The following is a 144179-nucleotide window of genomic DNA, read 5'->3' on the forward strand; positions in this document are numbered from 1 at the left end:
CCAAGCACATTGACCTATGAGAAATTACCATATACTTACTGTTGTAATGTACGCTGAGAGTCGGGAAGCAAGTTCAGGGGTGTTCAGGGGAGTGAATACATTTCATTAATAAATGAACAAAACAAGAAACACAACAGCGCACCGACATGAAACAGGAACAATGGCGACTGGGGAAGAAACCAAAAGGAGTGACATATAAAGGGCAGGTAATCAAGGAGGTGATGGAGTCCAGGTGAGTGTTATTATGCACGTAATGCTGGTGACAGGTGTGCTCCTTAAAGAGCAGCCTGGTGACCTAGAGGCCGTAGGGAGCAAACATGACAGTACCCCCTCCCCGATGTGCGGCCCCAGCCACAGGATGCTGACCAAGATGACAATCCCTGGAATCAGGAGCGGACCAGTCACCTCTGCTGAGGTGCGGGAACCTGTTGATCCGGCTGAGGTGCGGGAGCATGACGTACTAGAGCGCCGGAGAGAGAGCATCCGTGACAGTACCCCCTCCCGGCGCGTTCGACTCCAGCCGCAGGACGCCAACCAAAGGGACGATCCCGGGGATCCAGAGCGGACCAGTCGCCTCAACCTGAGGAACCGGCTGTGGCATGAGAGCCTGATGAGCAGGCTGAGACCTCCCCGGTTGCCTCAGTTGAGGCACGGGACACAGTTCACCAGCTAAGGCATGGGAGCCTATCGAGCCAGCTGAGGCATGGCAGCCTGTCGAGCCAGCTGAGGCATGGCAACCTGTCGAGCCAGCTGAGGCAGGGGAACCCGACAAACAGGCTGAGGCCTCCCAGGTAGCTCCGGTTCGACACTCGGAACCGGCATCACCTCCAAAACCAAAACAAACAAGAAAAAAACACTCCCTGATGCTTCCCTTTGTTGAGTCTTCATTCTGTAACGATGTACTCTGACAGTCGGGAAGCAAGTTCAGGGAGTGAATACATTTAATTAATAAACAAACAAACACGAACAGCGCACCAACATGAAACAGATACAGGAAACAATGACGACTGGGGAAGAAACCAAAGGGAGTGACATATAAAGGGCAGGTAATCAAGGAGGTGATGGCGTCCAGGTGAGTGTCATTATGCGCGTAATTCTGGTGACAGGTGTGCGCCATAACGAGCAGCCTGGTAACCGGAGAGGGAGCACACCTGATAACTGTTCTACTCATTACCAAGGGAAAACACCTACAAACAAAAGATGAGCTTCAACTTTACCCAACGTTATTGCAACATGTGAAAAGACCTTACATTTAATAAGGAGTATAATTGTTGGATTAATAACTTGATGAATTAGATTAAATAAAGATATAGGCCTACTCAATAACATAAAATAACTATTTGGTGACAAATCTGAGGACTATAGTAAGTATGGTGAGTACCATAACTAGCAAACGTTAGCTAATTCAGAGAAAACGGGATTGTCTTTCCTCCCCTTTTTAACATTACAAGGAACAATTGTAAGAATTTTCCCATCCTGGAGTCAGACCTTGTGGGAATCTGTGGTAGAGAAGAAGAATGTATGACAATTTACCAAAGCCACTCTACAATTAGCCTACTAGCTAGATATCTAGCTATCATCAGAGACGGTATTAGAATCCTTCCTCCGATATCTCTGCTAGTCATCATCACTATCATGATATCGATCATTTAGGGTTTAGGCTTATACAGTAGCTCGGCCTACCTACCTAGTTGTTGTGTTATCCAGTTAGCTAGATAGCACTTACCTTCTCTCTCCTGTGTGGATGTTTTTTTGTCTTGTCTACAACAATGTCTGGATTTTGCACAAAACCTTGTTTTTCAGTTGGCTAACACATGTAACATGGTTTGTGCAGGCTGAAAAATTGTGCATTCAGATGCCATCGGAAATGTGAGCATTTGTAAGTATGGTGAAAAGCATTCGTTGTTTCACCTCTATAATTACAGACTGCAATTACCACCAGTTTGTTGTTAGTACAGTGTAACAATTAATTATTACAATGAATTACAATACTGTTAGTGTAATTACATATTAAAATGAAGTGTTACAGATTTTTTGTATATAGTGCAGATTCCTGCAGAGTAACTCTTCCTTTCCTTGATCTCTCCACCCGATCAAATTCTCTGTCTCTCAGATCTAATGGTCTAGTGCCCCACAGTCTCATCTTCCCTCTGATCACGTCTGCTCTCTCACCCCTCTCTGTACCCTGGAACCACTGGGTCCTACAGTACATGAAAACTATTTATACAATCTTTCTCCTGAGGGCAGCAAAATCACCTTGCGATCCTCCAACCCCCATGAATCGTGTCCGATCGAGCCCTGATGGGTAAGCTTGAGGGGACCAGGGAGGTCTCAATCTGTGATGCTGGACAGCAGTACGTGTGTGGCATGGAGTAGGAAGGAAGGACAGGTCACTCTAATTTCCTGGTTGGAGGGAGAGGGATGACCCCATATGACTAAATCACCATCCTGGCCTACGACACATACTGTGGCGACTTAGGGTGATGGTACTGCACAGTGTATGGACACACACAGACAAGCACACAAACACACATAAACACACAGATACATCATTGACATCACCATGGTAATAACAGAGATGACCCCAATCAAGGCGAGGAAAAAGGAAACATCACATTCCGTCACCAAGTCTACATTTTATTCCCTTTGCCATTGTACCCTCCTGATTACATGGCATTGGAGGTTGATCACTTGTAATTGAGTCCAGCAGAGGTGCAGATTAATAGCACAAATCACTGTGTAAAAGACTGTCATGGGGAGGGCACTGTCAGGGTTCAGGGAACCTGGTTACAAATAGGATTGGTTTTCTTTCAATTACTTTATCTGAGCTTGATTGACCTTGCTTGGGCACAATGGAACCAATGAAATAAACCCAAAAAGAACAAACCCAGCCCGGCCAGACTGGCTCAATCAATTAAAATGTCAAAGAAACTGAAAGAAAACCAATACTATTTGAACCAGTAGGTCTGGTCTAATGTCTGGGTCTGTGATCTCCAGGGTGAGTAGCAAGCCAGGGCTAATTTGAGTTTCCAATCTGTGATTTACTAGGGAGGAAAATCAGACCTGAGTTAAGCATGTGTAAATGTAACTTTATTCCTTTTTTTGCACTTTTCTCTTTAACAGTATTCTAATCTTGAATTTAAGCATGGGGAAATGATCAGTGCCAGCAAGATGCACGTTTGGTGTGGAGATCAAAGAAATGGAGGCGTGGTGAAGGTGTGTCTACAGACCAGGAAAAAGCTCGAGCGGGACCTACCATTTCCAAGTGGAAAAAGCATCTTTCTTTTATCCGATAGAAACAACAGCATTCTCCATGCACTGTAATTTATAAATTGATAAAAAAGCGAATGATAGGAGCTAGGTAAATGAGCAATCCGTTTGAAGAAGGGGATTGTAAATACACAGGAGAAGAAGGCTGACGTTTTATGTGTCCCCAACCGATTGTGTTTTTTTGTTTGTAAATTATTATTTTTACTTATTTTGTACATAATGTTGCTGCTACCGTCTCTTATGACCGAAAATAACTTCTGAACATCAGGACTGTGATTACTCACCACGAACTGGCAGAATGCTTTTTTCCTTTATTGAGTCTGACGAGCCCGACGCGGATTGATATACTGCTTTCTCGGGAACAGGCCCAGATCCCTGTGATTTGCGTGAAGACGAGGCAGAGAAAAATGAGCCAGAGGGCGGGCTGCCTTCTGAGAATTCATAGGCGATCGAATAAACCTCCACTTCCTTCCATTCTGCTAGCAACGTGCAATCTTTGGAGAATAATATAGATGACCTACGCGGAAGATTAAACTACCAAAGGGACATTAAAAACTGTAATATCTTATGCTTCACAGAGTTGTGGCTGAACGACACTATCAACATACAGCTGGCTGGTTATACGCTGTACCTGCAGGACCATGTATTTTTGTAAGTAACAGCTGGTGCACAATATCTAAGGAAGTCTCGAGCTATTGCTCGCCTGAGGTAGAGTATATCATGATAAGCTGTAGACCACACTATATACCTAGAGAGTTTAACTGTATTTATCATAGCTGTTTCCATACCACCACAGACTGAGGCTAACACTAAGACTAGAGGTAGACCAATTATGATTTTTCAATGCCGATACCGATTATTGGAGGACCCCCCCCAAAAAAAGCTGATACCGATTAATCGGCCGATTTTTATATATTTATTTATAATAATGACAATAACAACAATACTGAATGAACAATGAACACTTTTATTTGAACTTAATATAATACATCAATAAAATCAATTTAGTCTCAAATAAATAATGAAACATGTTCAATTTGGTTTAAATAATGCAAAAACACAGTGTTGGAGAAGAAAGTAGTAAAGTAAAAGTGCAATATGTGCCACGTTAAAAAGCCACAGTTTAAGTTCCTTTCTCAGAACAAGAGAACATATGAATGCTGGTGGTTCCTTTTAAAATGAGTCTTCAATATTTCCAGATAAGAAGTTTTAGGTTGGAGTTATTATAGGACTATTTCTCTCTATACCATTTGTATTTCATATACCTTTGACTATTGGTTGTTCTAATAGGTACTTTAGTTTTGCCAGCCTAATCTCGGGAGTTGATAGGCTTGAAGTCATAAACACTGCAGTGCTTGAAGCACAGCGAAGAGCTGCTGGCAAATGCAGGAAAGTGCTGTTTGAATGAATGCTTACGAGCCTGCTGCTGCCTACCACCGCTCAGTCAGACTGCTCTATCAAATCATAGACTTAATTATAATATAATCACACACAGAAATACGAGCCTTACACAGAACCCAAACCAGCTGCGTGAGTGCGCCAAACGCGATCACGACACGCAGGTTAAAATATCAAAACTAACTCTGAACCAATGACATTAATTTGGGGAGAGGTCAAAAAGCATTAAACATTTATTTCAATTTAGCTGGCACTTGCTAGCTAATTTGTCCTATTTAGCTAGCTTGCTGTTGCTAGCTAATTTGTCCTGGGATATAAACATGAGGTTGTTATTTTACCTGAAATGCACAAGGTCCTCTACTCCAACAATTAATCCACACATAAAAACGGTCAAACGAATCATTTCTAGTCATCTCTCCTCCTTCCAGGCCTTTTCATTGTTTAACTTATATGGTGATTGGCATCTAAACTTTCATAGTATTACCACGAAAACTGGCAAAACAGTTCTCTTTCAATCACCCACGTGGGTATAAGCTTCTATAAACCAATGAGAAAATGGGAGAACACAATAGAAATTCATGTTTGCAGACAATATTAACAAAATATGCAGGTTTAAAAATATATACTTGTGAATTTGTCGCTCTGGATAAGAGCGTCTGCTAAATGACTTAAATGTAATGTAATGTATTGAATTGATTTTAAGAAAGGTGTTGATGTTTATGTTTTCGCAAATGCGCTTGTTAAATCACCCTTTTGGCGAAGTAGGCTGTGATTAAATGATAAATGAACAGGCACCACATCAATTATATGCAACGCAGGACAAGCTAGATGAACTAGTAATATCATCAACCATGTGTAGTTAACTCGTGATTATGTTAAGATTGATTGTTTTTTATAAGATAAGTTTAATGCTAGCTAGCACCTTACCTTGGCTCCATGCTGCACTCGCATTACAGGTAGTCAGCCTGCCACGCAGTCTCCTCGTGGAGTGCAATGTAATCGGCCATTATTCAATGTCCAAAAATGCTGATTACCGATTGTTATGAAAACTTGAAATTAGCCCTAATTAATCGGCCAATCAGATTAATCGGTCAACCGCTAAGACAGCAGAGGCGGCGCTCCTAGGAGCCGGGGACTTTAATGCAGGGAAACTTAAATCCGTTTTACCAAATTTCTATCAGCATGTTAAATGTGCAACCAGAGGCAAAAAAACCCTGCACCACATTTACTCCACACACAGAGACGCATATCATGCTCTCCCTCGCCCTCCATTTGGCAAATCTGACCATAATTCTATCCTCCTGATTCCTGCTTGCAAGCAAAAATTAAAGCAGGAAGCACCAGTGACTAGCTCAATAAAAAGTGGTCAGATGAAGCAGATGCTAAGCTACAGGACTGTTTTGCTAGCGCAGACTGGGATATGTTCCGGGATTCCTCGAATGGCATTGAGGACTACACCACATCAGTCATTGGCGTCATCAATAAGTGCATCGAAGACATTGTCCCCACAGTGACCGTACATACATACCCCAACCAGAAATTATGGATTACCGGCAACAACCACACTGAGCTAAAGGCTAGAGCTGACACTTTCAAGGAACGGGACTCTAACCCGGAAGCATATAAGAAATGCCGCTATGCCCTCCGACGAACCATCACACAGGCAAAGGGTCAATATAGGACTAAGATCGAATTGTACTACACTTGCTCCGATGCTTGGCAGATGTGGCAGGGCTTGCAAACCATTACAGACTACAAAGGTAAGCACAGCCGAGAGTTGCCCAGTGACCCAAGCCTACCAGACGAGCTAAACAACCTCTATGCTCGCCTCGAAGCAAATAACACTGAAACAATAAGAGCACCAGCTGTTCTGGAAGACTGTGTGATCACGTTCTCCGCAGCCGATGTGAGTAAGACCTTTAAAAAGGTCAACATGCACAAGGCCGTGGGGCCAGACGGATTACCAGGACGTGTAGTACGAGCATGTGCTAACCAATTGGCAAGTGTCACTGGAGCTCCCCAGGGGTGCATGCTCAGTCCCCTCCTTTACTTCCTGTTCACCCACAACTGCATGGCCAGGCACGACTCCAACATCATCATTAAGTTTGCTGACGACACAGGCGGTCAGAGACCTGGCCGGGTGGTGCCAGAAAAACAACCTATCCCTCAATGTAATCAAGACTACGGAGATGATTGTGGACTACAGGAAAAGGAGCACCGAGCATGTCCCCATTCTCATCGACAGGGCTGTAGTGGAGCAGGTTGAGAGCTACAAATCCCTTGGTGTCCACATCAACAACAAACTAGATTGGACCAAACACACCAAGACAGTCGTGAAGAGGGCACGACAAAGCCTATTCCCCCTCAGGAAACTAAAAAGATTTGGCATGGGTCCTGAGATCCTCCAAAGGTTCTACAGCTGCAACATCGAGAGCATCGTGACCGGTTGCATCACTGCCTGGTACGGCAATTGCTCAGCCTCCGACCGCAAGGCACTACAGTGGGTAGTGCATACGAACCAGTACATCACTGGGGCAAAGCTGCCTGCCATCCAGGACCTCTACACCAGGCAGTGTCAGAGGAAGGCCTTAAATTGTCAAAGACCCCAGCCACCTCAGTCATAGACTGTTCTCTCTATTTACCACATGGCAAGCGGTACCGGAGTGCCAAGTCTAGGACAAAAAGGCTTCTCAACAGTTTTTACCCCCAAGCCATAAGACTCCTGAACAGGTAACCAATGGTTACCTGGACTATTTGCATTGTGCCCCCCCCCTCCCCCCAACCCCTCTTTTACGCTGCTGCTACTCTCTGTTTATCTTATATGCATAGTCACTTTAACTATACATTCATATACATACTACCTCAATTGGCCCGACCAACCAGTGCTCCCGCACATTGGCTAACCGGGCTGACTGCATTGTGTGCCACCACACGCCAATCCCTCTTTTTACGCTTCTGCTACTCTCTGTTCAACATATATGCACAGTCACTTTAACGATACCTACATGTACATACTACCTCAATAAGCCTGACTAACCGGTGTCTGTATATAGCCTTGCTACTCTTTTTTCAAATGTCTTTCTTCTGTTGTTTTATTTCTTTACTTACCCCCCACACACACACACACACCTTTTTTGGCACCATTGGTTAGAGCCTGTAAGTAAGCATTTCACTGTTAGGTTTACACTTGTTCTATTCGGCGCATGTGACAAATACACTTTGATTTGATTTGATTAACTGACATTTTCAACCTCTCCCTGTCCGAGTCTGTAATACCAATGTGCTTTAAGCAGACCACCACAGTGCCTGTGCCCATGAACACTAAAGTAACCTGCCTAAATTACTTCCGACCCGTAGCACTCACGTCTGTAGCCATGAAGTGCTTTGAAAGGCTTGTCATGGCTCACATCAACACCATTATCCAAGAAACCCTAGACCCACTCCAATTTGCATACCACCCCAACAGATCCTCAGATGATACAATCTCTATTGCACTGCACACTGCCCTTTCCCAACTGGACAAAAGGAACACCTATGTGAGAATGCTATTCAGCTCAGCATTCAACACCATAGGGCCTCAAAGCTCATCAATAAGCTAAGTCCCCTCCTGTACTCTCTGTTCACTCATGACTGCACGGCCAGGCACAACTCCAACACCATCATTAAGTTTGCAGATGACACAACAGTGGTAGGCTTTATCTTGACAACTACGATACAGCCTATAGGGAGGAGGTCAGAGACCTGGCCATGTGGTACCAGGACAACAACGTCTCCCTCAACGTAATCAAGACAAAGGAGATGATTGTGGACTACAGATAAAAGAGGACCGAGCACGCCCCCATTCTCAGCGACGGGGCTGCAGTGGAGCAGGTTGAGAGCTTCAAATTCCTTGGTGTCCACATCACCAACAAACTAACATGGTCCAAACACACCAAGACAGTCGTGAAAGGGGGCATGACAAAACCCATTCTCCTTCAGGAGACTGAAAAGATTTGGCATGGGTCCTCAGATCCTTAAAATGTTCTACAGCTGCAACATTGAGAGCATCCTGTTGCATCACTGCCTGGTATGGCAACTCCACGGCCTTCGACCGCAAGGCACTACAGAGCTCCCTGCCATCCAGGACCTATGTACCAGGCGGTGTCATAGGAAAGCTCTAAAAATTGTCAAACACTCCAGTCACCCTAGTCAGACTGTTCTCTCTGCTATCGCACGGCAAGCGATACCAGAGCGCCAGGTCCAAGAGGCTTCCAAACAGCTTCTACCTCCAAGCCATAAGACTCCTGAACATCTAATCAAATGGCTACCCAGGCTATTTGCATTGCCCCTCCTTTTATACCGCTGCTACTCTCTGTTGTTATCATCTATGCATAGTCACTTTAACAACTCTACCTACATGTACATATTACCTCAACTAACCGGTGCCCCCTCACATTGATCCTGTACCGGTACCCCCCTGTATATGGTCTCCCTATTGTTATTTTACTGCTGCTTATTAATTACTTGTTACTTTTATTTCTTATTCTTATCCGTATTTTTTAAAACTGCATTGTTGGTTAGGGGCTTGGAAATAAGCATTTCACTGTTGTATTCGGCGCATGAGCCTAATACAGTTTGATTTGATTTTAGAGGATTTTTCCCTATGATCCCTGGAGACCACTGTGAAACCAGCCATATGGAAGCAAACTGAATGTCATATCAACATGACATGTATTGCGGCCCTTTTTCCACAGTGAAGTAGGCTATAAATAGCTGTGCCTATATTCAGTGTTTTAATTGTATGCCCTCATAATTTGTTAGGAGGAAATTTGGAGACCCAAGCTGTAGGCTTCTGTTGATTTATTGCTTTAAAATATTGGCCGGGTCAATGGCCGACCGGGCTGGGTTAAAGACAAGTGAAGTCTGGGTCGAAGCCTTATGAGGCTGGCTCAAAGGCTGGAACAAAAACTAGTGAGGCTGAGTCGGGGCAGAGCGCTGGGGGAAGCATTACATTTACATTTTAGTAATATAGCAGATACTCTTATCCAGAGTGACTTACGGGAGCAATTAGGGTTAAGTGCCTTGCTCAAGGTTCCATCGACCTATTTTTCACCTAGTCATCTCTGGGATTCAAACCAGTGACCTTTCAGTTACTGGTCCAGCGCTCTTAATTGCTAGGCTGCCTATGGGAGAGGACTCTTGAGAATGGGCCGCAGACGCGCGGAGGTGAATAATGTCTTCTAACCTGACCTGGCTGGTTTGGCGGGAAGGAATTGTCAGGAAGGCAGGTAGCTTGCTAGTCCTTGATGCGAGTGTTGTGTTCCACACTGATTGTCTAGTATAGCATCCATGATTCGTATAATGGATTGGATAGTCTATTTTGTTGATGTGTTTTTGTCAGAAATGACTAGGTGATGTGGGGGTTCTATTTCCGTTGTATTTTGAGATGCTACTCGTTGAGATAAACGTCAGCCTTAACTAAGAACAAGTGTTGTTTTTTACATAACAGATTATTATCGACAGCGAGAAACAAGAGGTAGAGGTTTAGTGAACAAGACCTGATGGGAGTGGGTGCGAAATGCAACAAAATATTACAATAACAGGAACTGGGTAGGGTGAGTGTTTACACAGGCATTGATTGGTGATGGGAGGAGTAGTAAACTGATTGATTAGTGGGACGGGAGGAGTTGTAAATGTTTCAGGTGTGGTCTTTCCCTCCAAACTTCAGCTAAATTACACATAACACCATGAAGCTGAGCTGCTGCTGTGGGATGTAGATGTACTCACTGACAGGAGATCAGAGTGTTTGCGATCTCTCCCTGCATGCCTGCTGTGATTCACACCACTGACAGGAGATCAGAGTGTTTGCGATCTCTCCCTGCATGCCTGCTGTGATTCACACCACTGACAGGAGATCAGAGTGTTTGCGATCTCTCCCTGCATGCCTGCTGTGATTCACACCACTGACAGGAGATCAGTGTTTGCGATCTCTCCCTGCATGCCTGCTGTGATTCACACCACTGACAGGATATTAAACCAGCTCACCCACCCTCACTTCCCAGTCTGTCTGCCGCTGACCTGATCTCCTCCTCTCCTCTCCGGATTCTTAAACATTATTTTCTCCTTCACCACCATATGGAACAGAAGTGAAGAGCAGCTCTCTGATGAAAATAATTCCCCTCACGCAGTGCATTCTCCATTCCTGTGGTGTGACTGGCCTAATGATGTCCTTGGTAATAATGATAATGTCATACTGATCCATTGACCACCATCGTCCTCTAGTCTACACCCCAAGCACTGTTTTATTTTTTATTTTTTTATTTCACCTTTATTTAACCAGGTAGGCCAGTTGAGAACAAGTTCTCATTTACAACTGTGACCTGGCCAGGACAAAGCAAAGCAGTGTGACACAAACGACAACACAGAGTTACACATGGAATAAACAAACATACACAATAGAAAAAAGTCAATATACAGTGTGTGCAAATGAGGTAAAATAAGGGAGTTAAGGCAATAAATAATATTATTATTATTATTATTATTATTATATATTAAATAGGCCATAGTGGCGAAATAATTACAATTTAGCAATTAAACACTGGAGTGATAGATGTGCAGGAGACAAATGTGCAAGTAGAGATACTGGGGTGCAAAGGAGCAACAAACAAAAAATAACAGTATGGGGATGAGGTAGTTGGATGGGCTATTTACAGATGGGCTATTTACAGGTGCAATGATCTGTAAGCTGCCCTGACAGCTGGTGCTTAAAGTTAGTGAGGGAGATATCAGTCTCCAGCCTCAGTGATTTTTGCAATTCGTTCCAGTCATTGGCAGCAGAGAACTGGAAGGAAAGGCGGGCAAAGGAGGAATTGGCTTTGGTGGTGACCAGTGAAATATACCTGCTGGAGCTCGTGCTCTGGGTGGGTGCTGCTATGGTGACCAGTGAGCTGAGATAAGGCGGGGCTTTACCTAGCAAAGACTTATAGATGACCTGGAGCTAGTGGGTTTGGCGAAGAATATGAAGCGAGCCAGCAAACGAGAGCATACAGGTCGCAGTGGTGGGTAGTATATGGGACTTTGGTGACAAAGTGGATGGTACTGTGATAGACTGCCTCCAATTTGCTGAGTAGAGTGTTGGAGGCTATTTTGTAAATGACATTGCCGAAGTCAAGGATCAGTAGGATAGTCAGTTTTACGAGGGTATGTTTGGCAGCATGAGTGAAGGATGCTTTGTTGCGAAATAGGACGCCGATTCTAGATTTAATTTTGGATTGGAGATGCCGTCAGAATCTATCTAGAGGATATTGAAGGAGTCAGGCGCAGGACACAGGTAAGAGTAAAACCACTGTATTTACTCCATCCGAGAACGGAACAAAAATCCCGTTATAAAACAAATACAAAACAGGATACGAACTCCAACACACGAAAGACAATCATGCACAAAACAGAAAGGGAAACCAGAGGGTTAAATAAGGAACATAATCATGAGATGGGAACCAGGTGTGTAAAACAGACAAAACAAAAGGAAAAATTAAACATGGATTGGTGGCAGCTAGAAAGCCGGTGACGTCGACCGCCGAACACCGCGCGAACAAGGATGGGAACAACTACTGTGGAAGTCGTGACAGATGCTTAATGTGAGTCTACAGTTTATAGTCTAATCAGACACCTAGGTATTTGTAGATGTCCACATATTCTAAGTCAGAGCCGTCCAGAGTAGTGTTGCTGGACTGGTGGGCAGGTGCTGGTAGGGTCAGAAGTATACAGAATAGTGTCGTCTGTGTAGAGGTGGATCAGAGAATCCCCAGCAGCAAGAGTGACATCATTGATGTATACAGATAAAAGAGTTGACCCAAGAATTGAACCCTGTGGCACCCCCATAGAGACTGCGAGAGGTCCAGACAATAGGCCCTCCGATTTGACACACTGAACTCTGTCTGAGAAGTAGTTGGTGAACCCGGCGAGACAGTAATTTGAGAAACCAAGGCTGTTGAGTCTGCCGATAAGAATGTGGTGATTGACAGAGTCGAAATCCTTGGCCAGGTCTATGAATACAGCTACAGAGTATTGTCTCTTATCGATAGAGGTTATGATATTGTTTAGGACCTTGAGCGTGGCTGAGGTGCGCCCATGACCAGCTCGGAAACCAGATTGCATAGCGGAGAAGGTATGGTGGGATTCTAAATGGTCGGTGATCTGTTTGTTAATCTTAGGGCTGATATCTCGTTAACTGGATTGATATGACAACAGCCAGTGAAAGTACAGAGCTCCAAATTCAAACAACAGAAATCTCATAATTCAAATTCCTCAAACATACATGTACCATATACCATTTTAAAGGTAATCTTGTTGTTAATCCCACCAATGTGTCTTATTTCAAATAGGCTTTACAGCGAAAGCACCACAAACGATTATGTTAGGTCACCGCCAAGTCACAGAAAAATTCAGCCATTTTTCCAGCCAAAGAGAGGAGTCACAAAAAGCACAAATAGAGATAAAATGAATCACTAACCTTTGATGATCTTCATCAGATGACACTCATAGGACTTCATGTTACACAGTACATGTATGTTTTGTTCGATAAAGTGCATTTTTATATAACAAAACCTCAGTGTACATTGGCGCTTTATGTTCACTAGTTCCAAAAACTGGTGATATACCGGCCACCAGTTTACAGAAATGCTCATTATAATTGTTGATGAAAATACAAGAGTTAGACATGGAAATATATCAACTTCTCCTTAATGCAACTGCTGTGTCAGATTTCAAAAAAGCTTTACGGAAAAAGCAAACCATGCAATAATCTGAGAACGGCACTCAGAAAACAAATAGATATATCCGCCATGTTGGAGTCAACAGAAATCAGAAATAACATTATAAATATTCACTTACCTTTGATGATCTTCATCAGAATGCACTCCCAGGAATCCCAGTTCCACATGAAATGTTTGGTTTGTTTGATAATGTCCATCATTTATGTCCAAATAGCAACTTTTGTTTGCGCGTTTGGTAAACAAATCCAAAGTCACAAAGAGCGTTCACTAGTTGCAGACGAAATGTCAAAAAGTTCCGTTACTGTCCGTAGAAACATGTCAAACGATGTATGGAATCAATCTTTAACATAAAACTTCAATAATATTCCAACCGGAGAATTCCTTTGTCTTCAGAAAAGCAAAGGAGTGCGAGCTACCTCTCATGTGAAATGCGCGTGACCAGCGCGTAACTGCTGGCAGACCTCTGACTCAATCTTCTCTCATTCTCTCCCCCTTCACAGTAGAATCCTCAAACAAGTTTCTAAAGACGGTTGACATCTAGTAGAAGCCTTAGGAAGTGCAACATAACCAATATCCCACTGTGTATTCAATAGGGGCTGAGTTGAAAATCAACCAACCTCAGATTTCCCACTTCCTGTTTGGACTTCCTCTCAGGTTTTTGCCTGCCATTTGAGTTCTGTTATACTCACAGACATCATTCAAACAGTTTTAGAAACTGCAGAGTGTTTTCTATCCAATACTAATAATAAAATGCATATATTAGCAACTGAGACTGAGGAGCAGGCAGTTTACTCTGGGCACCTTTTCATCCAAGCTACTCAATACTGCCACTGCAGCCATATGAAGTTAACTTGGCTTTCGAAGACCTTAGGAAGACAGGGTAGAATAAAAATAGGTCTGTAGCAGTTTGGGTCTAGAGTGTCTCCCCCTTTAAAGAGGGGGATGACTGGGGCAGCTTTCCAATCTTTGGGAATCTCAGATGATATGAAAGAGAGGTTGAACAGGCTAGTAATAGGGGTTGCAACAATTTCGGCTGATAATTTTAGAAAAAGAGGGTCCAGATTGTCTAGTCCTGCTGATTTGTAGGGGTCCAAATTGTGCAGCTCTTTCAGAACATCAGCTATCTGGATTTGGGTGAAGGATAAATGGGGGAGGCTTGGGCAAGTTGCTGTGGGGTGTACAAGGTTTTTGACCAGGGTAGGGGTGGCCATGTGGAAAGCATGGCCAGCTGTAGAAAAATGCTTATTTAAATTCTCAATTATAGTGGATTTATCGGTGGTGACAGTCTTTCCTAGCCTCAGTGCAGTGGGCAGCTAGGTGGAGGTGCCCTTATTCTCCATGGACTTTACAGTGTCACATAACATTTTGGAGTTTGTGCTGCAGGATGCAAATTTCTGTTAGGAAAGCAAAGGCTAGCTTTTTCAAACAGCCTGTGTATATTGGTTCCTAACTTCCCTGTTCCTAACTTCACTGTAGTCCTCCATACAGTACAGTAACTACAGGAAACACTTGTAAAAGCAACCTGGTTGTCATTCTTTATAAGTTGCATATCGGTCACCAAAATGTCTAGTCACTAATGGTTATGAGGTGACTTTAGTTAATGAGCTTCAGCTAAAAACACATGATCCTTTATCTAGCTAAGCTAGATGATACTAGTAGCCAAATGGTAGTGAGGCGATGTGCTCCCCCCTCTGGGAATAGAAGATAAAACAGGAGGAATGGCTGGGAAGAGGGAGGATATGACTAATGAGTGTTCAGCAGTTGGTAAAAACACCACCATTCTGAATGCAATATGTTGGGAGTGGATGGTGGTGTAAACTCCCTCCCTCTACCACAGTGACCATGACTATGATTCTGGTCTAAAAAAGGAAGGATTTCTATTGTTTCTCCCTCCAACATTACTGTTGCTAAAATCTGCACGGCTTTGCTGCGGCAGCAGCAGGTGAGGCAGTGACAAATTGGAGGAGAGTAAGTTTGATTAGACCAATGCTTTTAGAGGGTCCTTTTGTTAGCAGGGAGCAATTACGATTACAGGATAAATCAACCAGCTACGCAGCCGGCTTAGACTGTGTACAACCAGATAACGTTGCCAAGGAAACCCTCCTGGAGAACCAATAAGCACTCTCTCCCTCTCCCCCCTAAACCCCGATATGTGCTAACAATTAATACCTTGACTAGCAGGCAAAAGGGAGGGAGCAGGGGAGGTAGGTCACACAAATCCCCAGGTGCTTAACAAATGCCAGTCTTTTCCCTCTCTCTCTTTGTATGAGGAGGTAGAATTAGTCACATATTGAAAATGGAATGAGAAAAGACATTTCAATCAAATATATTAAAGACAGAATGGGACTAGGGAATGAAATGAGAATGGTGCATACATAACCCCATGAATCCACTCCCACATGCAATATAGGCAACAGCTACTGAATGCCTTTTGAATGAATGTTGTGAATACACAGTTCTAAAAGTGTAATTATTATCCCAGGAGACAATCCATACAGACTATTATGATGATGGCTATGACTGTGATAATTCAAGGCCAGATAAACAAACCCATTGCATAGTCCAATGTGTGTGTGTGTGTGTGTGTGTGTGTGTGTGTGTGTGTGTGTGTGTGTGTGTGTGTGTGTGTGTGTGTGTGTGTGTGTGTGTGTGTGTGTGTGTGTGTGTGTGTGTGTGTGTGTGTGTGTGTGTGTGTGTGTGTGTGTGTGTGTGTGTGTGTGTGTATTAGAGAGCTATCGGGTCCAGTCATTAGGGTCCATGATTGATTTCAACACTCACCGCAGATCAGATCAATGGTCTTGGGTCCTATCCATTAACAAGCACCCAATTATAGTTATGGACGTTCTGCTTTAGTCGGTTTATTGGCCACCAGTGAAACACTCGGCCTGCCTACCCAGACAGACACAACAGACCCTCAGAGCTATTGATCCAGCTACCAATATGTCAAAATCATGAGCAAGAGGGCAACATAAAAACAGATTTTAAAAATCTGGATGAACACACATCAAAGTCAAACTTTTACAATTCATAACATGCCTGATCCATCCAAATCATTAATCTTAGTTACTCCACTGTATCCAACTCAGTTGAGCTGCTATCGGAGCTCATTTGTACCACGCTGCTTATTAGCTGTGACTCGCCATGCCAATAATTAGCAACCACATTAACTAGGACAGGAAATGGTCTGTAATTGAAGGTGGCTAAGTCAATTTTGACTTGTAGTGTTCCCTCAGTCCTTTCACAGAGTAGAGGAGTGAGGACATGTTGTTAGAGGGCAAAGTGCTACACTATAGCAGAGGAATAACAATGAGTCAGGAAGGGCTATAGGACAAGTCAGTGCGCGAAACACAGAGCAAAGACATTACGCCCCTGTTGCCTAAAGTCAAACCAGCCCTGGAGTAGGGGGAGACGGGGCAATTGTATATTTTTGGTCTTTTGCTCTATTGCTGGGACGCTTGAACTAGGCCAGTCATTTTTTATAGAAGAAATGTGCATCTGTCTCCAAATCATTCATACCATTTAAATCTCTGTACATAAAACGGTTGAATCACAATATTGATTTAAATCGGAATAGTCCAGACTTTGCATTTGGCTCCATGCCAAACAGTAGTTGGGGTCAAATATAACACTTAAAAAATGTACTAAATAAACACACTTTTATTCAGTTTTGATTTTATCTTTATTTTATCAGAGAGTCATACTAATACCAAGGTATGTTTTACAGATAAGCCCTGAATTACAGTACCAGTCAAAAGTTTGGACCTCCTCGTTCAAGGGTTTTTATTGATTTTTTACATCAAAACTATGAAATAATGTAGTAACCAAATAAGTGTTAAACAAATTTTATATTTGAGGTTCTTCAAAGTAGTCACCCTTTGCCTTGATTACAGCTTTACACACTCTTGGCATTCTCTCAACCAGCTTCATGAGTAGTCACCTGGAATGCATTTCAATTAACAGGTGTGCCTTGTTAAAAGTTCATTTGTGGAATTTAATTCCTTCTTAATGCGTTTGAGCCAATCATTTGTGTTGTGACAATGTAGGGGTGGAATACAGAAGATAGCCCTATTTAGTAAAAAAACAAGTCCATATTATGGCAAGAATAAGCAAAGAGAAATTACAGTCCATCATTACTTTAAGACATGAAGGTTAGTCAATACGGAGCATTTCAAGAACTTTGTGCAGTCACAAAAACGATCAAGCGCTATGATGAACCTGGCTCTCATGAGGACCGCCACAGGAAAGGAAGACCCAGAGTTACCTCTGTAGTTGAGGATAAGTTCTTTAGAGTTACCTGCCTCAGAAATGGGCAATTAACTCCACCTCAGATTGCAGCCCAAATAAATTCTTCACAGAGTTCAAGTAACAGACACATCTCAACATCAACTGTTCAGAGGAAACTGCGTGAATCCGGCCTTCATGGTCAAATTGCTGCAAAGTAACCACTACTAAAGGACACCAATAAGAAGAAGAGACTTGCTTCGGCAAAGAAACACGAGCAATGGACATTAGACCGGTGGAAAGATGTCCTTTGGTCTGATGAGTCCAAATGTTAGGTTTTTGGTTCCAACCACCGTGTCTTTGTTAAACACAGATTAGGATGATCTCCGCATGTGTGGTTCCCACCGTGAAGCATGGAGGAGGAGGTGTAGTGGTGCTTTGCTGGTGACAATGTCAGTGATTTATTTAGAAATCAAGGCACACTTAACCTGCATGGCTACCACAGCATTCTGCAGTAATACGCCATCCCACTTGGTTTGCGCTTAGTGGGACTATCAACAGGACAATGACCCAAAACACACCTCCAGGCTGTGTAAGGGCTATTTGACCAAGAAGGAGAGCGATGGAGTGTTGCATCAGATGACCTGGCCTCCACAATCACCCGACCTCAACCCAATTGAGATGGTATGGGATGAGTTGGATGGCAGAGTGAAGAAAAAGCAGCCAACAAGTGTGGGAACTCCTTGCCAAGAGTGTGCAAAGCGGTCATCAAGGCAAAGGGTGGCTACTTTGAAGTATCTCAAATATAAAATATATTTTGATTTGTAACACTTTTTTGGTTACTACAGGATTCCATGTGTAATTTCATAGTTTTGATGTCTTCACTATTATTCTACAATGTAGAAAATAGTAAAAATAAAGAAAAACCCTGAGTAGGTGTGTCCAAACTTTTGACTAATACTATACATTAATTACAGAAAAAACACCAATATGAATACAAAATGCAAGCAGAAAGAAAAACAGTCTTTAAAAAAAACAACACATTCATCATTAAAAAGGTCCTCAATCAGCTTTCTGAATTGCCCTAGAGGCACCAGAACATAACATTTTAAAGCTGATATACCCAACTCCGTAGAGACCAAAGTAATTTCCAGAGTTAACATCGCTGAGACTGAGTGTGTATGTTACGAGTTACCCCGGTCTCAGCGATGTTAACTCTGGAAATTACTTTGGCCTCTACTGAGTTAGGTATATCAGCTTTAAAATGTTCTTTAGCAATGATGTTAGGTACAGGGGCACTTTTTATAAAAGGGCTTTATAATGAAAACAGCAATGTAATAACCTACGTGAAAATCAACCAACTTTCCAGTAGAGAATGCAGTGATGAGTGCAACAAGAGTTGCCTGTCATAAAGCACAGTGCGCTATGATAAACTGCATCTAATTGCTTTTTATGAAGTGGCAGCTGCGTTCATATGAAGTCACCATAGTCTAGGACCAATAGGACTGTTGAATAATTTGCTTTCTATTTGGCGAAAGGCAGACATATTTCTATAGAAAAAGCCAATTTTTATCCTCAACTTCTCAATATGCTTTTTAAAAGACACAAATATCTGGATAGATGTCAAGTAGGGACAAGATCAATATGGACATAATCCAAAGTACATATGCACCTTTTTGTAATGTCCAGAAAACCTCATTTAACACCATCACTCAATACACATTGAGTTCGATCTGTCATGTCATTTTTTTAAACAGTTACATGCAGCCTACTCCAGGCCGATTGAGGAAAGCCTCTGAATTAGCAGTGAGTGATGAAACGTATCAGGTCAAAGAAGAGGGTAGCACAATGTTGCCTTTTATCCATACAGTTAAACACATCAGTTATAACTAGGGATGCAGCAGAGATAGTACTATGACCTGGTATAAAAACTCAACTGATGTACATTTAGAAATACATTTCAAAGATAAGATCTCAGCTGAGAAGGAATCAAGGATTCTAATAAGGATTCTAATATTTTATGGGCCGCCTTCCAAATCTTGGGGATAGTACCAGATATAACCGTCAGGTTAAAAATATAGGTTCATGATTCAGCAATCAGGGGGGCAGAGAGCTGTAAATTGTTGAAATGAAAACAAAAATTCACTAGAAGTTGATGGGTTAACCGTCGAGTTAGCTAGAGGCTGGCAGATAATTGCTAGGCAGGAAAAAAGAGGAATTTGTACACTTTAGCGCACTTCCCTTTAAAAAAATGTGTTTATGAATTATATCAGACAGAGTATGTAATGATTTTGCGAGAAATATGTATTTTTATGTACCTGACCAATATTTACAGTTATACCCATATGTGCATGGGCATTCAGTCTCAAAACAGTTTGAACAGTCTGATGGTTCTCAGTTCATATCTGTTTACAACTTCTTTGGCACTCTACATGACCCCAAGGCTATTTAAAGTTATTATTGGTATAATTCATATCTTAAAATGAAAATAGTTTTGTTTTTTAAATAATTTGGCTCCTTGGCTCAGGGCCATTTTAGCACTCTGTTACAATTGTCCCCAACCTTAGCAGTCAAACTCAAGAGAGTTGTGACATTTAGCCAACATGGTGATGAACATTATGCTAGTTTGAAATATTGGACAGTACAAAAAATATATATTCATCCGGTTGAAAAAACTAAGTTCACCCCTAAAAAGCACACATTTGCTTATAAAACGAACAAATTTTGATATTTGGCAAAAACCTTTCTAGTAGGGAGAGAACCTAAACAGGTACGTACTGAGTGAGTTCATTGCTCTAGCTTATTTCTGTTTGGAGAAATTCAAGTTGTTACAATTTCCACCAGTCTCCCCTACACAGTTTTGATTCAAGCGATATGCCCAACACGAACCAGGCTGTGCTGGCTCTGATATTTTACTTTCACATGGTCCTTTCCAGCATGGCTCAAGCAACTCTGGTGGATGTGTACCCAGGCCAGTCCAGTACGGCTCGGCCCTATGGTGCGAATCAGGCTAGTATACGTAATGCTCTAGTGCTGCCTGTTTCAATGGAGCTGTGGATTTTTGCCAAGCGGTTTCTGATCGTAGTGCCTCTGTGCTTCATTGATTAATTATAGTCATTAGAGGTTAGAAAGTCACCTCAACTGGCGTTAGGGGTGAAAATCACTGCCCGATTAAAATTAATCAGAATGGAAGCCTGCAGGAGGCCAGCCAGGGCTCCAGAGGATAAAGATTGGCTGGCTGCTGAGACCTGGTTAGAGAAAAGCACTATGATTTAAGACAAAGTCAACAGCTGCTGCTATGGAAAAGAAAGGACTATTTTTTTCATTTTATGTCCTTTTATTATTTAAAAATACAGCACAAAAATGACACACAAATAAAAAATAAAAACAGGTTTGATCACACAATGTGCAAACAAAGCCCCGAAAGAAAAAATATTAATACAATATTAGTACACTTCTTTTAAAAGCTACAGTAAATATCATGTTAGTAGTTCTTATCATTAATTTCCGGAGTTGAGAGGGACTGTACAATATGACTCTGTACAGTTTGTCAGCAGTTGAAGGTCTATTCTACTAAAATACTATATATATATATATATATATATATATATATATATATATATATATATATATATATATATATATATATATATATATATATATATATATATATATATATATATATATATATATATATATCTGGGCCCCCTCCAGACATTCACACACACACTCAGTTCCCTGGGCTTGGAGAGAACTGACAGCTTTTCCACCTTGGGGTAGTGCATGGGGTGGGTTTTACTTCACAACCTGCGTCGGTGCAGCAGGAGGATGTGGCTCCTGTCCCATGGGTGTGAAGTTACACCTGCCACAATGAGGAGAGGCGCGGGACTATTGTACAATTCAGAAAGTGCTCTACACCCATCACCTCCACTTCATCCACCCCAAATCTACCACATTCTATTCACACACAGAACGGGCTCTGTTACAATAACCATGCTAGTATACTATTTAGAATCTGGACACGCACACATCCATGTCAAACTTATACAATCCATAACATGGCTGATCCATCAAATAATCATTCATATTCATTGGAACTAAGATGCTAGTGTGGATCCTGAAACAGAGCTATAGTGCCCAGCTGAATGAACAGGCTTTCACCCTCTACTGTTATTGATAACACCCAGCGATCATGTTTTAGATACACATTAACCAAGCAAAGTACTGCAGAGCATCATTATACATACAGAGCACTAGAGTAAGTGTGGTGAGATAAGTTCTAGAGATCGTGTCACATTTACAGTAGATTTACACATACAACCAAAGCCTTCATACAAATAAAACTAAAAATTAAATAATGAATTAAAAAAGAAGCAACAACTGTATGAGTCAATGTTTGGGAAATGTTTTAAAACATTGCAACAGTTTAAATACAGAACTAATGTAAACTGCGATGCAGTATTACACAGGATCCGGAACCATGTAAAGTGGACTGGTTATTATGCCCGATGTAGGCCTGGTACTAAAGGTCCATTATAGCCAAACTATAAGTACTGAAGCCAACTCTTGTGCCAAGCACCATACATGGCAATGATAGTTGGCTACAAAACATACATGTATGGCGCACATCAACAATAAAAGGCAAGCACACAACCAGGGAGGTGTCTGTGTCCACTGAGACATAGACATCTACTTAGGGGCCTGTGGCTACAACAGTATGTGTGTGTGATACAAGTCAGTACAGACAAGGCACAGTGATGTCAATCACAGAAACAAGTCATCTGAGCTGCGCAGAAGCACTGGGGCTGTGACTGAGACTGGGACCAGCCTGTTGTGACTGACTGCGTGATAGAGCTAGGGTACAGCATGGGAACCCTAGAGAACAGTTACTGTACTGTAGGTGCAGCCTAAACCTGTGAACACCTGTGACTCAATATTCTAATGTTTACTTCTTCCCCTTAACACTCACTTCCTTCCATATATCATGTAACATACTGTAACATACATGTACATCCTTCATTTATCCTTCACAAATGGTGGTGCATGAACGAACCACTAAACTTAATAATGACCATTGAAAGAGGTGGTTCAATGCGATATTGAATCCTAGGTATGCGGTTCCAAATCCAGAATGTTTTCTGGGAACTACTGTGGGGAGACCTTTTGGTTATATGGTTAAACAACAGAGAGGGTTAATAATAGCCAACAGTGTAACCGCGGGCATCCTGCTAATACGAAATGTGTGTTGGGGGAGGGGTGTACTGGTGGGGTGAGAAGGGTTGGGGGCCTGAGCTGGTGGCAGTCAAACACAATCAAATATGATTGTTCAGTGAAGCCACACCCCCCCCTATTCTCCAACACACTGCCTATTCTAGGAACTTGTAGAGAGGGGCGGGAGAAAGGGAGAAGATGGGGTGTAAGCCTGGCAAAGAAACAACAATCCACCAATCACAAGATGGGGTGGCTTAACTCCCCCCCCCCCCCCGTGTCGTTGACCAACCCTGACCATCCGTCCCTCCCAGCCCAAGCTGGAACATTCAAATGGTCAACTGCTCTCAGGGCTGGCAAACATGCCCATTACATCAGCCAGTCCAACCAGTGGAATTAACATCTTTTATAAAGGTAACCACATGATAACAAACTAATTTGAAAAGCAGAAATCTTGAATCCCTTCGGCAACCCCTATTCTTAAAATAAATTAAACAAATGTGTGTGTGGAGGGGTTATTGTCAAATATGAAAAATATTTTAAAAAATGTTACTGAGAGATTTGATATAAACCTTTGTCTGATTATATTTTTGGCATTTCATCCAAAAGACTGTGGAGTAGGACTGTACATTTCCTCCGCCCAGAAACACATCAATACAGCTGTCATACTTTCACAGTACAAACCCACCATAGGCCAATCAGAGACCTTGGTTTGCTCTGCACACATCTCTAGGGACCGGGCCAGCTAGCACCATGCATTTCAACTATGTACAAAGCAACCTTTCTGAATTGACCATTAAAATGTAGCTAGCCACCCTAGTATTTGTGTGTCTGCTTATCAGAAAGATCAGGAAGTCAAATTCATAAAAGGATCTGTTGTTTTTTGCCTTCAGTAAATAGTTCATAGTGGGTCTGATGTGTGATGGTACAGTACTGTAAATAGTTCATAGTGGGTCTGATGTGTAATGGTACAGTACTGTACATAGTTCATAGTGGGCCTGATGTGTTATGGTACAGTACTGCATCTCTTTTCTCCTCAGTACGGCGCCACAGCTGATGAGGAGTGGTGGAGGACATAAAATCAGTCACCCCACCTCCTCTCTGGCTAGTGTCCCCCAGTCCCACCCCTCCATCTCTCCAGTTGCCAGACCAGCCCCCCACCTCCTCTCTGGCTAGTGTCCCCCAGTCCCACCCCTCCCTCTCTCCAGTTACCAGACCAGCCCCACACCTCCTCTCTGGCTAGTGTCCCCCAGTTCCACCCCTCCCTCTCTCCAGTTACCAGACCAGCCCCCTACCTCCTCTCTGGCTAGTGTCCCCCAGTCCCACCCCTCCCTCTCTCCAGTTACCAGACCAGCCCCCTACCTCCTCTCTGGCTAGTGTCCCCCAGTCCCACCCCTCCCTCTCTCCAGTTACCAGACCAGCCCCCACCTCCTCTCTGGCTAGTGTCCCCCAGTCCCACCCCTCCCTCTCTCCAGTTGCCAGACCAGCCCCCCACCTCCTCTCTGGCTAGTGTCCCCCAGTCCCAAACCCTCCCTTTCTCCTTCGCTCTCTCTCCATTACACAATGGAGCCGTCCTTGTTTTGGGCGGGGATCATGACGGGGATGCCGCCCATGCGGCTGAGGTTACGGCCGGCTATCTTGCTGGCGACAGGCGGTGGCAGGGGTGTGTGGCTGGGGGGCCTCTCATACTCCTCCACAGAGGGGATCTTGTCATACTGGGGCTTGAGGGCGTACTCATGCAGGTTGGAGGGGGACATGGAGCCCAGGGAGGAACGCTGGCTGCCCACGCTGGTGAAAGAGCGAGCCGTTGACACACGGCTCTTCGGAGGGGGAACGTCCTCTCTGAGAGAGGGGGAAAAGAGTGAGATAGGCATGTAAAAAACAAGAGACAAGCTTTTCCACTCCCCTTTCACATTCACTTGGGATTTCACCTAGTTGTCCAGCCAGACAGAGTCAGAGAGAGATCAACAATGATATAAGATTGATATAAGAGAAAGACAGAATGGGGTGGGAGAGACAGAAAGAGGAGGTGAAAGAGAGAAACAGGCAAACAGAGAGAGGAGACAGGCAGAAAAAGGGAGAGGACAGACTGACTGAAAGAGAGAGGGTGAGGCAAGTGAAAGAGACAGAGACAGAAAGAGGGAGAGAGACAGAAAGAGAGAGAAACAGACAGAGAGGACGAGCAGAAAGAGGGAAGGGACAGACTAACTGAAAGAGAGAAACAGAGAGAGGACGAGAAAGAGGGAAGGGACAGACTAACTGAAAGAGAGGGTGAGGCGAGTGAAAGAGACACAGACAGAGGGAGACAGAATGACAAAGTGTGGGAGAGAGAGAAAAACAGACAGAGAGAGTGAGAAGGGACAGACAGAGTGGGTGAAAGGTAGTGAAAAAGATTATAGCTAGTGACGATGGAATGTAGTTCTAGCTGTGCCAGCTCTGATCAGCCACAGTAATATTCTCAACAGTGGTAACTAAGCAACATTCATTCCCACCAACCCCTTTCTACTCCCAGAGCAACACAATTAACACATAATAACCTGCAATAATCCATTAAAGAGCTCAATCAAACAGCCTGAGGGGCCAGTGGCTTTGAATATGTTGGTAAATGTGTGTGCACAAGTGTTTGTGTATGCATTAATATCCCTAAGCGTGTATTAGTGTCTGTATGCGTGCCGCCGTGTATGTGTGTGTGTGTGCCAGGACTGGGCACACAGACACAGTGCTCATTGAGAGAGAGAGAGAGGGAGGATGCTGTGTGGATGGAACACTGTGTCCAGGGGGGCTGGGCAGGACAGACACAGGAACCTCAGAACAATTATATTTTTTTAACTGATTAACAGATGTATATTTGAAGAAGGGTGAAAAAAGCTGATGGTGCGACAACCTTTTTTCCGTGTCCTTTGCTGTGTGCGTGACCGGATAGGGAGGAGCTGGGGCCAGAGAACGTGGCACGGTCACGCTTTCTTTGATTTATTGCAGGCTACAGCAGCCAAATTACCGAAATAAAAGACAACCTTTAGAGGAACCTATACACTCTTCCCACAATGCTATTAAGATTGTTGTAATGTACTGTATACTACACTGTTACGTGGTTATATGTGGAATCACGGACATTGAAAGTTAGTGTTGTGCAATGACATTATGTGCAATGCCCAGTGACCTGGACACCAAGGGGATGTGCAATATTGAGTATATGAGGGCAGGGGGGTAGTTATGTTATGGGGAAGGGAGGGGTCAAGTCATTAAACTGTCATTTCTGTTATTCTTCATTAATGTGTATGGCTATTCTATCGCAGTGCATTTTTGTCAAGCAAATGTCTGTGAACATCTGACAAACACATCTAATCTAATAGCAGTTGGATGCAGTTAATGCCAGTGCTGTACAATGGTGTAATAATGCAGTGACAGTACCTGATCTCGTAAGAGATCTCCTTCTCGTACTTCTTCCTGTGGCGGGCACGGCAGCAGCAGAAGAGGACGATGGCGATGATGATGAGGGCCAGCAGCACAGCGATGATGGCTCCAGCTATGATACCAGCAGTGTTGGGTGCTAGACCACAGATCATTAAAAAATATATACATGATAAAATTCCACAATTCCACCATACAGCCAATACAGGTCCAAGCACCAATCCACGCCAGATAAAGTAAAACATTGATAGTCTTCAATTAAAGAGCAGATAAAGGTGAATCAGGGGGTGGTGAGGGACTCACGGGGAGTGATGCCAAGCTGTAGAATACACTCCTCCATGCCCACGTGGTTCTTAGCAGTGCAGCGGTAGGTTCCTGAGGAGCTGATGGACGCATTCCTTACATTCATGGTGCCTCCCACAGGGTCTACAGACATATAGAGGTGGGAGAGGTTACAGGGGCACGTTCAGGAAGCCAAAAAGAAATTGGAAACATTTCTGTCCATTTACTTGAGTTGGCAGTGAATATCCATTCTGTTTGAAATCATCAGCTCCATCTGAGGATGGTGAAAACTTGTGGAACCACATTGTGTTTTGTGAAAATCTTCAATAAATACAATGAGTATAGAAAATATTAAGAACACCTCTTTCCATGACAGACTGACCAGGTGAATCCAGATGAAAGCTATGAACCCTTATTGACGTAACCTGTTAAATCCACTTCAATCAGTGTAGATGAAGGGGAGAGAGAGGTTAAAGAAGGATTGTTACGCCTAGAGACAATTGAGACATGGATTGTGATCCATTCAGAAAGTGAATGGGCAAGACAAAAAATGTAAGTGCCTTTGAACGGGGAATGGTAGTAGGTGCACGGCAGTTTGTGTCAAATATTGCATTGCAATGCTGCTGGGTTTTTCATGCTCAACAGTTTCCTGTGTGTATCAAGAATGGTCCATCACCCAAAGGACATCCAGCCAACTTGGGTGGGGGGGGTCAACTGAATATTTCGAAGGTGTTCCTAATGTTTGATATACTCTGTGTATATTTACATCCTGTGTGTGTTACCTAGCACGGCTGAGGCAGGCAGAATCTTGCTGTCACTGGTCTTCTCCCAGGTGTACTGCAGGGGGCTGGTCCCCTCACTGGACGTGCACCTCAGGACCACGTCCTTACCCTCCTGGGTGGGGCCTTCAGTAGTACATCTGGGCTTGGACGGCCTCACTGTCAGGGGAGAGGGAGGAGGGAGAGGGCATAAGCTATTAGAGATGGCATACATGGCGGAAAACAGAAATTAGCTTGAAGCTACACAAACCCTTCCTCATTTTCCAATGCACATCCCCCTGGCAGGTTGCTGAGCTCTGTGTGTGTGTGTGTGTGTGTGTGTGTGTGTGTGTGTGTGTGTGTGTGTGTGTGTGTGTGTGTGTGTGTGTGTGTGTGTGTGTGTGTGTGTGTGTGTGTGTGTGTGTGTGTGTGTGTGTGTGTGTGTGTGTGTGTGTGTGTGTCCCCTTCATAGCAGCAGTCATCAGCATAATGAGAGCAGTAATCAGGGTAATTGATACAGCTGCTGTCATTACAGGTGCTGTCACTAAAGATGATGAAGATTGGAGAGTGACGTGCGCACACACACACGGGGTAGGGCCTTTCTGGGAAAGCCAAGCGTACGCAAACAATTTCCTCAGTCTGTTGGCAGGAGATGTGATGAGAATTCAAAAGCAAACAAAGCCCCAAATTGAAACCAGGCCGGATCCAGTGCAAGTCAAAGATGAACAGACCAACTGACAGACTGTCTGTCTGTCTGCTGGAGAGGGTGGGATGAGGTATGGGTACTAAGCCAGGGGTGGGAGGTGGAGGGGCATTCTAAATATTGTCGTCTTTAGGAAGCCTGATTGGCCGTGTGTGAATGTGTGTGTGCGTCTGTGTGTATATCTCTCTGTCCCTCTCTGTGTGCATCTCTCGGATAGAGCTTTGTGCTAGAGCGCTGACATCATGGTTTGGTAATGGGCGCTGTAACAACAAAGCCCAGGGAAAGGGAGGGGAGAGAGAGGAGAGGGAGGGGAGATCAGGGACAGGGACTTATCAGGCAGGACCATGTGGATTAACACCAGACAGCCCTGTCCTGTGGGACACGGCAGCACATAGATTAGTATGGGCTGTGCGCTGCACTAAAAGGCAGGGGGTCAGGATGGACAGAACAAGAGTGGGGAGGAGAAATGGAAGAGAAATTAAATGAGTGCTGATGGACCGGGAGGGGGGGGTGATATGAACGAGAGGTAAAAAGAGAAAAATAATGTCTTGAGACAGATACTGTAGAGAGTGTGAGATAGGTTGTGGTGGACTACATGGATGTGGTGTAATATGAAGTGCTGAAGATAAGGAGATGTATTGGTTGTGGTGGACTACATGGATGTGGTGTAATATGAAGTGCTGAAGATAAGGAGATGTATTGGTTGTGGTGAACTACATGGATGTGGTGTAATATGAAGTGCTGAAGATAAGGAGATGTATTGGTTGTGGTGAACTACATGGATGTGGTGTAATATGAAGTGCTGAAGATAAGGAGATGTATTGGTTGTGGTGGACTACATGGATGTGGTGTAATATGAAGTGCTGAAGATAAGGAGATGTATTGGTTATGGTGGACTACATGGATGTGGTGTAATATGAAGTGCTGAAGATAAGGAGATGTATTGGTTATGGTGGACTACATGGATGTGGTGTAATATGAAGTGCTGAAGATAAGGAGATGTATTGGTTATGGTGGACTACATGGATGTGGTGTAATATGAAGTGCTGAAGATAAGGAGATGTATTGGTTGTGGTGAACTACATGGATGTGGTGTAATATGAAGTGCTGAAGATAAGGAGATGTATTGGTTATGGTGAACTACATGGATGTGGTGTAATATGAAGTGCTGAAGATAAGGAGATGTATTGGTTGTGGTGGACTACATTGAGGTACTGATAGGACAGAGTATAGATAGAGGGAGAGTGATACATTGTGGTAGACCACAGTAGGGTGGCTATAAAGACAATGAGGGATCGGTTGGGACTGAGGCCAGGGAGACAGAAAGATTGGCTTTAGAGAGGTCTAGGTAGGGCTGATTGGTTGTTTGGACTCAGGTCAGGGAGTGATTGGCATGTTAAATACTGTAGTGGCGTATGAGTAATGAGATAGTGATTGGGACTAAGGTGAGGGAGAGAGGAATTGTGATTGGCTGCCGAAAGCTGTAGTGAGGTAGAGGGAGACACTGATCAGTTGCGAGGGTTGCTGACATGCCTATCCGGTGTGCTGTACTGACTGCAGGTGTGCCCTCTCCTTCTGTTACCTTCACTGTCGATCTTCATACAGGGAGACAACACGCACACAGCTCCTAACGTTACCTGCACTCAGGACAAATGCCGCTGTGTGTGTGTGTGTGTGTCTACTTCCTGAGAGAGTGTGACCGTGTCCGTCCCTGCCAATGCGCTCGGGAGCATTTACATTCTGGTGACGATATTGACCTGAAGGTAAACTGCGGCGCAGGCAAGATGTCTTCCTGTCTCCTTGTCACACTGCTCTCCTCTAGCATAGGAATAGCTCTGCCCGAGTGGTCAATGCCAGTAGGCCTGTCAGACCCACTACCAGGCGGCGGCACTAAACTAGTAGACACTAGATGACCAGCTCTGTGGCCAAGAAATTCCTCTGCACAGCTCCCTAAGGACCATCACCATCTGCCTGCCTAGGTATTTGCTCTAGTCAGCTCAAGCCCATCTCTCCTTGGCTGGCTCAGGTACACTGAACAAATCTAACCTTCCTTCCTGCAGACCTGAGAGAGGCTTCGAGCCAGCCTTGCTGGTGTAAAGGAATGGCTAAAAAGACAGGTTGTTTTTGTCTAGTTCCTGGTAAAGGAAGGTAAATATAACACCAACAGATCATGTCACAAAACCAGTTTCTCAGATGTGGTTAACCAGGAAAACAACAGTGTCCTAATCACATTTTATTCAGGCAAACACAGTGTTTATGAGAAATCCTTCATCAGTGCGGGGCTCTAATAACCGTTCATATGTTGTTTGACCACAGCCGTCAGCCCACACTGCTTTTCATATGTAAATATGCTGACTGGTTGAGTGACTTTCTGTATGTTCAGAGTAAAGTTGACTCACCGAGCAGCCATACACGGCAAGTCTGTTTGCGCAGACATCACTATGAATGTTCTGCCTATTCTATACCCACTGTCATGTATGATACACGGTTAGCTTGCTGAGTGGCTGTCATAAGGCCCGTATCACTTCATTTTACACTGCTTTACTGTCACTTAGCAACAATGAAACAGCTGGCTGAGGCAACATTACATTATGTGTGATGCTCATCAATCACACCATCATTTAATTGCAAAGCAAAACACTTAGCATACATCATTTCAGAACAAGGCAGCATTAATGTACATTTGACAACACTTAACTACATTTAATAGGCTATTTTGATGTCATCTGATATTGACAGCCATTTCCCTACCGTATATGGATTGAATGGGATTGCAATATCAAGGAAAATGCTAGCTCAATACACACCACTAGGATTATTAAACATAACACCATTCTAGAAGGGTATTGCATAAACACTACTCTAGTGAGCCACATGCACCCATTAAAAGGCATTATGCTTGGAGGTTTTACTGAACAGATACAGTTGAAGTCGGAAATTTACATACACTTAGGTTGGAGTCATTAAAACTCGTTTTTCAACCACTCCACACATTTCTTGTTAACAAATTATAGTTTTGGCAAGTCGGTTAGGACATCTACATTGAGTATGACAAGTCATTTTTCCAACAATTATTTACAGACAGATTACTTCACTTACAATTCACTGTATCACAATTCACTGTATCACAATTCCAGTGGGTCAGAAGTTTACATACACTAACTTGACTGTGCCTTTAAATAGCTTGAAAAATTACAGAAAATGACGTAATGGATTTAGAAGCTTCTGATAGGCTAATTAACATCATTTGAGTCAATTGGCGGTGTACCTGTGGATGTATTTCAAGGCCTACCTTCAAACTCGGTGCCTCTTTGCTTGACATCATGGGAAAATCAAAAGAAATCAGCCAAGACCTCAGAATTTATTTTGTAGACCTCCACAAGTCTGGTTCGTCCTTGGGAGCAATTTTCAAATGCCTGAAGGTACCACGTTCATCTGTACAAACAATAGTACGCAAATATAAACACCATGGCACCACGCAGCAGTCATACCGCTCAGGACGGAGACGCGTTCTGTCTCCTAGAGCTGAACGTACTTTGGTGCGAAAAGTGCAATTCAATCCCAGAACAACAGCAAAGGACCTTGTGAAGATGCTGGAGGAAACAGGTACATAAGTATCTATATCCACAGTAAAACAAGTCCTATATCGACATAACCTGAAAGGCCTCAGCAAGGAAGAAGCCACGGCTCCAAAATCGCCATAAAAAAGCCAGACCACGGTTTGCAACTGCACATGGGAACAAAAATCTTACTTTTTGGAGAAATGTCCTCTGGTCTGATGAAACAAAATAGAAGTGTTTGGCCATAATGACCATCATTATGTTTGCAGGAAAAAGAGGGATGCTTGCAAGCCGAAGAACACCATGAAGCACGGGGTGGCTGCATCATGTTGTGGGGGTGCTTTGCTGCAGTAGGGACTGGTGCCCTTCACAAAATAGATGGAATCATGAGTGAAAATGATGTGGATATATTGAAGCAACATCAAGACAGTCAGGAAGTTAAAGCTTGGTCGCGAATGGGTCTTCCAAATAGACAATGACCCCAAACATACTTCCAAAGTTGTAGCAAAATGGCTTAAGGACAACAAAATCGAGGTATTGGAGTGGCCATCACAAAGCCCTGACCTCAATCCCATAGAGAATTTGTGGGCAGAACTGAAAAAGTGTGTGCAAGCAAGGAGGCCTACAAACCTGACTCAGTTACACCAGCTCTGTCAGGTGGAATGGGCCATAATCCACCTAACCTATTGTGGAAAGTCTGTGGAAGGCTACCCGAAACGTTTGACCCAAGTTAAACAATTTAAAGGCAATGCTACCAAATACTAATTGAGTGTATGTAAAATTCTTACCCACTGGGAATGTGATGAAATAAATCACTATCTCTACTAATATTCTGACATTTCAAATTCTTAAAATAAAGTGATCCTAACTGACCTAACCAGGGAATTCTTACTAGGATTAAATGTCCTTGTGAAAAGCTGAGTTTAAATATATTTGGCTAAGGTGTATATAAACTTCCGACTTCAACTGTCGATAGCAGAGTAGCAGCTGTTTAAAATGTAATCCATGGCAACCCACTCACCCATGACAGTCAGTAGCATCTTTCTGCTGCGGATGCCCGGGGCCTTCTTCACCTTGCATTGGTAGGTCCCCGTGTCTGAGGACTTCAGACCAGTCAGGTTGATGGAAGCGTCGCCATTCTTTGGGTCAGGTGAGTTGAAGTGGGCCCGCCCCTTCACTGCAGGGTAGTAGTCCTCATAGGCCCTGTCCCCAGAGTACAGGATCACCTGGGGGTGGAGGGAGGAAGAGAACATGAGGGAGGGAAAGAGAGGGAATAGACCGAGAATTAGAGGGAGATTGCTGGGTGTAATGGAGTTCCAACTTTTCAGAAAAACAAGTCAAAGCTGGTTATTAAGAGTGAGTGCAAAGCCCACCCCTCGTCTCTGTTTACTAAAACAACAGACACTGAAATGAAGAGTCAGTGTATTGTTATCTCCCTAATGTCCTATGCCTGGCTCTGGCTTGTTTTTGACCTTTCTTTTCTGTGCTGCTGAGCTATGGCACGGAACAAACAAAGCCCTACTGTGGAGTCAAAGCAACACCTGCTGTGTCAACAGAGACATAAAGAGAGAGCGCTATGACCTGAGCTCAGCAACAGCCCCCAGCCCTACCTTCATCTCCCCTAGCCCAGTCTGTCTCTCCCCCTCCGACACAGCGCTCAGAGGAGAAGCCAGAAGATGGAGTCAAGGTGGAGCCAACGGATAACAAGCCGCACACGAGCAGCACGGAAGCATAGTAAACAAAACACCACAACCACGGCACAAAAGAGGGAGGGAGGGCTAAACAATTCTCTCACATCGCAGGCAGACAACACATACACAAATATATTCTAAATGTTCCATGGAGCTTGTCAGAGACGGGGGCTTGTGTTGTGTGCAGTGATCACCATCATACACACCCACTGGAGGAGGGTAGAGGAAAAACTGAGTAGGCCTCCTAATGAACACAGAGGTCCAAGGGAGAGCGGAAGGGAAGAGAAAACAACGAAAGAGAGACGAACAGAACGGAAAGACGGTGGGCTGTGAGGGAGCGAGAGAAAAGAAAACAAAGAGAGAGAACCGGAGGGATGGTGGGCTGTGAGATGTCTAACAGCTCGGCTGGGGAGCCTTGTTGTTGACCCCACGGCAGGGCTGCCAAGCCAAGGCTGTATAGGCTAAGCTACATCTTGTATCTATTAGCCACGTAAACCGTAATGCATTCCACCTGGATCCCAGGAGAGACATGGAGCCCTCAAACTAACTTCACTGGGATCAGAGCAAAGGCAGCAATAACAAAGCGATGAGAGAAGGTGGAGGAGAGGAAATTAAATTGCCTGAGGCACTGGGGTAAAGACAGGCAAAAAGCACTCCTTCTGACACAGACACTATCTTGTACATACCACATGTAATAACGTGGCTCAATAAAACAAATCCTATATAAATCCTACGTACTGGAAATCAAAGGGCAGAGAAGAGAAGAGAAACAGACAAGCGGAGTTGAAAACAAGGTTCATTCCAGAGTTCTGATTCAGAACAGGTAGACCAGTACTACAGTATCCATCTGGTGAGGTCAGACTGAAAGTCTCTGAGGGAAAATATTGCACTAAGGGACCTCTTCTCATAATTAGAATAGTACATTGTATTAGTTAGGGTGGCACCTTTGTGGACATTTAAAGCCACCTTAAATAGTAATGAACTAATACAGAAAATACTTTAAAAAAAGATTTTAAAAAAGGGAAACAACCTCTATTATACTGGTTGTAGCAGCACCAGGAGTGAGACAAAGGTTCGGTTACTTACATGGGGCCATATAAAGATGAGGTCATCGTCATGTGACTCCCCTGCACGGAGAGGGTGGGGCTAATTTGAGAGGCAAAACAGGGAGTGGCATCACCTGTGTACACTACACTCAATGTCCCGGTCTGTCTGACTGGCTTTTGACAGGCTTTTCTCCTGACTCAGCCGTGCCCCTATAGTCAGTTTCAGAAATGTACTTTGGCTCCAAATTGAATCTCAAGGTTTAACCTGAACCACTACACTTTCATGTCAGATTGTCTTCAGTAAACAAAGCTCTAGTGCTTTCCTCAAGGACACAAACCTTTATCAATCCACCAGGAATTTGAAGCAGCTAGCTACCGTTCCATTCTCCCAGCTAACCTTGAGAATATAGCGCTAAAGGCAACAATCATTAATGTATTTTCATGACTGTAGTTACCATTATCGTAGTTGAGAATACAATACTCAGGTCGCAACCTGCTTCCAGCCTATCTGTAATGTCCCCGCGATGAGCGCTAAATGCTAATTATCTCTGCATGGCATTTCAGGCCAACAAAGAGGTGCATTAGCTATGGTTCACTTATTCCCTGAATTCGGATATGTAGGGATATACGAAATAAACAGACCACAACTCCCAAATTAATTTTCTGATGCAAGCAGTGCATTGTTTTTTCCCTACTTTAGAAATACAAAAATGCCAGTTTGACTGTACAAACTCAAAGTAGTCTGTCATAGGGAGTGGTAGGTAAAGGGTCCGCCCCCTCCAGTCTACCTCTACACTCAATATCTTCTTCACGCCTCCCATTCCATCCTCTCCTCTCTCCTCCACTCCCTCTCCTTTGCTACTTCCCCTTATCTCCTTTTGTCATATATCCCATCTACTCTCCCTCCATCTCCTCCCCACTTCCAGCAGAGTAGATCAGTACCACACATCCAGTAGCCCAGCCTGCCAGTACAGTGTAGCCCCATCATCACCCCTCCCCCTTATCACTCTCTGGACGTCCAGTAGTCCAGCCTGCCAGTACAGTGTAGCCCCAGCATCACCCCTCCCCCTTCTCGCTCTCTGGACGTCCAGTAGTCCAGCCTGCCAGTACAGTGTAGCCCCATCATCACCCCTCCCCTTCTCGCTCTCTGGACGTCCAGTAGTCCAGCCTGCCAGTACAGTGTAGCCCCAGCATCACCCCTCCCCCTTCTCGCTCTCTGGACATCCAGTAGTCCAGCCTGCCAGTACAGTGTAGCCCCATCATCACCCCTCCCCCTTCTCGCTCTCTGGACGTCCAGTAGTCCAGCCTGCCAGTACAGTGTAGCCCCATCATCACCCCTCCCCCTTCTCGCTCTCTGGACGTCCAGTAGTCCAGCCTGCCAGTACAGTGTAGCCCCATCATCACCCCTCCCCTTCTCGCTCTCTGGACGTCCAGTAGTCCAGCCTGCCAGTACAGTGTAGCCCCATCATCACCCCTCCCCTTCTCGCTCTCTGGACGTCCAGTAGTCCAGCCTGCCAGTACAGTGTAGCCCCATCATCACCCCTCCCCCTTCTCGCTCTCTGGACATCCAGTAGTCCAGCCTGCCAGTACAGCGTAGCCCCAGCTTTGGTTTGCCAGCACTAATCCTACTGGGCACTGTCACATAGACCAAGCCAGCCCTGCAGCCACTGAACTTAACAGGCTACTAATTACTGATAATACACATGACATCACCCCACCAGGGCGCAAGTAGGTTGTGTGCGTGTGTTTGTCTGTCTATGCACTGAGTGTCCCTCTGATTGGACAATTAATATCTACCCGCTCAGAGGAAGATAGAAACTTGGCCGTTGTGAATGAAGAAATGGTCTGGTGAGATTGTGGCCCTTGTAAAAGATTGAAGACAGTTTGATGCGCAATGAATGTCAAAACAAAAATAATGAGCAGTGAAGCAAAACTCTGAGTATGGATCATTCAAAACATGTCTACAGCTGAGTACAACTAGAGAGGAGGTAGACCACACACGGAAAACCACCCACAACTGGGTTCTACAGTTATATCCACATGAGCATTGTAGTCTTTACACAGAAATGTCAAACCTGGGGAGTACAATGACGGCTCTATAATAATAATGTTATTTTTGGGGGAAATACGCCACTTCTTCCACCCCCACCCCTCCCAATTAATCATCAGTGGTTCCCATTCTAAATAAAAATGAAGTAGGTCAAAAACAAATAGAGCTCTCCTGAGGCACTGCTCCCCAATTGTTTTTTTAAAACTGAATTTTGCAGAGACAATGGAGGGAGAGGAGAGAGTAGGGCTGGGCTGGAAGTAGGAGCCAGGGAGGAATGGTGAGAGGGACAGCTAATGAAGGACTCCTACTGATCTTCTTCTAGCCCTGGACAACAACAAACAAAAAACTCAGGCCATGGGGGACAAGGAGAGAGAGAGATAGAGAGAGAGAGAGAGGATGCAGAGGCATCAATAGCGGAGGAGTGGAACAGAGAAACACAGGAGAGACTCCCCCACCATTCAGAGGCCTGGAGTGAGGCCATCTATCCCTCTATAAGCTTATAGCTACATGTCCTCAGGCAATGCATGGGCTATGTGGATCTGTCTATTCTCTCAGCAGCCTTGTGTACCCCATACCTCCAGACTACAGAGGGATGACGCGGCCTGTACACAGAGCTGCTGGGTTCTCACAGCACGGCTGGAAGGTGGCATTCCACTCAATAGAGGTACCATGCAGAGAGCAGGTGGGTGAGGTTAAAGAGCCAACTGACACACCCCCACAAACCCCTTCTCACGCACTCACGAGCGTGCACAGTGCTCACTTGCACACACTGAAAGAGCGATGCCACACACAAACCCATGTGGGATATTTTATAACGCTTTAAAAACATGCACCAAGTAAAAGAGATGAACGGCTGTTTTTATTGTCATGGGAGTTGTGTGGGCAAAAAAGTATTTAGTCAGCCACCAATTGTGCAAGTTCTCCCACTTAAAAAGATGAGAGGCCTGTAATTTTCATCATAGGTACACTTCAACTATGACAGACAAAATGAGAAGAAAAAAAATCCAGAAAAATCACATTGTAGGATTTTTTATGAATTTGCAAATTATGGTGGAAAATAAGTATTTGGTCACCTACAAACAAGCAAGATTTCTGTCTCTCACAGACCTTTAAGAGGCTCCTCTGTCCTCCACTCGTTACCTATATTAATGGCACCTGTTTGAACTTGTTATCAGTATAAAAGACACCTGTCCACAACCTCAAACAGTCTCACTCCAAACTCCACTATGGCCAAGACCAAAGAGCTGTCAAAGGACACCAAAAACAAAATTGTAGACCTGCACCAGGCTGGGAAGACTGAATCTACAATAGGTAAGCAGCTTGGCTTGAAGAAATCAACTGTGGGAGCAGTTATTAGGAAATGGAAGACATACAAGACCACTGATAATCTCCCTCGATCTGGGGCTCCACGCAAGATCTCACCCCGTGGGGTCAAAATGATCACAAGAACGGTGAGCAAAAATCCTAGAACCACACGGGGGGACCTAGTGAATGACCTGCAGAGAGCTGGGACCAAAGTAACAAAGCCTACCATCATTAACACACTACGCCGCCAGGGACTCAAATCCTGCAGTGCCAGACGTGTCCCCCTGCTTAAGCCAGTACATGTCCAGGTCCGTCTGAAGTTTGCTAGAGAGCATTTGGATGATCCAGAAGAAGATTGGGAGAATGTCATATGGTCAGATGAAACCAAAATATAACTTTTTGGTAAAAACTCAACTCGTCGTGTTTGGAGGACAAAGAATGCTGAGTTGCATCCAAAGAACACCATACCTACTGTGAAGCATGGGGGTGGAAACATCATGCTTTGAGGCTGTTTTTCTGCAAAGGGACCAGGACGACTGATCCGTGTAAAGGAAAGAATGAATGAGGCCATGTATCGTGAGATGAAAACCTCCTTCCATCAGCAAGGGCATTAAAGATGAAAAGTGGCTGGGTCTCTCAGCATGACAATGATCCCAAACACACCACCCAGGCAACGAAGGAGTGGCTTCGTAAGAAGCATTTCAAGGTCCTGGAGTGGCCTAGCCAGTCTCCAGATCTCAACCCCATAGAAAATCTTTGGAGGGAGTTGAAAGTCCGTGTTGCCCAGCAACAGCCCCAAAACATCACTGCTCTAGAGGAGATCTGCATGGAGTGGGCTAAAATACCAGCAACAGTGTGTGAAAACCTTGTGAAGACTTACAGAAAATGTTTTGACCTCTCATTGCCAACAAAGGGTATATAACAAAGTATTGAGATAAACTTTTGTTATTGACCAAATACTTATTTTTCACCATAATTTGCAAATAAATTCATTAAAAAATCTTACAATGTGATTTTCTGGATTTTTTCCCCTCATTTTGTCTGTCATAGTTGAAGTGTACCTATGATGAAAATTACAGGCCTCATCTTTTTAAGTGGGAGAACTTGCACAATTGGTGGCTGACTAAATACTTTTTTGCCCCACTGTATGAAAACCTCCAACATCAACTGTATATATAAAAAAGTATGTGGACACGTCTTCAAATGAGTGGATTTGGCTATTTCAGCCATTGATGACAAGTGTATAAAATTGAGCACACAGCCATGCAATCTCCATAGACAAACATTGGCAGTAGAATGTTCTTACTGAAAAGCTCAGTGACTTTCAACGTGGCACCGTCATAGGATGCCAACTTTCCAACAAATCAGTTCGTCAAAGCAGCCCCGGTCAACTGTAAGTGCTGTTATTGTGAAGTAAAAACGTCTAGGAGTAACAACGGCTCAGCCACGAAGTGGCAGGCCACACATGCTCACAGAATGGGATCATTTAAGAACGTAAAAATCATCTTGTCTTCAGTTGCAACCCTCACTACCAAGTTCCAAACGAAGTCTGGAAGCAACGTCCGGCATAATAACTGTTTGTTGGGAGCTTCATGAAATGGGTTTCCATGGCCGAGCAGCTGCGCACAAACCTAAGATCACCATGCGTAATGCCAAACATTGGCTGGTTTGGTGTAAAGCTCAACACCATTGGACTCTGGAGCAGTGGAAACGCGTTCTCTGGAGTGATTAATCATGCTTCACCATCAGGCAGTCCGATGGATGAATCTGTGTTTGGCAGATACTAGGAGAACGCTACCTTCCCAAATGCATAGTGCGAACTGTAAAGTTTGGTGGAGGAGGAATAATGGTATCGGGCTGTTTTTCATGGTTTGGGCTAGGCCCCTTAGTTCTAGTGAAGGGAAATCTTAATGCTACAGCACACAATGACAATCTAGATGATTTTGTGCTTCCAACTTTGTGGCAATAATTTGGGTAAGGCCCTTTCCTGTTCCAGCATGATAATGCCCCGTGGACAAAGCGAGGCCCATACAGAAATGCTTTGTCGAGATTGGTGTGGAAGAACTTGACAGGCCTGCACAGAGCCCTGATCTCAACCCCATCGAACACCTTTGGGATGAATTGGAACGCCGACTGTGAGCCAGGCCTAATCGCCCAACATCAGTGGCCGACCTCACTAATTCTGTTGTGGCTGAATGTAAGCAAGTCCCCGCAGCAATGTTCCAACATCTAGTGGAAAGCCTTTGAAGAAGAGTGGATGTTGTTATAGCAGCAAAGGGTGAACAAACTCCATACTAATGCCCATGATTTTGGAATGAGATGTTCGACGAGCAGGTGGCCACATACTTTTGGTCATGTATTGTATTTCATCGAACATATCCAGGAAATGCATGCATTTTGAGGTCCAACCTGTCAAAATAGGATCCAGAATGATCAGATATATTTTTGTCTCTTCAGAGAATTTGCCGTCATCTTTGTGCATATTTGATTATAGGCTACATTACTCACCACCTGAGGAAGTGGGAATTCAAATCACTTAGCTAGACGTTCCATTGCTAGGCTATATGATGTAGGCCTATTCGGTCCGCAGGCGCATCAAAACCAGAGGTGAGAAATACATTATATATACAGACACTGACAGAAAGCTGCGTCTCTCCTCTCTGTAAAGAGAACAGTATTTATCCCTCAATAGCATTTTGTGCTTCTCAGAATGCATCTCGCCCTCCTCCGTGCGCACAGTGTGGAGAGGGAGTGAGAGTCAGCAGCCGACAGTGAAAGAGGGACAGGCAGATGCATTCATAGCAGAATCAACATTATGCATAGACTATTACTGTTGACCAAATAATGGTTTTAGAATAATCTACAGGATCGTTGTGTAGCTAAATCAACTAGAATTACTGACGTACACAAAATGCGTCGCTAAAAGGAAGCCAATGTCAGTCATTTTTGGTTTATTGTCCCAGCTCTCACATAACACTTCTGTTGAAACACTGGATAGTTCCAACACAATACCAAAAGAAGCTATAACCCCCAAACCCTTTTTTCATGGATGAAAGAACAAACACCAATCGGAAGGACCCCATTAAACACACACCACTTTATCCTCTTTCTGGTTGTCGGAGGCCAGCAGGCTCCATTCGATGTCCAGGGGTCCAGAGTCCACGGGGGCCAGAGAAAACTGACAATCCAGCTTGACACTCTCACTGCTGGCCTTCTCTATGGACGTGGGTCCCTGGGACGTGATCTCCAGGCCATGGGCTACACCTGGACACAGAGAAGGAGGGAGAGGAAGATCATTAGCCTAATAGCACACACTGATTGCATGGCATTCCCTTCATTAGCACATTGGGGCTAAAGATCGAATTAGAATGACTAAGAATATGATGTTACTTCTAAAGCAAATCAGTGCCTCGTTGTTCACACTTCTGTTTCAGTTAAAAGTAACTGTCCAGTGTTACCACATTTCTATCAAATATGATCTATAATTAATTATAATACAAGTGAAATAGTTTTTTTCCTCAGCCCAGTCAAGCAGCTTTTCGTGTCACAATTGTGTGGGCGCAAACCAGTCATAAAAAATATTAATACGAGTAGACCGTCGATTGGCCAGCTCATCCTGCTCACGAGGATGACATAATCCTATTTGAGGACACATTATTTGAGACACATTGTTTGAGATACACGTTTTTTCATTTAGTTTTATATGTGCTCAAACTCTACTCCCCAACCACCATTTTGTTCTGCCACCCCTGGTCTCATGGCCTTCCCACCTCCCTGATAATGGGTATCTTGAATGAATCCCACGGCACCCCCACAAAAAAAGAGAAATAAAAAGAGCACTGGCTTTGCTGTTAACTATTTTAGGGGGGAAATATACTTGCTACGACTGATGTGTGTCTCACCCAGCCATCTTAAAATGAACTAACTAATTGTAAGTCACTCTGGATAAGAGTGTCTACTATATGACTAAAATGTAGACGCAACTTTGAGGTAGGGCTAGGCGATACATAAAATTAATTCAAATGTATGTTCTTGCGATATTCCAAATGCCTGTATCTCAGAATCAAGGTTTTTTGTATTTATTAGTATTTATGTCCACTTCTTCTCTTGTTGTCTTTTTGGTTGTCTCGATTGCTCCTCCTGTACTGTGCACCTTACCATTTACACCAGAGATCTGTATATAATGAGGAGATGCTCAAGTCTCCAACCATAACAATAGGAGTTGTTTTCCCAAAAGGCAGGATGGCAAGCGACAAGATTATGTTCAAAATAAGCACATGGAACGCATTGGGGTTATTTTGGACATATTTTGGTGAGAGAGAAACATCTCGCTTTGTCTCTTTACATACACCCCCAAAGCCCCTGCCTCTACCACTCACAACAACAAGATGAGAGATCACTTCTTCTTCTCTGACAAGCGATTTCAAATGGCTATTTGCATTTGAGGTTCGGTCTAACAGAATCATTCACATGGACACCAAAACACATTGAGACATTATTTTCCTGTAATAGAGAAGTTCATCTTTCATCTCCTCAAATTTCAAGCAGAGCAGACACTACTAAAGCAGATCTACCAATAAACATTCATTCTGAGAAATGCATGCCCAGTTTGTCGTGCGCGCATTACGGTACCACGTACTGCTAGCAGCATTTTTGTCAAATAAATATTGTTATACCATTTGTTTAGTCTGTTTTATAAACATGCAAAAGCATAAAATATAACAAATTGCCAACTGGTTCTTATTCTGAGAAATAAGGTAGGCCACTTGATTTCAACATCTGAACTAAGTGGATAGGCCAGCATGCTTTTCAAACAGTTGGAGACAGAAGGGTGTGTTCATAACAATTCAAATGTTTTGCACTGATATCTAGAAAATAGATTCAAGTTGGCTAAACTTGAAATGTAAGTATTAGCTGGCTACTCACTAGCATGAGGGATGGTGCTTGAGAGATTGTTTATGAGACCTGTGTTCATTTTCTATGAGACCTGTGTTCATTTTCTATGAGACCTGCTACATGATTAATGAATGTGCATTATGCATGGTTCTGGTTAAATTTGTAACAAAAAAGGGCCTTTTTATAGACAGACCCGAAATCCAGATCAGTGATTATTGCCAAAAAAAGCAGGTAAAACTATTTAACCTAGTGGTTAAGAGCTTTGGGCCAGTAACCAGAGTGTCGCTGGTTCGAATCCCCGAGCCAACTAGGTAAAACAAATGATAAGTCACTCTGGATAAGAGCGTCTGCTAAATGACTCAAATGGAAATGTTTTACGGTTGTGGAAAGCGTATATTCAGTCTAGGTATAATTTCACAAACAGTAAATTCATTAGATTATTGCTGTTTTAAATGTTTTAAATGAGGTCTATTTGACCTTTTAAAATTGTACAAATCTTATTTAGAGAGAAAATATATATTTAAACGAGCTATATTGTGACGGTTTGAAAGAATAGAGATTTGAGTTTTAGGCCGTATCGCCCAGCCCTACTTTGCGGTAGGGTTTTTCTCAAATTTATGGTTTGGACACAAATACGAGTAAACAACATTATTTGAGTAGGAGTTAACAGAATAATAACATTTAAAAGTCAGAACTTTACAGTCAGACAGTTACTTTAAGGTTTAAAAATCAGTATTTTGGTTAACTGGATTATTTTAAATCTTTGAAATAGAGCCTTCATAAAATTGTTATTATGAGGTCAAGTGTTACTTCAATAAAGGCAAAACACATTTTTGTAAAATGTGAACTACACAGGGAAGAGGTTTATAATAAAGCAGGCCGAATAGGTTATGTATAAAAATAAAAATACATAAAAGTGTAGCTCTGCTCATCACCCAAATGGAGCATCATGTTTCTCAAGGAGTTATTCTTAGAATGAATAAACATATTTTCCTGTTGACATCAACGGAGCTAAAGATTTTCCCCATTCAATTCAATAAGAGCTTTAAGCCCTCAGCATGGAACCAGTCTATAGAGAATGGAGTTGTCACATGCTGCCGCCACATAGAAAAATCCTTTTGACAGTCAGTCGCCTTCCACTGTCAAAACTAAAATTGCAGCTTTTTTAAAACTAGTCTGCTAGGCTATATCCCCTCGATGTGGCTCACAGATTACTAGTTGTGTATAATTCAATAGCATTGAAATGATACTGTGTACAGAAAATACATTTTTACTACAACCTGGTGAAACAAATCTGAATTAGTGCACACACACAGGCGCGCACACACAGGCGCACACACACACACACAGGCACACACACACACACACAGGCGCACACACACACACAGGCGCACACACACACAGACGCACACACACACACAGACGCACACAGGCACACACAGGCACACACACACACACAGGCACACACACACACACAGGCACACACAGGCACACACAGGCACACACACACACAGGCACACACACACAGGCACACAGGCACACACACACACACGAGCCTGGGTTGAAACTGCATTCTGTAATCTAAAAGTAAGCAGGGAGCTGGAGCAAGTTTTGGATGCGGGCCATGGGCAGTTCAGACCCAGAGTGAGTTTCATCAATCGTACACCCCTGCTGCATGTTCTGCCAGCCCAATGTTTTAAAGTCATCTGTGTGTCATTTGGTGGTAGGGAGATAAGGAGATGGCGCAGACAGACAGCATTACAACTTTCCCCCGAATTGGATTCTTTGTTCATACCCCCCAGGGCAAATGTGACTAACCACCTGGATTCAGCTTATGTAGCAAAATTTGAATTTTTATTTTATTTTTTACATTGGATAAAAGTAGAGACTCTACAAAATGGTATATCACACATTGCATTTGAGGAACAATGGGAAAGTAATTCTACTTTGAAAGTTGATGAACTTGTAACCTCACTTTTGAGAAAATGGCCTTTGAATGTTTTGGTATCTAGTGAAGTTATTCTTTATCTACACCCATTCAGCATCATTCACACCCTCTTAAGCTTAAGCCCCACCCATCTCGTTACGCTATCGGGGCAAGCACTTCATGCTCTGACCAATGATTTGTTTACCCATGGATAACATGAAAACAGCCTAACCAGCTCTGCTGGCAACAATTTCATTACACTTTTTGCAGACTTTTACTGACACCGGCCATATTCAACAGGTGTTGTACACACATCACGTAACGTTAGCTAACGAGCCAGCCAGCTAACGCTAGCTAGTTAAACAACAATGAACAGTTCCAACTATGCCAAAGTGCTGGGAGCTAACCAACCAGGTTCAATGTTAGCTAGCTAGGCTGTAACTAGAAAAGTAAACGGCTCTGGGATACGAATAACATCAGCTAGGGAGCCAGCCAGCTAACGTTAGCTACCTAGCTAACAGTACACTTTAGCTTAAGACATAAGCTAGCTAGGTAAACAATGAACCTCGCTAAGTAAACAAAGTGTATGTTCACACACGTCACGTAACGTTAGCTAATGAGCCAGCCAGCTAACGTTAGCGAGTTAAACAACAAACACAGTGCCAACAATGCCACAGTGCTGGGAGCTAACAAACCACGTTCAATGTGCACTGGTGTTTTCTCCATCTCTTCAGCTAACATACTCTAATTCCACTGATCCTCCAGAAAGTGGAGAGCAACACTTATGCAGCTCCACTACACCGCCGCGTTCGACAGGATTACCAACAGACTGATGAGCTCAAAGACAGAAGCCAAACACTGACGCTTACACGGACACCATAGTACCCTCCAAGCTCATCGTTAATCTCGGGGTCTGAACCTCACCCTGTGCAACTGGGTCCTGGACTTCCTGACGGGCTGCCCCCAGGTGGTGAAGTTAGGATCCTCAACACAGGGGCCCTACAAAGGTGCACGCTCAGCCCCATCCTGTAATCCCTTTACACCCATGACTGCATGGCCATGCACGCCTCCAACACAATCAAGTTTGCAGACAACAGTAGTAGGCCTGATTACCAACAATGACGAGACAGACTACAGGGAGGAGGTGAAGGCCCTGGCAGAGTGGTGCCAACATAAAAACGAAGGAGCTGATGGTGGACTTCAGGAAACAGCAGAGGGAGCATGCCCCATCTGCGTCGACAGGACCGCAGTGGAGGTAGAATGCTTCAAGTTCCTCGGCGTACACATCATGGACAATCTGAAATGGTCCACCCACACAGACAGTGTGGTGAAGGAGACGCAATAGTGCCTCTTCAACTTCAGGAGGCTGAAGAAATTCGGCCTGGCCCAAGACCCTCACAAACGTTTACAGATGCACAATTGAGAGCATCCTGTCGGGCTGCATCACCGCCTGGTACAGCAACTGCACCACCCGCAATCGCAGGACTCTCCAGAGGGTGGTACGATCTGCCCAACGCATCACCGGGGGCACACTGCCTGCCCTCCAGGACATCTACAGCACCAGTCGTCACAGGAAGGTCAAAAATGATCATCAACCACCTGAGCCACGGCCTGTTCGCCCCGCTATCATCCAGAACTGAAAAACAGCTTCCATCTCAAGGCCACTGTTAAATAGCCATCACTAGCCGGCTACCACCCTGCTACTCAACCCTGCAACATAGAGGCTGCTGCCCTATATACATAGATGTGGAATCACAGGCCACTTTAATAATGTTTACATAGTGCTTTACTCATATGTATATACTGTATTCTATTGTACTATATTTAGTCAATGCCACTCCGACATGATCGTCCTAATATTTATACATTTCTTAATTCCATTCTTTTACTTTTAGATGTGTGTATTGTTGTGAATTGTTAGATACTACTGCACTGTTGGAGCTAGGATCACAAGAAATGTGCTGCACCCGCAACAACATCTGCTAAATATGTATATGTAACCAATACATTTTGATTTGGTAGGAGCCTGTCGTGCTAGGGGGCACGCAGCATCCAAGAACCCCACAGAAGACATATGAAACAGAATTTTCCGTCCTGCTTTATTTGAAGGGTATCTTCATAAAGCACTACTTCGATGCTTCACAAATCAACCTATAACCATATCACGCTCTATAAAGATTAATGTGGCATAGCTATGTGACAACCATCAATACATTTCACATTTATTCATCTTTTATAGAGCATGAAATATGGTTACAGATGATTTGTGACCCATTTATGCAGTGCTTATGAAGCCTATATGAATGCTTTATGAAGCCTTTATGCTGAAAGTCCGTTTTCTGTTCTCCCCTCGTTTGTCTGCAATGTGGAGGGTTGTGTGGAGGGATGTTGTGTGTTGCAGATGTTTATCCACCCTAGACAGCCAAGGGATATCATAACACATATACAAAGCTCCCAAACTATAATTTCCATGGTGATGAGAATACCACACACACACACACACACACACACACACACACACACACACACACACACACACACACACACACACACACACACACACACACACACACACACACACACACACACACACACACACACACACACACACACACACACACACACACACACACTATAGTCCCCATTACATAATGGTTCACAATCAACAGGAGGTTGAACAAGAATGAAAAGCACAATGCAAATAGGAGTGGAATTCCCTTAAATTACCCTTGGAACATCCCTTGTGTCCTTCTTTGAACTGAAGGCACATTGTGTTTGTGGTGAGAGTGTTGTCAGCACAATAGTCCTGAAGGTTTGGCCTAGTTAGTGATACAGGTGCACCGCCCTCACTGCTCTCAAGACCCTCATCATCTCAATCTCCAACCCCGTCGCCTCACCTCCCTCTGGGGCATGACAGACTGGGATCACACCACACAGCCCAGTCTCAGTCACACCCGCTATTGTGGAGAGCGAGAAGGCCCTCCGAGCATGTTATATGGTCACAGAACACTAAGCTCTAACAGCCATGAACCCCACATTGCTGCGGTAGCTGATTCTGTTGTCCATTGGATCTGACAGACGTCCTTGTTCACAGCGACTCAGTCACAGCCCTGAGCAGCAGACAACAACGCCAGTGAAATGAGAGCAATAGAAACAAAGTGAGATGAATGTCTATCAAAGTCAACACAGAGAGCCTGCCGTCTATGTGACAGGGCTATGCATGCATTTATCATCAGTGAATACCAGAGAAACAGCCTACATGCAAAAAACTGAAATGACATTTTCAAAACAAATTCCATTCACCTGGAACTGTTTATCAGGGAATTGTTATCTCTGACGTTTTATCAGGGAGCACCAATGTATTTGTTTTTTATCTAATTGACGAGTCTGGGACCTCGATGACCTTGGGCTGCTTTGTCTCTATTACAGTTGATACTCACGGACGTATGTCCCCCTCTCAACCACCATACACACGCACACTAGGGGAAAAGTGATGTTTCATGCCATCATCTGATCACATTTAAGCTTTCCAGTAAATGTGCCATGCATGTTATGAGGGTTCAGATGAGAACAGTGCAGTGTATGACCAACACTACCTCCCTATCCTAACGTAGCAGGCGTAAAAGAACAGGCCTGAGCGGAGTTCCCATATCAGGTTTCCAGCGGAAAAGGAAGCTAGATTGAATTAGCTGTATCCCTGAAAACCGGATATATCCGGTTGTTGGCAATTCTGATAAGTATGCTACCACTACCTCTCCCCTCCTCTTCTCCCCTCTCCCTTGGGTAATAGCCTACTCCCAGTGCTTGGAAACGTGCCTATACAGTACCCTCAAACTACAGAAGTAAAAAGGAAAGTAGTCAACTGACATTAACACCCCCTTCCTCAACCACCAGACAGACACTTTGAACTCCACTTAAAACCATTGGGCAGAAAGGCGGGGGGGGGGGGGGACGTGTCTAATTTTTGATTAGCCAGTAATGGCCACATAAAAATGCAAGTGAAGCTAATGGGTTATGAGACAATCTGTATTCCACACTGCTCAAGTCCCTTCGTAATTAATGTAGTGAAAAGACATTCAGGACATCTTTCACACTACATATAAAAACACCCAGATGGCTGTGGCTTTTCATAGACCATTCAAATTACTGTAATGGAGATTGGAGATATGAGCACACTAAACAATCATTTTAATAAACAAGCAATAGAATGGGAATTAACTGGCATCACATGGTGTAGCATGACAATGAGCTCTGACCAAAGATTATCTGCTAGATAAGCCGATGGGAAATCAATTCCTGGGAAGTAAATAACGATGAAACACGAAATGGCAAACAATATATATTTACGGACAATGAAAGTAGTGGCGGATAGATTATGCTAGATCCTTTCACGTGGCAACTAGAGCCATAACAATGAAGGACAACAATTCTTACTAAGTAGGTGGAACCCAGCGCTGCCAGAGAGAACTGTTCTATGGTTCTATGACATGTGGATGTTCCAACAGCTGGAACATAATTTCAACATAATCACCTCGCTACAACACCCACTTACACCAGACTAACAAAACAGCCTACCCTGCATAACACTGACACAGACAGACAAGGAGGTTGGTAGTTACTGATTAACACTGAACACACACACACGGGCAAGTGATTGGGAAATGGCCTCTATTCCACTGTGCTGTGACTGAGGCCCAGTGAGATAGGGCTCTGTGTGTGTGTGCGTAATAAATTGCTTATATTTAAGCAATAAGGCACGAGGGGTGTGGTATATGGCCAATATACCACGGCTAGCAGCTGTATCCAGGCACTCCGCAACACACACCCGCGGTGCCTTATTGATATTGTAAACTGGTTACCAACATAATTAGAGCAGTAAAAATAAATGCTTTGTCATACGCGTAGTATACAGGGTGATATACCACAACTGTCAGCCAATCAGCATTCAGGGCTTGAATCGCTGCTGCTGTACATAGTCTATTGGTAAATAGCCCACCCATTTCACCTACCTCATTCCCATACTGTTTTTATACTGTTTTTATTTATTTACTTTTCTGCTCTTTTGCACACCAATATCTCTACCTGTACATGACCATCTGATCATTTATCACTCCAGTGCTAATCTGCAAAATTGTAATTATTCGCCTACCTCATGCCTTTTGCACACATTGTATATAGACTCCCCTTTTTTTCTACTGTGTTATTGACTTGTTAATTGTTTACTCCATGTGTAACTGTTGTCTGTTCACACTGCTATGCTTTATCTTGGCCAGGTCGCAGTTGTAAATGAGAACTTGTTCTCAACTAGCCTACCTGGTTAAATAAAGGTGAAATAAAACAATTAAAAAACCACCAAGTTTATAATATGGGATTTCCTTCTATCTTTATTCAGAGTAACGGCAGCCTGGCTCAGGGAAACGACTCTGGTCTCTAACTACAAAGAGGGTGATAAGAGAACCTATTACTACGGTCTCAAGAAAAGGACCACTATGAAGATGAACCTGCAGGTAAATGTGGGTAAATTAACACACAATTCTTGCAAAATTGTGACCACATTAGTTGGGAACTGCCTGCCTCCTGTTGCGGTGTGTTGAGTGTCAGTCTAGAGGGGGACGGAAGCTAACAGTGGGAACAGAGGTACACTGATTAGCTAATTAAAAACTATTAAAATGACTATTCATGCCTGCTTCCCTCCATGTGACTGGCTCCTCTCCCCCACAAATTGTGTCTGTCTGACACAGCATTTCCCAGCACGATTACATGGCGACCAGCACTGGCTGATGGGAATTGTGTGTCAGAGCCTCCCCAACCCCACCCTGTACACCCCCTCTACTCTTCCCTCTGTCCCCCCAGCAGTCCTCCCACCTACACCCCTGAATGTGGAGTGTAGGTCCCCAGGGCCCCAGATTCTCCCCAGTCGTGCTGATTGTAGACCCCCTTTATAACAGCACAATGGGGAGAGAATCCTGTCTCCTGGCAACTGATCCTACTGAGAATGCTGCTGCCGCTATGACACTTGAGAGACAGCGGAGAGGGGGGAGGTGAAAGAGGAGAGAGAAAGGCTAAGCAGGGGGAGGAAGGAAGAATGGGGATTTGTAAAATAATGACATGTTGCGCAGCGGTTTATTATCTTTGTGGTAAAGGAAGGAAGAATCATCGGCTGGAATCCAGCAAAGGGAGGGAGATGCCTTTATTAAAACTGAGATCTTAAACAGGGGCCTGGAGGATAGAGACCAATGAAAGCAACCACAAATTGAAGTGCCAGTGACAACAACTAAAACCATGTTGTTTTAAGTTCATGATGAAAATAATGTCAGTCAGCATATTCCAGATTTTCTGTGCCTATGCACTCTACACAGCTAGCTACTATACTAAGAAAACAATTTTCTAGCACAGATAACATTACCACACATTCTCAGTGCCTACACACACGTACACAGATAAAATAGTGAGGCAACACATGCCAGTGTCACTGCGTGATATGACTGGAGCAGCATCATGTCCTCACAGTAGAACACATTCTATCATAGGTGGGACGCTGTTGTGTTCTCTTATCCTCCTTATCCACTTACAATATTTCATAATGGCGTTGGCTGGCATCTGTAAGTCACTGAACCGGTCCTGAGAGGTCTTAGAGTAGGAAGTGAGTTTAAGCAGTGCAGCAGTGGGAGTAGCAGTAGCAACACTAGACCCAACAGACACTAATAAACCCTAGAGGCTAAAGCCCAACGACAGTCTCTATTTGCCATGCTCTGGCTCTGCTAGCCAAGATAAAGACCTCTGATTAACCGTTGGCTACATAGTCTGGCTGAGGCCACCCAAAAGAGCCTCGGTGTGTGTATATGGGTCTTATAGACTGTGAGGCTATAGGTCTCTAGGACCAGGCTGTTTCAGACTCCAGGGCTAACGATGCGGAAACAAGCATGTAGAGAACGAAAGCATGTCAGGCAGGGTGAGAGTGTGTTAGCTAGTGTGTGTTTACTTTTGTTGAGGTAGTCTTTGTATCTCTGCAAAAGTGTCTCGTGAAGAACATGTCTCTGTCCGTTTATGTAAAAACACCAAGTTAAAGCCGTATTACTTTGAGAGGTCTTGTCAAGAAGAAAAGTGGGTGACTGACAAACAAGTGTGTGTGATTGGAGGGGGAATACGTTTGTGGATCTGATAGGAAGACAACATCCTGCTCCTCACGCTGCGACAGCAAGATACCGGCTGGGAAATTAACAAGCCTGGAATTTAAAAAAAAACGAAAAACACCGAGATTTGGTCTTCGTTCTTATAAAAGAAACATTTTCAAGAAAAGAGGAGAGAGTTATTTTAGGGCCGCAATAGATAGGAGCTTCTTCCTTTCTTAGCTGAGTAGAGCCCTCAGTGACAGGACTTTTGAATAGCGAGCGTGGCTGGCGGCACAATTTTTCCTGGGTGGGCTGAGTCTGTTCTGTCGCTGCTCTGCTGGGATTAAGCTCTCATGGCAGTCTGGGGCCCCTGTAGCGAATAAAGAGCTACTGATAACACTTCTTCCATTAACACTCTGCTCACAGACCCTCTGTGACCGTGTTGAAGCCTGTCAACTCCTCCGCCTGACCTATGCATTACTGACATGACTTCATGGCACTAGAACTGATGAACATGAACGCTGCTCCACCAACCGCCAAACATCTCCCCAGTGAGTGAAGCCAATCCAATGTGTAGCATATCTGCATGCGTTCAGTGTTCTGTGGGTTGTGGTTTGTTTTGTGTTGGCGAATTGGTGATTCATACACATACAATGCGCTATAATGTAGGCTGAATGCTCAGCTAGCCAGGTACCCACATGGCAATGTCATCAATTCTCAGAACGAATGACCTGAAGGCTGTTTGGAGATAATTGACAAATGACTTATGTTTTACTTCCCCACTACAGTACATTAAACAGAGCACTGAGGAACGCATGCCTATGGGAGTGTATGCATTTAGTCCCACTGGATTAAAGACATCCAGAAAATGTTTCCAGGGTTACAATACAGGGCTGACAATGAGACATCAGGAGGACATCATCATGACACTGACCTCAGCTGTGACAGCCTCAGCTTTGACAACCTGCCTTACCAAGGAGCCTGGAATTATTACTATTAACAGCCAGTCTCTGCTGCCCTGAGAAATAGGTGTGTGTGTGGTGTGTTGCAGAAGGCCTAGTAGCAGTAGCTAATAAAGTAGTAGCAGGGCCACGGCCGTAAGTAGCCTAATTCACTTAAGAATACATTTGCTGTTTTTCTTGTTAAGGGGTAATATGCTAATCAGACTTGGATAACGGCATATGCTGAGCAAATAAGCAGTGAAAAGTGTAAGACGCCTCTAGTACACACACACACACACACACACACACACACACACACACACACACACACACACACACACACACACACACACACACACACACACACACACACACACACACACACACACACACACACACACACACACACACACACACACACACACACACACACACACACACACACACACACACACACACTCCCTTAAATGGTCCAGTAATCAAAAGGCGAAAGACGGCGTACTCCATTGACTCCCTAAGACCATGTCCCTGGGAGGAATAGATGCTTATTTATAAGCTGCTCTGCATTATCATCTTACAATTTGGCCGGCTTTCAACAGCTGCTGCTTGTCTAACCCTCGGTCTCTGCTCTGGAGATAAAACACTACATTCTGCTGCTTTTGCAATAGCTAATGGGGATCCTAATAAAATACCAATACCTAACTACACACCCTCTCTCCTTCCCCCTCTCCTTTTGCCATCCCTTGAAGATCGGAGTTCGCATCCTAAGTGGCGTAGGGGTCTAAGGCACTGCATCGCAGTGACCCGGGTTTGATCCCAGCTGGCCGTGACCGGGAGACCCAAGAGGCAGCACAAGATTAGCAGAGTGTCGTCTGGGTTAGTGGAGGGTTTGACCGGGATTTCCTCGCACTCTAGCGACTCCTTGTGGCGGGTTGGGCACCTGCAAGCTGACTCGGTTGCCAGCTGGACGGTCTTTCCTCCAACACATTGGTGTGGCTGGCTTCTGGGGTTAAGCAAGCTTTGTGTCAAGGAGCAGTGCGGCTTGGCAGGGTCGTGTTTCGGAGGAGGCATAGCTCTCGACCTTCGCCTCTCCCGAGTCCATAGGGGAGTTGCAGCGATGGGACAAGACTGTAGCTATCAATTGGATATCACAAAATGGGGAGGAAAAAGAAGGGAGTTAATTTATCTAAGCACCCTGGACAGTCAGATAACAACGCCCCCTCTCATGTCCCTCCTCCCCACTCCCCTGTGTTCTCATTGAACACACAGACAGACACACCTTAGGGACAGTGTGTGCAGTGTGCTGGCGACAGGACAGGGGGAGGCAGACTCTGGAGACGGGCTGATAGGCAGCAGGCCAGGCCAGCCCAGGGAGCCCTGATAACACCTCCATGGGAACCACAAACACAGATAACAGCCAGTGGGGGACAGGATGAAAAGACAAAGGAGAGGAGCGGGTTTAATTATGAAAGCATCCAGAGGTATCACTAGAGACTCCAGTATGTTACCTTGTTTAGAAAAAAACAAGTCTTTGTAGATTTAGTTGGAGGCAGGGGGATGCAAACAAAACATACACACATTCAGAGTGTTTTCTCCAGTCAGGGGAGCTAACTGCTGAAGTAATTACAAAATTGTGTCATCTTCATTCCTGTGAAAAATGTGAAAAACAGTTCCCTGTGACAGATTACTAAACACACAATGCCAACTGAGGATGAATTGAAAAGAATAGTAATGGAATGGAATGTGTCGAAGTAGTTCAAACTACAACAATACTTTATGGTTCGGTACATTTCAAGCTGGTGGAAAGCAGGGCACAAATTACATGTACAAGTCAGAGGAGTGGTATAGATCCTTGAGTTAAAGTTGAACTAATAGTGTGGAACGGTGCAAGTTACAGTTTAAAAATAACTTTAGTTAGCAGGCTCCAGCACATTCCATAGTGGTCAACGTCACTGACAGTGACAAGGTGTGGTAAAATGGCAGTCGGTCAGGTGTCTTGGAAACTTGTTATCTCACATTCCCATTAGGAATAGCTGAGTGAATACATCATAAGACTAGGAAGTTTAACAGCGTAAGAACGACAAGGTGTCCTGTGGAGGCTGGGTCATTATGAGATTGGTGCGATGGTGTCACGCACACATTTGTTTTACTATCCTTGTGGGGACCAAACAATTGATTCCCACTAAAAATCCTATTCCCCTAACCCCAGACCTTTAACCACAAACCCCTAAGCCTAACCCTAAAAGCCTTTGTTCTTGTGGGGACCAGAGAAATGTCCCCACAACGATAGTAAAACCACATACACGCACAGATCCCAGATGGCTGTTTTATGAGGCTGTAAATCATCACATTCCCTCTGGGAGATTGCAGACGCTGAATGTATAAGGTCAGTAGACGCTGACCACTAGCCTGTGGCTTCAGTGAATGTAAAAGGTCAGTAGACGCTGTCCACATAGGCTGCAGTACAATCTTCCCAAACATGCAAAGATGTAGCTAAAGCAGCTTATTGCAATGATTCTTCTTAGAATTGGTGTTTTGATCTTTAAATATACACTGAACAAAAATATAAAATGCAACATGTAAGGTGTTGGCCTCCCGAGTGGCGCAGCGGTCTAAGGCAAAGTGCTTGAGGAGTCACTACAGACCCGGGTTCGATCCCGGGCTGGGTTGCAGCCGACCGCGATCAAGAGACCCATGACTGGTGCACAAATGGCCCAGCGTCATACCGGGTTAGGGGAGGGTTTGGCCAGCCGGGATGTCCTTGTCCCATTGCGCACAAGTGACTCCTTGTGGCAGGCCGGGCGCATGCACGCTGACTTTGGTTGCCAGCTGTACGGCGTTTCCTCTGACACATTGGTGAGGCTGGCTTCCAGGTTAAGCGAGCAGCATGTCAAGAAGCAGTGTGGCTTGACAGGGTCGTGTTTGAGGGCGCATGGCTCTCGATCTTCGCCTCTCCCGAGTCGGTATGGGAGTTGCAGCGATGGGACAAGACTGAAACTACCAATCGGATATAACAAAATTGGGTAGAGAAAAGGGGTAAAAATACAAAGAAAAATACATGTTAAGTGTTGGTCCCGTGTTTCATGAACTGAAATAAAAGATCCCAGAAATAGATATGCACAAAAAGTTTATTTCACGCAAATGTTGTGCACAAATGTGTTGACATCCCTGTTAGTGAACAGTTCTCTTTTACCAATATAATCCATCCACCTGACAGGTGTGGCATATGAAGAAGCTGATTGAACAGCATGATCATTACACAGGTGCACCCTTTGCTGGGGACAATAAAAGGCCACTCTAAAATGTGCAGTTTGACACACAAACATGCCACAGATGTCCCAAGTTGAAGAAGCGTACAATTGGGCATGCTGACTGCAGGAACATTCACCAGAGCTGTTAGAGAGAATTTAATTTAAAATTTCTCGACCATAAGCCGCCTCAAATGTTGTTTTAGAGAATTTGGCAGTACGTCCAACAAGCCTCACAACCGCACCATGTGTATGGCGTTGTGTGGGCGAGCGGTTTGCTGATGTCAACGTTGCGAACAGAGTGCGGCATGGTGGTCGTTGGAGTTAGCTTATGCCTGCCCATACCATAAGCTACGGATAAAAAAACACAATTGCATTTTATCGATGGCAATGTGAATGCAGAGATACCGTGATGAGATCCTGAGGCCCATTGTCATGCCATTCATCCGTCGCCATCACCTCATGTTTCAGCATGATAATGCACAGCCCCATGTCGCAAGGATCTGTACACAATTCCTGGAAGCTGAAAATGTCCCAGTTCTTCCATGGCCTGCATACTCAGACATATCACCTATTGAGCATGTTTGGGATGCTCTGGATAGACGGAGTTCCAGTTACCGCCAATATCCAGCAACTTTGCACAGCCATTGAAGAGAAGTGGGACAACATTCTACAGGCCATAATCAAAAGCCTGCGGAATGTGGATGTGTCGGGCTGCATGGGCAATTGGTGGTCACACCAGATACGGACTTTCTTTTAAGTTATCTGTGACCAACAGATGCATATCTGTATTCCCAGTCATGTGAAATCCCTAATTAATTAATTAAAATTGACTGAGATCACACACACACACACGAGTAGAAGTTGGAAGTTTACATACATTTAGGTTGGAGTCATTAAAACTTGTTTTTCAACCACTCAACAAATTTCTTGTTAACAAACTATAGTTTTGGCAAGTCGGTTAGGACATCTACTTTGTGCATGACACAAGTAATTTTTCCAACACTTGTTTACAGACAGATTATTTCACTGTATCACGATTATAGTGGGTCAGAAGTTTACATACACTAACAGGCTGACCACACCGCTCACGTCGCAAAATAAATTTAGGAATCTATGTTATTCAATTATTGCACCCACAGTGCTCACAGGCGTCTGCGTTGCCAGGGGCTAAAATAGAAGAAATTCCTATTTCTGATGCAGATCGCGCTGCAATTCCTGCTTCTCCCATCTCCTCATTGGTTTATAGAAGCAGGTGATTGAAAGGCGAACTGTGTTGCCGGACGGTGTATTAATACTATGAAAGTTTAGATGCCAATCACCATATAAGTTCAAAGATGAAAAAGCCTGGAAGGAGGAGAGATGACTAGAAACGATTCGGTTGACCGTTTTACGTGTGGATTAATTGTCGGAGGACCTTTTGCATTTCAGGTAAGATAACAACTCAATGTTTATATCCCAGGACAAATTATCTAGCAACAGCAAGCTAGCTAATTAGGATGAATTAGCTAGCAAGTGCAAGATAACTAGCTAAATTGCCATAAATGTTTTATGCTTTTCGACCTGTCCCCAAATTAATGTCATTGGTTCAGAGTTAGTTTTGATATTTTAACCTGAGTGTCGTGATCGCGTTTGGTGTAGGCCCTACACCAAACGCGATCACGACACTCAGGTTAAAATACACTGTAGGGGGACACTGTAGGGGGACAAAATAAATGTATGCACGATGGCGCACGCCTGCAGCCGGTTTGGGTTCAGTGTAAGTTGACTGAGCCTTTAAACAGCTTGGAAAATTCCAGAAAATGATGCCATGGCTTAGAAGCTTCTGATAGGCTAATTGACATCATTTGAGTCAATTGGAAGTGTACCTGTGGATGTATTTCAAGGTCTACCTTCAAACTCAGTGCCTCTGCTTGACATCATGGGGAAATCAAAAGAAATCATCCAAGAAAAGAATCCCAAAAATATTGTAGATCTCCACAAGTCTGGTTCATCCTTGGAAGCAATTTCCAAACGCCTGAAGGTACTACGTTCATCTGTATAAACAATAGTACGCAAGTATAAACACCATGGGACCACGCAGCAGTCAGACCGCTCAGGAAGGAGACGCGCTCTGTCTCCTAGAGACGAACGTGTGAAAAGTGGTTTGTTGTGAAAAGTGAAAATCAATCCCAGAACAGCAGCAAAGGACCGTGTGAAGTCCTATATCGACATAACCTGAAAGGCCGCTCAGCAAAGAACAAGCCACTGCTCCAAAACTGCCATAAAAAAAGTCAGACTATGGTTTGCAACTGCACATGGGGACAAAGGTCGTACTTTTTGGGGACATGTACTCTGGTCTGATGAAACAAAAATTCAACTGTTTGGCCATAATGATCATAGTTATGTTTGGAAGAAAAAGGGTGAGGGTTACAAGCCAAAGAACACCATCCCAACTGTACAGCACGGGGGTGACAGCTTTGCTGCAGGAAGAACTGGTGCACTTCACAAAATAGATGGCCTCATGAGGTAGGAAAACTATGTGGATATATTGAAGCAACATCTCAAGACATCAGTCAGGAAGTTAAAGCTTGGTCGCAAAGAGGTCTTCCAAATAGACAGCGACCCCAAGCATACTTCCAAAGTTGTGGCAAATTGGCTTAAGGACAACAAAGTCAAGGTATTGGAGTGGCCATCACAAAGCCCTGACCTCAATCCTATAGAAAATTTGTGGGCAGAACTGAAAAAGCATGTGAGCAAGGAGGCCTACAAACCTGACTCAGTTACACCAGCTCTGTCAGGAGGAATGGGCGAAAAAAAATTCGTTTGACCCAAGTTAAACAATTTAAAGGCAATGCTACCAAATACTAATTGAGTGTATGTAAACTTCTGACCCACTGGGAATGTGATGAAAGAAATCAAAGCTGAAATAAATAATTCTGACATTTCACATTCTTAAAATGTGGTTATCCTAACTGACCTAAAACAGGGAATTTTTACTCGGATTAAATGTTTGGAATTGTGAAAAACTGAGTTTAAATTTGGCTATGGTGTATGTAAACTTCCGACTTCAACTGCGTGTGCGTGCACACACACACACACACACACACACACACACACACACACACACACACACACACACACACACACACACACACACACACACACACACACACACACACACACACACACACACACACACACACGTTTAATCTTTGAAATTGTTGCGTTTATATTTTTGTTCAGTAGAAGTTTGGTAAAGGATCCCATATTTATTGGCGATTTAAAAAAACAGAGAGACAGTGGGCAAGAGAATTAGAATCCATGACTACCAACTTTGGGGAAGTGGAAGCAGGCAGAGAGAGAATTTCCAGGAGGTGAGGCACCTTCTGACTCATGCTTCAACAATTCAAACTAAACTCGGGCAGAAATGAGAGCCACGTGTTTTTGGCCTGTATCCCATAGCTCTCTCCAGACACAGGAAGAGCTATGGACAGGGGGTAAAATAGATCCCTCCTCTGCCTACCCTAGATTACCTCCCATCCCCCAAAACAAATAGTCCCTGATAGGGCCCAGGTCTGTCACTCTCTGCACCACAGCACTATCCTTCAGCTCTATCCCCCAGCCTTTGTCCGGGCCTTAGGGCACAATGCCCAAAGCGTCACTGTTCAAACACAGAGCCATACTGCTGACCGCAGCCGCCTCATTCAGACAGAGGGCCAATGGAGTCACACAACATCGCACTACATCAGAGAGGGAAACGCAGACAACAGACAGGGAGTTGAAAAAATAACAGGCAGTCGACAAAAGCCTTGTGCACATTGCAGGCCTTAATGCTCAAATCAGTTTTGGGATACTGACCGTCTAAACAGCATGTTACAAGTGACCAAATTGGATGTGTGTGTGTTCAGACAGCAGTCATATGGCTACGCTAGTTGTCATAGTCATGACGGGTAGTGTAGACTGATTGGTGGTGGTGCTCGTGGTTACTCTCACTCAGATGTCACCTTAGTTTGCTACATAACAACAATGCTCAAAATCAGTGTAAGAATACTTAAAGCCTCAAAAGGACAAGATGATCAGGCTAGCTAGCTGTTTAGCTCATTCACTAATTTGCTTGTAAACAATGAAACTAGTTCGTTTGACAAGAATGCGGTAGCTGTCAACAGAGCAGCTTGCAAGCAACAAAAACAAATGTCAAATAACAGTCTTAAGGGGAAATAAATCAGCTTTGACCATTCAGCCACAAGTCATATGGTCAGGAATCAGATTTGTATCTGACTTCAAGCCACCTACAAAGGTGGTTTGAAATGTGGCTTGAAATATCCGATTCCATGTGCTTTTTGTGATTGTGTCTCAATGCAATCAAGATATGATATTATAGTATTTGAAATCTATTTTTGCGATTACTTGTGGTCAATTTGTAGTGTACAGATGATTAAAAATGTATTCCGGAACCCCTTTAGAGGAATTGGGAAATTGGACCTTGTGTTTCTATTCAACTTTGTGTGCCATCTGTGGGTTCATTTGAAAATGGAATGCTGTGGAAAATGTTTCTCAAGACAGTCCCTAATGATGTTGGCAAAGGGAGGAGGGGGCAGAAGAGACTTAACCAACTTATATTCACGCTTCGTCAGTCTCATACCAGAACATTCATCCTTGCAATGCAGGGCTCAATTAATGATTAAGAGTCCTCGCTAGCACCCATAACAAGCCTGGTTCTCAAACGTATTAATAACAGAAGTTTAGGAAAAGGGGGACAGACCGACGGGCTGGCTGGCCTGAAAAGGGGTCTCGGCTTAACCTCAGACATCTCTGCAGCTCAACAAACACAGGTCAGCCATGTCTGAAATGAGTCAAACTCCTTTACTCATCCCCACGGTATCTACTCTGATAGAACAAGCAGCAAAAAGGCAATTGGTCAGGTTACAGCAGGGCAGGTCAGTTTTTGAGATGAGTTTTTTCCTTTACGTGATATGATAGAAACTGAGGCATGCCGGCAGTGTTTGCTAGATGACGCATACTTACAGACAGGGCTTTCAGGTTACACGTGTCCATTAAGACCCTTAAGTTTGACTTAAAGGAATACTCCTGAATTTTCTAGCATTAGCGCAATGACTGGAAGTCTATGGGTATCTGCATGCTGACTTCAAGTCATTGTGTTAACGCTAGTTAACATTGGTTCACAAAACTACCTCTAACTTCCTTCATACTGGACACAGAGACATACAAATGGTATCCACAAGTTCATCTGACTCTGGGGAAGTGGATAAAGGGTCTCATTGCCAAAACCCCAAAGTATCCCTTTAAGCCCAATTATGAGGAAGTCAACACACACAAACAAAGGGAGGGGTAAAGACAGTGGTGGTTGGTTGCCAAACACAATGGATGGGAGGCCTAGGCTATGTGAAGAGTGCAGTACAGAGGTATGCAAAGACTTGATGTACTAAGCACAACTGGTTCCATCCAAATACTACTTGGGAACTAGCATACTCCCAAAGGGAAGAGAAGAGGAATCTTCAACTAGAAACAACTACGGCAGGATCTCTTCTATCTTTTTTAAAGAACACTTGGTACTTTTTTTTTACATCAAATCTTATTTGTCACATGCTTAGTAAAACTAAAAGTGAAATGCTTACTTACAGGTCACTTACGGGTCATTTTTCAACAATGCAGAGTTGAAGATAAATAAATAAAATCTCTATAAAAGTTTGGACACACCTACTCATTCCAGGGTTTTTCTGTATTTTTACTATGTTCTACATTGTAGAAGTGAAGATATCACAACTATGAAATAACACATATGGAATCATGTAGTAACCAAAAAAAAGTGTTAAACAAATCTAAATATATTTTAAATTTGACATTCTTTAAAGTAGCCACTCTTTGCCTTGATGACAACATTGTATACTCTTGGCATTCGCTCAACCAGCTTCATGAGGTAGTCACCTGGAATGCATTTCAATTAAAAGGTGTGCGTTGTTAAAAGTTCATTTGTGGCATTTCTTTCCTTCTTAACGTGTTTGATCAATCAGATGTGTTGAGACAAGGTAGGGGTGGTATACCGAGGAAAGCCCTATTTAGAAAAAAACAAGTCCATATTATGGGAAGAAAAGCTAAAATAAGCAAAGAGAAATGAGAGTCCATTACATTAAGACATGAAGGTCGGTCAGTCCGGAAAATTTCAAGAACCGCCACAGGAAAGGAAGACCCCTCTGCTGCACAGGATAATTTCACTCGAGTTAACTTCATCTCAGATTGCAGCCCAAATAAATGTTTCACAGAGTTCAAGTAACAGACACATCTCAACATCAACTGTTCAGAGGAGACTGCATGAATTACAGCTAAGAAACCACTACTAAATAATGCCAAAAAGAAGAAGCCATGCTTGGGCGCAGTCTTGCCCTCTTCACAACTGTGTGGGTGTGGCCCATGTTCATTAGTGATGCCAACACCGAGGAACTTGGAGCTCTCGACACGCTCCACTACTGCCCCATCAATGTCTTTGGGGGCGTGCTCACCTCTCCATTTTCTGTAGTCCACGATAATCTCCTTTGTCTTGCTGATGTTGAGGGAGTGGTTGTTGTCCTGGCACCACACCGCCAGGTCTCTGACCTTCTCCCTATAGGCTGCCTCATCGTCATCTGTGATCAGTCCTACCACCGTCGTGTTATCAGCAAACTTGATGATGGTGTTGCGAGGTATGCGCAGCCACGCAGTCGTGGGTGAACAGGGAGTACAGGAGGGACTAAGCACACACCCCTGAGGGGCCCCAGTGTTGGTCAGCATGGTGGATGTGTTGTTGTTTACCCTCACCGCCTGGGTGCTACGTGTCAGGACATAGGCCGTGTGGAGTGCAACAGAGCCATCTGTGGATCTGCTTGTGGCAGTTTACGAATTGGAGTGGGTCCAGGGTGTCTAACTAAATTGACTTAAATTGATATAATATTTAGGGCAACAGAAATCTTATGTGTTTCATGTTGTTAAAACACAGATGTGCATATTATTTTATGCAGATTAAGCTATTAACATCTATTCTATGCATATTTTACACAGTAACCTATTTTTACACCACACAGGAGCATCCATTACTGTCAGCCGGTTTGGCTAGGAACAGTCAATGATGAGTCCGTCTTCCTCATGCCTTTCCCTCCCAGATTCTGGTCTAAATATAGGTCCACACCCCAGGTTGTTGCATGATGGTCCTCTGGACATAATCAGACATCATGAATGTGTGTGTGTCCATGTGACGTAGGCTAGGTAGGTAGTCTACGACTAGTATTGGCAACATATAGCCTAGGGCAATTCCACGGTAAACACGTTTACTGAAACAACTGCGCAAAGTTTGGAAACAGATTTAAGGTAAAATCTCCATCAGTTTTTTAGGCGACCACGTTTTCCAAAACCTCTTAAATATCTGCTCCGAATTAAGAATCAAAATATGTCTGCAGAAAGAATGGGGTGGGGTGTCAGCTATGAAAACACATTGACCTACAGTAGGTGAAGTGGATTTACATCTGGCAATGGAATTACGATTTGACTTGACATCATGGGCCCCTGATTTGTACTATACAGAAATGCATAAATATGGATATGAATAACCTTCTCTTCATGGTGAATATGTATACACAATGGCAGAAATATGCCAATATCCTTCTTTTGCGTATTTGGGCATTATCCTACACATTATTATTGTAATGTGCAATGACCCCAAACAAGATCACATTTGTTTGGTCTAGATCAGATAAAATCATAGTAATCTGTTTCCCAAGTTTGGACATCACAGCACATATGTTCAGTACAGTACACTGTGCTGTTGTCCAATGTGTTCTACTGTACTCTCAAAACTTGTGAAATATATATGATTGGTTCAGAGCTCATCCGACAAGGGCGGACTGACCAAAATTCTACGTCCATGGATGTCCGGTGTTCAGGGGGTGAGGATGCTTGTAAGAGAGAGCGAGCGTGTGTGAGAGAGAGAGGAAGGACAGTCCCGCTTTGAACACCAGATGACAATTCAACTGCAGTAATTCTGTTACAGATTCTTCTGTAATTCCATTACTGAGTTTGTAAAATAATTATGAGTTTTAATCACTGAATTTATAAACAAGATCATTAAAAACTAACTAATTGGTAGGTGTACCTACTTTTAAGATGACGGTTATTGGTAACAGAATTACAAGGCACAAGGCAATGTTTCTTAAACTTACAGAAGGCAAATAAATTTCTCCAAAACCAAATATGGATCTTTACTTACATTATTATGCTTTGATCTATTTCTAATACCTTTTAAATAGTTTCTGGTAGATGTTTTCTAAGACCCCGTTACCATCTGTTTAACCAAAAATCAAAGCCTTATTCATCATTTTTTGGATGGAAAATGGTAGAAAAATGAAAATATGCCTTAATTTCTCAAAACTATAAACTCTGCTATCATTTGACATGGTCTAATTTACTTCACTTCACATGTTGGTTCTCATGGGTCCTTTTAGATGGAAATGGACCCTACACAATTGACTTTAAAAAATGTATTTCCAATGATGGGGCTTTGGCAAATGGTGTATTGATAAAGTACCTAGTAACCACAAAAGATCAATATCACCTCAAAATGGATGTGCAGCATCCCTCCCTCTCAAAGCCCACTCATCCAGTCTCTCCCAGACTCTCTCTAACCAGGGGGAATGCATGCTCTGGGACCTGGACTAAAAAGACCCCCTCGTCCTGTGCTCTGTGAGGAGACGACATACAACAGGACATCAAGATAAGCTCTGTCAAAAGATAACAGGCCCGCTTTATGCCGTCCTGATAATTTTCCCCTCTCTTCACAGTTAGGGAAACTCAAGCTCCCGTTACGCTATTGAGTACCGTAGTATCCCCACTATGTGGACTCCAAGGAATCAGCCAGCCAGGTGGACTAAACTAAACACACCCAAGTGTTCAGGCCCATTACGTAGAGCCACAGAGTCTGTCAGCTGCCATTATAGCGGAGCCCACTGGGTATATTCATCCCTCCTCCAGCTCTCATTGTCAGCCTGAACATGACGAGAAGGCCTGAATGTACCAACCCCCACCCCCTTGCCTGGCTTATTCAGTGAGTGAGTGACAAGAAGCAAGAAAAACAATCTTAACAGCAAGAGCTTTAATTAAGCAATCTTGCACAAAGCGATATTGCAAAAAGATTTTTACCCACTGTCCGCTCCCCCCTCCCTCTGTGATTCTGCCATGACATGTAGTCTTGGATGTATTTATTCTTGATGTTGCGTTGTATTACAGAGTGTGTGAGATGAGGCTTGTCAGACTGATATAAAGAGGAGACGGGAGAATCTGGACGGCAGAGATAAACGCACTAAAACCCTTAAAGCCGCAGAGCTCAGAGCCTGAAGGGAGCACAAAGGTCCAGGATATGACCGGTGAATCGGTTATAGGTTGTGGTTTTGATCCCAGTCTTGACAAACGTTATAGGGTCAGACGGTCCTATCTCAGTGGCTCGCTGTGGAAACCCTGTAAAAGGCTGGCAATTACCCTTTAGCCGCAGGGGACAACATATTCCATGACAAATACACAGAAAGTAATATACATTGATTCAGTAGCCATTTCAAATGGACTCCAGAGCATGAAATTTGCTTAGAATTGCCTCTGAAATGAGGAGCTGTAGAAATGCCATTTTATTATCTAGCAAAGCAGAACTGACACTAGTCTACTGGATAAAGGAAGGAGGAAAAGGTGATGTACCAAAGCCTAAAAATCAAATACATTTGGAAGTGAAACACTTTCTGGGCACAAGTCTCTGTAGAATATACACTACCATTCAAAAGTTTGTGGTCACTTAGAAATGTCCTCTGTCAGGTTGGATGGGGAGCGTCGCTACACAGCTATTTTCATTTCTCTCCAAAGATGTTCGATCAGGTTCAAGTCCGGGCTCTGGCTGGGCCACTCAAGGACATACAGAGACTTGTCCTGAAGCCATTCCTGCATTGTCTTGGCTGTGTGCTTAGGGTCATTGTCCTGTTAGAAGGTGATCTGTCGCCCGGGTCTGAGATCCTGAGTGCGCTGGAGCAGGTTCTCATCAAGGATGTCTCTGTACTTTGCGCTGTTCATCTTTCCCTCAATCCTGACTAGTCTCCCAGTCTCTGCTGCTGAAAAACATCCCCACATCATAATGCTGCCACCACCATGCTTCACCGTAGGGATGGTGCCAGGTTTCCTTCAGACGTGAGGCTTGGCATTCAGGCCAAAGAGTTCAATCTTGGTTTCATCAGACCAGAGAATTTATTTTCTTATGGTCAGAGTCATTTAGGTGCCTTTTGGCAAACTTCAAGTGGGCTGTCATGTGCCTTTTACTGAGGAGTGGCTTCAATCTGGCCACTCTACCATAAAGGCCTGACTGGTGGAGTGCCACAGAAATGGTTGTCCTTCTGGAAGGTTCTCCCATCTCCACAGAGGAACAATCGGGTTCTTGGTCCCCTCCCTGACCAAGGCCTTTCTCCCCCGATTGCTCAGTTTGAATAGTCTTGGTAGTTCCAAACTTCTTCCATTTAAGAATGATGGAGGCCAATGTTTTCTTGGGGACCTTTAATGCTGCAGAGATTTAGTACCCTTCCCCAGACCGGTGCCTCGACAATTCCTTCGACCTCATGGCTTGGTTTTTGGTCTGACATGCACTGTCAATTGTGAGATATTTTATAGACAAGTGTGTGCCATTCCAAATCATGTGCCAATCAAGTTGTAGAAACATCAAGGACGATCAATGGCAACAGGATGGACCTGAGCTCAAGTCTAATAGCAATGGGTCTGAATACTTATGTAAATAAGGTATCTTTTTTTTCACTGTCATTATGGGGTATTGTGTGTAGATTAATGAAGATTTGTTTTTATTTAATACATTTTAGAATAAGGCTGTAACCTAACAAAATGTGGGAAAAGTCTGGTAACTTTCCGAATGCACTGTATAATTACCATCCTATTGAAGTAAACTTTGTGTGGTCTTCCAACTACGACACGGGAAACCATGCAGTTTATTAGGCTACAGATTAAATAAGTTATGAAGTTCACAGGGTGGTGAAAGTGCATAGTGATTTTGATGCTCCTTTACAATGAATATCGAGGGTCTTATTCTAGTGACATGATGAGCGATGCTTGGCTGCCGTTTGACCATAATAATGTCATCAAGTAGGCTATACTCACACTGTATCTGCAAGCGGTTGCTAGAGCACACGTGCCAAGACCAGAGTAGGTATATTTGCCATTTAACGCAACAATTTGTGACAAAGCCATCGGTAGAGTTAAAAATGCGATGGAAACACCCTGACATTTTTATTCGGCATATGAAAACTTAAGAGAAAACGTACATTGTGTGCACTACGTCACTACACACTGATTTTTATCAGCAACAAGACCGATTTAAAAAAATATCTTTCACAACCTCACAGTGAAACATTACTCACTAAAAATACACCCGCCATGACCTGAATTACTACTAGCCAAATGTTGTCAAACACCCCAGGGAACACCCACTGAGATAGCCGTTGTTGTCCAACACAATTTAACAATGTTAGCCTACCACTCATCAATCAAGGCAAAAAAACTCCATTGTATGAAATACCTATGCTTAGATAGCAATAACAGAAACACAATTCACAAGGTCAGTGCAGCTAACCTATCAACCTTGAAGTTTTATGCCTCAATCTGAAACTATATTAATTGATAGAAAAAAATCTAGCAGCCAGGTATGAGTGCTTTGCTTTAACATTGGGTGCACACAGCTCAACACTCCCAGACAATTTGGTAACTCTCCAGGTCTAATGCCATCTAAAAGGGCTGAGCCGTGAGTGGTCCAGACAGACAACACTACACTGATTATAGAGCACCCTGGGTCAGTCTGGTAAGTTAGTCATCAGGTAGGAAAGGAGCATAAACATACTATACAACTGTATGAGGAGAGCATGTAGCAGTGCCTTCAGGAAGTATTCATACCCCTTGACATATTCCACATTTTGTTGTGTGATAGCCTGAATGAAAAAATGGATTACATTGATTCTTTCCTCACCCATCTACACACAATAACCCATAAAGACTATGTGAAAACATGTTTAGAAAATTTTGCAAATGTATTCAAAATGAAATACAGAAATCTCTCATTCACATAAGTATTCACACCCCCAAGTCAATACATGTTAGAAACACCGTTAGCAGCGATTACAGCTGTGAGTCTTTCTGGGTAAGTCTGTAAAGGCTTTGCACAAATTCTTCAAGCTCAGTCAAGTTGGTTGTATATCATTGCTTGACAGCCATTTTCAAGTCTTGCCATAGATTTTCAAGCCAATTTAAGTCAAAACTGTAACTAGGCCACTCAGGATCATTCAATGTCATCTTGGTTAGCAACTGCAGTGTATATCTGGCCTTGTGTTTTAGGTTATTGTACAGCTGAAAGGTGAATTTGTTATTTTGAAACCACATAGCCTCTGGAATCCAAAGGTTAGCAATGTTATAAAGTACATGTAAAATCCCATAGAGAATGCTAACGAGTGCATTGCAGAGATTACACCGTTCTGACCTAAAGTACTTGCAAGACCGACATCCCAGCTCAAAGTTATACAAGTAATTTAAAAAATGCTACTCACAGTTTGCTGTACACACAAAACAAATATTAGACAGCAAGGCTCGACCCAGGAGGGGATTCTCTGCTGTTACCAAAATAAACCTGATTTTGTATTTGTTAATTAACTTTTTGTAAGAAGCTAACCACTTAGCTAGATCGCTAAATAGCTACTAAATTAGCAAACCAAATGCACAACTGCAGAGCATTTAGCACATTTTAGACCGTTAACTTATTACTTATAAAATATCTAGCTGGCAAACATTTAGTTGTGAATTCCGTAATTCAATAAGATCACCTGGAGAGTGCTGAACAACAGTGAGCGACTCACAAGACTCCGGTCTCTCGATGTTGTCTGCTTGTAAACAAACACCACATGACTGGGGACTATGGGTAAGCTTCATAATGAAACATTGTGTGATGGGAAATGAAGAACACAAATATTCTTTAGGTCTATCTTGCGTTTTGATCCATCAGCTTCAAAACAGCTGTAAAAACAACAATATTTTGCGTTACTGAAAATATATTTCACAGCAATGTAGACGGTACAATGATTACTTACACTATTCAGTGTTTGTTTCCTTACATAAACTGAAATGGAAAAAGCGTCAAATTTCAGCAAAATATCAATAGGCGAATATCGCAGCCAATCACTTCACTGGCAGATAAGTAATACTGTGAAACACTGTTACTAGCAGCATATACTATGGATATTTTCTGAAATTACAGTGCAAAAAAAGTGTGTAGCACCTTTAAACACATAACAGGTTTAAAATCACTATTGGCCTTGGTGAAATCCCAAGGGGTTTCCATCCTCTCTGGCAACTGAGTTAGGAAGGACGCCAGCATCTTTGTAGTGACTGTATTGATACATCATCCAAAGTGTCATTAATAACTTCACCATGCTCAAAGGGATATTCAATGTCAGCTTCTTTTTTTACCCATCTAGCAATAGGTGCCCTTCTATGCGAGGCATTGGAAAACCTCCCTGGTTTTTGTGGTTGAATCTGTGTATTACTTTCACTGCTCGACTAAGGGACCTTACAGATACAGTAATTGTGTGTTAGGTACAGACAGGAGTTAGTCATTCAAAAATGATTTTAACACTATTATTGTACACCGAGTGAGTCCAGAGAACTTATTACGCACATTTTTACTCCTGAACTTATTTCCGCTTGCCATAACAAAGGGATTGAATACTTGACTCAATGTAATTCATCTTTTATAAATTACCAAAAATGTCTAAAAACATAATTCCACTTTGACATTATGGGGTATTGTGTGACAATCTCAAATTAATCAATTTTACATTCAGGCTGTAACAACAAAATGTGGAAAAGGTAAAGGGATGTGAATACTTTCTGAAAGCACTGTAGCTACCATGAATTGTTTTATCAATGTTTTGTAAACTATGTAACATTACCCTGGACAATCTAAAGAAATGTCACGTACGTGTAACACGTGTGATGTTTGTGTAACTCATGTAATCAGCTATTGTGTTGTTGACCTTGGCGATTCTTCCCCACTTATAAATACATGGGCAAAGCGTTCTAAAATAATGTGTCTCTACCCATTTCAGAAGTGATACACTGAGTTTACTTACAGAAATATTTGTCAAATACTCCTTGTTCATGGTTTGGCATTTGACCGTAATAAACAGTGTTCCATGTTGCGATAACAACTCCCTGAATTCCAAGAACAATAAAATGTTATCATTTTTGTTTTGATGCGAGTGAACATTTGGTCCCCAGCAAATTGGAATATACCAAATTCTGTTCTGACCTCAACTCCAGTAAATAATTCCATAGGCGAAGTCACACATTAAGTTTTCCACCCAGTCACCTCTTTGTGCCTTCATATTACATTGTGGCTAAATTGGTAAGAGTGTGGCGCTACCAACGCCAAGCTCTTATTTCCATAGTGATCACATACTCACTGTACAGTTAGTCGTGTTCGACAAGTGTCTGCAATAAAATATATTACTATTATGTTGCAAAACAAGAGAACATGCAAGTGATTAAGGTCATCATAGAGTACTAATATATTCGAATGAAACTTGTTTAAAATGCACTGAAAACCCATTAAGAGGTGAAATTAAACATTTATACCAGGGCTTTGTACTCCACACTCACTCTGCCACTCTAAAGCTAACCTCTCTTGAATTCCAGAAATCAGAAATTGAAATGTAATGCTCTTTGATGACAGAACATGAAAGCTCTGCCTGATTTATTTATACTCTCAAGTCAGAACAGATTAGAGCTCTTAACAAAAGGTTATACTGTAAAATGTCATGATACAGTTACCCAGCTTTGTGCAATCACAGCTATAGAGTGAACGCAATCACACTCGTGGAGAATAATCAGAATAAAGGACAAAAAAGGAAATGTGAGCATATTAAAAGTCATCTGGGGGAAACAAATCACTTTGGCATGAAAACAGGGGTCATTTACAGATACATACACGTAATAATAATCATTTGCATCGATTTAACACTAAACAAGGAATGACTTGAAAACCAATGCCAGAGGGTAGGAGTAGAGGGGGAGCTTTGAGTCTAGGAAGAAGCTTTTAACCTAGTCTGTGCATATTTGCCTTTCTCCCCCGTGTGCTGCCAGTCAACAATGCATAATGTTTCTCAATGAGATACAGGCACTAAAAATGGCTCCTCCAACAGCTGCTTCAACTCCCCCTTCCACTCTTTAATCCAGCCCCACCTGCCTGCGCTGCTTATTTTCTGAGCCATATTTTAAGATTAGACTTGCAATTAGCTGTTCTTAGTGGGAGAGGGGCTTACCGCTGGAAGAGATAGTATTATGATATTATATATAATAGCCTACGCTGTGTAAAAGACAATGTGTGGACATGTTAACAATATTACACACACCTTAAAAGGCTGCTCAATGACTGCATGGCTAGGATTCCTGTTTTGAATATGCCAGGGAATAGATAGAGGTAGTCTTCTGTGGAACCCATTTTATTCTATTTTTATTTTTCCGGGTTAGTCTTTTTTTGTGCAGGAGAGACCTGGTCAGGATCTAGTTGGCAGGTGGTGAGGGAGCAGCTGACTGCTCACAAACACCTGCAGAACCCTGGGGCAAGGCCTGTCGCGTTGTGTACCATCACACTGTGGTGGTCCAACATGCACAGCGAAGGAAGAGACCTGTATTAACCTAGAATACTAGAATCATGTACATGAATGTCCTTAATAAGCCGAACAACCCGAGTTAAACCAAAGAAAGACAATGATGTTTTACATAATAAGCGGATCGGGAGGGGCTGTCCTTAGCCTTTGGGCCGAAGTTATGTTTAGAAATCGACCCTGTCCAAAGCAGTGAGTCCTGTTCCTTTTACTCATGTGAATACACTTCATTTGGACTGATGAACATCATCTTCAGAGAAGCAACATTCCCTGAGAGGATTAAACAAACAAAGAGCCTTAATATGACAGCCAGCTGGGGACATCACTGATCTGTTTGCTTGTGAAAGCACTCCTCAAAAATAATGTACAGGTAAATGCCGAAATAAAGGAAACACTAACATAAAGTATCTTAATAGGGTGTTGGGCCACCACAAGCCAGAACAGCTTCAATGCAACTTGTCTATGGCTTAGTGTATGGAACTCTATTGGAGGGATGACACCCTTCTTCCACAAAAAAAAAATCCATCATTTGGTGTTTTGTTGGTGGAAACGCAGTCTCATGCGCCGCTCCAGAATCTCTCATAAGTCTTCAATTGGGCTAAGATCTGGTGACTGAGATGGCCATGGTATATGGCTTACATCATTTTCATGCTTACCAAACCATTCAATGACTATTCATGCCCTGTGGATGGGGGCATTGTCATCTCTTGCCAAAATATTGGCCTACCCACCATTTTTATACACGACCCTAAGCATGATGGGATGTTAATTACTTACTAACTCAGGAACTAGACCTGTGTGGAAGCACCTGCATTCAATACATGTTGTATCCCTCATTTACTCAAGTGTTTCCATTATGTTGGCAGTTACCTGTAAATTGTGTGTTGTCTTGAGGTTTGCCATCTTCTCAGACTAAACACAAACAATCTAGAAAGGCTTATGTTTGTCTCACTCCACAAGCTATTAACAGCATCTTTTAAGTTTCAGATCCATTGTGTAGGCCTACCTTTAAGTGATAATGCCCAAGAAGCCAGTGTTTGGAGGATATAGTAGCACAGGTGTTGTTAGGCCAGAGCCAAAGTCAATATATCCTCCAAACACCGGCTTCTCGGGCATTTTCACTTTTAAACAACAAACTACCAACATATGACTGACATATTTTCATTTTCAAAATGTTATTTTGATGAATTTATTCATCCTATTTCATCCTTCCTCAAGAAATAGTCCCGACACAAATCTAGGGTTGCTACACAAGCCGACTGGTCGTTCGTTCTATCGGTTCACAACTGCCTCTGCAACGCAATGCTGCAAGGCAAACGCAGCGTTTTATTGGAAATCAATGTAATTCTGGCGTACCAAAATGCAATGACGCCGTCTGTGTGATCGAAGTGTTAGTCACATCAAACAGTGCAGACAGAATAACAACAGTAGCTGCATTTGTTTAAGCTGTTTTCTGGAGGCATTCATTTGGATACATCCATAACAATGAGCTAATGAGGCACGATTTCACCTGGCATAGAAAATGTGTTCTCTCGTTAGCACACAATAACTTCAAACTGTAGCTGGAAAGACTGCAAACTAGCTGCACTTTGTTTCGTTTGACCTTTTTTCAATTGACATTTCTTTGTATATATCCATAAATATTATGCCAGCTGAATCATGATTTCGACTGGCTGAGAAGAGCTGCCTGCCTCTCGTCCCGGCCCATACACGTTCATTACTATGGGACAGTTGGAGATCGAATTGAAACAATGTTGCAAATTTCCTAGAGAGAGACAAAGGTTTATACAAATCTCTGCTGTTGAAAAACGAGATGTTAGTCAAAAAGAAATGTGAGATAATGTCTAGATGTTTTTTTATAGTGGAGATTAAGTTTATAACTTCCCTGCCTGGGCTGATGAGACAGTGGATTGCACAGTCAGATGGAACAGAGTAAATAGGCATTTTAACTTCATAGATTTAGCCGGTGGTAATTTGTGGAATAGACACCCGCTGGAATGCACTTTTAACCAATCAGCATTAGACCCACTCGTTGTATAATCTACCAGAAATTCTATCAAGGAATAAAAGGAAAAGAGGCAGATTTATTTTAGGTTTTTAAAGACCAGCAACCTTGACCTCAGGATTCTGCCATTGACAGTAAATCCATGCGCCATCTTTAAATAAAGGAGAAGTGGATAACAAAAGATGGCCCAAATTTGGCAAAGAAGTTCTGCAAGATAAAGCTCCATGGGTCCTTTAGCTGATTCATTCATCTACAGTAGGGCAGTTTGTGTGATAAATATCAAAAGAGTTTTATTTGAAAAATCCCATTTCCATCACAGTTAGCCAATTATCCGTCAGGGTGACCATTATTCCTCATTAGGGGATGAGGGCGTTGAGGGGCTGTGCATATGTGAACATCGAGTGGCCCAGTCATGTGGTGGGGTGTTTATCGTCTTAACGGACCGACGGCCTGATGATGACTGATGGGAGTGGAGAGAGCCAGCAGCACTGTGGCCTTGTTTTTATTTATGGGAGGGGGAGAGAGCAGAAACATTCTTGCCTCCTGGTCCGTTCATAAGTGCACGTCCACCAACTTGGCACATCTGGATTGTGATCATTAGGGAAGCAATAAACGTTTTATAAAAAATTAAAAGGAGTGTTTATTTTAGTCCAGGTAGTCCCTCCTTGTTTCAGTACGTTTTATCAAATTAAATTGTATTTGTCACATGCGCTGAATACAACAGGACCTTACCACAAAATGCTTACTTATAAGCAGTTAACCAACACTGCAGTGAAGAAAATATTTACAAAATAAACTAAAGTAACAATGAGGCTATATGCCGGGGGGTACTGGTACCAAGGCAATGTGAGGGGGTGGGGGTTAGTCGAAGTAATTTGTAAAGTGACTATGCATAGATAATAAACAGCGAGTAGCATTAGTGTAAGTGGGGGGGGGGGGGGGGGGGGGGTCAATGCAAATAGTTCAGTTGGCCATTCGATTAATTGTTCAGCAGTCTTATGGCTTGGGGGTAGAAGCTGTTAAGGAGCCTTTTGGACATAGACTTGGCGGTCTGGTATGGCTTGCCGTGCGGTAGCAGAGAGAACAGTCTATGCTTGGAGGGTGACTGGCGTCTGACAATTTTTGGGGCCTTCCTCTGACACCGCCTAGTATAATAGGTCCTGGATGGCAGGAAGCTTGGTTCCAGTGATGTACTGGGCTGTACACACTACCCTCTGCAGCGCCTTGCGGTCGGATGCCGAGCATTTTCCATACCAGGCAGTGATGCATCCGGTCAGGATTCTCCCGATGGTGCAGCTGTAGAACTTTTTGAGGATGTGGGGACCCATGCCAACTATTTTCCATCTCCTGGGGGGGAAAAGGCGTTGTCGTGCCCCCTTCATGGCTTTCTTGGTGTGTTTGGACCATGATAGTTAGTTGGCGATGTGGACAGCAAGAAACTCTCGACCTACTCCACTACAGCCCTGTCGATGTGAATGGGGACGTGTTCAGCCCTCCTTTTCCTGTAGTCCACGATCGTTTCCTTTGTCTTGTTCACGTTGAGATTGTTGTCCTGGCACGACCCCATTCCAATCTCACCTTCTCGCTTACCAATCACATCTTAGTGACACATCACTTTATGCCCTCATTAAAACATTGATGGTCAAGACGACCACCTCTTCAATAATTGGCCAGAAGTTCAAACAAGTTTGGTATGACTACTAACACCATCTGTTAATACAAAAATGACCAGGAGGGTTCAAGTGAAGGGCTACCAACATCTCTCTGTGTAGTGCTTTGGATGCCGGCCCAGTGGCAGGCAGAATTATTGCTCCCAGTACCTGTGAAGAAGGAATAACTCTGAAAACATTGGCCTCACCACTAGCCTTTAAAAACAGGGCTTGAAAACACGAGCTACTATTAAATCATTATCATTGTCCGTAAAGGAATGCATGGTTCACTTGCTTTCTAAATCTAAAATGTATTATATTTTAAAAAAGGAAACGGGTTTGCGGATGTGTTCGGGTTAAGGGATCAGCATAGTTTCGCACTCCCAAGCAGACGAGGGAACAAGAGTAGTCACTCGACAAGGAGCCTGCGCGACTCGGCATGTTAAAATATTTAGGGTCCGCCTGGGTCTCTGAATATTCATGTGCCTTCATTCTCATCATTCGATTGTGGAGAACACAGCAGTGGTGTCCCTGGAGTGCAATCTGACTCTACGTGTTCTTGCTTTATTTTCTAATAAAGCAAGGAGCTTCGGGCAGAGTGAGTGGGACCGGGCGGGCAGATTTTGGTTTGGAGGGGAAGCTGGCTGCTACCAGAGCGTATTTGAAGTGAGAGAAGGGATGGGTCTGTTTCAGCCATGACACGATAACTGAATGTGAAATCATGACCTCAAGCCAAAGCTGCTCGTCTACATTGTGTCCATGCATAGCGCAGGTTGAACAGTACACAAATGCCTTCTCTTATCGCTCTTGCCATGTCACTTTCTAGATTTTTCCAAGGGCCAGACTTTTCAAACCATCAAATATAAAATGATATGTTCTTGAACAATATGTTCTGAACAAATATATCTCAATTTCTTTCAGACAGCAGAACTGAAAACTAGGCTGGCTGGATGCCTGAAACCCCATAATACTTTTTGAGATACTACATTACGATATGCTTGTTTGAGTCGAAATCGGAGAGGGTGAGGTTAAGTTTGGTCAAAAGACAATAGACTAAGTAAACATTAAAAAATGCATTTGTGTCTAAGAATTTTGTTTTGATGAGCGACTCAAAAGGAATCCCTTCAGACACACCAATATAAAACAGACACCCCCAGGATCTACTGAACAAGTAATCAAATGGCTACCCAGACTATTAGTACTGATAGGTTTATTTAATTTTTTGCATTGACTCTTGCACACTCACTGGGCTCTACCCACACACATTGCACTGACACTTCAACACACACACGCAATCACAAGAAAACAAACACACTCTTCACATATGTTGCTGCTACTTTGTTAATCATCTATCCTGATTGCCTTGTCACTTTTACCTCTACCTTGTACTCCTGCACATTGACTCGGTGTCGGTAATCCTTGTATATAGCCTCATTGTTATTTTATTGTGTTACTATTTTATTTAGCAAATTTGTCTTACTTTTTAACTCATTACTAACTGCATTGTTGGGAAAGGGCCCGTAAGTAGGCATTTCACTGTAAAGTTGACACCTATAGTACTCGGCCCATGTGACAAATTATAATTGATTTGCATGTTTAGAAAAGGTATCCTAGCAATGAGCTCCCAGTGGGGAGTGGAGTGCAGCAAGCTTATCGGGTAACAACAACATCCTTGGTCTTCTGCACTCTGAGTCTCTCTGCATTTACCTTATCCTAGGTCCCAAGCTTCACTCAGCACTGACCAGTCCACAGCCAGGGATGAAGAGGGGGGAGACCAGAGCTGGCCAGAGCCGGCTCTACAGGAGACCTCCTCAGGTTTCAGAGAAAATAACCATCCAGGCCCCACAACTTAAACAAACATCAAAGTGCTGACTGGCTGGAGGATGTCTACTGGCATCTGCTTAATGCCGCCAGGACTAGACAGGGCTGTCAGGGAATATGGAGAAGATATAGAGAATGTGTCTCTGACATGACAAACACAGAAACGCTTTAGACACTGTCTTGACACAAGCCTCAAAAAGAGAATCACCTTTGACATTGAGCTCCCTGTAAAAACGTATTTGTTTCAGTAGGCAAAGCTAGTCTATATGAAGGGTTTTAAGAAACCGTTACATCACATCTTCGGAAACTAACTATAACCTGCTAGACATCCTTTGCTTTATATAGTATGATATTTGCTTGTAAATGTTTTTTGTTCAAGCATTTAGGTCAACCTAATAAAATAATGAAAGCTTCATGAAGTTTAACATATAAGCTAGAAATGTCCTAGTTGCATTGAATCACCATTTGGAAGAGGATGAGCACCCCAAATGATGAGCCCATGAAGACATTATTATGGTAATGAGCCTCTACTCATGTACAAAAATGTATTGCATTACAGAACAATGCACTGGTGGGCAAGTATAACGACACCCCTAACCAGACCTTTAAACATTACCCTCACTGTGCCCAGGCTTTAACACAGCAGAAAGAGTTGTGCCTGCCTGTGTAAACGAAGCACTTTGTTATTGCAGGGGTTTATCAGTAACCAGTGGTGCGGGATATCATTGCCCTAACCATGGATCCATCCACAGTGGCAGCTCCACTTTAAAAGTGCAGGGAACCTTTGAGCTACAGAACACAGGCTGATACTAATAATAACACAATCCATCTACAGTACCATAGTTTCACTTTGTGGTGAGAGAGGGAGGGGCTGGTTTCAGTCGAAATTCCAGGACAGCAACAAGCTACAAGTGACACAGAAATAATAATAGGAGTGCTGAATTCCCCTTTAGCAGTGAGCTCCCCACTCTCAATAATACACACTGTCTAAAGTGCATCCCAGTTGACAAACATTTTAGCTGGATTGTTTAGATTTATAGGTAATCAATGTTAACAACCCATCTGAATCGCCTGACCTGCTGATAAGAGGGTGATTTCTATCCCAACTAGATGATGTGAGAGCCAAAACCCATTTCAACAGTTCCCAGACAGTTCAAGCAGTGTTTATGATACCAATGCATCTAACACGCCTCAATCACTGATTCATATAGGCAGGACATAGTGTGTTGTAGTGGCATATTACTTTGGGGAGGAATAGTGACAGAAGTGTGGGATATTATTAGCAGTCAGGAGAAAATGGACCTCAACAAATAACTGGTGAAGGATTGTGAATTAAAACTAATTAGGCCCTCTGTTCTCCATCCATGAGACTAAAGAAAACTAATACACTTACTGTTGGCCTAATAGTAGAAAGTTCCCACTCACATACAGTAAGAATATACTTCAGGGACATAAATCACCAACATGTGATTAAAATGCATTTCTGTCTGGGTTTAGAAAGCACCTAAAAGTCATTTAAAAGACCTTCAAGGGGGGGGGGATACAGTTTAAATTGTCTTGGCAGATGGCAGACAGAAAACGCAGCACTTTGAAGCCCTTTACGGGTTTTTAAGGCGGATCAGGCTATTGTGTATATTAACTACCAGTTGCAAAACAAAAACAACTAGGTAGCGTAAAAAAATGCTTTGCAGCTTGTAGGGAAAACAAATCTCACCACGATGCAACCTATATCAATTTAGCAAATATGTTTACTGTAAAAATAAAAAAATTAAATGTTCTAGCATATTATCCATAATATATGTGAGTTCAATAAACCATGCGTTGAAACATATACATGTTATTCAAGTCGCAAAGCATTTCCAGTAATTTCAATAATAAATATCTACGTTACTTTATGCACAGTGCGTCTACATTTGGGATTCCAGAATTCAAGGATATAATTTTCGGGTTATCACATTTTGACAAGTGTTATTTAGTTAGCTGACGTTAGTTTGATACAATTTTGAATTCCTATGCTAAACTAGCTAGCCATTTTCAATATAAATAAAACAGGCGTAAGCAAATTAGTATAAAGTAATTATTTGACATATTATTAAATCGAACAGACAACCAGATCGTTATTTTATTCGCAAACATGTAACTTTTTAGCATGGTGCTCGTAGCCAGCACTCCCATTTTCGCTCGCGCTTATGAAAATGTAGGATTTTTATAAAGTAGCCGGTGGACGCCAAACTTACCTGCGATAAGACTAATCAATACACAGCAGAGGTGGGGTATCGTGAAATCCATTCCTTTCGGTCTATTCCAATAATTTTCTTTCAAAACACAGGTGAAAAATAAACTTATGCTGTGCTTCCGACTGTCAGAGCACTCTCCCGAAGCATCAAAACTCTCCGATCCCTCTACGCCTCAGCAGGTGCATTATAGGAGAGCTGGAGTCCAGACACGTGATTTCCGGAGGGTACCAAAGTCGTGTTTTCGAAGGCACTTTCACGCCCCCTGCCGTATTACATGCGTTCACAACACTGGACAGCTTTCTAATCAATGGTTATAGAAATAGTACATTTACTGAACTTTGAAACACAGAACAAGTTAAAGTTATAAAATATAGTTGTGAAAAGCTTTACAATGTAGGTCTATAATGACAAGTGCACACATTTGATCAGAACGTCTGAATTCAACAGGTGTAATACAAATATGTACATTATTTGTCTGCCATAGACAATTATATTGTATTTGCATATAATATGGTATTTACTGTAAGCCTATGGGATGAAGGCAACAAGCATTCAAATTACACTGCAGTAAAATATATAAAAACAGCAACAGAGTATGATTTGAAAATTTGTTTAATGTCTCATAATTTAAGAGGTTGGCACAATTCATGAGTAAACTGAATAAATAAATTCTCAGAACATAACTGATGGACAGTACAGTAGGTAACATACAATTATCCATCAAATATAAATACAGTACATATATCTTCATAGCTATAAAATACATGAAAATACAAATTCCAATATTCCTTCTCCATTACAACTGTAGATTCCTTTACTCACACGATTACAAATGATCTAAAGTGCAAAGAGTTAATGTTCTTATCACAAAAAGAATTAAACAAATTCAAGAGTTTCCAGAGTGACTATTAAACTACTAAAATAGTTTTTTAAAATGTGGTCAGTCATGTTAGTGAATTTTAGTTTGCCCTCTCATTCTCCTCCAACAAGAACTATATTGCTTGCTTCAGTGGACACCCTTTCACAGCTCAGGGAACCTGGAACAGGTTAACACTAACAGCAACACTTGCTAAGGTGGTCCCTAACAGTGAGCCAGGCCTGGAGTGCCACCCCAGTATCCGTGCCACCTTCTGTGGCCCACAGGTGGGGCCCAGTCGTTGTGTCTGAAGGGCTGGGTGGGTCTACCTTGAGTTCTGAAGTCATAGTGAGGAGGACGTGGAGGTCCATTATATCCTTTACCCGGCCACATCTTCTGCTTGGGCACTGGAGGACGCCACAAAGGAGTAGCTGGGTAGATCACCTTTGAACAATAAAACATGGTTCAATTTCAATTATATTTCCCCCATTGTCAGAGCCAACCAAGGAGGTATTCAGACAAGACTGTATGGAACACGAAATTGTTGCAACCTCTATGTTAGTTACTGGTTGTACCTGGTATTTATGGCGATTTTGAGGAAAGGTAGGGGGAGGACGGGTTTCCCTGAGGCCACTATCCTCGTCTGAGGAGGAACAGGAGTGGTAGTCAGATGTCACCCTCTCGACAGCGCTGGTCACATCCTCTTTGTCATCACCAGAGAAACTGGCAACTGTGAAAGCAAGGTTTCGCTCTCCATATCTGCACGAGGAAAAGAAGCCAACAAGACAATTCTTTGTCACTGAATGTATATCAACAATTTAGTGCCTCGACTGGTGACCCAGAGGGATTGAACATGAATGGTCTAGTTAATAGGTAAACAATGGAACAACAAAGGCTTAAAAAAGGACTTGGGGATTGTACAGACAGTGGCAAGTCAAATTCAAGGACTTAAGTACTTTTTCAAGCACTAATATTTATTTAACGACCATAAATTTGTAGTAGTTCCTATTACGCAATTGTTTCTAGGTTGTGGAAAAAGTGGTGGAAAAGTACTCAATTGTCATACTGGAGTAAAAGTTAAGATACCTTAATATAAAATGACTCATAAAAGTGAAAGTCACCCAGTAAAATATTACTTGTGTAAAAGCTTTAAGTATACTTCAAACCAAATACTTGAGTATCAAAAGTAAATAGATTTGCTCAAATGTACTTAAGCATCAAAGTAAAAGTATAATCCATTTCAAATTCCTTATTAAAACAAACCAGAGGGCACAAATATATATTTTTTAATTGATGAATAGCCAGGGGCACACGCCAACACTCAGACATAAATTTACAAACAAAGCATGTGTTTAGTGAGTCCGCCAGACCAGAGGCAGTAGGGATGTTCTCCTGATAAGTACGTGAATTGGACCATTTGTCAAAACGGGTGTCAGGGAAAATGTATGGAGTAAAAAGTACATTATTTTATTTAGGAATGTAGTGAAGTAAAAGTTGCCAGACATAAACAGAAAAGTACAAATACTCCCCAAAACTACATTAAAGTATTTTTACACCACTGATGCCATGTAACATCGTTTAATTGATATCAATATGTGAATCATTTTATTTATAAACTGTAGTAGCAATAATTTGAAGCCACAGCCATTGCTGAAGAGGTGAGAGGTGAGGGGTTTGTGCCAGACATCTTTTTGGCCATCAAGGAAAACACTCAAATTTTAGTCACGTCTGACCAGAGTACCTTTCTATATATTTGGGGACTCTCCCACATGGCTTCTGGCGAACACCAAGTGTGTTTACTTATTTTTTTCCGTGACCACTCTTCTGTAAAGCCCAGCTCTATGGAGTGTTTGGCTTAAAGTGGTCCTATGGATAGATACTCCAATCTCAGCTGTGGAGCTTTGCACCTCCTTCAAGCTTATCTTTGGTCTCATTGTTGGCTCTCTGATTAATGCCCTCCTTGCCTGGTCTGTGAGTTTTGGTGGGCAGCCCCTTCTTGGCATGTTTGTTGTGGTGCCATATTTCATTTTTATAAAAATGGAGCTCCGTGGGATGTTCAAAGTTTCAGTTTTTATTTATTTTTACAACTCAACCCTGATATATACTGAGATAATGTGACACTTAAAAGGGGTGTTTCTCTCTCAAGATTAGGAGTATTTTGTATGTCCATTACATGAAAATATATCCATTTAAATTACAGGTTGTAATGCAAGAAAATAGGAAAAACACCAAGGGGGATGAATACTTTTGCAAGGAACTGTATTCCAGTATTTGAATTTCAGAGTGCCAAATTCAAGTACTTTATGCACCTCAAGCACCTTGTGCGAACCCTGTAGGATACGTGTCTGCTATCACTTTACAGCTGTGAATTTAATGCATGTCGGTGTTCTGCAGGATTTTCTGCTTTCGACTGCTTGTACAAATGTTATTAGGTTTGGCAATACCTCTAGTTGAAACCTCTGTTTTCTACCCAACGATGTCCACAAAACTTTAGAGAAAACCGAGAAGCCTGTGATTTGTCACAAAATAATCCTGTCTTGCAGGGACATCATTCATCAGTCAAATGCATTTCAAAACGCTTTGTGGACACCGCAAGGAACATGGTCCAATATCAATTATCTCCAAGTCTGTCGTCTGTCCTTGCAGATGTGAAGTCTCTGTAAAAACATAACATTTGGTCCATCCATCAAAATGTATAGGGAGTAAGATATGTTAAGTTTATCTGTCTACTCCAGAGACAGTCCTTAGTTGTGCCATGTCCCTTGAAAGATGAGTCCAGGTAGTGTGTGGTAACCTTGTTGGTAGTGCGGGGTCTAAAAACTTTACATGGACATCTTTCAGCTGAACTGTTTTTTTCTTCTTCAACAATTCATCAAAAAGCAGCACATAACCATCGTTTTTCAGCAACTTGTCCAGGAGGTGGGGCCGAAAGTAAGGCGCAAGACCATGATTGATCACGTAGGTAGTTCTCCTCCGTACAGGCATATGAATTGGCATTAGCACTGTCAGGAAACATCCAGGGGAAAATTGTGGCATTGTCCTCTGCACTTTTGCAGGAGTAGTGGGCGACACTTCATTGTCCATAGGATCTCTGCGCATCATGAATCATTGTTTCGGAACCGTGAAGAGAGCTTTGAACTCAGGTGGAGGATTCTGAAAGCAATACAATTCTACTCATGTTAGGTTGTATTTGTAAAGGAATATCCCTTTACTTTACATTCATACTGAGTGCACAAAACATTAAGGCCACCTGTTTCCATGACATAGAATGACCAGATGATTCCAAGTGAAAGCTATGATCCCTTATTGATGGAACATGTTAAATCCACTTCAAAATCAGTGTAGATGAAAGGGAAGAGACATACTAGAATGATTTCTACACCCCGAAACAATTGAAACATGGAGTTCATATGTGTGCCTTTCAGAGTGTGAACAGGCATGAGAAAATATGTACAATTGAAGTTGGAAGTTTACATACACTTAGGTTGGAGTGATTAAAACTCATTTTTCACCCACTGCACATATTTCTTGTTAACAAACTATAGCTTTGGCAAGTCGGTTAGGACATTATGTTTTGCATGACAAGTCATTTTTTAAACAATGGTTTACAGATTATTTCACTGCATCACAATTCCAGCGGGTCAGAAGTCTACATACACTAAGTTGACAGTGCCTTTAAACAGCTTGGAAAATTCCAGAAAATTATGTCATGGCTTTAGAAGCTTCTGATAGGCTAATTGACATCATTTGAGGTGTGCCTTTGGATGTATTTCAAGGTCTACCTACAAACTCAGTTCCTCTTTGCTTGACATCATGGGAAAATCAAAAGAAATCAGCCAAGACCTCAGAATGAAAAAACATGTTTTAAACTGTAGACCTCTACATGTCTGGTTCATCCTTGGGAGCAATTTACAAACGCCTGAAGGTACCACGTTCATCTGTACAAACAATAGTATACAAGCTTAAACACCATGGGAGGACGCAGTCGTCATACGGCTCAGGTAGGAGATGCGCTCTGTCTCCTGGAAACGAACCCACTTTGATGCGAAAAATGAAAATCAATCCCAGAACAGCAGCAAAAGACCTTGTGAAGATGCTGGAGGAAACAGGTACAAAAATATCCACAGTAAAACGAGTCCTATATCGACATAACCTGAAAGGCTGCTCAGCAAGGAAGAAGCCTGTGGTCCTTCTGTAGCTCAGTTGGTAGAGCATGGCGCTTGTAACGCCAGGGTAGTGGGTTCGATCCCCGGGACCACCCATACGTAGAATGTATGCACACATGACTGTAAGTCGCTTTGGATAAAAGCGTCTGCTAAATGGCATATATTATTAAGCCACTGCTCCAAAACCGCCATAGAAAAGCCAGACCACGGTTTGCAACTGCACATCGGGACAAAGATTGTACTTTTTGGAGAAATGTCCTCTGGTCTGATGAAACAAAAATAGAACTGTTTGGCGATAATGATCGCCGTTATGTTTGGAGGGAAAAGGGGGATGCTTGCAAGCCGAAGAACACCATCCCAACCATGAAGCACAGGGATGGCAGCATCGTGTTGTGGGGGTGCTTTGCTGCAGGAGGGACTGTTGCACTTCACAAAATAGATGGCATCATGAGGTAGGAAGATTATGTGGATATATTGAAGCAACATCTCAACACATCAGTCAGGAAGTAAAAGCTTGGTCGCAAAGGGGTCTTCCAAATGGACAATGACCCCAAGCATACTTCCAAAGTTGTGGCAAAATGGCTTAAGGACAACAATGTCAAGGTATTGGAGTGGCCGTCAAAGCCCAGACCTCAATCCTATAGAACATGTGTGGGTAGAACTGAAAAAGTGTGTGCGAGCAAGGAGGCCTACAAACCTTACTCAGTTACACCAGCTGTCAGGAGGAATGGACCAAAATTCACCCAACGTATTGTGGGAAGCTTGTGGAAGGCTACCCGAAACGTTTGACCCAAGTTAAACAATTTAAAGGCAATGCTACTAAATACTAATTGAGTGTATGTAAATTTCTGACCCACTGGGAATGTGATGGAAGAAATAAAATCACTACTATTATTCTGACATTTCACATTTTAAATAAAACAGGGAATTTTTACTAGGATTAAAATGACAGGAACTGTGAAAAACGGAGTTTAAATGTATTTGGCTAAGGTGTATGTAAACTTCCGAATTCAACAAGTCCCTTTGAAACAGGTTTGGTAGTGCAACTCAATATTAGGAAGGTGCCCTTAAATGTTTTGTACGCTCAGTGTATATCCAACTACCTCTTAAATTTTATCTTCAACCCTTAAACACATAGCCTATGCTACATACATTTTAAATGTCCCCTTCAAACCAATGCCTGTAGCTAGATTACCTTAGAACAGACATTAAACAAACAAATAGAACAATGGTAATTAAAACCATTTATCTTTAAACAATGTATTAAATGTCTAACGTTATGGCTTGCAATTAGGTGCAGCTGTGGAAACTACTTTCAGAAACAATGCTGCTGAATCATGATGCTAGTTCATTAGTCAGCAGATCTTGGCTGGCTTTGTTGGAAAAAAATGTACTGTTCTGTATCCAGAAATTAACAGTGGTAGAGTTTGCAAGTAGCTAGCCAAATGTTTGCAAACAGACGACTCAATGCTAGTTAGCTCACTATTTTAGACAAGTTGGCTAACATCATTGTGCTCAAAAATAATTCAACACTCAATATCCCAGATCAACAGCCTTGAACGAGGCATAGATAAAATGCTATAGTTATCTAGAAATTCTGTAATACTACAGCTTCAGTTCACATAGCTAATAAAACTAACTAGCTAGCTGGTAAACTCTAGCCTGCTAACGTTAGCTAGTAGGCTAGCTAGCTCTTTCCATTATTCAAATGTAGCTAACAGAACTCATTCACATTTGAAACGTTTCTTTGCCAGTTAGTCTGGTTGTGCTGTTGCTGCTGAAGCTCTGGAGGTTGTTGCAAAGAAAAAGTCACAATGTAGAACTGATCCCAGCCCGGGCTGCAGTCTTTCCCTCTTCATGTAGCTCTTCAGGGCAGATTCACTCATGCTCACAATGTCAACATCTTTGATGCATTTTTTACACCTTGCATGATGTGGGTTCGTTGGGTCTGGCAAAAACCCATTCATAAAACATCAATATCCTGCCAAGCAGGATTTAATCTACTTTTGGCCGGCATTTTAGCTGTCGATGTGACATTTTGGCGGCGCCTCATCAGTCAGTTCTGTACCTGCCTGGTTAAGTGGCAGTGTGAGCGGGATGAGCACTCACCTGGCAACCTGAGCGCAAATCACATGAGCAAAAAAAAAAAAAAAAAGTCTGGAAATTAATTCTTAAGACCAATACATGTAATATTATTTATATTAACATATTAAGATTTCCTGCTCTCCTCATTTTTATTCAACTACCAACTTGAGAAAATGTCTGATTTTCAAGGTATTCCAGTCCTTGAATTTCAGAGTACTTCGAGCACCTTGTGCGAACACTGAGACTGCCCATCTCCCAAAGTGTACATTCCCTCCAGCCAATGCTTTTAAAATAAGACTGACCTGCAGCACACCTCCCCTGGATCCACCCACAGGGTGAGTTCTCTGGGCAGGCCAAGGTCCTTGTACTGAACCCCACTCTCCTGGCAGGCCCGCAGCAACTCTGGATCCTCCCTCTGCAACCTGTTCACCCGAATACACCTGCAAAGTAGTAGAGTATGCAATAGACCTTCAATAACTCCAATCATACAAATCGCTGCATATCCAAAACATACCCTATTCTTCATAGGGCATGATCCCCTAGACTAGAAGTTGATAAAGCTACTGATATGGTAATCAAGATAGGGGGAGCAAGGCCACAGACAGGCATCTGATTCATAGTCAGTTACCTGAAGGCCTGTCCTTTGCTGGGGTTGTCAGGATACCAATGCCCCCTGAACTTCTCCTGCAGGGCAACAGTCAACCGCTCAACAAACAAGTCCACTTTCTGGGTATCCAACCTTTCCACCTTCTTGATCAGTCTTTTCAGGAAAAACACCACTGCTGCAATCTCTTTCTTCATCATGTTTCACTGATGTGCTGTAACGATGGTCGAACTTCTGGAAATATGAGGAATAGTAGCACAAATTGACTAGAAACAGTAAACTCACAAAACAAGTTAATAGCCTAGAAACAGCAGTTTCATCCAATTAATCTCCAAATTCCATGAACTATGTAGCAAGCAAAGCCTACCTAACAACGCAAAACAAGCTGACAAGAATTCGTTGAAAGTAAATATTCAGCTAATTTAGTGGGTTAACCATTGTTGAATCCAAACGACATTCCAGTCTGGCGGGACATTTTCCAGAAAGGCGCGCTGTGATGCATTATTTCCGTTTAGCCATGTGACTGCCAATCATTCATAGCTGGCTAACTCAGTGTTAGCCAACAACAAAACCCAGACAAAAACGTAAAAACTATATACATAACCGATGTTTATTAATTGCAGATGTTTGTGACAAATATTTTCAAGTGAAGTAATCTTAACGTCATCCCAGCTAGCTACTGTAGCTCAAGAAACAGTTAAAAAAAAAAAATGCTATTAATAATAAATTAATCGGGCAACTAGCTAAGTAAACTTTGTAAACCACACATCAAAACATGTAATTTGATTATCCAAAATAACAATTAAAAGGCCATCATATTACCGTAATTGCTGTTCATCACCATATGGAAAACTGTTGCCAGTTTAGCTCATGAAAGTCTGAACCTCCGCATGAGAGCATAACCTGCCCCAGGAAGCGGTGCGCGCGTTTTCTGGACTAGCCCTACGTCACGGTCGTCACTAGTTATTACAGTCACAGAGTCATAATTGTGGCTCAACCCCGCCAATTTCTACAATGTCTCTTTTTAATTATGATTTACAAACCAGACTGCAACCAAACTGATAACATTATGCTTAACCTTAACCTTAAATTAAGACAAAAAAGCACGTTTTTGTTTTAATGAATTTTTACGATATAGCCTATTTTGACTTTGTGGATGTGGTAACTAGTGACGATCCGACGTCATCCCCCATTGAGCACCGGGACTAAAATGGCTGACTTGAAATCATCCTTCGGCTACAAAATAAAGTTAAAGAATGTAAATGGGGATGTAATAATGTTGTTTGAAACTATGAAAAAGCGTACTATATTTTAACTGCTCTAAAATTACACTGCGCTTCCTTATTTGTACACGTCCTATACGAAGCAAAATACAACTGCAAAAAGTGAAATACATTTTTTAAAATATATATCCACAGGGGGGTGCTCAACCTTCATCTAAATCTAAATTAATCTAAATCTGTATGTATCAAATCAGAGTGGGTAGAACCCTTGTAGAAGACTGTACTTGGTTTGGATTATGAATTATCAAAAAAGGTTTAGAGGGCTCCAGGTCCTTTAGACCATATATTGAGTGTCACATTCGGACACATTTGTACTCGGGCTTGACTCGATCTCGGGACAGTAAAGACTCGTAATTTCTTCCCAAGACCAGCCGAGTAAAAAACTCATAATTAATTCAATTCAATTCAAGGGGCTTTATTGGCATGGGAAACATGTGTTAACATTGCCAAAGCAAGTGAGGTAGATAATATACAAAAGTGAAATAAACAATCAAAATTAACAGTAAACATTACACATACAGAAGTTTCAAAACAATAAAGACATTACAAATGGCATATATATATAGTATATACAGTGTTGTAACAATGTACAAATGGTTAAAGTACACAAGGGAAAATAAATAAGCATAAATATGGGTTGTATTTACAATGGTGTTTGTTCTTCACTGGTTGCCCTTTTCTTGTGGCAACAGGTCACAAATCTTGCTGCTGTGATGGCACACTGTGGAATTTCACCCAGTAGATATGGGAGTTTATCAAAATTGGATTTGTTTTCGAATTCTTTGTGAATCTGTGTAATCTGAGGGAAATATGTCTCTCTAATATGGTCACACATTGGGCAGGAGGTTAGGAAGTGCAGCTCAGTTTCCACCTCATTTTGTGGGCAGTGAGCACATAGCCTGTCTTCTCTTGAGAGCCATGTCTGCCTACGGCGGCCTTTCTCAATAGCAAGGCTATGCTCACTGAGTCTGTACATAGTCAAAGCTTTCCTTAATTTTGGGTCAGTCACAGTGGTCAGGTATTCTGCCGCTGTGTACTCTCTGTGTAGGGCCAAATAGCATTCTAGTTTGCTCTGTTTTTTTGTTAATTCTTTCCAATGTGTCAAGTAATTATCTTTTTGTTTTCTCATTATTTGGTTGGGTCTAATTGTGCTGCTGTCCTGGGGCTCTGTAGGGTGTGTTTGTGTTTGTGAACAGAGCCCCAGGACCAGCTTGCTTAGGGACTCTTCTCCAGGTTCATCTCTCTGTAGGTGATGGCTTTGTTATGGAAGGTTTGGGAATCACTTCCTTTTAGGTGGTTATAGAATTTAACGTCTCTTTTCTGGATTTTGATCATTAGTGGGCATCGGCCTAATTCTGCTCTGCATGCATTATTTGGTGTTCTACGTTGTACATGGAGAATATTTTTGCAGAATTCTGCATGCAGAGTCTCAATTTGGTGTCTTGGTTGGTGAGCGGACTCCAGACCTCAAAACCATAAAGGGCAATGGGCTCTATGACTGATTCAAGTATTTTTAGCCAGATCCTAATTGGTATGTTGAAATTTATGTTCCTTTTGATGGCATAGAATGCCCTTCTTGCCTTGTCTCTCAGATCGTTCACAGCTTTGTGGAAGTTACCTGTGGCGCTGATGTTTAGGCCAAGGTATGTATAGTTTTTTGTGTGCTCTAGGGCAACAGTGTCTAGATGGAATTTATATTTGTGGTCCTGGCGACTGGACCTTTTTTGGAACACCATTATTTTGGTCTTACTGAGATTTACTGTCAGGGCCCAGGTCTGTGCAGAAGATCTAGGTGCTGCTGTAGGCCCTCCTTGGTTAGTGACAGAAGCACCAGATCATCAGCAAAGAGTAGGCATCCCTGTCTCACCCCACGACCCTGTGTGAAGAAATGTGTGTGTTTTTTGCCAATTTTAACCGCACACTTGTTGTTTGTGTACATGGATTTTATAATGTCATGTGTTTTACCCCCAACATCACTTTCCATCAATTTGTATAGCAGACCCTCATGCCAAATTGAGTCAAAGGCTTTTTTGAAATCAACAAAGCATGAGAAGACTTTGCCTTTGTTTTGGTTTGTTTGGTTGTCAATTACGGTGTGTAGGGTGAATACATGGTCTGTTGTACAGTAATTTGGTAAAAAGCCAATTTGACATTTGCTCAGTACATTGTTTTCATCGAGGAAATGTACGAGTCTGCTGTTAATGATAATGCAGAGGATTTTCCCAAGTTTACTGTTGATGCATATTCCACGGTAGTTATTGGGGTCAAATTTGTCTCCACTTTTGTGGATTGCGGTGATCAGTCCTTGGTTCCAAATATTGGGGAAGATGCCAGAGCTAAGGATGATGTTAAAGAGTTTTAGAATAGCCAATTGGAATTTGTTGTCTGTATATTTGATCATTTCATTAAGGATACCATCAGCACCACAGGCCTTTTTGGGTTGGAGGGTTTTTATTTTGGCCTGTAACTCATTCAACCCAGTGGGTTCTGGTAGTCTTTAATAGTTGATTCTAAGATTTGTATTTGATCATGTATATGTTTTTGCTCTTTATTCTTTGTTATAGAGCCAAAAAGATTGGAGAAGTGGTTTACCCATACATCTCCATTTTGGATAGATAATTCTTCGTGCTGTTGTTTGTTTAGAGTTTTCCAATTTTCCCAGAGTGGTTAGAGTCTATGGATTCTTCAATTACATTGAGTTGATTTCTGTCTTGCTGTTCCTTCTTTTTCCGTAGTGTATTTCTGTATTGTTTCAGTGATTCACCATAGTGAACGTGTAGACTCAGGTTTTCCAGGTCTCTATATTTTTGGTTGGACAGGTTTCTCAATTTTCTTAGATTTTTGCATTCTTCATCAAACCATTTGTCATTGTTGTTCATTTTCTTCGGTTTTCTATTTGAGCTTTTTAGATTTGATAGGGAAGCTAATTATCAGTCTCCATTCAGTTAGCCTATGAAACCTCTTCGCCCAGACCGTATATGCACTCCTTTCTTAAAATATAATTTTAATATCCATTGGGCAGTTGCAGCGATGAGGCAAAATCGAAATTGGGGAGGAAAAAAATAAACATTATCTTAAACAGCCGTTATATATTTTGTAGACATGTTTGCGCAGTGGCGAACCTATAGGCCTTCAGTGTGTGACATGTTCATGATTCTGAAAGGACAGCAACCGTAATACCAGCGCACTCATGTAGGAGAGCACAAAGTAGCCTACACAATTGCAAAGCACGTGAAATATATTCACATGCGCGCCGCACACATAGCCTAGTATGCAAACCAGGTATTGAAAAGGTTAAGTCCGAAGTGTTGGTTAGTAAGCTATTAGTGATGAACAATTTTCGTCATGTGCTGTTTGCATCAGTGGCATAGAAATGGTTGGATATGACAAGTCCACCCAGTCAGATTAAAATCAAATCAAACTTTACTTGTCACATGCGCCGAATACAAGAAGTGTAGACCTTACCGTGAAATGCTTACTTACAAGCCCTTAACCAACAGTGCAGTTAAAGAAGAGTTAAGAAAATATTTACCAAATAAGCTCAAGTAAAAAAACAAAAAAATTAAAAGTAATACAATAATGAGGCTACATACAGGGCTTAGTTGAGGTCATTTGTAGTATGTAGGTAGGGTGAAGTGACTATGCATAGAAAAACAGTGAGTAGCAGCAGTGTACAAAACAAAAGCCTAAAAGGCCAGCATCCTAGAGTCGCCTCTTCACTGTTGACGTTGAGACTGGTGTTTTGTGGGTACTATTTAATGAAGCTGCCAGTTGAGGACTTGCGAATTGTCTGTTTCTCAAACTAGACACTAATGTACTAGCCCTCTTGCTCAGTTGTGCACTGGGGCCTCCCACTCCTCTTTCTAGTCTGGTTAGAGCCAGTTTGCACTGTTCTGTGAAGCGAGTAGTACACAACGTTGTACGAGATCTTCAGTTTCTTGGAAATGTCTTGCATGGAATAGCCTTCATTTCTCAGAACAAGAGTAGACTGACAAGTTTCAGAAGAAAGTTCTTTGTTTCTGGCCATTTTGAGCCTGTAATTGAACGAACAAATGCTGAAGCTTCAGATACTCAACTATCCTAAAGAAGGCCAGTTTTATTGCTTCTTTAAAATCAGCACAGTACAACAGTTTTCAGCTGTGCTAACATACTTCAAAGGGGTTTCTAATGATCAAGCCTTTATAAATGATAAACTTGGATTAGCTAACACAACATGCCATTGGAACACAGGAGTGATGGTTGCTGATAATGGGCTTCTGTACGCCTATGTAGATATTCCATTAAAATAATCAGCCGTTTCCAGCTACAATAGTAATTAACAACATTAGCAAAGTCTACACTGCATTTCTGATCAATTTGATGTGATTTTAATGGACAGAAATGTGCTTTTCTTTCAAAAACACGGACATTTCTAAGTGCCACCTAACATGTGAATGGTAGTGTAGGTATTACAGACTCAGTCAGGGAGAGGCTAAAAATGTCAATGAAGTCTCTTTGCCAGTTGGTCCACGCATGCTTTGAGTACACGTCCTGGTAATCCATCTGGGCCTGCGGCTTTGTGAATGTTGACCTGTTTGAAGGTCTTACTCATATTGGCTACCAAGAGTGTTATCACACAGTTATCCAGAACAGCTGTTGCTCTCGTGCATGCTTCAGTGTTGCTTGCCTTGAAGTGAGCATAAAGGCATTTAGCTCGTATGGTAGGCTCGCATCACTGGGCAGCTCGCGTCTGGGTTTCCCTTTGTGTCAGTAATAGTTTTCAAGCCCTGCCACATCCGACGAGCGTCAGATCCAGTGTAGTATAATTCAATCTTAATCCTGTATTGATGTGGTTTAAGCATTGTTGTGGATTTAGACCATCCATTTTTTGTTATCAAAATAAAATTAACTCAAATAACATGTATTTATAAAGCCCTTCTTACATCAGCTGATATCTCAAAGTGCTGTACAGAAACCCAGCCTAAAACCCCAAACAGTAAGCAATGCAGGTGTAGAAGCTCAGTGGCTAGGAAAAACTCCCTAGAAAGGCCAGAACCTAGGAAAAAACCTAGAGAAGAACCAGGCTATGAGGGGTGGCCAGTCCTCTTCTGGCTGTACCGGTTGGAGATTATAACAGAACATGGCCAAGATGTTCAAATGTTCATAGATGACCAGCAGGGTCAAATAATAATAATCACAGTGGTTGTCGAGGGTGCAACAGGTCAGCACCTCAGGGGTAAATGTCAGTTGGCTTTTCATAGCCGATCATTCAGAGTATCTCTACCACTCCTGCTGTCTCTAGAGAGTTGAAAACAGCAGTTCTGGGACAGGTAGCACGTCCGGTAAACAGTTCAGCAGCACGGCCAGGTGGACTGGGGACAGCAAGGAGTCATTAGGCCAGGTAGTCCTGAGGCATGGTCCTAGGGCTCAGGTCCTCAGAGAGAGAGAGAGAAAGAAAGAGAGAAAGAAAGAAAATAAAGAATTAGAGAGAGCATACTTAAATTCACACAGGACATCGGTTAAGACAGGAGAAATACAGATGGACCCTAGCCCCCCGACACAAGCTACTGCAGCATAAAAGCTGAGACAGGAGGGGTCGGGAGACCAACTTACCATCCTGAGAAAAGGCCGAGTGTAGCCTACACAGATCTCTTCCACGGCACAACCCAAGGAGAGGCATCAATCCAGACAGGAAGTTCACATCAGTGACTCAAACCACTCAAGTGACGAACCCCTCCTAGGGACGGCATGGAAGAGCACCAGTAAGCCAGTGACTCAGCCCCTGTAATAGGATTAGAAGCAGAGAAAACCAGTGGAGAGAGGGGAACCGGCCAGGCAGAGACAACAAGGGTGGTTCATTGCTCCAGTGCCTTTCCGTTCACCTTCACAATCCTGGGCCAGACTTCACAATCCTGGGCCACTCAATCATAGGACCTACTGAAGAGTTGAGTCTTCAGTAAAGACTTAAAGGTTGAGACCGAGTCTGAGTCTCTCACATTGGTAGGCAGACCATTCCATACAAATCGAGCTCTATAAGAGAAAGCCATGCCTCCAGAAAGCCATGCCTCCAGCTGTTTGCTTATAAATTCTAGGGACAGTAAGGAGGCCTGCATCTTGTGACAGTAGCTTATGTGTAGGTATGTACGGCAGGACCAAATCGGAAAGATAGGTAGAAGCAAGCCCATGTAATGTTTTGTAGGTTAGCAGTAAAACCTTGAAATCAGCCCATGCCTTAACAGGAAGCCAGTGTAGAGAGGCTAGCACTGGAGTAATATGATCAGATATTTTGGTTCTAGAGAAGATTCTAGCAGCCGTGTTTAGCACTAACTGAAGTTTGTTTAGTGCTTTATCCGGGTAGCCGGAAAGTTGAGCATTGTAGTAGTCTAACCTAGAAGTGACAAAAGCATGGATACATTTTTCTGCATCATTTTTGGAAAGAAAGTTTATGATTTTTGCAATGTTACGTAGGTGGAAAAAAGCTGTCCTTGAAACAGTCTTGATATGTTCGTCAAAAGAGAGATCAGGATCCAGAGTAACGCTGAGGTCCTTCAGTTTTATTTGAGACGAATGTACAACCATCAAGATTAATTGTCAGATTCAACAGAAGATCTCTTTGTTTCTTGGGACCTAGAACAAGCATCTCTGTTTTGTCCGAGTTTAAAAGTAGAACATTTGCAGCCATCCACTTCCTTATGTCTGAAACACAGGCTTCCAGCGAGGGCAATTTTGGTGCTTCACCATGTTTCATCGAAATGTACAGCTGTGTGTCATTCGCATAGCAGTGAAAGTTAACATTATGTTTCCGAATGACATCACCAAGAGATAAAATATATAATGAAAACAACAGTGGTCGTAAAACAGAGCCTTGAGGAACTCCGAAATTTACAGTTGATTTGTCAGAGGACAAACCATCCACAGAGACAAACTAATAACTTTCCAACAGATAAGATCTAAACCAGGCCAGAACTTATCCGTGTAGACCAATTTGGGTTTACAATCTCTCCAAAAGAATGTGGTGATCGATGGTATCAAAAGCAGCACGAGGACAGATGCAGAGCTATCTAATTGAAAGTGATACAGATTAATACAAATAGTGGAATCATGCCATAATGGAATAATAGATCATACTACAAGTTTGGAATGTTCTTATATAAATGCACCAAAAGACAATCATTTGTTAATTTGATAAAAATCAGACTTTAGAATTGCATTGGAGGCATACTTATTTCACTGTACATCCTTACCTATGGATTGTGGATCAATGACATGGGGTATCAGTCTACTCAGTGACACCCAGAGAACATTAGCATCATAGCTCATATTGTGGGAGCCACATGTATTATACCAGACAACCTACTAAGTGTATTGAACACTATTCCAGAGGAAAAACAATACAACCTGGATGTTTTGGAGCCTGATAACTCTGAGGACGACTTTGGGGAAAAGCACTTTGGTACTGAGTAGACTGATATCCCATTTCATTGATCCCCAATCCTTAGGTAAGGCTGTACAGTGCAAAATCAATGTCAATACGCACAATAGGCTGACTGGGGAGATGATTTCCCACAGTCAAAAATCAAATCAAAATCAAATGTTATGTCACATACACATGGTTAGCAGATGTTATTGCGAGTATAGCCAAATGCTTGAGCTTCTAGTTCCGACAATGTAGCAATATCTAACAAGTAATCTAACAATTCCACAGCAACTACCTAATTCACACAAATCTAAGTAAAGGGATGGTATAACAATATATACATATAAATATATGGATGAGCAAAGACTGAGCGGCATAGGCAATAGATGGTATAAAATACAGTATATACATATGGGATGAGTAATGCAAGATATGTAAACACTATTAAAGTGGCATTATTAAAGTGACTAGTGATCCATTTATTAAAGTGACCAATGATTTCAAGTCTGTATGTAGGCAGCAGCCGCTCTGTGTTAGTGATAACTGTTTAACAGTCGGACTTGAGACTGAAAAATAGCTTCTGTCTCTCTGTCCCAGCTTTGATGTACGTGTACTGACCTCACCTTCTGGATGGTAGCAGGGTGAACAGGCAGTGGCTCGGGTGGTTTTTGTCCTTGATGATCTTTTTGGCCTTCCTGTGACATCGGGTGCTATATGTGTCCTGGAGGTCAGGTACTTTGCCCCCGGTGATGCGTTGTGCAGACCGCACCACCCTCTGGAGAGCCCTGCGGTTGTGGGCGGTGCAGTTGCCATACAAGGCGGTGATACAGCCCGACAGGATGCTCTTAATAGTGCATCTGTAAAAGTTTGTGAGGGTTTTAGGTGACAAGCCAAATATCTTCAGCCTCCTGAGGTTGAAGAGGCGCTGTTGCGCCTTCTTCACCACACTGTCTGTGTGGGTGGTCTATTTCAGTTTGTCCGTGATGTGTACGCAGAGGGACTTAAAACGATCCACCTTCTTCACTGCTGTCCCGTTGATGTGGATACGGGGGTGCTCCCTCTGCTGTTTCCTGAAGTCTACAATCATCTCCTTTGTTTTGTTGACATTGAGTGCGAGGTTGTTTTCCTGACACCACACTCCAAGTGCCCTCACCTCCTCTCTATAGGCTGTTTCGTTGTTGTTGGTGATCAAGCCTACTACTGTTGTGTCGTCTGCAAACTTGATGATTGAGTTGGAGGCGTGCATGGCCACACAGTCATGGGTGAACAGGGAGTACAGGAGGGGGCTGAGCACACACCCTTGTGGGTCAAAGTCCCTCAATAAGAGCTACTACAATGCTAATATTTGCGTAAACTCTTCACAGTTGTGTTCTGTGGGTGTCACCGAGTTTAATTTTAACACTCCACATTCCAACACTCCAACCTTGTTTAACATTATCTAGTCTAAATATGACATGAATCACTTTAAAAGAGATATTTTTATTTTGAAGGCAAAATGCAAATTCCACTATTGTGGCTAATCTTTATTGTGGCTAGCTTCACAACACATAACTCGGTCCTGTAAAGCCATACTAGCCTGATTAAGCTAGCTGTCTGTTTATAACGTTAGTTTTGGGCAACAGAGTTAAGTAGCTGGCTAGCTAGTTATTTGAATTGGAGAACAACAAGTGGCCACCTAGCTAATACTTAGTCACATGGATTCCTAAACCATTGCTAAGAATATTGAAAATGACTGCAGTTTCAGGCTGGTTGCATTGGTGCTAGCTAGGTAGCACATTAAAGCGAGCTAGCTACCTAGAAGTTGCTAATAACATCTGTATCAAAGATATTAGCCAAAATGTTTAATCCTGCTCGTTTGAAACTGATCTAATTTCAAATGCTCACACAGACGTTTTCCCATTCGGTAGAACAAATAATGCCATATTACCAACGCAGTATTGTACAGCTTTGACAGTGATCGTAATGGTGGCGCTTGGCTTGCACATGCCAGTTCAGCACACACACCATTCTACAATATAGTTGTGTTATTTGACTTGTCAAATTAAAATATTATTTGACTGTGAAATAGTGCTATTTTGATGGGTATCTTTTTTGACATGCAAAGACCCAAACGGTGTTCCATACGCAAGAGCATTAATGAGGTCGGGCACTGATGTTTGGCGATTAGGCTTGACTCTCAGTCAGCGTTCCATTTCATCCCAAAGGTATTCGCTGGGGTTGAGGTCAGAAGTCTGTGCAGGCCAGTCAAGTTCTTCCACACCGATCTCGACAAACCATTTCTGTATGGACCTCATTTTGTGTATGGTAGCATTGTCATGCTGAAACAGGATAGGGCTTTCCCCAAACTGTTGCCACAAAGTTGGAAGCACAGAATCGTCTAGAATGTCATTGTGTGCTGTAGCACCGGTACTAAGGGGCCTAGTCCGAACCATGGAAAAACAGCGACAGACCATTACCAAACTTTACAGTTGGCACTATGCATACAGACAGGTTGCGTTCTTCTGGCATCTGCCAAACCCAGATTCGACCGTCGGACTGACAGATGGTGAAGTGTGATTCATCACTCCAGAGAACACATTGCCACTGCTCCAGAATCCAATGGCGGCGAGCTTTATACCAGTCCAGCAGAAACTTGGCATTGCGCATGGTGATCTTAGGCTTGTGTTGCGGCTGCTCGGCCATGGAAACCCATTTCATTAAGCTCCTGACGAACAGTTCTTGTGCTGATGCTTCCAGAGGCAGTTTGGAACTCTGTAGTAAGTGTTGCAACTGACCATAGACGATTTTTACGCACTTCATCACTCAACGGTCCATTTCTGTGAGCTGCTATGGCCGTTGTTGCTGCTAGACATTTTCACTTCACAATAACAAGCACTTACAGTTGACCAGGGCAGCTTTAGCAGGGCAGTAATCTGACTAACTGACTTGTTGGAAAGCTGGCATCCTATGACAGTGTCACGTTGAAAGTCACTGAGCTCTTCAGTACGGGCCATTCTACTGCCAATGTTTGTCTATGGATATTGCATGGCGGTGTGCTCGATTTTATACACCTGTCAGCAACGGGTGTGGCTGAAATAGCCAAATCCCCTAATTTGAAGGGGTGTCCACATACTGCTAGGAGAATGTCATGTTATTCCATTAGAGGAGTGGGTGAGTGACTAACTTCTTTTGTTTATCAGTGCATTTTGACGGCCAACTAGATGAAAAGGTTTGAGAGAGTTTATCTAATCTTCCTAATCTTCCTTCGTTTAGATTTGAACTCATCTTATTCTGGCTAGCATTAGTTGTTGATCTTGTTGTTGTTGATGTGCATAACTGAGGGAGAGAGAGTCCACCTTTTCATGGTTGTTTGATCAATAGGACTGTAAAGTTCCAATATGTAGGTTGTTTACATATTTGCATTAAATCCATTCAGGTGTATTTTGTGGCTTTTGGTGAATGTGTTCTAATGATCTAAAGTCGTGCGCACTCACCAGATGATGATCTTTTGAAAGTTAACTTCTTGTTGAAAGTTATTCTTGATAAGGGTAAGTCGCTCTGGATAAGAGCGTCTGCTAAATGACTTAAATGGAAATGGAAATGGAAAAGCCAACAAACTAGCAACAACATCTTCTTTGACAACACCTGCTGAAGCCGCTGCAAACTAGCCGACAACAAAAGCTAGCTAGACTGTGGGAAACTACTGCTCACTATTGCGCAGTGACCTGTTGACCTTTAAGAAGGCAGCAGTTTACATACATTTTTGTAAAAACGGTCCCATCCATTAAGTCAAAATGTGATTGGTTGATTCCACTGTCACTCCAAAATGTTGCCCTAATACAGTTGAATGGCAGATGCCTTTATCTAGTTTCTATTGGCCTAGCCAATGGCTGATTTAGCTAGCTAGGTGTATCTCCGCAGACACCAGCAAAGAAAAATCCTGATTGGATTCTTTTTCTCTCTTCAACCCTTTCCTTTACAGAAAAAACTGAAGAGATTAAATCAGAACATAATTGAAAATCATTTTGTAATTATAATAACAATTGTATAAATCCCTAGCCCTTCCCTGAAGGTGTAGAAGGCACTCATTATTAACCCAAACACAGTGGGGAACAATTATTTGTAGATTATTTTCCCTCAGCATGCACTCTTTCACAATATAGAATGTCTAAATAATCCATATGTTCTGAAATATGAACACAGAAATACTGGACATTTTGAACTCTGTGGTGGTGATTTGACAAAATTACGATCATGGTCTTGATTTGGACTCGCATTTTTCTAGTCTTGTTGACTGCCCCCCCCCCTCAACTCAATTTGCCCTGGTCTTGGATCGGTCTCGAACACAGCCAGAGGGCTCTGATTAGAGACAATTGGTAATTTACTAGATTCCATAACATGATCTCATAAGTTGTTTTGTAGTCAACTCAATTGTCATACCTTGCCTACATCTATTCAGACAATATGACACCAAACAGAAAATGTATAAAAAATATTTTATTGAAATATTTTGGAAAAAAATACAAAACAATTTAGACAATTCATATAGGCAGTCAGCTCCACAAATAAACATTTTCTACAAAGAAATCCACACAGCACAGGCATAGTTCACACATTACTATATGTAGGATAGTTCACCCAAATGACATACTGAACGATGTATGATAACAATCCATGCTTCGGTTAAGTTTTCCTGGCACCTCTTACAAAAGAATGTTGGAGCATGTGGCACAAATCCCATTCAAGTCCTTGTACTGACTTTAGCATTTTTTGCACATCATGTTCAAATCTTCTATAAGTTACTGAGTTTCACAATACATTTGAGATACTATCGAAAGAGTTGGACATGATGCTCAAAAAAACTAATATGCCAAATGCGGGAAACATTGACAGGGAAATAAAACCAAAACATGGATTGCTGTCATACTTTACTGGGTAAGGAAAGCAAAGTCATTTTGTCATTTGGTATACCTATCCCTTTAATGTATATCAGACCAAGTAAATAATGAGTCATGTCAAATTTAGCAGAAAGGGGAAAGCAATGTAACGGGTATGTATGTACACTTTTCCAGATACACACACACAGCTAATGGACATTTACCCCAGACAGACACAGGTGGCTCACAGGTCTTTCCAACCAGGGAAGCAACCGTTCAGGCATATAATTTTACAAAACCTACAAACCACTCAGTGGACAAATCTGAAATGGCACCCCATCCCCTGGTAGAAGTACACTAGTACCACAGTATGAGTCATAATACCCATGAAGACAAGCAGTCAAACAGGGAAATGTTTCATATTGTTCTTCTACCATTAATTTTTCCCCATAGTGGATTGTTTTGAAAAACTAAAAATAAGGGTTGTTTCATGCAGGCTTACCTTGGTGTGATGTTTTTATAACCATGTAAATCTCTCTAGGACAAGGCAACTTAACAATATATTCACCTGTATTTACCCCCCAAAAATGAAATGCTAAATTAGCTGCTAATGTGGCTATCATGAAGAACTACAAATGGCATGATCCTGGTGAGACTGCAGAATCGAGGCAAAGGTAAGAATCTCTGGATTATCTAATGTTAGCTAAATGTAGTAATCAATAAATTGGCTACATTTCTTTAAAAATCGACAATTCTGTGAACTGTCTTGAGCCAGTTTTAAACTGACAATACATGTTAGCAAACGTGTCAGCTTGAGATGACATGCAGGAGCTTGCAGGGATTTGTAGTTTTGCATGTCTACTTTGATGCAAATTAGCATTTTAGATTGAGTAAATAGAGCCGAATATATTGATAAGTCACCTTGTCTGAGAGAGATTTACTTGGTTATCAAAACGTCACACCAGGGGAAGTCTACAAGAAACAGCCCTTATTTTAAGTGTATCTAGAAATCAGTAACTCATGCTCAGAAGAACACACCTATTAATCCAAACAAAACCAGGATGAGACAAAGCAGAGCTAAAACCTTTTGTGTAAACCCCAAAGGGGTCAAATCTGATCTCTTATAAAGAGGGTGACTGACATTGGGAGGTTCAAATACATCAACCTGATTTTAAGTGTTTCTTTCTTCCCAAAACAAACAAATTCATGTTGGGCCAATTATAGAACTATCCCAAGAGGCTCCACTTCAGTGGTACGAACCTCTGCAGTAATTTTAAACCACCACTTGAGGGTGTCTAAACATAAAGAAATCATGTTCTTAGTACAGCTGTTACCCAAATGTTCTTGAATAGTTCATTTGTTTGTCACTTTTTTTCTCTCTCAAAATCACTGATCTGACCAGGCTGGATAGGTGAAACAAATCATTATTTGGGTTCTTTCAGCTATATTGGTTCCTTCCAATCAGTGCCCTTAAAGCAGGAGGCAAGGGTAATTGTTGGACACATCCTGTTAAGATAAAACAGGATTCGGCAGTCTAGTTTGAGTTCACATATCCATACATTTGAACTCCACAAGGCATAGGCCTACCCCAGAAAATAATTGGCTAAAATTATAAATAAAATAAGTACAAACCAAATCACCTTTGAAACCCAAAACCAGAAGAGAAAAACAATATTGAAATAATTGATTACATACATTCATAACACAACATAACAGACCATGAAACCAGGGGAGAAGTGTTGAACGGTTCATAACAGAGGACATTACAGCTAAACCTATGTTATAGAATCACACATTTGTCATTGAGCCACATTTCAGGTGAATTTGGTATCAGTGTATTTATTCTATTGCATTTCACTATCAATTCTAGTTGGTCTAGCGAGGCCTATACTTGTAGGCCACAAGTAAAATAATAAATACTGACATTTGCTGCTTTGAAGCAAATAAAATACTTTGGTTTGGCGATTGGACCATATACCGCTTAGAGTCGGGCCTTCTCTGCTTTCAGCATGTATTTCATGTCACTCCCTTGATCAACTACAAGCATGACTTGTGCTCGACAGCCATAAAATACCTTACCAGTTGAAAAGAGAGAGAACTTAAGTTAAGACGATCAGAGAATAGCATTTGCAGCATACCACTAACAAAAAATGAAAATACAAAACCAAAAAAATATCATAATCCAAAACAGCTAAAATCCCACCTCCACTACATTGTGGGTGATGTAACAGAATCTTCATACCTCAGGAGTGGGTTTCACTGCACAGATTACTAAATAAAATCTCACCCCTCATTTAGAAACAGTTACCACAGCTGCAGAATAAGTCAACAAAATATTTGCTGAGGAGCGAGGAAATGGTGTAATGAAAATAACAAAAGAAGGCTAAATGTAAAAGATGAAAACCAAAAAATAAAATGTTGGTGAAAAGAAAACAACTTTAGCTAGATATGCAAACAAGATCTTGCTCACGTCACTGAATCAAATGCATTTGAATAGACATTCTTTCAAAAATACTTTATCTGCATAGGCAACAGGTCCACCAACAGATGGAATCAAAAACCCACAGTTCCCATTTGGAAGTCGATGATTCCCAAAGTCCTTCAATTTTATTGCCTTTCCTCAAGCCCTTTATTCAAGTACTGCAGTCAGAAAGCCTTAAGCATGATGAGAGGAGGCCAAGTCCATTCCTCGCTCATCTGCGACAAACCACACCACGCAGCAAGTCTTTCACAATACAAAGGGCACTGGCTAGAGGCCAGCCTGTGTCTGTAGCCCTGGGAGTGAGACAGCCAGCCCCTTGAGAGAGGCAGCCAAGCCAGGAAGGCACCCCCAGACTCTCCTCACTCCACGGGAGCATTGCTGCTGGCCTTGACCCCGGACCCGGCTCGGCTGATCTGCAGCCAGGGAAGCTTGGCACAGTTCTTGAAGAGCTGCTCGATAGCGATATGACGAACGTGCAGCTCCGACGCCAGCGAGTCTTTCTCCTGTACAGCCACCGTCAGCTCCTCAAACACCTCTGTAGAGGGGGAGGCAGAGATCAGTATAGCACAGGGTTAACACACACACACACACACACACACACACACACACACACACACACACACACACACACACACACACGATGGCATGACAGAGATCACAGAGCAAAGCAGTATATTGCAGGCCAGGGACCACACACAAAGACAACAATTTGTGACAAACAAGGAAATCAATTAAACAGATTAAGCAGAGGGGGCAGACAGCAATGACAACACAGTACCAGCAAAACATAATTCCACCTCACAAAGACACATCAAAAACAATAATGCAACATATTCACTTCCTTCCATTTATGGTCGTTTAAAACAAGAGACATTTCAAACCCATGCACTCAAATATATAATTCACAGTTACACTTTAATAGCCATCTATTGAAGTTCTTACTTTGAATCTGTAGCAGGAGCTGGTCATTCAGCTGGTGGAGTTCATCCACACTCATTTTAATCACTGGAAGATAAAACACAGATTGGGTCACAAAACAAGAACAACACAGCATGTGTGATAAAGTAAAGAAAACTTGTTCAGAACAGTCCTCTAACTAAACAACTAATGCAACCTCAGGGACTTGACACATAGCAACAACGAACTACGCAGAGCGAAGAGTCATATAGCTACACTGTCGTCATTTACTAAAGGAATGGAATTCTAACAACAGCATGAAAGAGCCACCGTCCTTGGGAGTTATCCCTCTACCCAAAGGACGTGCAGCAGGCACAAAAAACATTGGTGCTGTTACAGGGACGGGACGTGGACACTGAGGTAGGAGAGAGAAAGCTTTTCTCTGGAGTGTGATGGTATGGGGAAAGGAGGGAATGTGGTTGTCAAGGAGGAATGTGTGACGAGGATGCTCTAAAAACTGAGCCCTTGCCTGCATCACTACATTGTCTTGTGTGCCATTAATGAGTCCATATAAAAAAAGATCAGAGAACAGATCAGGAGGAGAGAAATGGACGCGACACATCCCATCTGTCTCCCTCCCACGTTTCCTCCCTTTTCAACACGCCTCCTCCCACTCAATGCCATTCATCACAGAGGCAGACACCTTCTGATCCAGCCTTGAGCTGTCTCTGATGAAGGGAATGTATGCAGGAAAGGCAGATCCCCTGAAGCCTCTCCAGTGATGACTGGGCTAAATAACACTGGCTACATTCTGACTTCTCTACCCTCCTAAAATGGTGCACTCGTTCCCAGAGGCTTCCTCTAGCCCCATGCTTAGGCTACATCAATACAATGTTTATTCTGTATGCAGAGAGCTCACTTCTGAAGAACAGAGGGGTAGAACATTTGACCACAGCCAGTGTGGTGTGTTGGGAATAGAGGAAGCGAGTTAGTGTTCATTACAGTTGGTATAAAGAACTCACACTCGTCTCTGCTGTGGCCATTGTTTGAGTGCAGCAGCTGGTGGTCTCCTCCAGAACACTGGCTGTGGCTATGAAGACCCCTCCTCCCTGTGGACCCCCACAGGCCCTGCCCGTCCTCCAGTAGTCCCAGCCCCTCGGCCGAGTGGCACTCCAGCATGCCTGTGGCGTAGTCCGGCAGCCCTCCTGCCCCCGTCCCCTGGTTCCAGCATGGGGTATAGCGAGGCACTTGGGCGTCTGACTGGGGAAGAAGTGTACGTTCTCCATTCTGGCTGTAGCAAAGGAGCTGGTGCTTGCCCCCCCGCCAGCCCGGACCTCCCTCTATGCTGACGGAGTCTTTGTTCTGGGCGTACTGAACAATACGGCTGATCTTCTGGCTCAGGGCAAGCTTCATTCCCTCGTAGGCACTGCGGGAGACCTTGGAGCGGGACAGCTTCTGGTTGGCGATGAGGTGGTACTTCTCAAAACACTCCCGGTGGCCCCGTAGGGATTTGGAGTGCAGGAGGGTCGCATGGGACACACCTGCAGCAAGCAGAGCAAGAGCGAGACCCATAGCAATCAGTCAGAGAAAACAATTAGCTACATGTTCTGTTTAGCAATAAATACTATATGTATTTCAAGGTATTGAACTGAGGGACATATTTCTAGGAAACAGAGGACTAAAAACTGAAATGATACAGTAAAAAAAAAGGTACTGTTGGCTTTGCTCTTTTTTTCAAAGTCAAGCCACTGCAGATTTCAATTATTTCCTGCTCTAGATGCTGTTCTAGAAGGACATAAAACTATAACGCTCTTACAGTACTGACTTACCGCATTTGACAAACGTTTCCTTTTTGGAATAAACCGATTGAAAGCAGCCTAAAATAGGCAGATTTAAGTGTTTTTATGTCCAGGGGAAAGCTACTTATAGTAGGCTTAGCTTCTGAACCATTGAGAGAGCAGGGCTGGGAGATTGACCGATCTTAAAATGGACAGATATATGCTGGGCTAAATTTACAATTTTAATAGGGACTATCTAAAGATTGCAGTGACCTGCCAGCACAGACTAACCTAAATGACTAGCTATCATCTTCTCAATATCTAAAACAGCTTTTCAAAGAAACTAGCCCATTAATGCATTTCAGGTTAACTGAATTTGTAAAAGAACAGAGTTAAGTACCATCATTTTCAAAGATAAATGTTTTAGGCAGGCCTTCCTGTTTAAGGATGTTTCTGAAATCCTTCTGAAGAATCTCATTGAGTAACTATTAATAGAGACTGTGAGCGCTCCAGAGACTGTGAGCGCTCCAGAGACTGTGAGCGCTCCAGAGACTGTGAGCGCTCCAGAGACTGTGAGCGCTCCAGAGACTGTGAGCGCTCCAGAGACTGTGAGCGCTCCAGAGACTGTGAGCGCTCCAGAGACTGTGAGCGCTCCAGAGACTGTGAGCGCTCCAGAGACTGTGAGCGCTCCAGAGACTGTGAGCGCTCCAGAGACTGTGAGCGCTCCAGAGACTGTGAGCGCTCCAGAGACTGTGAGCGCTCCAGAGACTGTGAGCGCTCCAGAGACTGTGAGCGCTCCAGAGACTGTGAGCGCTCCAGAGACTGTGAGCGCTCCAGAGACTGTGAGCGCTCCAGAGACTGTGAGCTCAGAGACTGTGAGCGCTCCAGAGACTGTGAGCGCTCAGAGACTGTGAGCGCTCCAGAGACTGTGAGCGCTCCAGAGACTGTGAGCGCTCCAGAGACTGTGAGCAGAGACTGTGAGCGCTCCAGAGACTGTGAGCGCTCCAGAGACTGTGAGCGCTCCAGAGACTGTGAGCGCTCCAGAGACTGTGAGCGCTCCAGAGACTGTGAGCGCTCCAGAGACTGTGAGCGCTCCAGAGACTGTGAGCGCTCCAGAGACTGTGAGCGCTCCAGAGACTGTGAGCGCTCCAGAGACTGAGTGTTGGGTCATATTAGAACCTCCAGGTTCCCCAGAGGGAAAGGATCACCTGGGATTGACAACACTTCCTCAATTTGGACTGCAAGAGGCCATTCTCTCCAACGCATTTAACACACAGAGAAAATGCAGGGGAATTTACCTCAGACACCACATCCAAAGTCAAACAACCTTGAAGTAAACCGGGGACACTGGCAATCATGAAAACACTGAATGGAGCGCACACAGTGTGAAAGAGAAAGTGAGCAAACAAGCGAGCATGTTTGTACAGGCTTAGTCTTCAGCCTACATATCACGCAGACAGACGTGCTGGAGCCTGCAGCTAGGGGATTGGTCTAGGTCAAGACTGAGTACAAGGCAGTAAGACAGATGCTCGTTAGGTAGGTTCACCTCAGACACTTCTCCAGGAAAGAGAGAAGAGATAATGGCATGCGGCCTCCAAATGACGAGTCTAAATGTGCTAGGCCTATAAACTACCCCCAAAAAGTTCAGTCAATATCAGTCACCAGAAAGCATTCGCCTCAGCTTTAAGATAAAGGATGAAAAAAAATGAAAGCTCAAACTAAAATCATGTCAACGAGATAAGGCTATTTCCTGCTCTTTTACATTCATGTCAGGGCCAACAGGAAGACACTTAACTGAAGCCATTTCCCAGACAAAAGAGGAAGTGGAGGCCAAGAACTTTAGCCAAGCCCAGCTCTCAAACAAACACTAGGGCTGGGTGATATGGCCAAAATATCATATCACAATATTTTTATAATTTATGGCAGTGGCGCAGTATTTTGTTTCTGAATAATAAAAGTTTTAAATATATGTTAAGATTAGTGCATGATCCTAGAATGGCAACAAATTAATTAGTGATATTAATGGTTTTTCTCCATTCATAGTTTTATACCCGGACCAAACTTGGACAAAACTGACAGCAAAGTTGGCCAATTTGTATAACTTTTCATTCATACTAAACAAAAATATGGATGCAAAATGTAAGGTGTTGGTCCCATGTTTCATAAGCTGAAATAAAAAGATCCCATACATTTTTCATACACACAAAAAGCTAATTTATCTAATTTTATGCACAAATTAGTTTACATCCCTGTTAGTGAGCATTTCTCCTTTGCCAAGAGAATCCATCCACCTGACAGGTGTGGCATATCAAGAAGCATGATCATTATTACACAGGTGCACCTTGCGCTGGGGACAAGAAAAGGCCACTAAAATGTGCATATATATATATTTTTTTAACCTTTAACCTGGGCAAGTCAGTTAAGAACTAATTCTTATTTACAATGAAAGCCTACGGGGAACAGTGCCTCGTTCAGGGGCAGAAAGACAGATTTTTACCTTGTCAGCTCAGGGATTCAAACCAGCAATCTTTCAGTTACTGGCCCAACTCTCTAACCACTAGGATACCTGCCGCCCCAGCAGTTGGCATGCTGACTGCAGGAATGTCCACCAGAGCCTTTGCCGGAGAATTTAATGTTAATTTCTTTACCATAAGCCGCCTCCAACATAGTTTTAGAGAATTTGTAGGTACGTCCAACAAGTCTCACAACCGTAGACCATGTGTAACCACACCAGCCGATGACCTCCACTTCCAGCTTCTTCACCTGCGGCACTGTCTGAGGTCAGCCACCTGGACAGCTGATGGATCTGAGGAGTATTTCTGTCTGTACTAAAGCCCTTTTGTGGGGAAAAACTCACTGATTGGCTGGGCCTAGCTCTCCAGTGGGTGGCTGCACCACTGCCCAGTCATGTGAAATCCATTAGATCAGGGCCCAATTTATTTATTTCAATTGACCGATTTACTTATATGAACTGCAACTCAGTAAAATTGTTGAATGTTGCGTTTATATATATTTTTTCAGTATAATTTAGCACTATCAAAATATTGTTATAAAATGATATTGTAAAAATCCATACCGGTACGTGGATCCATACCCATTCACAATATAATCATCCAACCCTAAAACGCAGACACTGTGGGCAGCTTGGCTGCCTGTCACAGAAAACAGAAAAGCATCGAGTTGTCCAACGCTGTAGGCTTTAAGACATGATCATCAGCTGACTTGCTTGTGCTAACCAACCGTCACACAAGCACACCGTGTTTATACTAAGAACAAGCCAAATTATGCCTATACAATAATATTGGTGTGTACCCTGAAACAGACAGCTGTTTGGTGAATAAGTCTTATGAGGAAGCTGTGAGGCTAGAAAATTCTAGAGGCTTGGAGAGCTGGTCTGGGACTGTGTGTGTGTCCCTGGCTACTGAACTTTCCCAAAGTCCAACCTGCATACCAGTTACCAGGAGCTTCATAAACCACCAAGCCAAAAGCCACGTATTAAGCGATCAGATAATCAGGCTTCGACCACCGACTGGTTCGTCCCATCACAAAATAACACAGGCCCAACAGTCATATCACAGGCCCACAACCAGAGCAGTGTACCACCAGCCAAACAGAGTGGAGCTAAGCTCCCAGCCATGTGCTAAGCAGCTTAGCAGCTAGCCAGCACTACTCTATCACACACACAATTCAGAGGTGAGTCAATGTCTTCAGCAGTGGCAGTCAACTCGTCAGAGGCATAAGCACAACGCTGATGAGAAATAGGCTCCAAAACACTCCAGCCTGTGAATCATCCTTTTGTTGGCTTTAGCACATCTCCAGTGGAAGCAGTTTACCTGACCTTCAGAGAAACAAAGCCACAGAGCAGCCACAGAACAACCTCATCTGAGCACTGCGTAAACCATCCACCATGTCCTCAGAGTCAGAGTACTGTTTGAATGGTATCGGTCTGTGTAAAAGCTAAGGGAGCATATACAGAGCAGGCAAACATTACATGAAGAATGATGAGTCACCATGCCATGGTTAGTAGTAACTAACGACAATCGGAAACGCTAATCCTCGGCCCTAAAGTAGTCGTGCTCTTATCCATCTGATCTAATCCTGCTCTGTCTATTTAGCAAACACACTTTGCCACAACTCTCCAGACTGGAGGCCGGGAGGGTCAGTGAATGTGGGGGCTGTCATGGAAACCGTAGGCCTAATCTTAACATATGTAATCTAAGACCAGACAGCCTGTATTTTCATGGCTCAGGCTCACTCACTCCATCAGAACCTGTTCTTTCCCTTCTCTACTATTCATCAATGCTGTCCAAGACTGGAGATAGTAGGCCACACCTCTGATTATGTCTCTAGAAGTATGGCCAGGCTTAGTTTCAGAGGATCGATAGAATATCACCATTGTAAATCTACTGTAGACGTGTAGTTGTTTACTGTACATGTCACTAACAGGCCATTTAGAACAAAAGGTGACGGAAATTATTTTCTGAAAACAACTCACGGTTCCTTATAGTGTTCTTGGCAAAATGAGTTGAATTCTATCATGATGTGACGTTGGTTTAACCTACTTAGTAACACTCCCTTAGCTATAGGGAACTGCTTTTTGTGTGTGTAGGCCTACATTGGGCAAGGACATTCGATTATTGACACAGTTTAGGAGTCGTTGGGGCCAGGGTAGGAGGTTGGTAGTAAAAAAAATGGGGCAGGGGTCATGGTGATATCATGTCCAAATAGAACTTGACATGGCTGAAAGTGTCGCAGATGTCAACAGCTGCAGAGCTAAGCCTGGATCACAGACAGAGCTCACATTTGTACAGTACACCAGAGAGTTAATTAGTCACACTTTGGTCCTGCCGCTGCTCTACTGAGTGGTGGATGGGGAAGAAGAGGGGCTTTTAACTGGTTGGGGTGAACAAAAACTAACCCAAGAGGTTCATATCGTGGGTTAAGCAGACAACTATTACCTTTTTACGTTGCATTCATATGGGTGATAGTGTATTTAGGCAGGTCCATCTAGATAGAGCTGAACAGCATATGGTGCAAATGATTAATGTATTAGCCTAAATATTCTACTGTATTCCCAAAACATTGGCCTATTACTACAATTCAAAAAAGGCATTTGGTCCAAAACTGGAATTAGTACTGAAAGCCACAGATTACACTTTACCACCCCAAAATAAATGCCCTGAAAGCCATTCATGCTCAGTGGGTTGGTGGAATAGTAGCTCTGGGCACAGCTACGGCAAAGACAGCATGTTTCTCAATCTCCAACTATAGACAGAGGTCTAGTGCCCAAAAGTTTCAGCATGGACGGCACCTAAGGATGTAACGATTCACCGATATGCATCAGTCCCCGGGTTCAAATGTTTAAGATATGAGTGCATTGGTCCCTGGGACCCAAAACGATCCAAATGTTGCATGCGTTGGTCAGAAAATCTGTGTTACAATTCGCTGGTCCACAATTTATTTTGTTCAAATTACTTTTTTTTACCTTCCGAAAATACCTAATATTTTGTGACAACTGCGTCCACTCCAGTGTCAAGCTAAGTATGTAATTATGTTAACAGTCATTGATCTGCAATTAATTTTGAATGTCAAACAACCCCAAACAATATCAGTAGCCTAGTCAAACTGTGCGCTATGCGTAGAGTCACACCTTGACCAAAGAGAGGGAGGCATTTTCCTGACTTGGCACATCTGCGCATCACCTACAACGTTCAAATGTTTATGAAATGACCTGCGCAATATTAGGCATTATTTGTTTAGTGACAACCAACGTAATTATAGGAAGGCTACATGCTGATCAGGGCTTACATTACATTTAGATTCTCACTGAGGGTGAACCTGAATAGTTTTGCTTGAAACAATCTGTATGCAAACACACACCGTTCAAAGGTCACTTAGAAATGTCCTTGTTTTCCATGAAAGCACACATGAAGTGAGTTGCAAAATGAATAGGAAATATAGTCAAGATGTTGACAAGGTTATAATGACTTTTAATTGAAATCATAATTGTGTCCTTCAAAATTTGCTTTCATCAAAGAATTCTCTAGTTGCAGCAAATATAGCCTTGCAGACCTGTGACATTCTAGTTGTCAATTTGTTGAGGTAATCTGAAGAGATTTCCCCCCATGCTTCCTGAAGCACCTTCCACAAGTTGGATTGGCTTGATGGGCACTTCTTACATACCATACAGTCAAGCTGCTCCCACAACAGCCAGTCTGAGATATGGCTTTTTCTTAGCAACTCTGCCTAGAAGGCCAGCTTCCCGGAGTCTCCGCTTCACTGTTGACATTGAGACTGTGTTTTGCAGATACTATTTAATGAAGCTGCCAGTTGAGAACTTGTGAGATGTCTGTTTCTCAAACTAGACACTAATGTACTTGTCCTCTTGCTCAGTTGTGCACTGGGGCCTCCCACTCCTCTTTCTAGTCTGGTTAGGGCCAGTTTGCGCTGTTCTGTGAAGGGAGTAGTACACAGCATTGGACGAGTTCTTCATTTTCTTGGCTATTTCCCGCATGAAATAGCCTTCATTTCTCGGAACAAAAATAGACTGACGAGTTTCAGAAGAAAGTCCTTTGTTTCTGGCCATTTTGAGCCTGTAATCGAACCCACAAATGTGGATGCTCCAGATACTCAACTAGTCTAAAGTAGGACCGTTTTATTGCTTCTTTAAAATCAGGAAAACAGTTAATTGCAAAAGTGTTTTCCAATGATCAATTAGTCTTTTAAAATGATCAACTTGGATTAGCTAACACAACGTGCCATTGGAACACAGGAGTGATGGTTATTGATATTGGACCTCTGTACGCCTTTGTAGATATTCCATAACAAATCATCCGTTTCCAGCTACAATAGTCATTTACAACATTAACAAAGTCTACTTTTCTTTCAAAAACAACTACATTTCTGAGTCACACCTAACTTTTGAACAGTGCGATATATGTATATACAGTGGGGAGAACAAGTATTTGATACACTGCCGATTTTGCAGGTTTTCCTACTTACAAAGCATGTAGAGGTCTGTAATTTTTTATCATAGGTACACTTCAACTGTGAGATACGGAATCTAAAACAAAAATCTAGAAAAATCACATTGTATGATTTTTAAGTAATTAATTCGCATTTTATTGCATGACATAAGTATTTGATCACCTACCACAAGATCTCACCTTGTGGGGCATCAATGATCATGAGGAAGGTGAGGGATCAGCCCAGAACTACACAGCAGGACATGGTCAATGGCCTGAAGAGAGCTGGGACCACAGTCTCAAAGAAAACCATTAATAACACACCGGCATGGATTAAAATCCTGCAGAGCACGCAAGGTCCCCCTGCTCAAGCCAGCGCATGTTCAGGCCCGTCTGAAGTTTGCCAATGACCATCTGGATGATCCAGAGGAGGAATGGGAGAAGGTCATGTGGTCTGATGAGACAAAAATAGAGCTTTTCGGTCTAAACTCCACTCGCCGTGTTTGGGGGAAGAAGAAGTATGAGTACAACTCTAAGAACACCATCCCAACCGTGAAGCATGGAGGTGGAAACATCATTCTTTGGGGATGCTTTTCTGCAAAGGGCACAGGACGACTGCACCGTATTGAGGGGAGGATGGATGGGGCCATGAATCCCGAGATCTTGGCCAACAACCTCCTTTCCTCAGTAAGAGCATTGAAGATGGGTCATGGCTGGGTCTTCGAGCATGACAACGACCCGAAACACACAGCCAGGGCAACTAAGGAGTGGCTCCGTAAGAAGCATCTTAAGGTCCTGGAGTGGCCTAGCCAGTCTCCAGACCTGAACCCAATAGAAAATCTTCGGAGGGAGCTGAAAGTCCGTATTGTCCAGCGACAGCCCTGAAACCTGAAGGTCTGTATGGAGGAGTGGGCCAAAATCCCTGCTGCAGTGTGTGCAAACCTGGTCAAGAACTACAGGAAATGTATGATCTCTGTAATTGCAAACAAAGGTTTCTGTACCAAATATTAAGTTCTGCTTTTCTGATGTATCAAATACTTATGTCATGCAATAAAATGCTAATTAATTACTTAAAAATCATACAATGTGATTTTCTGAATTTTTGTTTTAGATTCAGTCTCTCACAGTTGAAGTGTACCTATGATAAAAATGACAGACCTCTACATGCTTTGTAAGTAGGAAAACCTGCAAAATCGGCAGTGTATCAAATACTTGTTCTCCCCACTGTATATACTCTCATTGGCTATGTCATAGTTTATTTTCAAAGATAAATATTAATACATTACTAGCTATATAAACACTTTTACTCTCTAAAAATGACAAAGGAGCTAGTGGGCGATGGTGATTTGAAATCAAAAGTTGCTCCCCCTTTCTGATAGTGTGGGGTGTGGTAGATGCCCAGTTTCCCTTATGGCTCAGCTAAGGTGTCTACATAGACCATAGATCTAAAATATATATATACACGCCAGCTCAGAGGGCCAGCTCCTGAGCTTCATCAGAAGTAGATTTTAATTTAGAATGAAAGATGGATATGTGTTTATGGAACAAATTTTAGTGCATCGGATCACATCAATTCATTCCTCTAATCTAACTGAATCGCACTGAATCACTTCAAACTAAAACGTATAGTTTCTGTATCGTATCAGAACCAATGTACCTAGATATCTATTGAATCGTCTTGAAGGGGAAAGATGCACAACCCTAGCAGCTCCATTTAAGACATTCATCATTTTGAAGAGGTGGTCAACTGGATGGGACTTTGTATGGGTTAAGGAAGGATCACATAACTCCTTCCAGGTCACCAGAGGGATCAGCCTTTAACATAGGCTAATCAGAGCAGTTTACACCTCAAGGTGAGACGTTCAGCCACAATGAACAGGTCGTTTAGACCAGAGAGCAGCACAATGACCCCTAACAGCAGCACATAGCGGCAGCATCAGCTCCATCATTCCACTGTATTAATTCAGACTGAGCCTCTCTCGTCTCTGACGTTGACGCAGGTTAGAGTGGCGGCTCTCTCAGGTGGTTAGCCTACTCTGACTCAGCAGCCGGAGGCCTGTCAGCTACAGGGAAAAACAAACTCCAGCTGTGAAACTTATGTATTCTGACTCATAGCTGGTTAAATCTTCAAAGGATATTGAATGCGTTTAGTGCTCTTCTGAAAGAGCTCCCAGGATTCCATTTACATAGAGGGATGAGCACTCACTGCTGTGGTGAATGGCAGAGGCGAAGAAAAAAAAAAAACACAATTTAAAAACAAAAAAGATTGCTCAAATGTCCCCTAAACTCAATTATAAAAAGGCTTAGACAGAGACAAAACATAGGCTAGGTTATAGCCAACCACAACTACTATAAAAACAGCCTCATCTCTCCCACAGAGGAACATCAAACTGTAGCTTGTCTGACCTGGAAGACTGTTGGGGGTGTGAGGGAAGGACTGCAGTAATAGTCATGTTCCATTGTCTGCACTAGAGGTCGACCGATTAATCAGAATGGCTGATTAATTAGGGCCGATATGAAGTTTTCATAACAATCGGAAATCGGTATTTTTGGGTGCCCATTTTTTTTTTACACCTTTATTTAATCTTTATTTAACTAGGCAAGTCAGTTAAGAACACATTCTTATTTTCAATGACGGCCTAGGAACCGTGGGTTAACTGCCTAGTTCAGGGGCAGAATGAGAATGACATGGCAGCTCGGGGGATCCACTCTTGCAACCTTACAGTTAACTAGTCCAACACAATAACGACCTGCCTCTCTCTCATTGCATTCCACAAGGAGACTGTTACGCAAATACAGTAAGCCAAGGTAAGTTGCTAGCTAGCATTAAATGTATCTTATAAAAAACAATCAATCATAATCACTAGTTAACTACACATGGTTGATGATCTTACTAGATATTATCTAGCGTGTCCTGCGTTGCATATAATCTGACTGAGCATACAAGTATCTAAGTATCTGACTGAGTGGTGGTAGGCAGAAGCAGGTGCGTAAACATTCATTCAAACAGCACTTTCGTGCGTTTTACCAGCAGCTCTTCGTTGTGCGTCAAGCATTGCGCTGTTTATGACTTCAAGCTTATCAACTCCCAAGATGATGCTCGTGTAACCGAAGTGAAATGGCTAGCTAGTTAGCGCGCGCTAATTGTCGTTTTGTTGCTGGTTCGAGCCCAGGGAGGAGCGAGGAGAGGGACGGAAGCTATACTGTTACACTGGCAATACTAAAGTGCCTATAAGAACATCCAATAGTCAAAGGTTAATGAAATACAAATGGTATAGAGGGAAATAGTCCTATAATTCCTATAATAACTACCACCTAAAACGTCTTACCTGGGAATATTGAAGACTCATGTTAAAAGGACCCACCAGCTTTCATATGTTCTCATGTTCTGAGCAAGGAACTTAAACGTTAGCTTTCTTACATGGCACATATTTTACATGGAACATATTGCACTTTTACTTTCTTCTCCAACACTTTTTTTTTGCATTATTTAAACCAAATTGAACAGGTTTCATTATTTACCCCCCCCCCCCCCCCCCCTGCTGTGCAATGTATCTGAACAGTCACATCTGACTAAGATCATAACATGGTGACCAGAACACTGTCTGAGCTGACAGGGGAGTCTTACACAGAAAAAAAATGTTCTGTGAGTTTAGAGTGACGAAAAGTAGCTAGCTAACAGCTCTCTCACGGCTTGCCATTAAGAAGCCCAAAGCGGAGCCGTTGCTATGGACACTCACACACGCAGAGCGGCAGCTCAGGGAGCAGGGGACAGACAGTGACAAGCAGCTAATGGATATGGGGGAAGTTATTTCTGATTCAGCAGGGCAGGGCTGTAAATTTGGAGGAAACAAACACTGGACAGGGTAGGGCCTGAATGTCACGAGCATTAAATGTCATGTAGACCTCTAAGACCAAACATAAGCAAGCACACTCAGACATGACAGAACAGAGCTTGATCTTCATATCCTTTCTTCACACTGAAGGGGCCAGACAGGCCGCACAGTTCCTTATTCCAACCTATTCAAAACAACAGACTGCTACTGCTCCTACTGGACCTCCCCTGTTGTCTGCGTGGTTTCCACAGTCAATAACTCAATGACCACAAAAGAAAGTGTCTCGTTCAACGACAGCCTCTTTTTTTTAGTTGATATTCTTGCTAGCTACAGTGTGTGTGTGTGTGTGTGTGTGTGTGTGTGTGTGTGTGTGTGTGTGTGTGTGTGTGTGTGTGTGTGTGTGTGTGTGTGTGTGTGTGTGGACTAGAGCTTGTTAGTGCAGTATGTCGGTGCAGTGTGTTGTCTGACTCTAGCTACATGTAAGGAGTGTGCGCGTCAGCAGCTAACAACAGACAAGCCTGAACATCTATCCTTCGTGCTACGTTAGGGGGAAGCTGTGGGTGTGGAGTTGAAAGTGGTTAGACACGCACAAACAGCCCTATAGACCTACCCTCCAACAACAGTGCAAGCATGTAGGCCTAGATATCATCTGTCTTGAACTATCAAATGTATCCTAGTAGATGAGAATGTGGTGTCGCGTTGATGAATATTCAGCAGCGCTAATTCACCCATGAGCTACAGTCCAAGCGAGACACTGTGGGTGTTACTCAAAATGCATACTACCGTGCTGCAAGCACGCAAACTGGAGCATGGGAGGGTTGGATTAAGAGTCCAAATCAAAGTATGAGAAACGGAGCACAGAGGGCACTTCTCGGATGTGTACTCCATTTGTACATATTTTGAAGCATGCATAGATGCAAGCTTCAACGGAAAGTAGTCACAGGAATATGACGCAACCACGTAAAAGCAATGCAAATTTTCTTGAAATTAATGCTGCTGATTATTTGAGCTGAAGCGTGAGAAAATAAACTGATTTCGAAATTAAATGTTGCGCATTCACATCTCATATGTTGCCTGACTACAATATTTTATCTTGATACGTTAATAAATACATACTGTGTTAATGGTGGCATGTTTACCTGCCTACAATACCGACTGTAGTGTACGTAAATCATAAGCACATAGTAGGGCAAACTGGCTAGCTTCTAATGCTCCTGTTACTTAGCTAGCTACCCACAAAGAATTTACATCTAACCTTGCATAACATTAGTTGGTCATATTCACCTGTTAAATGATCTTGTCAAGCTCGATCCACATATATATCTAGCTGATAATTATGAAGTAAAACGTTTGGTTTATGTATAATCTTGTTTTGTCTTTATTGCCATTGTCCTGGCTGGAAGAAGGTTTAGTGAATGGTAAGTCCAATGTAAGTCAATAGGGCTAACTGGCTAGCAACAAAAAATTTGTAGCTAGCTACCTAAGTAGAATTGACATCTACCTTGCATAACATTAGTTTTAGGTCATTTTTGACTGTTTAACCTCTCTTGAGATAGGGGGCAGTATTTTGACGCCCGGGTGAAAGCGTGCCCACAGTAAATAGCCTGTTACTCAGGCCCAGAAGCTAAGACATGCATATAATTGGTAGATTTTGATAGAAAACACTAAAGTTCACAAAACTGTAAATATTATGTCTGAGTATAACAGAACTGGTATGGCAGGCGAAACCGCGCAGACAAACCATCCCAAAAAATAGCTGTAGTGTTTCCAAGCGTGTGGATGAGAGCGCGTTCTTTGGTATTTTTCTCCGGTAAAGACAATAACGATTCTCCGTCTTAAATTGTATATTTTATTAACGTATTAGGGTACATCAGGTTTGATTATAAATGTTGTTTGACTTATTTGGAAAAGTTTTAGTAACGTTTGGGATTCGTTTTGTATGCATTTTGATGGAGGGAAACAGGGTGGATTATTGACTGGAGCGCGCCAGCTAAGTTTTATGGATATAAAGGATATTATTGAACAAAAGGACCATTTGTGATGTAACTGGGACCTTTTGGAGTGCCAACAGAAGACGATCAGAGGTAAGGCATTTTTTATGTCGCTATTTCTGACTCGTGTCGCACCTGTCTGGTTGAAATATGTTTTTCATGTTTTTGTATGCGGGGCGCTGTCCTCAGATGATTGCATGGTGTGCTTTCGCCGTAAAGCCTTTTTGAAATCTGACACTGCGGATTAACAAGAAGTTAAGCTTTATTTTGATACATTACTTATGATTTTATGAAAGTTAAATATTTATAATACTGTAGTTTGAATTTCACGCTCCGCAATTTCACCGGATGTTGGCCAAGTGGGACGCTACCGTCCAAAATAAGTTAACTAGCAGGGATGCAAATTTGTCAATTTTACTGCCGACTAACTGACCCTTATTAACCGGTCAACAAACGGTTGACGTGACCAACAGAAAATACTATCAGAGATCTGTGGAAGCGTCTCGTCATTATATGTTTCCGACCTAACAATGCGGGAAGGCAGGCAACAAGCTTAGTCCCAAAATAAGCCCATAGAAACACATTGGGCTTATTTTGTACAGATTTTGTTGAGTGAAACCTCTCGCTTCGCCTCTTACGCTCTGATATTATGCACACACACACAGACCAGAAATGTGTCATTAAGAGCTTAATGGAAACATGCAACAATAGCAAGCCGATCGTCTTAGTCAAAAGGATATATAGCCTATTATTGAAGACGCAACTCCTGTCATGAAGCAGCTAATAAAATGTAATTTTCAATGTGTTGTAAACAGATCACCTAATGCGAGCAGTTCCATGTGTGACAGATTAAAATCTCAGTTAGAAACTTCCAAAGAGGGGGAATCTAATCGCAACAACTATGATGGGTTGCTAATATGACTAAGATTGTGTCTTTGGCTTCTGGACAACGAAAGAATGTTGATATGAAAAGCAATAGAACAAGAGAGAAATGCTTGTTATTGGCATGAGGAATTCTTTATAAAATAATTGGTTTTCTATGGATTGATTTCCACAAGGCTAATTTTGAAGCAAGGTAAGACATGCCTCATTATTTGAAGTTAAGTAAAACATCCAGGTTTCAAACAATTATACTGCATCCAGGGCACATTGCAAAGTGGTGGGTGACGTGTTGATAGTCAACGGTAGGCAGGCTATACAGTGCATTTGGAAAGTATTCAGACCCCTCGACTGACATTTTGTACAGATCCTCTCATCCTCGGGCAGGTTGGATGGGGAGCTTCGCTGCACAGCTATTTTCAAGTCTCTCTAGAGATGTTCGATCGGGTTCAAGTCCGGGCTCTGTCTGGGCCACTCAAGGACATTGAGACTTGTCCCGAAGCCACTCCTGTGTTGTCTTGGTAGTGTGCTTCGGATCGTTGTCCTGTTGGAAGCGGAACCTTCGACCCAGTCTGAGGTCCTAAGCGCTCTGGAACAGGTTATCATCAAGGACCTCTGTGCTTCGCTCCAGTCATCTTTCCCTTGATCCTGACTAGTCTACCAGTACCTGCCGCTGAAAAACATCCCCACAGCATGAATCTGCCACAATTATACTTCACCGTAGGGATGGTGCCACGTTTCTTCCAGATGCCATTCAGGCCAAGAAGTTCAATCTTGGTTTCATCAGTCCACAGAATCTTGTTTCTCATGGTTTGAGAGCCCTTTAGGTTACATTTGGCAAACCCCAAGCGGGCTGTCATGTGCCTTTTACTGAGGAGTGGCTTCCATCTAGCCACCCTACTATAAAGGCCTGACTGGTGGACTGCTGCAGAGATGATTGTCATCCTGGAAGGTTCTCCCATCTTCACAAAGCAACTCTGGAGCTCTGTCAGTAACAAATCGGGTTCTTGGCCACCTCCCTGGCAAAGGCCCTTCTCCTCCGATTGCTCAGTTTGACCAGCTCTAGTAAGAGTCTTGGTGGTTCCAAACTTCTTCCATTTAAGAACGATGGAGGCCACTGTGTTCTTGGAGACCTTCAATGCTGCAGAAAGGTTTTGGTACCCTTCCTCAGATCTGTGCCTCGACACGATCCTGTCTCGGAACTCCACAAACAATTCCTTCAACCTAGTGGCTTGGTTTTTGCTCTGACATGCACTGTCAACTGTGGGACCTTATATAGACAGGTGTGTGCCTTTCACAATCATGTCCAATCAATTGAATTTACAACAGGTAGACTCCAAACAAGTTGTAGAAACATCAAGGATGATCAATGGAAACGGGATGCACCAGAGCTCAATTTCAAGTCTCATAGCAAAGGGTCTGAATAGTTATGTGAATTAGTTATTTTTCATAAATGTGCAACAATTTCTAAAAAACTTTTTGCTTCCTCATTAATGGGTATTCTATGTAGATCGAGGAAAAACAATTTTGTCAAATGTCAAGGTGTCTGAAATACTTTCCGAATGAACTGTATATAGACTATGTACTATGTGTGCTTTAATGACGAATTGAGATTGAATAGCCATTGCATTGTTGCGCAATGACTGGATTTTAAAACCATAGTGAATTATTGCAATGTTTGTTTATTTGTCAATTAATCCCATAAGGGATGGGTTGCCAATTTGACACAATTATTATTATTTTTTAATAATTCATTCAGCAGGTTTCACTCCAGTAGCCTGCAGGCTTTTTGAGGAGTTCTCGAGCTGCCTGACAGGTGGTAGGCTATTCCACTCCTCAAACTTGACTCTGTATGTTGTGCACGTGATAAATAAGATGCACGACGACAACAAAAATACATACGTGCCAATTGATTTCCCAATAGACCAACAAGGATGACCATTTTTGCATTTTTTAATGCATTTTTGGCAGCTAACCGATTAACATCACTACCAACCAGGGCCTAAAATTAACACCCGACACCTGCGGGTAGATTTAGGCATTGGCAGGTAAGATGTCCATTTCACTAGCCACATTGGCAGGTGGTCAGGGCTCCCCAGTGTGAGCATTTCACTCGCATATGTGAATAAAAATAGTAAAGTATGATCACATTTATAGTAAATACTAAAGTAGCTGGTTTCAAGTATTTCTGTCGTTTTGTTTCATAGCTGGTCAATTAAATCGCACAAAGTCAAAAAACTACAAATCCTATATAGCCTATTCCACCTCGCGCTGAAACACTGCTTGGGGACTGTGCGCACATGAAGAGCTGAGTGAAAGATTCATATTCATAAGCGCTGTGCACAGGCATAAAAGTTAGTCTAATTTACTTGGAACGAAAGTCTACTGTCCTTGCGTTTCTTGGCTATTTACATTAATTTGTTCACAAGCTAGGTTGTTTTACTATGTTTGAGTTTCAACTGCTATGGAAGAGAAGACCACACTTCTACAAGTCAGACTCAATCTCACAAGCACAAACATGACTAGTCACGCTACCACAACCTCCCACCCTTAAAAGGGGCAAGTGAAAATGTTTGACTCATGTGTTATTTTGGTTAAAAGTTCAAACATTTTTTAATTAAAATATACCACATTACTTCTTACTAGTAATATAATTATTTTATAAGCATTACAAAGCGTGGTCATCTTATTTTTGTGTTTTGTTGGTGTAATTCGAAACAGGGGAAAAAATATTTTGGCTGGTAAAAATATATGAACGGCAGGAGGACCCAAAAGTTAACTGCTTCTCAAATGTAATGTTTTATGCGTTCTCCACACTCTCGTCCTAACAAGAACGTACTAAACAGAACTTCCTCAAAGGGTGTTTTCTGAGCATGAGTGTGGAACATGCTAGTATGCATATTGAGAAACACCCTGTACTTACACATGGCCTCCTCTACTCTGAGCAACTTGGACAGAGAGCAGTTCCCTCCCGCTCTACCTTAATGAAGTCAAGCAGAATCAGATGAGCCGTGGGCATTAGCCTAGATGGGAATTTAACCTAGAAGATCAGTGGGCATCTAGCCTAGCGTGGCCAGGGAGAAATTCAACAGAAAGCAGGGCCTAGTCACAGATCCCTCCCATATATCACTATTATTACTGCTGCCCTCACCCCCACCCCACACCCATGTGCCATCCCTGGCTGCTTCTTAACTACTGCTAAATGGCCAGAGGCTGCACAGGCTGTATCAAAATCTCTGCAACAATAGCCTATACAGGCTTATCTACATACAGACACACAGTGGAGCAACAATGGTAACACTTTGTGACAGACTGGGGCATCTGCACATGATGCTCAACTCCACAATCATGCTCTTTCTGGGACTCTACTGCAGTACAATAACCAATAAAAACTCCACCTGGAACAAACAGGATATATTCCCTTTTCTCAGTCAGGATATATCCCCATCGTTCCGGGATTCGATAAAGGCTCAATGCATGCAAAGCACATACAGTCAAGTCCAAAATTATTGTCTCACTTAATCAAGATGAGCAACAAAAAAACAAATACTACATAAAATACACATACTGAGCTACACTATATGACCAAGAGTACATGGACACCAGCTCATCGAACAACTCATTCTAAAATCGTAGGCATTAATATCGAGTTGGTCTCCCCTTTTCTGCTATATCGGCATGGCCGATTAATTAGGGCCGATTTCAAGTTTTCACAACAATCGGTAATCAGCATTTTTGGACGCCTCTACAAACTGCGTGGCAGGCTGATCTGCAAGTGCAGCAAGAAGCCAAGGTACGTTTCTAGCTAGCATTAAACTTATCTTATAAAAAAACAATCAATCTTCACATAACTACACATGGTTGATGATATTACTAGGTTAACTAGCTTGTCCTGCGTTGCATATAATCAATGCGTGCCTGTTAATTTATCATCGAATCACAGCAAATTTCACCAAACGGCAGATGATTTAACAAAAGTGCATTTGTGAAAAAAGCACAATCTTTGTACGAATGTACCTATCCATAAACATCCATGCTCTTCTTAAAATCAATACACAGAAGTATATTTTTATACCTGCATATTTAGTTAAAATAAATTAATGTTAGCAGGCAACATTAACTAGGGAAATTGTGTCCCTTCTCTTGTGTTCATTGCACGCAGAGTCAGGGAATTTGCAAAAGTTTGGGCAGCCTGGCTCGTTGCGAACTAATTTGCCAGAATTTTACATAATTATGTCTTAACATTGAAGGTTGTGCAATGTGACAGCAATATTTAGACTTAAGGAATGGTTCCGTATTTCACTGAAAGAATAAACGTTTTGTTTTCTAAATGATGGTTATTAATGTGGTCAAATCCAGAAACTAACGACTCGTATTTCTGTGTGTATTATAATTCATTCTATGATTTGATAGAGTAGTCTGACTGAGCGGTGGTAGGCGGCAGCAGGCTCGTAAGCATTCATTCAAACTTTACTGCATTTGCCAGCAGCTCTTAGCAATTCTTACGTCACAGCGCTGTTTATGACTTCAAGCCTATCAACTCCTGAGATTAGGCTGGCAATACTAAAGTGCCTATTAGAACATCCAATAGTCAAAGGTCTATGAAATACAAAATGGTAGAGAGAGAAATAGTCGTGTCATAATTCCAATAATAACTACAACCTAAAACGTCTTAACTGGGAATATTGAAGAACTGGGAATATTGAACCACCAGCTTTCATATGTTCTCATGGTCTGAGCAAGAAACTTAAACATGAGCTTTTTTACATGGCACATATTGCACTTTTACTTTGTTCTCCAACACTGTTCTTGCATTATTTAGACCAAATTGAGCAGGTTCATTATTTAAGACTAAATTGATTTTATTTCTGTATTATATTAAGTTAAAATAAGTGTTCATTGTCCATTCAGTATTGTTGGAATTGTCATTATTAAAAATATATTTAAAATATATATACATTTTAAAATACATTATTTTTAAACAGCCGATTAATTGGTATCGGCTTTTTTTTGGTCCTACAATAATCAGTATCGGCATTGAAAAATCATAATCTGCGGACCTCTTATTGGGACATTGCTGCGGGCATTTGCTTCCATTCAACAACAAGAGCATTAGTGAAGTCGAGCACTGATGTTGGGCGATTAGGCCTGGCTCGCAGTCGGTGTTCAAATTCATCCCAAAGGTGTTCAATGGGGTTGAGGTCATCTCGATAAACCATTCTGTATGGACCTCGCTTTGTGGACAGGGGAAATTGTCATGCTGAAACAAGAAAGGGCCTTCCCCAAACTGTTACCAAAAAGTTTGCTGTTCCGTTAAGATTCCCCCTCACTAGAATTATGAAAAACAGCCCCAGAACGTTATTCCTCATCCACCAAACTTTACAGTTGGCACTACGCATTGGGGCAGGTAGTCTTCCCCTGGCATCCTCCAAATCCTATGATGGTGCCATGTTGAAAGTCACGGAGCTCTTCAGAAAGGCGATTCTAATGCCAATGTTTGTCTATGGAGATTGCATGACGGTGCACTCGATTTTATACACCAGTCAGCAACAGGTGTAGCTGAAATAGCCAACTCCACCAATTTGAAGGGGTGTCCACAGACTTGATTATATATAGTGTATATTGAATGCGCAACAAAATTGGGAAATTATTGCTCAGAGTAAGATTTTGTTTAACAATACTTTTTCTCTCTCAAAAACAGAGGGTCAAAATGATTATAAACAATACCTCACCCTGCGAGGCTAACAGCACTGAGCTTTTTGGGAAGGATATTAGACCATCGCTCCATACAATATCCTTGATATCCTTAATGAGCGCTTATGGACTGCCCTTTCAATTCATTCCACAGGTTTTTAAACGGGATTTGAGTCGGGAGACAGACGGCCATTGCAAAATGTTGATTTTGTGGTCAATCAAATTTTAAAAACCTGGATTTTGATGTGTGCTTGGGGTTATCGTCTTGCCGGAAGATCCACTTGTTACCAAGTTTCAGCCTCCTGGTAGAGCCAACCAGGTTTTTAGCAAAAATGTCTCGGTACTTGGTAAAGTTTATGATGCTGTTGACTTTAACAACCAGTGCAAGAAAAATAGCAACATAACATCAAAGATCCACAACCATATTTTACAGAAGGCATGGGGTCTCTCCTGCTTATGCAGGAAATGCATGCACTGGTGTGCGTGGCCAAAGACCTCTGTTTTCAAATGTAAACGCCCGGGGCCTCATTTATAAATGCTACGTACGTACAAAATGTGCCTCATAACATGCGTGTGACAGTTGACGCAAAAGTTTGCATATATAAAAACTGAAGTTGAGAATGTGGTTATCCTCCTGGAAACTTGAGACCACACATAGGCCTACACACAGTTTCTAGTGGTTGAAGTACTGCCCTGCAAGAATGCAGAAGTAGCCAGTAAAAAAAAAAAAAAAACTATTTCAAGTCAAAACTATTTCTCATCCTTATTTATGATTCATGTAGGCATTGCGTGCTAGGAATATGGGTCCAAATACTTAACTTTTGACTAGTTTATTTATAAGAATATTTAGGGGTGTCAATTTTGACCAGTACCTTTGAGAAAAATAAATAAATTACTTGTTAAACTAAAACTATTGTAATAGTATAAAATAATTACCCCATTTGCACATACAATTTAGCTCAGTATTTTAATGACTTATTTTATAGTCAATATTTCTCATCATTATCAAGGGTGTCAATTTCAGACCCCACTGTATATTGACCACTTTGTTTGCTCTTCATTCTCCTTTGCTCAACAAGCCCTGGGGACTGGCGCCTCTCTCACCTTCGATGCTGAGCTCAAAGCAGACATGGCAGAAGGACATGGTCCCCGTGTCGGTCTCCAGCTTGCAGACACCGCAGATGTTGTCGTCGTTTAGGTCGATGTTGACAAACTGCTCCGCTTTGTCCATACTGTCTCAAATGGAAAAACAAACAGAGACAAGAGCACATGGCAGGACATGAGGCATGAAGGGCTTGCACAACATCAACATTTGTTTTGACATTTAGAAGTCAAGAGTCCTCCTTCATTCTTGAACAGAATCTCTTTCAAACTAACGTCTTAGCTTGTATTAGTTAGATGGAAAAATAACACTCACGTTAGTGGCTCATCACGAGAATGTCATTACTATGCTGATAGTAGCGAGAGTTATGGTTTGCTCAAGGCAGTGCCCTGTAAGCATTATGTCTCATGAAATATCAAGACATTGAAGAAGATAGGAATCACATTTTTTGAGAGGAGAGATTTTTGCTGATTTTCAGGTGACAACAGGATGGAACAACTTTTAGAACGCGTATGAAAAAGTCGTAGGAGTACTGGCATGTAAACGAGGACCCAACAGTGATCTCTCACAGAGAAAGAAAATAGCGTGTCTGGTGACCCATGTAAATGGTAAATTAGCTTACCCCGGCTTACATAAGGTGACCATTCCAGAATGTGATAACCAAGGGGATTATTCATTACAATGTGAATATAATGTTAGCATTTCTGTTCCAGGACACTTGTCTTCCCTGCGTTTATCTAAGGATTACAGAACAAAACTGCACAATGAGATTAAAATGAATAAGCAGGGGCACATATTTTAGGTTTCCAATCTTCTTTCACACTGTTCCTAAATATTATCAGCATCATTTGACATTTGAAAACGACTCCTGGTAAAAAGTGAAAATGTGTATGTAATAGGACTGAGAATTGCCAGGGACCTTACGAAACGATATTATCACAATACTTTAATTGCCATATAGGATATGTATTAGAATCCTTACGAATCTATAAGCAATTGCGATTTGCCAGATTTTATTGCAATTCAATGTTCCAAACATATTGCTCACCATATGTCTCCTGCAGAGGGGCAAGAGAGAGTCATGAAAAAACAAGTATCAGTAGCTAGGTTCCCATCCAATTGGCGACAAATTTTCATCTGAATATTCTACACTGAACAAAAATAAAAACACAACATGCAACCGTTTCAAAGATTTGACTGAGTTAAAGTTCATAAGGAAATCAGTTAATTTAAATAAATCCATGAATCTATGGATTTCACGTCTTTGAATACAGATATGCGTCTGTTGGTCACAGATACCTTAAAGAAAAGATAGGGGCGTGGATCAGAAAACCAATCAGTATCTGGTGCGACCACCATTTATTTGCCTCATGTAGTGCGACACATCGTGCAGAGTTGATCAGGCTGTTGATTGTGGCCTGTGGAATGTTGTCCCACTGCTCAATGGCTATGCAAAGTTTACTGGATATTGGCGGGAACTGGAACACGCTGACATACACGTCGATTCAGAGCATCCCAAACATGCTCAATGGGTGACATGTCTGGTAAGTATGTAGGCCATGGAAGAACTAGGACATTTTCAGCTTGAACGAATTGTGTACAGATCTTTGCGACGTGTGGCTGTGCATTATACTGAAACATGAGGTGATAGCGGTGGACGAATGGCACGACAATGGGCCTCAAGAGCACACTTCTCCAGCGTAGGTGAGCATTTGACCACCGAAGTCGGTTTTGACGCCTAACTGCAGTCATGTCAAGACCCTGGTAAGGACGACGAGCACGCTGATGAGCTTCCCTGAGATGGTTTCTGACAGTTTGTGCAGAAATTTGCCATTTTTGCAAACAAACAGTTTTATCAGCTGTTCGGGTGGCTGGTGAGGAAGCCACAAAAACAACGGAGACGGCTTATGGTAGAGAAAGTAACATAAAATTATCTGGCAACAGCTCCAGTGGACCTTGCTGCAGTCAGCATGCCAATCGCACACTACTTCAACTTGAGACATTGTGGCATTGTGTAGTGTGACAAAACTGCACATTTTAGTGGCCTTTTATTGTCCCCAGCACTATGCAATAGCTTTCAGATACAGTGAGAGTAGGCTGTGCGGGTAGGCTAGAAGAGGACCATCCTTCTCACTGAATTTCAGAAAAATTTAAAATTGTGAAACATTAAAGTTATCCTGTTTAGAAAAAATATATATGAATACATTTACGTCACCAAATAATTCATTAAAACACTGTTTTGCAATGAAGGTCTACTGTAGCCTCAGCAGCAATCTGTAGGGTAGCACCATGGTGTAGCCAGAGGACAGGTAGCTTCTGTCTTCCTCTGGGTACTTTGACTTCAATACAAAACCTATGAGGGTCATGGTTCTCACCCCCTTCCATAGACTTTCAAAGTAATTATGATAGGTGGGAGGATGTCCTCCTGAAGTTATCAGAGCTCTTGCAGCATGAACTGACATGTTGTCCACCCAATCAAAGGATCAGAAAATTAATCTAGTTGGTTGCCAACCACCATATAAAGTCCAAAGAAGAAGCCTGAAGGAGGAGAGATTACTAGAAAACAAACTTGAACCCTTTTATCTGTGGATGAATTGTCATAGTAGAGGACCTTGTGCATTTCAGGTAAAATAACAACCCAATGTTAATATCCTAGGATAAATTAGCTAGCAACAGCAAGCTAGCTAGGTAAATTGCCAAAAATGATTGCTTATCGACTGGTCCCCAAATCAATATAATTGGTTCAGAGTTTGTTTTGATATTTCAACCTGCGTGTCCTGATCGTGTCTGGTGTGGGGGGCCAAAATCAAAATGCAGATGTATATGCGCGGTCTAGTCAGCATGTTAGCCGATCCACAAGAATGGAACGGTCTACCGTATCAAAAGCTTTGGTCAAGTCAATAAAAATATCAGCACAACATTGCTTAGAATCAAGGGAAATGGTGACATTATTTAGGACCATTAAGATTGCAGTGTCACATCCATAACCTGACCGGAAACTAGAGACATCAAGAAAACTTCTCAGTAGTCAACTGGCTGGTTTTTCCAACACTTTTGATTAACAGGGAAAAAATAGAAATGGGCCTATAACAGTTAGAATCAGCTTGACCTCCCCCTTTAAATAAAGGATGCACTGTGGCTGCCTTCCAAGCAATGGCAACCTCCCCAGAGAGTAAAGACAGGTTAAAAAGGTCAGAGATGGGCTCAGCAATGATAGGGGCTGTAACCTTAAAGGATCTAAACCATCTGACCCAGATGTTAATTTGGGGTCAAGTTTAAGGAGCTCCTTTAGCACCTCGGACTCAATGACTGCCTGCAGGGAGAAACTGTAGCGGGGCAAGGGGAAAAGAGCGAGGAGCATTGGGGCTAATCGCATTAGAAGGGCTGGGAGATGAGAAAATGTTGGACAGGCAAGGAGGCATGGCTGTACCCGGTTACTATGTGGCATTATTTATTTTAGAGCAAATTCTTGCTGTTATATGAAACCCAAAACATGTGGGATCTTGTCATGCCACCTGTACTAAAAGTGAACATAAAACACAGACCCCATCCCATTACTGAGTGACTTCCCCAAATGAAGCACTCCTTGATGAACTAACATAGCTTAGGGTGACGAGACATAAAACCTCATCTAAATCTATAGATTTTCTGCATGTAAACAAAGACTAAATAACACTTAACTGTCACGTTAGTGGGTGGGTGGCTAAACAATGCTATATAAAACAATACAATCTCACCCATCATTATAAGTTCCAATTTCTGATCTTCTGATGGATAAGACAGATATCGGCAGGAAATTCAACCATCCCTGACCTATATTTGGCACAGCAGTTCTGTATACTCAGCCAGGGAGCTTGAATGAAAAGAACAGTTCAGCCTCTTTTGGGGTGTCAAACGTGTCATTTGCCCGACCTCGTGCACCCTGCACTTCGGGCTCCCAAGTGGCACAGAGGTCTAACGCACTATCTCAGTGCTGGAGGCGTCACTACAGACCCTGGTTTGATTCCAGGCTGTATCAACCAGCCGTGACAGGGATTCCCAACTAAGAATTTGTTCTTAACGGACTTGCCTAGATAAATAAAAACATTTTTGTTTTATTTGATTGCCTTTACAGTTTCAGTCAGTCCCAAGACTCTTTGAGATATGAGCCAACCTTGTGTCCACTTTCCCGCTTTGTGAGTTTATAGCAGCTAGTAGGTCAATTGGGGTGGGTCCTGTGGGGAGCAAGTATCTTCAGCTAACTCAAATCAAGGTTTATTTGTCAGGTGCGCCGAATACAACAGGTGTAGACCTTACAGTGAAATGCTTACGTACAGGCTCTAACCAATAGTGTGAGAAAAAAAAGAAGGTATGTGTGTGTGTGTAGGTAAGTAAAGAAATAAAACAACAGTAAAAAGACATTTGAAAATAAGAGTAGCAAGGCTATATACAGACACCGGTTAGTCAGGCTTATTGAGGTAGTATGTACATGTAGGTATCGTTAAAGTGGCTATGCATATATGATGAACAGAGAGTAGCAGTAATGTAAAAAGGAGGGGTGGTGGGTGGCGGATAACCTGGTTAGCAATGCAGATAGCCCGGTTAGCCAATGTGCGGGAGCACTGGTTGGTCGGGCCAATTGAGGTAGTATGTACATGAATGTACAGTTAATGTGACTATGCATATAAGATAAACAGAGAGTAGCAGCAGCGTAAAAGAGGGGTTGGGGGGGAGGCACACAATACAAATAGTCCGGGTAGGAGTCTTATGGCTTGGGGGTAAAAACTGTTGAGAAGCCTTTTTGTCCCAGACTTGGCACTCCGGTACTGCTTACCATGCGGTGGTAGAGAGAACAGTATATGAATGGGGTGGCTGGGGTCTTTGGCAATTTTTAGGGCCTTCCTCTGACACCACCTGATGTAGAGGTCCTGGATGGCAGGCAGCTTTGCCCCAGTGATGTACTGGGCCATACGCACTACCCTCTGAAGTGCCTTGCTGTCGGAGACCGAGCAATTGCCGTACCAGGCAGTGATGCAACCGGTCAGGATGCTCTCGATGTTGCAGCTGTAGAACCTTTTGAATGTGCTTACATCGTGTGTCAGCGATGTTGACATCTGTTCGTTGTGTCTCCTCCAAATGATCTTGTTTAACGCCCCCTTTTTTGGTGGCATTTCCTTTAGTCATATTGTCAGACAATGATTTGAAATCATAGGCCGTGAGAGATTAAGATAAATATGTATGTTTCAATTTTGCAGAGCTCTAACAAAACACGTCTATTCCATAGCACACTCTCTAGTGCCCCTTAAAATAAGTATTTTCAACTTTCATCCAGAACCTAATATGAACCGATTTCAACATCTTGAAAATATGCATCTTCAATGTCCTGGAAAAGGTGCATTTTAAACATGCCATTTTACCTTTCATTCAGAACCTACATTTAACCTAACATCCGTAAAACAGGTATTTTTACCTATATCAAATCAAATCTTATTGGTCACATACACGTGTTTAGCGGATGTTATTGCGGGTGTAGCGAAATGCTTGTACTATTACTAGTATATTATCGCCAAGAGCAGCAGAAAGGCAAGAACCGGCCCTGCGTGGATGATATGACTGTGTTGGAACACTAACCCTATAAAGACTTCTTCCAATGACATGTGTAACGTACCGTTATTGAACGGAGTCCTGATCAAGAGTTAGCTAGCTCCCAAACTAACCATCTAGCTAGCTAGCCCTATATAGTACGGGCGGCGTCCGTTATAGTGCTAGCTAGATACCAACACATTGAACTAGTTACGTAGTTAGCTGAGTTAATGGCTAACCAGCTAGCAACTGTAGACGACTTAGGTTGCTGCTAGCAAAACCTTGTTATGACACTGCTGCCAGTACTGACTAGCCGTGCTAGCCAACATAGATAACGTTAATTAACTGAATCGTGACCCATTATCTGGTCGTCAAGTTCAATAATGTCCAGCAGGAGCCAAACAAAATTATAGTAGCGATTAAACATGGCAATGTAATACAATGTAGCTAGCTATTTATTCTGTTTAACGGCCATTTACCTTGTAATCCTTTGTCAAATCTTCAGGGGAATTCGCGGGTATTTTGTTTCCCTTTACCTCAGTCCTTGAGCGCCTGTAGGGCAGTAAAGTGTTGTTGATGGTAGCTCGCAGAACAGCACATTACTTTCAGTGGAGGGGAAACCCCCCACATTTTCGGAACGAACTACTTATACATCAGCGGGTGTGTTATAATATCAATACAGATTAAATGCGAATAGTTCTGCATATATAATACATTACACACTTTTGAAATAAAGAAACCATTTTATGTCGATGTATGATCTAGGATCATCATTATTCGAGCTCTATATTAGCCTTTTCAAATGCATTCCGCTTGATTAAACCCCTTTAGACTTGGTATATTTAACAATCGTCAACAGACTAGAGGAAAATTGTTCGAACAATAGAATAATAGCTACATGTATGACCTAATATGATTACATAGGGGAAATGTTTACTCTATAATTTGGTATTCAGATTTTAATAACGAAGCGAGCGAAATATGAGAAGAGAAACTGATCTATCAACGACCGGACTGTCCAATACCCCTTTCATTTTCGTTTCACATGAAGTCACACGTGGGGATTTCTTTCATGAAAATAACTGGTGGATTCCCATTATTGTCAACAAGGATACAGAAGAACTCATTTCGAACAATGACACCTATTCCATGCTAGAATTATACTGTAGTGTGGTAAAATAAGACTTTTTACATTCAGCATCACTCCATTGAGGGAAATATAGTATTATTTCTAACAAAGATGTTTTATTTATTTATTTAACCTTCATTTAACTAGGCAAGTCAGTTAAGAACAAATTCTTATTTACAATGACGGCCTACTAAAAGGCCTGTGGGGACTGGGGCTGGGATTAAAAATAAATTAAATTAAAATATAGGACAAATCACACAAGAGAGACAACACTACATAAAGCGAGACCTAAGACAACATAGCATGGCAGCAACACATGACAACACAGCATGGTAGCAACACAACATGGCAGCAGCACATCATAGTAGCAGCACAAAACAGGGTAAACATTTTTTTATTTTACCTTTATTTAACCAGGTAGGCAAGTTGAGAACAAGTTGTCATTTGCAACTGCGACCAATATAAAGCATAGCAGTGTGAACAGACAACAACACAGAGTTACACATGGAGTAAACAATAAACAAGTCAATAACATAGAAGAAGAAAAAAATAATCTATATACATTGTGTGCAAAAGGTATGAGGAGGTAGGCCATAAATAGGCCATAGGAGTGAATCATTACAATTTAGCAGATTAACACTGGAGTAATACATGATCAGATGAACATGTGCAGGTAGAGATACTGGTGTGCAAAAGAGCAGAAAAGTAAATAAAATAAAAACAGTATGGGGATGAGGTAGATAAATTGGGTGGGCTCTATACCGATGGACTATGTACAGCTGCAGCAATCGGTTAGCTGCTCAGATAGCAGATGTTTAAAGTTGGTGAGGGAGATAAAAGTCTCCAACTTCAGAGATTTTTGCAATTCGTTCCAGTCGCAGGCAGCAGAGAACTGGAAGGAAAGGTGGCCAAATGAGGTTTTGGCTTTAGGGATGATCAGTGAGATACACCTGCTGGCGTGTGCTACGGGTGGGTGTTGCCATCGTGACCAGTGAACTGAGATAAGGCGGAGCTTTACCTAGCATAGACTTGTAGATGACCTGGAGCCAATGGGTCTGGCGACGAACATGTAGCGAGGGCCAGCCGACTAGAGCATACAGGTCACAGTGGTGGGTGGTATAAGGTGCTTTAGTAACAAAACGGATGGCACTGTGATAAACTGCATCCAGTTTGCTGAGTAGAGTATTGGAAGCTATTTTGTAGATGACATCGCCGAAGTCGAGGATCGGTAGGATAGTCAGTTTTACTAGGGTAAGTTTTGCAGCGTGAGTGAAGGAGGCTTTGTTGCGAAATAGAAAGCCGACTCTAGATTTGATATTGGATTGGAGATGTTTGATATGAGTCTGGAAGGAGAGTTTGCAGTCTAGCCAGACACCTAGGTACTTATAGATGTCCACATATTCTAGGTCGGAACCATCCAGGGTGGTGATGCTAGTCGGGCGTGCGGGTGCAGGCAGCGAGCGGTTGAAAAGCATGCATTTGGTTTTACTAGCGTTTAAGAGCAGTTGGAGGCCACGGAAGGAGTGTTGTAATGGCATTGAAGCTCGTTTGGACGTTAAATAGCACAGTGTCCAAGGAAGGGCCAGAAGTATAAAGAATGGTGTCGTCTGCGTAGAGGTGGATCAGGGAATCGCCAGCAAGAAGGGCAACATCATTGATATATACAGAGAAAAGAGTAGGCCCGAGAATTGAACCCTGTGGTACACCCATAGAGACTGCCAGAGGACCGGACAACATGCTCTCCGATTTGACACACTGAACTCTGTCTGCAAAGTAGTTGGTGAACCAGGCAAGGCAGTCATTAGAAAAACCGAGGCTACTGAGTCTGCCGATAAGAATATGGTGATTGACAGAGTCGAAAGCCTTGGCCAGGTCGATGAAGACGGCTGCACAGTACTGTCTTTTATCGATGGCGGTTATGATATCATTTAGTATCTTGAGCGTGGCTGAGGTGCACCCGTGACCGGCTCGGAAACCGGATTGCACAGCGGAGAAGGTACGGTTGGATTCGAGATGGTCAGTGACCTGTTTGTTGACTTGGCTTTCGAAGACCTTAGATAGGCAGGGCAGGATGGCTATAGGTCTGTAACAGTTTGGATCCAGGGTGTCTCTGCCTTTGAAGAGGGGGATGATCGCGGCAGCTTTCCAATCCTTGGGGATCTCAGATGATACGAGAGGTTGAACAGGCTGGTGATAGGGGTTGCGACAATGCTGGCGGACAGTTTCAGAAATAGAGGGTCCAGATTGTCAAGCCCAGCTGATTTGTATGGATCCAGGATTTGCAGCTCTTTCAGAACATCTGCTATCAGGATTTGGGTATAGGAGAAGCTGGGGAGGCGTGGGCGAGTAGCTGGGGGGGGGGGGGTTGGAGTAGCCAGGAGGAGGGCATGGCCAGCCGTTGAGAAATGCTTGTTGAGGTTTTCGATTATCAGGGATTTATCGGTGGTGACCGTGTTACCTGGCTTCAGTGCAGTGGGCAGCTGGGAGGAGGTGCTCTTGTTCTCCATGGACTTTACAGTGTCCCAGATTTTTTGGAGTTAGAGCTACAGAATGCAAATTTCTGCTTGAAAAAGCTGGCCTTTGCTTTCCTGACTGACTGCGTGTATTGGTTCCTGACTTCCCTGAAAAGTTGCATATTGTGGGCACTATTCGATGCTATTGCAGTCCGCCACAGGATGTCTTTGTGCTGGTCGAGGGCAGTCTGGTCTGGAGTGAACCAAGGGCTATATCTGTTCTTAGTTCTGCATTTTTTGAATGGAGCATGCTTGTCTAAGATGGTGAGGAAGTTACTTTTAAAGAATGACCAGGCATCCTCAACTGACGGGATGAGGTCAATATCCTTCCAGGATACCCAGGCCAGGTCAATTAGAAAGGCTTGCTCGCAGAAGTGTTTTAGGGAGCGTTTGACAGTGATGAGGGGTGGTCGTTTGACAGCGGACCCATAGCGGATACAGGCTAATGAGGCAGTGAACGTTGAGATCCTGGTTGAAGACAGCAGAGGTGTATTTGGAGGGCAAGTTGGTCAGAATAATGTCAATTAGGGTGCCCATGTTTACGGATTTAGGGTTGTACCTCCTTGATGATTTGTGTGAGATTGAGGGCATCTAGCTTAGATTGTAGGACTGCTGGGGTGTTAAGCATATCCCAGTTTAGGTCACCTAACAGAACGAACTCTGAATCTAGATGGGGGGCGATCAATTCACAGATGGTGTCCAGAGCACAGCTGGGAGCTGAGGGGGATCGGTAGCAGGCGGCAACATTGAGACTTATTTCTGGAGAGATTAATTTTTAAAATTAGAAGTTGTTAAAGGAATTTAATTGCTCTGTGTTTTAATACCCAATTAAAATTAAACACTCTGTCAATTCATAAGGATTTGTTATTCTATAATAATAGACAGAGCCCAGTCTTAAAGTCAAACAGCAGAGTTTATTCACGAGAGTACTGAATATGATACAGTATACCACAGGTTATAAACTGAAAATGACGTCATTAGTTTCAGCCCCAACACGTGCCATCTCCATTTCAGTACAAAGGCTGTATCTCAAGCCTTTCCACATCCGTCTTCCTACCAATTTAATATAATTTACGACTGAGCCAAGGTTTTCCGGTGTAGATAAACATTCTAGCCAGTCTGAAGATTTAGTTAATTCATTTCTACCCAGGAACAGACCATCATTGTTCTAATCCTTGATTCATTCACACACATTATATTCAGTACTGGGATCAAGAAAGAAAACTCATACATTTACAGCAACATAATAGTATTCTGATTAGTACATATACAGTAACATAATAGTATTTGGATTAGTACATATACAGTAACATAATAGTATTCTGATTAGTCAGTCCTGATTGTAATGTATACATAATTAGTCATCATTGATATAACAGGCTATGAATATTTCCTTTAACCTGTCACATGTATCCCTGCAAATAATCAGAATTAATGTAAACATTACAGTTTTGAAAACATAGCTTGTCCTAAAGTGGTCTCTTGGCACAACTTACCCTGGATATGGGGTAAATTGAGCCGCGGGACAGGATAAGTTAAGCCGTGTACACATTTCTGTACTGAATGAAATATGACCACTACATTCTTAAAACCATGTTTATCTTCATTTCCAAACACAATCGCTTTTGTCTTTTAATAATTTTAAGCATTTTTCAACACAGACTTAACACCTAACAAATACTTTCTCATTTTTTAAACATTTTTAACATAGGCCAGGCCCTGTTGTTACCTCATATCCCAGAGATAATGCCTTGCATTACACCTGGGAAAAAAGCACTTCCATTTGCTCAACTTGCCATTGGCTCAACTTACCCAAGCAAACATTTTGACTATATTAGCCCACACAGCAACAAGGATGCACTTTCGTGCTAGGTTTAGGACATCATATTGAAGCTTACAGAAACCCCAATTAATTTATAGAACAATCTTAAAATTATATTAGATACAAGCATCATGAATCCTCTAACACAAATTCATTTGACTTGGTGAAAATATATTTTTTAACCTAACTTACTACTTTTTCCATGTGGTTTCTTCCTTGACAGACTCCATGAAAGGATGCCCTCTTCCTAAATATTTGTGTCATTATTCATTTGGTATGGTTTCCTAAAAACAACTTACCCCTTTAGCTCAACTTGGGAGCCCCATAGGGCGGTGCACAATTGGCCCAGCGTCGTCTGGGTTAGGGTTAGGCCGGGGTAGGCCGCCATTGTAAATAAGAATTTGTTCTTAACTGACTTGCCTAGTTAAATAAAGTTTCAATAAAAATATAATAAAAACACTCTCCCCCTATGTGCATGCATGTGTGTCTGGTCTGTGCACATTCATTGTAACAAGATCAGCCATGTAGTCTACCTGTCATATTCTGTTGAAGCTTGCAGGTGGGGTGGCAAGTAGCCTGGTGGTTAGAGTGTTGGACTGTAAGGTTGCAAGATTGAATCCCCAAGCTGACAATGTAAAACTCTGTCCTTCTGCCCCTGAACAAGGCAGTTAACCCACTGTTCCTCGGCTGTCATTGAAAATAAGAATTTGTTCTTAACTGACTTGTCTAGTTAAATAAAGGTCAAATAAAAAAAATGTCATTTTGAAAGAGACAGGACCCAGAGCCGGAGGACTTTGCATCACAAAAAGACAGTTTTCTGTCGCTGTCGGTTAGCGGACCTGACCTCCTCACTGGTTGGCTGAAAACACTACAAATTCTCTGTCATTTGCAGATGATGTATCCTGGTCCCAGATTGTTTTTTGTGCTGTCTTGTCAACCCCCCAATAACCCAAAGACAGATGCAAGGATATTGTTTGTGGACTTTGCTCTGCTTTCAATAACATCATCCCAGAACTGATACAAGACAAACTTTTCCAGCTGTACGTGTCCAGCTCCATCTGCCAGTGGATCATTAACTGCCTAATCAACAAGATGCAACACGTGAAGCTGGGAAAACACCTTTTAGATTCTTTATCCCTCAGCACCAGAGCTTCTCAAGGATTCTTTCTCTCAACTCCACTCTTTACACCTTAGGTGAAATTGCCACAAGGATGGCGGGACATGTCCCCCCTAGGGCTGTGGTGGTCATGACATTTTGTCAGCCAATGATTGTCAAGCAAATTACTGCCGGTCTCATGGTAATTGACTGTTAATTAACATAAACATATTTAGCATCTCCTGGCTTCAATGCATAGCCTACAATCCACTGATACAGACCATTGGAACATCTACATTTTTAAAAGTCTAATAAATCAATTTAATATAGCCTACACCTTCACAATAAATCTATTATTTATTTTAGACAGGTCTAAAGAAACATGATATGAAAATAATTAATTCTGAAGAACACAATGGCATACACAGAGTTGTCCTTATGTTAGGCCCTTATCTGGCTATGCCATATGGCTGTGGGCTACACTAGTTCATTTAGCAGACCAGATATGATTAGAATTCCATGGCATGATTTTATATTATTTTATAGTATAAGGAATACAATTGAACATAGCTGAATAAAATATAAAGGATATTTTCTCCAAACGATTTCTGAGGGAGCGTGTACACATTCTATTCTGTGTTGAGCGGTTAACAAAGAAACAGGTCCTCTTATATGCTCTATTAGAGATATTTATGCAACTTTAGTTGTAATACAAACGCTGTGCTAAATGTTTTGATTTTTAATACATTCTAAGGCTGCATGATGTGACTAATTTTGATTTGAAAAGTTGCATGAAAAGCATGAACTTGGCAATGTTTTTTGCGCAGGCTGCACACACTTTATCAGTCTCTCATTCACGATTTGACAAGCATTTGATAATGTCTCAAATTTCACACCGGCATCCCCCTTTTGTGGCCGCATTGCCCCTAAAATAATCCTTGCCTTTTGCCGTTGTGCCCTTGGGCTGAATATAATCATTATAATTCCCTTCTCCCGGCTGCTTGCTCCGAAGCACCTCTCACTCACATGGCTCTCTCGGATATCTTAATTCTTATTAGCCAAAGCCCATCATTTGATAGGACAAACGCAGTGTGCGTGAGCTTAACCTGCAATTCCCCAGCTAACCGATAACACCTAAGGAAGTCTTTCAACTAAACAGACGGGATCCCTTGCTAGACTGAAATTAACCCGGGCATAACACGTACCAAGGTTCTTATCCAAGCGACAAAGGAAGACTGTCGCCATTCCCTAGGGCTAGCGGATGGCGGGCCCTTCTCACAATTCAGCTCCGAAGTAGGCTACAAGTGAAGACAGACACATCAGGGATGCAACTGCCTGTCCTTCTCATCGAATTCTGAGGGGCATATTGAAGATGTTGGAAAAATATGTTCACATTTACTTTTCATCAGCGAACAAGATGATTATGCCTAACAAACAGCGAAAGCACTAGCCTATGTCAATCTACAATCCCTGAAATTACAAAAGTTGACCTATTCTATTGGTCTACTTGTCCTTCTGTGCGAGAAATACATTTTCCAGACATAGTTTGGGACAGTTGTGGGATGCGATAGATCCCAAATTAATTAAAAAAACTTTTTAAAGCAATGAGGCTGATGCAATAGATCAGAATGTTTAGCCTAAAATGTTGATAAACTATTAGGCTATTTCTTCACATTATAAGTGCAGCAATGCTCACACAACAGTAAGCACGAATGTTCCAAAATGCAATCAATTAGCGGTAAAACACCTTTCTCAAAAGTAACCACAAATGTGATTATGCATGCAATGCTTTATTATAAAGCTGCTTTTTAATAGTGAAAATTCTCTTCCCTAAATTTGAAACTCACGCACCTCCTATGTATGCCAGTTAGTCTCTACACCGGTTGTAAAGCGGATTAATGTGCTGAATGTTAATTAAGAAGTTATTTGGCCACTTTAGTTTAGTGAAACAAACCCTCTGCTAGGCTACATTGGGTGTTCGACTATGATTTGGAAAAACTCGCAAAAAAAGGCATGTGCTGTTTCTTGCCTTATTGTACATAAGCTGGGCAGCATTCACAAGTGGTTATATATAATTCACGTGATAGGCTAATATTGTCACCCATCAGACTATTATTGATTTAATCTTGTCTTTACATATGTAACAGTATAATTTTAAACCGTCCCCTCGCCCATACCCGGGCGCGAACCAGGGACCTTCTGCACACATCAACAACAGTCACCCACGAAGCGTCGTTACCCATCGCTCCACAAATTTGATCGGGCCCTTCTCACAATTCAGCTAGGCTTGCAAGTGAAGACAGACACATCAGGGATGCAGCTGCCTGTCCTTCTCACTCGAATTCTGAGGGGCATATTGAAGATGTTGGAAAAATATGCCTAACACATCTAGCCTATGTCAATTCATCAGCGAACAAGATGATTATGCCTAACAAACATAGCGACAGTTGTGGGAGCACGAGCCAAATTAATATAACCACTAGCATTAAAAAAACTTTTTAAGCAATCCCTGAAATTACAAAAGTTGATAAACTATTAGGCTATTCTATTGGTGCTACTAAGCACGAATGTCCTCTGTGCGAGTAACCACAAAGCCACGGCCCTTGCAGAGCAAGGGGAACCACTACTTCAAGGTCTCAGAGCAAGTGACGTAACCGATTGAAACGCTATTTAGCGCACACCGCTAACTAAGCTAGCCGTTTCACATCCGTTACACATATACTAAATAATCTATGTCTGAATGTTTTATTTATTTAGAATGGACCATTATCATGAATCTGTCTCGAAACGGGCAGGGGAAAAATATATGTAAATTATGCACTTAAATAGCGAATGGAGGACGCTTTTCTCGTGGATCATTTTCATGCCAGCCTGGTAAGCTGTAACGCGCTTAATATTAGGAAAGTTGAGAAATCAATTTAATAGCCCTAGCTTATAGAAAGCTGATGGGATCCTCTTCTTTTTAATAGATGCCATCAAAACTCTGTTTTCTCACGCAATTGTATAGCCTACAGAAATGTTGCGCAACACGAGCTCATGGGCTCTCATGAAGTGTTTGATTTGATTTTCGAATACATTTGCATTGATGTCAGAGTGATTAGAGAGACAATAGAGTGCTGAGTTCCAGGCAGTTGGCAAGTTTGGCAGGCTACTAATGACCATCAGCAGCATCAGAGCTTGGAGGAGCATAGTTACCATGACTAAACTCTCACATGGAATTTGACTGTGGTCATGACTAATAACTGCCGGTGTGGCAGGAATACAGTCACCGCAACAGTCCTAGTCCTCCCCAATATTTAGAACAGGTTGATTCATCTGGGCTCCCCAGATAACATATTAATTAACACGTCATATTTTTTTTACATTTTTATATAACCTTCATTATAATAAGCAATGGCAAAATGTGCAGAATTGCAGGAAATTAGCTTAAATGGTCGAATTTGGCTCCTCCTCTTGTGTGTGCATTTGGTCGATGTGTCATTGTGGTCATGCGCACTTCGACCGATGTAGCTAGTTCATTAGCAAAGCTATATAGCCACTTGTAGCTAGCCAGTAATTCGTCCAGTATGTGTTGATATAATTTCTAAGGATCTGTTTTTGGAATGAAGCTGTAGAGATTGGTAAGAAATGTAACTTCTGTTGCCAAGTATCTTTTACAGATGCACAATCAAGAGCATCCTGTCGGGCTGTAACGATGTCACAGGAAGGCCAAAAGATCATCAAGGACAACAACCACCTGAGCCCCTGCCTGTTCACCCCGCTATCATCCAGAAGGCGAGGTCAGTACAGGTGCATCAAAGCTGGGACCGAGAGACTGAAAAACAACTTCTAGCTCAAGGCCATCAGACTGTTAAACAGCCATAACTGAGTGGCTGCTGCCAACATACTGACTCAACTCTAGCCACTTAAATAATGGAAGAATTGATGTAATAAATGTATCACTAGCCACTTTAAACAATGCCACTAATGTTTACATACCCTACATTACTCATCTCATATGTATATACTGTACTCTATACCATCTACTGCATCTTGCCATCTTGATGTAATAAATGTATGTCACGCCCTGGCCATAGAGGGGCTTTTATTCTATATTTTGGTTAGGCCAGGGTGTGACTAGGTTGGGTATTCTAGTTTCTTTATTTCTATGTTTTCTGCTTCTATGTTTTGGCCTGGTATGGTTCTCAATCAGGGACAGTCTATTGTTGTCTCTGATTGGGAATCATACTTAGGCAGCCTGTTTGTCCACCTTAGTTGTGGGTAGTCTTTGTTAGTGGCCTGTATAGCCGAAGTAAGTGGTACGGTCGTGTCCTTATTCTTTGTTTTGTTTGCGACATTTATAAATAAAAAGGAATGTACGCACACCATGCTGCACCTTGGTCCGGTCATTTCCACGACCACGACAATGTATCACTAGCCACTTTAAACAATGCCACTTTATATAATGTTTACATACCCTACATTACTCATCTCATATGTATGTAATATACTGTACTCTATACCATCTACTGCATCTTGCCTATGATGTTCGGCCATTACTCATTCATATATTTTTATGTACATATTCTTATTCATTCCTTTACACTTGTGTGTGTATAAGGTAGTTGTTGTGAAATTGTTAGGTTAGATTACTTGTTAGATATTACAGCATGGTCGGAACTAGAAGCACAAGCATTTCGCTACACTCGCATTAACATCTGCTAACCATGTGTATGTGACAAATTTGATTAGATCTTATTCAGCAGTTTTTTATGCATTAAATGACCTCGTATGATGCTTGCATTGATCAGTTATACAGTTTAAATCTGTTCTTTTTGCATTTTGGCCCAAAGTCAACTTTTAAAGTAACATTCCAGTTTTTCCAGATTTCCATGAAATTTTGACCTATAAATAAAATAAATAAAAAATGGTCATTAAAGGGTAACTCTTAACCCCAATTTCAGCCTGCACAACCCCTTCAATATATATACAGTATATATATATATATTTTCCTTTATTACTTTCTAACCCTACCACCCCTCCCCTAATTGGAGTAAACTAGTGAACAACAAAGCGTAGGCTTCTACTTCTAGCTTATTCACACTATATACATTTTACGGGCACAGTTTATTTTACAATAGTTATATTTAGTTTGTTTTAAGTCCTGTCCTTCTTCTAACCTTAATCTCTCCCATCTATTTCTTTCACAGACGTTTTGAATCTATATACGTTTTACAGACACAGTACATTAGTTAGCTTGTTGTTATTAGTTATTATTCCTAACCTTCAGCTCCATCCAACCCCTCCCATCTCTCTCTTAACACCATCCATATTGAACATTGAATTTCTATTTGCCATATACTGAATGTTTCACAAAAGTTCTGAACCTTTCTATTCTCATAATTTATACAGATTGTAAATAAAAATACAAATGTTTGCTTAAATTATTATTATATTATTGATCGATTGACAGTAGTGCTATCTGCAGAGTTAGCTCCAGGTAAATGTTGCAATTCTTCAGCCATTCCTGGACCTGTGATCAAAAACAAGCCACCAAAAAACAAGCTGTCAAACATACCCTCGTAAAACTGACTATCCTACCGATCCTTGACTTTGGCGATGTCATTTACAAAATAGCCTCCAACACTCTACTCAGCAAATTGGATGCAGTCGAAAACAGTGCCATCCGTTTGTCACCAAAGCCCCATATACTACCCATCACTGCGACCTGTATGCTCTCATTGGCTGGCCCTCGCTTCATATTCGTCGCCAAACCTACTGGCTCCAAGTCATCTATAAGTATTTGCTAGGTAAAGCCCCGCCTTATCTCAACTCACTGGTAACCATAGCAGCATCCACCCATAGCACGCGCTCCAGCAGGGATATTTCACTGGTCACCACCCAAAGCCAATTCCTCCGTTGGCCGCATTTCCTTCAAGTTCTCTGCTGCCAATGACTGGAACGAACTGCAAAAATCACTGAAGCTGGAGACTCATATCTCCC

At 42.4% G+C, this 144179-nt stretch overlaps 3 protein-coding genes across 4 annotated transcripts; all 3 read right to left on the reverse strand.

Moving 5' to 3' along the window:
- Positions 1-24321: 24321 nt before the first annotated feature.
- On the reverse strand, positions 24322-79366 carry LOC123999265 (coxsackievirus and adenovirus receptor homolog). The gene is made up of 7 exons (XM_046304854.1): positions 79206-79366; positions 40751-40920; positions 32586-32790; positions 27326-27481; positions 26565-26687; positions 26262-26400; positions 24322-24692 (listed from the first exon to the last, which is right to left on the reverse strand). Exons 1-7 carry the CDS (start codon positions 79255-79257, stop codon positions 24407-24409), a joined length of 1131 nt encoding a protein of 376 aa, XP_046160810.1. The 5' UTR covers positions 79258-79366; the 3' UTR covers positions 24322-24406.
- Positions 79367-79805: 439 nt separating this feature from the next.
- On the reverse strand, positions 79806-87891 carry LOC124000679 (protein BTG3-like). Of its 2 annotated transcripts, none has more exons than XM_046307235.1 (5): positions 87739-87891; positions 86941-87150; positions 86615-86752; positions 80637-80820; positions 79806-80505 (listed from the first exon to the last, which is right to left on the reverse strand). In XM_046307235.1, exons 2-5 carry the CDS (start codon positions 87114-87116, stop codon positions 80287-80289), a joined length of 717 nt encoding a protein of 238 aa, XP_046163191.1. In that variant the 5' UTR covers positions 87117-87150; positions 87739-87891; the 3' UTR covers positions 79806-80286. The 2 variants fall into 2 exon arrangements, with proteins under 2 accessions (XP_046163191.1, XP_046163192.1); XM_046307236.1 differs by lacking the exon at positions 87739-87891 and adding an exon at positions 87284-87428.
- Positions 87892-100056: 12165 nt separating this feature from the next.
- On the reverse strand, positions 100057-132263 carry LOC124000430 (protein EURL homolog). The gene is made up of 5 exons (XM_046306779.1): positions 132117-132263; positions 126078-126205; positions 104853-105371; positions 103876-103938; positions 100057-103468 (listed from the first exon to the last, which is right to left on the reverse strand). The coding sequence occupies exons 2-5, from the start codon at positions 126202-126204 to the stop codon at positions 103293-103295; spliced, it is 885 nt and encodes a 294-aa protein (XP_046162735.1). The 5' UTR covers position 126205; positions 132117-132263; the 3' UTR covers positions 100057-103292.
- Between the last annotated feature and the right edge of the window lie 11916 nt (positions 132264-144179).

Source organism: Oncorhynchus gorbuscha, linkage group LG16 (assembly GCF_021184085.1).
Source record: "Oncorhynchus gorbuscha isolate QuinsamMale2020 ecotype Even-year linkage group LG16, OgorEven_v1.0, whole genome shotgun sequence".
In the NCBI taxonomy this organism is placed as follows: domain Eukaryota; kingdom Metazoa; phylum Chordata; class Actinopteri; order Salmoniformes; family Salmonidae; genus Oncorhynchus; species Oncorhynchus gorbuscha.

Bases quoted from the DNA above. Each gene is read 5' to 3' on its own strand.
- LOC124000679 (XM_046307235.1), bottom strand. From the start codon at position 87,116: ATGATGAAGAAAGAGATTGCAGCAGTGGTGTTTTTCCTGAAAAGACTG. The intron at 86,753-86,940 runs GTAACTGACTAT...ACTACTTTGCAG, and splicing joins AGCAAAGGACAGGCCTTCAG to GTGTATTCGGGTGAACAGGT. The intron at 80,821-86,614 runs GTCAGTCTTATT...TTCCTCGTGCAG, and splicing joins CCAGGGGAGGTGTGCTGCAG to ATATGGAGAGCGAAACCTTG.
- LOC124000430 (XM_046306779.1), bottom strand. From the start codon at position 126,204: ATGGACAAAGCGGAGCAGTTTGTCAACATCGACCTAAACGACGACAAC. The intron at 105,372-126,077 runs GTGAGAGAGGCG...TGCTTGCTGCAG, and splicing joins CTTTGAGCTCAGCATCGAAG to GTGTGTCCCATGCGACCCTC. The intron at 103,939-104,852 runs GTGAGTTCTTTA...TTTATCTTCCAG, and splicing joins TGGCCACAGCAGAGACGAGT to TGATTAAAATGAGTGTGGAT.
- LOC123999265 (XM_046304854.1), bottom strand. From the start codon at position 79,257: ATGGATTTCACGATACCCCACCTCTGCTGTGTATTGATTAGTCTTATC. The intron at 32,791-40,750 runs GTGTGTGTTTAA...CTCCACCCCCAG, and splicing joins ACCAGAAAGAGGATAAAGTG to GTGATCCTGTACTCTGGGGA. The intron at 27,482-32,585 runs GTGAGTGGGTTG...CTCCCCTGACAG, and splicing joins GATGCTACTGACTGTCATGG to TGAGGCCGTCCAAGCCCAGA.